Source organism: Phalangium opilio, unplaced genomic scaffold, assembly GCF_054372755.1.
Source record: "Phalangium opilio isolate 3A_F unplaced genomic scaffold, DU_Popi_V2 ptg000087l_1, whole genome shotgun sequence".
NCBI lineage: Eukaryota > Metazoa > Arthropoda > Arachnida > Opiliones > Phalangiidae > Phalangium > Phalangium opilio.
Genome location: NW_028324192.1, coordinates 2,228,062 through 2,372,240, shown reverse-complemented (window position 1 = coordinate 2,372,240; position 144,179 = coordinate 2,228,062). Strand labels below are relative to the sequence as shown.

The window sequence follows — 144,179 nt, the reverse complement described above, 5'->3', positions numbered from 1 at the left end:
CACAACACCGCTCCCGGATGAGCTCGAACAACCAACCTATTGGTTAACAGCCGAACGCGCTAACCATTGAGCCACGGAAGCTCAGAAATTAAATGATTGTCACGTATTGTGGATAAGTTTTGACTTTTTACGCTACATATGAGACCCCACAACACCTCTCCCGGGTGGGCTCGAACCTTCAACCTTTCGATTAACAGCTGAACGCGCTAATCATTCCGCCACGGAAGCCCAAAAATTAAATGTTCGTCAGGTATTGTGAAAAACTCTGACATTTTACGTTACATCTGAGACCTCACAACACCGCATCCCGGATGGGCTCGAACCACAAACCTATTGGTTAACAGCCGAACGCGATAACCATTGAGCCAAGGAAGCTCGGAAATTAAATGGTTGTCAGGTATTGTGGATAAGTTATGACTTATTACGTTACATCTGATACCCTACAACACCTCTCCCGGTTGGGATCGAACCACCAACCTTTCGGTTAACAGCCGAACGCGCTAACCATTGCCCCAAGGAAGCCCGAAAATTAAATGTTCGTCAGGTATTGTGGAAAAACCTTGAATTTTTACGTTACATTTGAGATCCCACAACACCGCTCCCGGTTGGGCTCGAACCACCAACCTATTGGTTAACAGCCGAACGCGCTAATCATTGAGCCACGGAAGCCCAGAAATTCAATGTTCGACAGGTATTGTGGAAAAACTCTGACATTTTATGTTACATTTGAGACGTCACAACACCGCTCCTAGGAGAGCTCAAACCACCAGTCTTTTGAATAGCAGCTGAACGCGCTAACCATTGCGCCACGGAAGCCCAAAAATTAAATGGTCGTCAGGTATTTTGGAAAAACCTTGACTTTTAACGTCACATCTGAGACGTCACAATACCGCTCCCGGATTGGCTCGAACCACCAACCTATTGGTTAACAGCCGAACGCGCTAACCATTGAGCCACGGAAGCCCAAAGTTAAATGCTCGTCAGGTATTGTGTAAAAACCTTGACTTTTTACGTCACATCTGAGACCTCACAACACCGCTCCCGGATGGGCTCGAACCACCAACCTATTGGTTAACAGCCGAACGCGCTAACCATTGAGCCACGGAAGCCCAAAGTTAAATGGTCGTCACGTATTGTGTAAAAACCTTGACTTTTTACGTCACATCTGAGACCTCACAACACCGCTCCCGGATGGGCTCGAACCACCAACCTATTGGTTAACAGCCAAACGCGCTAACCATTGAGCCACGGAAGCCCAAAAATTAAATGGTCGTCAGGTATTGTGGAAAAACTCTGACATTTTACGTTACATCTGAGACCTCACAACACCGCTCCCGGATGGGCTCGAACCACCAACCTATTGGTTAACAGCCGAACGCGCTAACCATTGAGCCACGGAAGCTCAGAGATTAAATGGTTGTCAGGTGTTGTGGATAAGTTATGACTTATTACGTTACATCTGAGACCCTACAACACCTCTCTCGGTTGGGCTCGAACCACCAACCTTTCGGTTAACAGCCGAACGCGCTAACCATTGCGCCAAGGAAGCCCAAAAAATAAATGGTCGTCACGTATTGTGGAAAAACTTTGGCTTTCTACGTTACATTTGAGATCCCACAACACCGCTCCCGGGTGGGCTCGAACCACCAACCTATTTGTTAACAGCCGAACGCGTTAACCATTGCGCCACGGAAGCCCAAAAATTAAATGGTCGTCAGGTATTGTGGAAAAACTTTGGCTTTCTACGTTACGTTTGAGATCCCACAACGCCGCTCCCGGGTGGGCTCGAACCACTAACCTATTTGTTAACTGCTGAACGCGCTAACCATTGCGCCACGGAAGCCCAAAAATTAAATGCTCGTCAGGTATTGTGTAAAAACCTTGACTTTTTACGTCACTTCTGAGACCTCACAACACCGCTCCCGGATGGGCTCGAACCACCAACCTATTGGTTAACAGCCGAACGCGCTAACCATTGCGCCACGGAAGCCCAAAAGTTCAATATTCGTCAGGTATTGTGGAAAAACTCTGACATTTTATGTTACATCTGAGACGTCACAACACCGCTCCCGGAAGGGCTCAAACCACCAGTCTTTTGAATAGCAGCTGAACGCGCTAACCATTGCGCCACGGAAGCCCAAAAATTAAATGGTCGTCCGGTATTGTGGAAAAACCTGGACTTTTTACGTAACATCTGAGACCTCATAGCACCGCTCCCGGGTGTGCTCGAACCACCAACCTTTCTGTTAACAGCCGAACGCGCTAACGATTGCGCCACGGAAGCCCCAAAATTAAATGGTCGTCAGGTATTGTGGAAAAACCTGGACTTTTTACGTCACATCTGAGACCTCACAACACCGCTCCCGGATGGGCTCGAACCACCAACCTATTGGTTAACAGCCGAACGCGCTAACCATTGAGCCACGGAAGCCCAAAGTTAAATGGTCGTCACGTATTGTGTAAAAACCTTGACTTTTTACGTCACATCTGAGACGTCACAACACCGCTCCCGGATGGGCTCGAACCACCAACCTATTGGTTAACAGCCGAACGCGCTAACCATTGAGCCACGGAAGCTCAGAAATTAAATGGTCGTCACGTATTGTGGAAAAACTTTGGCTTTCTACGTTACATTTGAGATCCCACAACACCGCTCCCGGGTGGGCTCGAACCACCAACCTATTGGTTAACAGCCGAACGCGTAAACCATTGCGCCACGGAAGCCCAAAAATTAAATGGTCGTCATGTATTGTGGAAAAACTTTGGCTTTCTACGTTACGTTTGAGATCCCACAACGCCGCTCCCGGGTGGGCTCGAACCACTAACCTATTTGTTAACTGCTGAACGCGCTAACCATTGCGCCACGGAAGCTAAAAATTAAATGCTCGTCAGGTATTGTGTAAAAACCTTGACTTTTTACGTCACATCTGAGACCTCACAAAACCGCTCCCGGATGGGCTCGAACCACCAACCTATTGGTTAACAGCCGAACGTGCTAACCATTGCGCCACGGAAGCCCAAAAATTAAATGGTCGTCAGGTATTGTGGAAAAATTTTGGCTTTCTACGTTACATTTGAGATCACACAACACCGCTCCCGGGTGGGCTCGAACCACCAACCTATTGGTTAACAGCCGAACGCGCTAACCATTGCGCCAAGGAAGCCCAAAATTTAAATGCTCGTCAGGTATTGTGTAAAAACCTTGACTTTTTACGTCACATCTGAGACCTCACAACACCGCTCCCGGATGGGCTCGAACCACCAACCTATTGGTTAACAGCCGAACGCGCTAACCATTGCGCCACGGAAGCCCAAACGTTAAATGCTCGTCAGGTATTGTGTAAAAACCTTGACTTTTTACGTCACATCTGAGACCTCACAACACCGCTCCCGGATGGGCTCGATACCACCAACCTATTGGTTAACAGCCGAACGCGCTAACCATTGAGCCACGGAAGCCCAAAAATTCAATGTTCGACAGGTATTGTGGAAAAACTCTGACATTTTATGTTACATTTGAGACGTCACAACACCGCTCCCGGGAGAGCTCAAACCACCAGTCTTTTGAATAGCAGCTGAACGCGCTAACCATTGCGCCACGGAAGCCCAAAAATTAAATGGTCGTCAGGTATTGTGGAAAAACTTTGGCTTTCTACGTTACATTTGAGATCACACAACACCGCTCCCGGGTGGGCTCGAACCACCAACCTATTGGTTAACAGCCGAACGCGTAAACCATTGCGCCACGGAAGCCCAAAAATTAAATGGTCGTCATGTATTGTGGAAAAACTTTGGCTTTCTACGTTACGTTTGAGATCCCACAACGCCGCTCCCGGGTGGGCTCGAACCACTAACCTATTTGTTAACTGCTGAACGCGCTAACCATTGCGCCACGGAAGCTAAAAATTAAATGCTCGTCAGGTATTGTGTAAAAACCTTGACTTTTTACGTCACATCTGAGACCTCACAAAACCGCTCCCGGATGGGCTCGAACCACCAACCTATTGGTTAACAGCCGAACGTGCTAACCATTGCGCCACGGAAGCCCAAAAATTAAATGGTCGTCAGGTATTGTGGAAAAATTTTGGCTTTCTACGTTACATTTGAGATCACACAACACCGCTCCCGGGTGGGCTCGAACCACCAACCTATTGGTTAACAGCCGAACGCGCTAACCATTGCGCCAAGGAAGCCCAAAATTTAAATGCTCGTCAGGTATTGTGTAAAAACCTTGACTTTTTACGTCACATCTGAGACCTCACAACACCGCTCCCGGATGGGCTCGAACCACCAACCTATTGCTTAACAGCCGAACGCGCTAACCATTGCGCCACGGAAGCCCAAAACCTAAATGCTCGTCAGGTATTGTGCAAAAAACTTGACTTTTTACGTCACATCTGAGACCTCACAACACCGCTCCCGGATGGGCTCGAACCACCAACCTATTGGTTAACAGCCGAACGCGCTAACCATTGCGCCACGGAAGCCCAAACGTTAAATGCTCGTCAGGTATTGTGTAAAAACCTTGACTTTTTACGTCACATCTGAGACCTCACAACACCGCTCCCGGATGGGCTCGAACCACCAACCTATTGGTTAACAGCCGAACGCGCTAACCATTGAGCCACGGAAGCTCAGAAATTAAATGGTTGTCAGGTGTTGTGGAAAAACTTTGGCTTTCTACGTTACATTTGAGACCCCACAACACCTCTCCCGGGTGGGCTCGAACCACCAACCTTTCGATTAACAGCTGAACGCGCTAACCATTGCGCCACGGAATCCCAAAAATTAAATGCTCGTCAGGTATTGTGTAAAAACCTTGACTTTTTACGTCACATCTGAGACCTCACAACACCGCTCCCGGATGAGCTCGAACCACCAACCTATTGGTTAACAGCCGAACGCGCTAACCATTGCGCCACGGAAGCCCAAAAGTTAAATACTCGTCAGGTATTGTGTAAAAACTTTGACATCTTACGTCACATCTGAGACCTCACAACACCGCTCCCGGATGGGCTCGAACCACCAACCTATTGGTTAACAGCCGAACGCGCTAACCATTGCGCCACGGAAGCCCAAAAGTATAATGCTCGTCAGGTATTGTGTAAAAACCTTGACTTTTTACGTCACATCTGAGACCTCACAACACCGCTCCCGGATGGGCTCGAACCACCAACCTATTGGTTAACAGCCGAACGCGCTAAACATTGCGCCACGGAAGCCCAAAAATTAAATGGTCGTCAGGTATTGTGGAAAAACTTTGGCTTTCTACGTCACATCTGAGACCTCACAACACCGCTCCCGGGTGGGCTCGAACCTTCAACCTTTCGATTAACAGCTGAACGCGCTAATCATTGCGCCACGGAAGCCCAAAAATTAAATGTTCGTCAGGTATTGTGAAAAACTCTGACATTTTACGTTACATCTGAGACCTCACAACACCGCATCCCGGATGGGCTCGAACCACAAACCTATTGGTTAACAGCCGAACGCGCTAATCATTGAGCCACGGAAGCCCAGAAATTAAATGGTTGTCACGTATTGTGGAAAAGTTTTGACTTTTTACGCTACATCTGAGACCCCACAACACCTCTCCCGGGTGGGCTCGTACCACCAACCTCTCGATTTACAGCTGAACGCGCTAACCATTGCGCCACGGAAGCCCAAAAATTCAATGTTCGACAGGTATTGTGGAAAAACTCTGACATTTTATGTTACATTTGAGACGTCACAACACCGCTCCCGGGAGAGCTCAAACCACCAGTCTTTTGAATAGCAGCTGAACGCGCTAACCATTGCGCCACGGAAGCCCAAAAATTAAATGGTCGTCAGGTATTGTGGAAAAACTTTGGCTTTCTACGTTACATTTGAGATCACACAACACCGCTCCCGGGTGGGCTCGAACCACCAACCTATTGGTTAACAGCCGAACGCGCTAACCATTGCGCCACGGAAGCCCAAAAGTTAAATGCTCGTCAGGTATTATGTAAAAACCTTGACTTTTTACGTCACATCTGAGACCTCACAACACCGCTCCCGGATGGGGTCGAACCACCAACCTATTGGTTAACAGCCGAACGCGCTAACCATTGCGCCACGGAAGCCCAAAAATTAAATGGTCGTCATTTATTGTGCAAAAACTTTGGCTTTCTACGTTACATTTCAGATCCCACAACACCGCTCCCGGGTGGGCTCGAACCACCAACCTATTGGTTAACAGCCGAACGCGCTAACCATTGAGCCACGGAAGCTCAGAAATTAAATGGGTGTCAGGTATTGTGGAAAACCTTGACTTTTAACGTCACATCTGAGACCTCACAACACCGCTCCCGGATGGGCTCGAACCACCAACCTATTGGTTAACAGCCGAACGTGCTAACCAGTGCGCCACGGAAGCCCAAAAATTAAATGGTCGTCAGGTATTGTGGAAAAATTTTGGCTTTCTACGTTACATTTGAGATCACACAACACCGCTCCCGGGTGGGCTCGAACCACCAACCTATTGGTTAACAGCCGAACGCGCTAACCATTGCGCCACGGAAGCCCAAAACCTAAATGCTCGTCAGGTATTGTGCAAAAAACTTGACTTTTTACGTCACATCTGAGACCTCACAACACCGCTCCCGGAGGGGCTCGAACCACCAACCTATTGGTTAACAGCCGAACGCGCTAACCATTGCGCCACGGAAGCCCAAAAGTTAAATACTCGTCAGGTATTGTGTAAAAACCTTGACTTCTTACGTCACATCTGAGACCTCAAAACACCGCTCCCGGATGGGCTCGAACCACCAACCTATTGGTTAACAGCCGAACGCGCTAGCCATTGCGCCACGGAAGCCCAAAAGTTAAATGCTCGTCAGGTACTGTGTAAAAACCTTGACTATTTACGTCACATCTGAGACCTCACAACACCGCTCCCGGATGGGCTCGAACCACCAACCTATTGGTTAACAGCCGAACGCGCTAACCATTGAGCCACGGAAGCTCAGAAATTAAATGGTTGTCAGGTGTTGTGGAAAAACTTTGGCTTTCTACGTTACATTTGAGACCCCACAACACCTCTCCCGGGTGGGCTCGAACCACCAACCTTTCGATTAACAGCTGAACACGCTAACCATTGCGCCACGGAATCCCAAAAATTAAATGCTCGTCAGGTATTGTGTAAAAACCTTGACTTTTTAACTCACATCTGAGACCTCACAACACCGCTCCCGGATGGGCTCGAACCACCAACCTATTGGTTAACAGCCGAACGCGCTAACCATTGCGCCACGGAAGCCCAAAAGTTAAATGTTCGTCTGGTGTTGTGGAAAAACTCTGACATTTTACGTTATATCTGAGACGTCACAACACCGCTCCCGGGAGGGCTCGAACCACCAACCTTTCGGTTAACAGCTGAACGCGCTGACCATTGCGCCACTGAAGCCCAAAAATTAAATTTTCGTCAGGTATTGAGGTAAAACCTTGACTTTTTACTTCTCATCTGAGACCTCACAACACCGCTCCCGGATGGGCTCGAACCACCAACCTTTCGGTTAACAGCCGAACGCGCTAACCATTCGCCACGGACGCCCAAAAATTAAATGGTCGTCAGGTATTGTGGAAAAACTTTGGCTATTTACGTTACATTTGAGATCCAAAAACACCGCTCCCGGGTGGGCTCGAACCACCAACCTATTGGTTAACAGCCGAACGCGCTAACCATTGAGCCACGGAAGATCAGAAATTAAATGGTTGTCACGTATTGTGGAAAAGGTTTGACTGTTAACGCTACATCTGAGACCCCACAACACCTCTTACGGGTGGGCTCAAACCACCAACCTTTCGATTAAGAGCTGGACGCGCTAATTACTGCGCCACGGAAGCCCAAAAATTAAATGTTCGTCAGGTATTGTGGAAAAACTCTGACATTTTACGTAACATCTGAGACGTCACAACACCGCTCCCGGATGGGCTCGAACCACCAACCTTTCGGTTAACAGCCGAACGCGCTAGCCATTGCGCCACGGACGCCCAAAAATTAAATGGTTGTCAGGTATTGTTGAAAAGTTACGACTTTTCACGCTACATCTGAGACCCCACAAATCCTCTCTCGTTTGGGCTCGAACCACCAACCTTTCGGTTAACAGCTGAACGCACTAACCATTGCGCCACGGAAGCCCAAAAATTAAATGGTCGTCAGGTATTGTAGAAAAACTTTGGCTATTTACGTTACATTTGAGATCCAAAAACACCGCTCCCGGGTGGGCTCGAACCACCAAGCTATTGGTTAACAGCCGAACGCGCTAACCATTGAGCCACGAAAGATCAGAAAATAAATGGTTATCACGTATTATGGAAAAAGTTTGTCTTTTCACGCTACATCTGAGACCTCACAACACCTCTCCCGGGTGGGCTCGAACCACCAACCTTTCGATTAACAGCTAAACACGCTAACCATTGCGCCACGGAAGCCCAAAAATTAAATGCTCGTCAGGTATTGTGGAAAAACTCTGACATTTTACGTTACATCTGAGACGTCACAACACCGCTCCCGGGAGGGCTCGAACCACCAACCTTTCGGTTAACAGCTGAAAATTAAAAATCGAGGTACATTTTTATTTATTGTCCTGACGAACATTTAATTTTTGGGCTTCCGTGGCTCAATGTTAGCGCGTTCGGCTGTTAATCGAAAGGTTGGTGGTTCGAGCCCATCCGGGAGCGGTGTTGTGAGGTCTGAGATGTAGCGTGAAAAGTCAAACTTTTTCCATAATACGTGATAACCATTTATTTTCTGAGCTTCCGTGGCTCAATGGTTAGCGCGTTCGGCTGTTAAGCAATAGGTTGGTGGTTCGAGCCCACCCGGGAGCGGTGTTTTGGGATCTCAAATGTAACGTAAATAGCCAAAGTTTTTCCACAATACCTGACGACCATTTCATTTTTGGGCTTCCTTGGCGCAATGGTTAGCGCGTTCGGCTGTTAACCGAAAGGTTGGTGGTTCGAGCCCATCCGGGAGCGGTGTTGTGAGGCCTCAGATGTGAAGTAAAAAGTCAAAGTTTTACCTCAATACCTGACGAAAATTTAATTTTTGGGCTTCAGTGGCGCAATGGTTAGCGCGTTCGGCTATTAACCAATAGGTTGGTGGTTCGAGCCCATCCGGGAGAAGTGTTGTGACGTCTCAGATGTAACGTAAAATGTCAGAGTTTTTCCACAATACCTGACGAACATTCAATTTTTGGGCTTCCGTGGCGCAATGGTTAGCGCGTTCAGCTGTTAATCGAGGGGTTGGTGGTTCGAGCCCACCCGGAAGAGGTGATGTGGGGTCTCAGATGTAGCGTAAAAAGTCAAAACTTTTCCACAATACGTGACAACCATTTAATTTCTGAGCTTCAGTGGCGCAATGGTCAGCGCTTTCAGCTGTTAACCGAAAGGTTGGTGGTTCGAGCCCATCCGGGAGCGGTGTTGTGAGGTCTCAGATGGTAAGTAAAAAGTCAAGGTTTTACCTCAATACCTGACGAAAATTTAATTTTTGGGCTACAGTGGCGCAATGGTCAGCGCGTTCAGCTGTTAACCGAAAGGTTGGTGGTTCGAGCCCTCCCGGGAGCGGTGTTGTGACGTCTCGGATGTAACGTGAAATGTCAGAGTTTTTCCAAAACACCTGACGAACATTTAACTTTTGGGCTTCCGTGGCGCAATGGTTAGCGCGTTCAGCTGTTAATCGAAAGGTTGGTGGTTCGAGCCCGCCCGGAAGAGGTATTGTGTGGTCTCAGATGTAGCGTGAAAAGTCAAACTTTTTCCATAATACGTGATAACCATTTATTTTCTGATCTTTCGTGGCTCAATGGTTAGCGCGTTCGGCTGTTAACCCATAGCTTGGTGGTTCGAGCCCACCCGGGAGCGGTGTTTTTGGATCTCAAATGTAACGTAAATAGCCAAAGTTTTTCCGCAATACCTGACGACCATTTTTTTGGGCGTCCGTGGCGCAATGGTTAGCGCGTTCGGCTGTTAACCGAAAGGTTGGTGGTTCGAGCCCATCCGGGAGCGGTGTTGTGACGTCTCAGATGTAACGTAAAATGTCGAAGTTTTTCACAATACCTGACGAACATTTAATTTTTGGGCTTCAGTGGCGCAATGGTCAGCGCGTTCAGCTGTTAACCGAAAGGTTGGTGGTTCGAGCCCAAACGAGAGAGGTTTTGTGGGGTCTCAGATGTAGCGTGAAAATTCGTAACTTTTCAACAATACCTGACAACCATTTAATTTTTGGGTGTCCGTGGCGCAATGGCTAGCGCGTTCGGTTGTTAACCGAAAGGTTGGTGGTTCGAGCCCATCCGGGAGCGGTGTTGTGACGTCTCAGATGTTACGTAAAATGTCAGAGTTTTTCCACAATACCTGACGAACATTTAATTTTTGGGCTTCCGTGGCGCAGTAATTAGCGCGTCCAGCTCTTAATCGAAAGGTTGGTGGTTCGAGCCCACCCGGAAGAGGTGTTGTGGGGTCTCAGATGTAGCGTTAAAAGTCAAAACTTTTCCACAATACGTGACAACCATTTAATTTCTGATCTTCCGTGGCTCAATGGTTAGCGCGTTCGGCTGTTAACCAATAGGTTGGTGGTTCGAGCCCACCCGGGAGCGGTGTTTTTGGATCTCAAATGTAACGTAAATAGCCAAAGTTTTTCCACAATACCTGACGACCATTTAATTTTTGGGCCTCAGTGGCGAATGGTTAGCGCGTTCGGCTGTTAACCGAAAGGTTGGTGGTTCGAGCCCATCCGGGAGCGGTGTTGTGAGGTCTCAGATGGTAAGTAAAAAGTCAAGGTTTTACCTCAATACCTGACGAAAATTTAATTTTTGGGCTTCAGTGGCGCAATGGTCAGCGCGTTCAGCTGTTAACCGAAAGGTTGGTGGTTCGAGCCCTCCCGGGAGCGGTGTTGTGACGTCTCAGATGTAACGTAAAATGTCAGAGTTTTTCCACAATACCTGACGAACATTTAATTTTTGGGCTTCAGTGGCGCAATGGTCAGCGCGTTCAGCTGTTAACCGAAAGGTTGGTGGTTCGAGCCCAAACGAGAGAGGTTTTGTGGGGTCTCAGATGTAGCGTGAAAAGTCGTAACTTTTCAACAATACGTGACAACCATTTAATTTCTGAGCTTCAGTGGCGCAATGGTCAGCGCGTTCAGCTGTTAACCGAAAGGTTGGTGGTTCGAGCCCTCCCGGGAGCGGTGTTGTGACGTCTCAGATGTAACGTAAAATGTCAGAGTTTTTCCACAATACCTGACGAGCATTTAATTTTTGGGCTTCCGTGGCGCAATGGTTAGCGCGTTCAGCTGTTAATCGAGGGGTTGGTGGTTCGAGCCCACCCGGAAGAGGTGATGTGGGGTCTCAGATGTAGCGTAAAAAGTCAAAACTTTTCCACAATACGTGACAACCATTTAATTTCTGAGCTTCAGTGGCGCAATGGTCAGCGCTTTCAGCTGTTAACCGAAAGGTTGGTGGTTCGAGCCCATCCGGGAGCGGTGTTGTGAGGTCTCAGATGGTAAGTAAAAAGTCAAGGTTTTACCTCAATACCTGACGAAAATTTAATTTTTGGGCTACAGTGGCGCAATGGTCAGCGCGTTCAGCTGTTAACCGAAAGGTTGGTGGTTCGAGCCCTCCCGGGAGCGGTGTTGTGACGTCTCGGATGTAACGTGAAATGTCAGAGTTTTTCCAAAACACCTGACGAACATTTAACTTTTGGGCTTCCGTGGCGCAATGGTTAGCGCGTTCAGCTGTTAATCGAAAGGTTGGTGGTTCGAGCCCGCCCGGAAGAGGTATTGTGTGGTCTCAGATGTAGCGTGAAAAGTCAAACTTTTTCCATAATACGTGATAACCATTTATTTTCTGATCTTTCGTGGCTCAATGGTTAGCGCGTTCGGCTGTTAACCCATAGCTTGGTGGTTCGAGCCCACCCGGGAGCGGTGTTTTTGGATCTCAAATGTAACGTAAATAGCCAAAGTTTTTCCGCAATACCTGACGACCATTTTTTTGGGCGTCCGTGGCGCAATGGTTAGCGCGTTCGGCTGTTAACCGAAAGGTTGGTGGTTCGAGCCCATCCGGGAGCGGTGTTGTGACGTCTCAGATGTAACGTAAAATGTCGAAGTTTTTCACAATACCTGACGAACATTTAATTTTTGGGCTTCAGTGGCGCAATGGTCAGCGCGTTCAGCTGTTAACCGAAAGGTTGGTGGTTCGAGCCCAAACGAGAGAGGTTTTGTGGGGTCTCAGATGTAGCGTGAAAATTCGTAACTTTTCAACAATACCTGACAACCATTTAATTTTTGGGTGTCCGTGGCGCAATGGCTAGCGCGTTCGGTTGTTAACCGAAAGGTTGGTGGTTCGAGCCCATCCGGGAGCGGTGTTGTGACGTCTCAGATGTTACGTAAAATGTCAGAGTTTTTCCACAATACCTGACGAACATTTAATTTTTGGGCTTCCGTGGCGCAGTAATTAGCGCGTCCAGCTCTTAATCGAAAGGTTGGTGGTTCGAGCCCACCCGGAAGAGGTGTTGTGGGGTCTCAGATGTAGCGTTAAAAGTCAAAACTTTTCCACAATACGTGACAACCATTTAATTTCTGATCTTCCGTGGCTCAATGGTTAGCGCGTTCGGCTGTTAACCAATAGGTTGGTGGTTCGAGCCCACCCGGGAGCGGTGTTTTTGGATCTCAAATGTAACGTAAATAGCCAAAGTTTTTCCACAATACCTGACGACCATTTAATTTTTGGGCCTCAGTGGCGAATGGTTAGCGCGTTCGGCTGTTAACCGAAAGGTTGGTGGTTCGAGCCCATCCGGGAGCGGTGTTGTGAGGTCTCAGATGGTAAGTAAAAAGTCAAGGTTTTACCTCAATACCTGACGAAAATTTAATTTTTGGGCTTCAGTGGCGCAATGGTCAGCGCGTTCAGCTGTTAACCGAAAGGTTGGTGGTTCGAGCCCTCCCGGGAGCGGTGTTGTGACGTCTCAGATGTAACGTAAAATGTCAGAGTTTTTCCACAATACCTGACGAACATTTAATTTTTGGGCTTCAGTGGCGCAATGGTCAGCGCGTTCAGCTGTTAACCGAAAGGTTGGTGGTTCGAGCCCAAACGAGAGAGGTTTTGTGGGGTCTCAGATGTAGCGTGAAAAGTCGTAACTTTTCAACAATACGTGACAACCATTTAATTTCTGAGCTTCAGTGGCGCAATGGTCAGCGCGTTCAGCTGTTAACCGAAAGGTTGGTGGTTCGAGCCCTCCCGGGAGCGGTGTTGTGACGTCTCAGATGTAACGTAAAATGTCAGAGTTTTTCCACAATACCTGACGAGCATTTAATTTTTGGGCTTCCGTGGCGCAATGGTTAGCGCGTTCAACTGTTAATCGAAAGGTTGGTGGTTCAAGCCCACCCGGGAGAGGTGTTGTGAGGTCTCAGATGTAGCGTGAAAAGTCAAACTTTTTCCATAATACGTGATAACCATTTATTTTCTGATCTTTCGTGGCTCAATGGTTAGCGCGTTCGGCTGTTAACCAATAGCTTGGTGGTTCGAGCCCACCCGGGAGCGGTGTTTTTGGATCTCAAATGTAACGTAAATAGCCAAAGTTTTTCCGCAATACCTGACGACCATTTTTTTTGGGCGTCCGTGGCGCAATGGTTAGCGCGTTCGGCTGTTAACCGAAAGGTTGGTGGTTCGAGCCCATCCGGGAGCGGTGTTGTGAGGTCTCAGATGTGAAGTAAAAAGCCAAAGTTTTTCCACAATACCTGACAACCGTTTAATTTCTGAGCTTCCGTGGCTCAATGGTTCGCAATTTCAGCTGTTAACCAATAGGTTGGTGGTTCGAGCCCACCCGGGAGCGGTGTTGTGTGATCTCAAGTGTAACGTAGAAAGCCAAAGTTTTTCCACAATACCTGACGACCATTTAATTTTTGGGCTTCCGTGGCGCAATGGTTAGCGCGTTCGGCTGTTAACCAATAGGTTGGTGGTTCGAGCCCATCCGGGAGCGGTGTTGTGAGGTCTCAGATGTGACGTAAAAAGTCATGGTTTTTACACAATACCTGACGAGCATTTAATTTTCGGGCTTCCGTGGCACAATGGTTACCGCGTTCAGCTGTTAATCGAAAGGTTGTGGGTTCTAGCCCACCCGGGAGAGGTGTTGTGGGGCCTCAAATGTAACGTAGAAGGCCAAAGTTTTTCCACAATACCTGACAACAATTTAATTTCTGAGCTTCCGTGGCTCAATGGTTAGCGCGTTCGGCTGTTAACCAATAGGTTGGTGGTTTGAGCCCATCCGGGAGCGGTGTTGTGAGGTCTCAGATGTGACGTAAAAAGTCAAGGTTTTTACACAATACCTGACGAGCATTTAACTTTTGGGCTTCCGTGGCGCAATGGTTAGCGCGTTTGGCTGTTAACCAATAGGTTGGTGGTTCGAGCCCACCCGGGAGCGGTCTTGTGAGATCTCGAATGTAACGTAGAAAGCCAAAGTTTTTCCACAATACCTGACAACCATTTAATTTCTGAGCTTCCGTGGCTCAATGGTTAGCGCGTTCGGCTGTTAACCAATAGGTTGGTGGTTCGAGCCCACCCGGGAGCGGTGTTGTGGGATCTCAAATGTAACGTAGAAAGCCAAAGTTTTTGCACAATAAATGACGACCATTTAATTTTTGGGCTTCCGTGGCACAATGGTTAGCGCGTTCGGCTGTTAACCAATAGGTTGGTGGTTCGACCCCATCCGGGAGCGGTGTTTTGAGGTCTCAGATTTGACGTAAAAAGTCAAGGTTTTTACACAATACCTGACGAGCATTTAACTTTTGGGCTTCCGTGGCGCAATGGCTAGCGCGTTCGGCTGTTAACCAATAGGTTGGTGGTTCGAGCCCATCCGGGAGCGGTGTTGTGAGGTCTCAGATGTGACGTAAAAAGTCAAGGTTTTTACCCAATACCTGACGAGCATTTAATTTTTGGGCTCCCGTGGCGCAATGGTTAGCGCGTGCGTTCAGCTGTTAATCGAAAGGTTGGTGGTTCGAGCCCACCCGGGAAAGGTGTTGTGGGGTCTCAAATGTAACGTAGAAAGCCAAACTTTTTCCACAATACCTGACGAGCATTTAACTTTTGGGCTTCCGTGGCGCAATGGTTAGCGCGTTTGGCTGTTAACCAATAGGTTGGTGGTTCGAGCCCACCCGGGAGCGGTCTTGTGAGATCTCGAATGTAACGTAGAAAGCCAAAGTTTTTCCACAATACCTGACAACCATTTAATTTCTGAGCTTCCGTGGCTCAATGGTTAGCGCGTTCGGCTGTTAACCAATAGGTTGGTGGTTCGAGCCCACCCGGGAGCGGTGTTGTGGGATCTCAAATGTAACGTAGAAAGCCAAAGTTTTTGCACAATAAATGACGACCATTTAACTTTTGGGCTTCCGTGGCGCAATGGTTAGCGCGTTCGGCTGTTAACCAATAGGTTGGTGGTTCGAGCCCATCCGGGAGCGGTGTTGTGAGGTCTCAGATGTGACGTAAAAAGTCAAGGTTTTTACACAATACCTGACGAGCATTTAACTTTTGGGCTTCCGTGGCGCAATGGTTAGCGCGTTCGGCTGTTAACCAATAGGTTGGTGGTTCGACCCCACCCGAGAGCGGTGTTGTGGGATCTGAAATGTAACGTAGAAAGCCAAAGTTTTTGCACAATAAATGACGACCATTTAATTTTTGGGCTTCCGTGGCGCAATGGTTAGCGCGTTCGGCTGTTAACCAATAGGTTGGTCTCTCGACCCCATCCGGGAGCGGTGTAGTGAGGTCTCAGATGTGACGTAAAAAGTCAAGGTTTTTACATAATACCTGACGAGCATTTAACTTTTGGGCTTCCGTGGCGCAATGGTTAGCGTGTTCGGCTGTTAACCAATAGGTTGGTGGTTCGAGCCCATCCGGGAGCGGTGTTGTGAGGTCTCAGATGTGACGTAAAAAGTCAAGGTTTTCCACAATACCTGACAACCATTTAATTTCTGAGCTTCCGTGGCTCAATGGTTAGCGCGTTCGGCTGTTAACCAATAGGTTGGTGGTTCGACCCCATCCCGGAGCGGTGTTGTGAAGTCTCAGATGTGACGTAAAAAGTCAAGGTTATAAAGATGAAGGTTAATTTGTCTCACTTAATTTAAATTCGAATTTTTAACTAGCACTCTCGGCAACGGCCATATCTTAGGCCGAGTTACGTCGATTTTGAAAATGTTATTAAAAATCGAGGTACATTTTTATTTATTGTTCAATCGAGATGAAATCACTTTTAATGAGTGTTTTATTGGAATTAAGCTGAATTCGGTCAAAAATTTCTCCAGAAAAAAATGCATTCAAAAAAGTACCGAAAAAATCGCAGGTTTTTCTTCTTCAAGACACAAAATCCGTGAATACGATTTCTTATTGAAAATTGAATTTTAACAGTTTTTTGAATGAATATCGTTACATTGCTTGAATTAAAGCAAAAAGTATAAAAATAATGGTTTCAGTGGTTATATTTGAAAATAGTGTAGAAATACTCAAAATATGCTTCTTTGGCCGTGAAACGTCGATTTTGAAAATGTTATTAAAAATCGAGGTACATTTTTATTTATTGTCCTGACGAACATTTAATTTTTGAGCTTCCGTGGCTCAATGTTAGCGCGTTCGGCTGTTAATCGAAAGGTTGGTGGTTCGAGCCCATCCGGGAGCGGTGTTTTGGGATCTCAAATGTAACGTAAATAGCCAAAGTTTTTCCACAATACCTGACGACCATTTAATTTTTGGGCGTCCGTGGCGCAATGGTTAGCGCGTTCGGCTGTTAACCGAAAGGTGGTGGTTCGAGCCCAGCCGGGAGCGGTGCTGTGAGGTCTCAGATGTGAAGTAAAAAGACAAAGTTTTACCTCAATACCTGACGACCATTTAATATTTGGGCTTCCGTTGCGCAATGGTTAGCCCGTTCGGCTGTTAACCGAAAGGTTGGTGGTTCGAGCCCACCCGGGAGCGGTGTTGTGGGATCTCTAGTGTAACGTAAAAAGCCAAAGTTTTTCCACAATACCTGACGACCATTTTTTTTTTGGGCGTCCGTGGCGCAATGGTTAGCGCGTTCGGCTGTTAACCGAAAGGTTGGTGGTTCGAGCCCATCCGGGAGCGGTGTTGTGACGTCTCAGATGTTACGTAAAATGTCAGAGTTTTTCCACAATACCTGACGAACATTTAATTTTTGGGCTTCCGTGGCGCAATAATTAGCGCGTCCAGCTGTTAATCGAAAGGTTGGTGGTTCGAGCCCACCCGGGAGCGGTGTTGTGGGATCTCAAATGTAACGTAGAAAGCCAAAGTTTTTCCACAATACCTGACTACCATTTAATGTTTGGGCTTCCATGGCGCAATGGTTAGCGCGTTCGGCTGTTAACCGAAAGGATGGTGGTTCGAGCCCACCTGGGAGAGGTGTTGTAGGGTCTCAGTTGTAACGTAAAAAGTCATAACTTATTGTTGTGTGTTTGTACGACTACACAGGAGTTGATACTTTAAAACTATGGTTTTATTTACAATGATTTATACATGATCGAGGTCCGAGATAGACTGAATTTTTAACACAGAGAGGGGGCCTTTTTATACACGAGAGATTAGATAAATAATAGACATTAAGCTAATATGGGGCTGTTCATAAACTGGCCTACTAATAATACAAAGCATAATGTCACATCCCCTTTTTTTATACAAATAAGAATGCGTTTTATAAATTTAACTTAGTCGATGGCTTTGAGATTCTTCCGGATCGTGTTACTGTCCCTTTGTCGTCTTTTGGCAATTTGCTTCTTGTCTTTCTCTTATTCGTACTTTCCGGTGACCTCGTGGTATTGGACTCAGATGGATCAGCTCGCAAGTTCTCTCTGTCGGTATCTTGAATGTTTTCAGCATTGCATGGATGATTGTCGTGGGCTGGCTCAGAGACAGGTTCCTCTCGATCAATGATGTTTGGTGGATCTATGACGTCCTCTGGGCCAATACTTGATTCCGGAGTGAAAGACTTGATTCCGTGATTTTGATGACTGTCCGGTAGGGGAACTAGATGGAACCGGTTTCTTCGAATCCTTCCTTTAGACGTCTCGATTATATATGATCGGGGCTCCTCTGCTTTCTCGACAACGGTTCCTTCTTTGCGTAAATCGGTTATCCATACCCTTTTCCCAAGATCTAATTTGTGTAGCTCTCTGACTCTATGGCGTTGGTCGTAATTTCGTTTCTGAGATTTTTTCTGCGTTAGTGATGTTTCTTTGATACGTTCTGCTGATAAGATCGTCGGGACAAGCATGTTTGACGGTAATGGGAGCGTTGTTCGGAGATGGCGACTCATAAGCATTTGTGCTGGACTGAAACCATTGGACGTCGGTGTAGATCGGTACGCCAAGAGTGCCAAAGGGATGTTGTCAGATTTCTTTAAAATGGATTTCGCTGTCTTTACTGCTGCTTCTGCGAACCCATTACTTTGATGATATCTTGGGCTGCTCGTGATAGATCGAAATCCATATTTCTTGGAGAATGCGATGAATTCCAAGGTTCTTGTCGCTGATTAATTAGTGCCATTATCGCTGCGGACCACCTCTGGAATTCCGTGTCGTGCAAATATATCTTCGATGATCTCGATGACAGTTTTTGTAGTTTGATCTTTCATTCGAGCCAATTCCAGATATTTTGAGTAGTAGTCCATCATGACCAGGTACCATTTTCCCCCATGATGTAGCATATCTATGGCAACTGCTTGCCATGGTCGTTCGGGTAAGCGTGTTGGCTTTAAGGGCTCTTGAAAGTTGACTGATTCTTTGAGACATCGTTCGCATCTTTTCACCTTATCTTCGATTTCCCGTGAAATTCCAGGCCACCAGACGGATTGTTTGGCTCTTTCTCGACATTTGACGATTCCCATGTGACCTTGATGAATTCGATCCATTATTTCTGGACGCATGGAACTTGGAATGAGCAGTCTGCTGACTTTCATGATGATTCCGTCTTGGATGGTGATTTCATGCCTGTAGCTGAAGTAGTCATTACAACTACTGTGTACGCGTTTTTTCTCCGGCCATCCATGTTCGAGGTAACGTTGTAATGTTCTGCATGTAGCATCTTCCTGTTGTTTATGAAGAATTTCCGCAAGCTTTGGATCTGTAGTGGGTAGGTTCATCATTACTAACTGTACGTGAGCAGAAATTTCTTGTTGTAGCTCGTTGTCGTCAACGTCTATCAACGGAGCTCTAGACAATGTATCAGCGGCAACAAAGGATTTTCCAGGCACGTAGGAGACCTTGTACGAGTATCGCATCATGCGTAGACGTAGCCTTTGCAGTCTCGGAGATAAATCGTCCAGTTGTTTCGAATGCAATATGGAAACAAGGGGCTGATGATCAGTTTCTAGCTTTATTGTTATACCCGTTATGAAATCCTCAAATCGCTGGCATGCCCACGTTAATGCATACGCCTCCTTCTCGATCTGCGCATAGCGTTGTTCTGTCGAGGATAACGTCATCGAGGCATAGGCAATGACTTTGTAAGTTCCATTTGCTTGTTCTTGTCGAAGTATTGCTCCAATCCCATAGCTTGACGCATCGGCGGATACTACTGTTGGCTTCCTCGGATCGAAGATACCCAAAACAGGCTTGCTTGTGAGCGTCGTCTTGAGGTATTTGAAGGCCATTTCTTGACTTGGGCCCCAAATCCAGCTGTTCTTGGTGCTCAATAGACTACTTAGTGGTTTAAGCTGCTCGGCCATTCGGGGAATGAACTTTCCAAGATAATTTACCATTCCTAATAGACGACGTAGCTCTGCGACATCAGATGGTGATTTCATCTCGACTATGGCTCGAACCTTCTCCTCGTCTGGACTGATCCCGGCACTGTCTATTACGTGCCCCAAAAACTTGATCCTTTTGACTCCAAAGAGGCATTTCCTTTCATTGAGCGTGACTCCCTGGTCTTTCAATCTTTCGAGAACTTCCTTTAGGTTTTCATCATGTTCGGCCATGTCCTTGCCCCATACTAGAATGTCGTCCTGATGACAAACTGTGTTCTTGACGCCTTCAATATACGAAGACATTTGGCTCTGGTAGTGCTCGGATGCAGATGTTAAACCAAAGGGCAGGCAATTGCAGCAATATCTTCCAAATGGCGTCATGAAAGTCGTTAGTAATATGGAGTCCGGATGTAGCGGTATCTGCCAATAACCGGAATTACAATCAAGTTTTGAGAAGATCTCGGCTCCAGCCAGTCGTCCAAGCGTATGGTCTACAGCCGGTATCTGGTACCGTTCACGTTGTACGTAGTTATTCAGTTGCGTATAATCCACGCATATCCTTAATTCGCCAGAATCCTTTCTCACGACCACCATGGGAGCGCACCAGTCTGTGGGGTCCTCGACTCTCCGGATTACTCCCAAGTCCACCATTCGTTTCAATTCAGCTTCGACTTGTGACATCAAAGGAATCGCAACTCGACGTGGAGTCGTCACTGCATACGGTACTGCGTTCGGTTTCAGCTTCAGTTTGTAGCTTCGTTTGACTCGTCCTAAGCCGGTAAATAGTTGAGGATAATGGTCCTTTGGTCTTATACTCGTCTCCGTGAGTTGCAGCTCATCGATTCTTTGAACTATTTTCAGGTCTTCACTTGCTCTGAGGCTTAGAAGTGGAACTTGCAATTGGTCGATGACATAGACCTTGTCATGGATGGTGGTATCTCTACTTGACAGGTAGGCTTCAATGAAACCTTTGCAGTTAATCAAGGTCTTCCCTGGTCCAAACAGACGTCGGTCAGATTTATTGAGTGCTAAGTCTTGAAATTTCGCCTTGTATAGCTAGTCTGGTAATACGCAAACGTCCGCGCCGGTATCTATCTTGAATTGAACTTGTTTTGCATTAATCCTAATGTTTACCATCCAACGATCTTGTATCTCGTCGCTGCTGACTTTTCCCAAGAACGTATCCATTGGCGTTGAGTCATCTTCATCCACAGAGATCATTTGCGATGTGACCTCACGATTGTAGTTGGTGGTTGACCTTTGACACACACGCTCGTAGCGGCCAATCTTCTTACACTTCCTGCAAACTGCTCTATATGCTGGGCATCGCTCTCGATTGTGTTTCTCGAACATTCCGCATTTCTTGCAGGTATCTGAAGTAACCTTTTGATCGCGTTGAATTGGTCTTGAAGGATGAGTTGCTCTTGGTCGCCTGTTCTCCTTCGTCTGAGAGGTGTTTCGAGAGCCAAGCTTTTCGACAACAGCCGGAGTTCCGTTTTTATAACTTCCTGCGTTTAATTCTTGTTGTTGTCGGCGAACTTCTTCGGCATGGCGGGCGGTTGAGATCGCTTTCTCCAGTGTAAGGTTTCCGTCTAATTGCATTTTTTCCGACAGGGCTTTGTCTCGCACCCCGACTACTATTCGGTCTCTCAGCAATTCGTCTTGGAGAGTTCCGTAGGCACATTTCTCAATCTGGGCTCGACACGCGGTGATAAACTCTTCTACCGGTTCGCCATCTTGCTGAACTCGTGAGTTGAAGGTTGATCGCTCGTAGATAACGTTCCTCCGGAGAATGAAATGTCCTTGGAATTTATTCATAACGACATTGAAGTCAGACTTCTCTGCATCGGTGGCAAACGTAAATGACAAGAATACGTCATCAGCTTTGTCGCCCATCATGTATATTAACGCGTTGACTTGTTCCTCTCCTGTCTTGGAACCACCAACCAATTGGTTAACAGCCGAACGCGCTAACCATTGAGCCACAGAAGCTCAGAAATTAAATGGTTGTTAGGTTTTGTGGATAAGTTATGACTTTTTACGTTACATCTGAGACCCTACAACACCTCTCCCAGGTGGGCTCGAACCACCAACCTTTCGGTTAACAGCCGAACGCGCTAACCATTGCGCCACGGACGCCCAAAAAAAATGGTCGTCAGGTATTGCGGAAAAACTTTGGCTATTTACGTTACATTTGAGATCCAAAAACACCGCTCCCGGGTGGGCTCGAACCACCAAGCTATTTGTTAACAGCCGAACGCGCTAACCATTGAGCCACGAAAGATCAGAAAATAAATGGTTATCACGTATTATGGAAAAAGTTTGACTTTTCACGCTTCATCTGAGACCTCACAACACCTCTCCCGGGTGGGCTCGAATACCAACCTTTCGATTAACAGCTGAACGCGCTAACCATTGCGCCACGGAAGCCCAAAAATTAAATGCTCGTCAGGTATTGTGGAAAAACTCTGACATTTTACGTTACATCTGAGACGTCACAACACTGCTCCCGGGAGGGCTCGAACCACCAACCTTTCGGTTAACAGCTGAACGCGCTGACCATTGCGCCACTGAAGCCCAAAAATTAAATTTTCGTCAGGTATTGAGGTAAAACCTTGTCTTTTTACTTCACATCTGAGACCTCACAACACCGCTCCCGGATGGGCTCGAACCACCAACCTTTCGGTTAACAGCCGAACGCGCTAACCATTCGCCACGGACGCCCAAAAATTAAATGGTCGTCAGGTATTGTGGAAAAACTTTGGCTATTTACGTTACATTTGAGATCCAAAAACACCGCTCCCGGGTGGGCTCGAACCACCAAGCTAATGGTTAACAGCCGAACGCGCTAACTATTGAGCCACGAAAGATCAGAAAATAAATGGTTATCACGTATTATGGAAAAAGTTTGACTTTTCACGCTACATCTGAGACCTCACAACACCTCTCCCGGGTGGGCTCGAACCACCAACCTTTCGATTAACAGCTGAACGCGCTAACCATTGCGCCACGGAAGCCCAAAAAATAAATGCTCGTCAGGTATTGAGGTAAAACTTTGACTTTTACTTCACATCCGAGACCTCACAACACCGCTCCCGGATGGGCTCGAACCACCAACCTTTCGATTAACAGCCGAACGCGCTAACCATTGAGCCACGGAAGCTCAGAAATTAAATGGTTGTCACGTATTGTGGAAAAGTTTTGACTTTTTACGCTACATCTGAGACCCCACATCACCTCTTCCGGGTGGGCTCGAACCACCAACCTTTCGATTAACAGCTGAACGCGCTAACCATTGCGCCACGGAAGCCCAAAAATTAAAGGGATAGAACCAAGTTTTTTATGTTAGTACAAACGCGAGGCATTTACAAGTAGAAAAAAGTGCCTACAACCACGTGGGGTACATCAAAAATTAATAAAATATTGTTAAAATCAAGATCACATGTACTGGTGTGCTACTTCTAGCAAGGGTAAAGCCAAACTTATTCAGGCAAAATTCATGTCTGTGCTAAGACACGTGGCTAACATTCATCAAGGCCATGGTAAGCTCTTCCCCAAATGCACGCATGGCAATCTTTCTTTGGATGGTAAGAAGAGACAGTGGCTTATTCCAGGTAATGTTAAGTTTTACGAGTTATCGAAATTATAGTAACTTAATCTATTATTTTTAAATTTTAAGGAACAACTGTATTTGAAAAGTTAAAGAAAATTATAGTTTTGTTTGAGAAAGACATACTGCAAATATCACCAGAAACGCAAACCTCTAGCGTTGAAGCATTCAATTCAGTAATGATTCATTTCGCGCCTAAAAACACCCATTACTCGTACCTTGGAATGGAAGCTAGGTCAGACTTCAAAGTGCACGCTATCTCTGTTATATCAATCTCAGAATGATTTTCTGTTTGGTCTAGAATGTTATTAGCAGCTCTCCATTTTAACGAAAACTCCAACAAAATACAAGCCAGGACTAAGGATGGAAATTTGAGATGGAATATATATTTCCCAAAAGCCAAGAAAGGGGAATATTCCGTAAAACCTATTATGCTAGCATCCACTTTTGGTAAAAAAATATTTCTGAATTGCTACCATCCTATAAAAATTTAGAAATGAAAGACTTGGTTTTGTTTTAATGAAATTATTTTAGGATACATTGAAAAGTTGATGGCCAAACTCGTAATAAATTGTGAGGAAAGTTACGAACAAGCTCTTATAGTGACAGAAGGCAGTCAACCAACAATTCCAAAGCCATTATCCACTCAATTTGAGCACCCAGAAAAGGAAGAAGCCATTGAGGCGTATCAATCTAAACGACGATTTTTAAATTAAGTCTCATAAAAAATTAAAAACCAACAAGATTTTAAGAAAATACTTTAATTTGAAAAAATATTGCACATAATAAAATGATTTCAATTGCAAATCTTTGGATGTTTATATTGGGAATGGCCCTGCTTTCTATAAAACCATGATATTCTTCCGATGGATATTCTCTCCTGATTCTGTTAATAGCACAACTTGGAATTGGTCGCCTAACTCTCCTCCCCAATCTTCTATAAATCCAGCGAGTATACAACCGGTATATCAAATATCTGTATGTTCTAGAAACCAGCAGCTTTATGTATAAAATATTTAATAAAAATATTTTAAAACACAAACTCACGGATTTATTTCATCAGGTCTTGGCACAAAATTATTTTCCCGAAATTCATCAAATAAAATGTTTAAAATATTGGGTCTCATTATGTCATTAAAGGTGTCAGTTTCAATTATGCAATTTAAATCTCCTATTAGTTCTATGAATCTTTGATTTGGAGGATTATCGCGGCAACAAAAACTTTCCTCGACTGTTGGCATAATAAAACATTGTCCGCAGTTACACCTGTTAGACATAAATGGGTTTCGTCTGTTAATTTACAAAAACCAAACCTTAAAGACTTTGATTTTTAATTTGTTTATTATAGATTTTAATTACCAATCAGTGTTCTGCAGCCTCGGGTTATCTACTTCCATCACTCCCTGCTCTGCAGCAGCTGCAGGTTCTTCCTGAGCCAAAGGCTCAAATTGATATGGTTGTAAACCAAACTGTTCATCTTCTACCTCTGAAGAGGAACCATCCTCATTCGCCTCGTTAATAATTACTGATTCTTCGGATTCAGTACTATCTACTTCTGATTCTGAATCAGATCCCGAAATGATAATTTCTTCAGAGTCTTCCAATAATTCTGAACTTGAACTGGATTCTGACATTTTGTTACTTAAGCAGACGACATAACAAACAAAAACCTACTATACGGCAAGAAGTTTCTCTAAAATCCTACTATTTTGCAGCGACCAATGAAACCGCTTACCTTTATGACATCATAATGGGGCAAACAAGTTGGATGGTGACCCATTATATATTCTTAAATTTTTAAATTTAACGGAATTTTCTTGATTTTAACAATATTTTATTAATTTTTGATGTACCCCACGTGGTTGTAGGCACTTTTTTCTACTTGTAAATGCCTCGCGTTTGTACTAACATAAAAAACTTGGTTCTATCCCTTTAATTTTTGGGCTTCCGTGGCGCAATGGTTAGCGCGTTCAGCTGTTAATCGAAAGGTTGGTGGTTCGAGCCCACCCGGAAGAGGTGATGTGGGGTCTCAGATGTAGCGTAAAAAGTCAAAACTTTTCCACAATACGTGACAACCATTTAATTTCTGAGCTTCCGTGGCTCAATGGTTAGCGCGTTCGGCTGTTAATCGAAAGGTTGGTGGTTCGAGCCCATCCGGGAGCGGTGTTGTGAGGTCTCGGATGTGAAGTAAAAGTCAAAGTTTTACCTCAATACCTGACGAGCATTTATTTTTTGGGCTTCCGTGGCGCAATGGTTAGCGCGTTCAGCTGTTAATCGAAAGGTTGGTGGTTCGAGCCCACCCGGGAGAGGTGTTGTGAGGTCTCAGATGTAGCGTGAAAAGTCAAACTTTTTCCATAATACGTGATAACCATTTATTTTCTGATCTTTCGTGGCTCAATAGTTAGCGCGTTCGGCTGTTAACCATTAGCTTGGTGGTTCGAGCCCACCCGGGAGCGGTGTTTTTGGATCTCAAATGTAACGTAAATAGCCAAAGTTTTTCCACAATACCTGACGACCATTTAATTTTTGGGCGTCCGTGGCGAATGGTTAGCGCGTTCGGCTGTTAACCGAAAGGTTGGTGGTTCGAGCCCATCCGGGAGCGGTGTTGTGAGGTCTCAGATGTGAAGTAAAAAGACAAGGTTTTACCTCAATACCTGACGAAAATTTAATTTTTGGGCTTCAGTGGCGCAATGGTCAGCGCGTTCAGCTGTTAACCGAAAGGTTGGTGGTTCGAGCCCTCCCGGGAGCAGTGTTGTGACGTCTCAGATGTAACGTAAAATGTCAGAGTTTTTCCACAATACCTGACGAGCATTTAATTTTTGGGCTTCCGTGGCGCAATGGTTAGCGCGTTCAGCTGTTAATCGAAAGGTTGGTATTCGAGCCCACCCGGGAGAGGTGTTGTGAGGTCTCAGATGAAGCGTGAAAAGTCAAACTTTTTCCATAATACGTGATAACCATTTATTTTCTGATCTTTCGTGGCTCAATGGTTAGCGCGTTCGGCTGTTAACCAATAGCTTGGTGGTTCGAGCCCACCCGGGAGCGGTGTTTTTGGATCTCAAATGTAACGTAAATAGCCAAAGTTTTTCCGCAATACCTGACGACCATTTTTTTTGGGCGTCCGTGGCGCAATGGTTAGCGCGTTCGGCTGTTAACCGAAAGGTTGGTGGTTCGAGCCCACCTGGGAGAGGTGTTGTAGGGTCTCAGATGTAACGTAAAAAGTCATAACTTATCCACAAATCCTAACAACCATTTAATTTCTGAGCTTCTGTGGCTCAATGGTTAGCGCGTTCGGCTGTTAACCAATTGGTTGGTGGTTCGAGCCTATCTGGGAGAAGTGTTGTGACGTCTCAGATGTAACGTAAAATGTCAGAGTTTTTCCACAATACCTGACAACCATTTATTTTCTGAGCTTTCGTGGCTCAATGGTTAGCGCGTTCGGCTGTTAACCAATAGGTTGGTGGTTCGAGCCCACCCGGGAGCGGTGTTTTTGGATCTCAAATGTAACGTAAATAGCCAAAGTTTTTCTACAATACCTGACGACCATTTAATTTTTGGGCTTCCGTGGCGCAATGGTTAGTGCGTTCAGCTGTTAACCGAAAGGTTGGTGGTTCGAGCCCAAACGAGAGAGGATTTGTGGGGTCTCAGATGTAGCGTGAAAAGTCGTAACTTTTCAACAATACCTGACAACCATTTATTTTTTGGGCGTCCGTGGCGCAATGGCTAGCGCGTTCGGCTGTTAACCGAAGGGTTGGTGGTTCGAGCCCATCCGGGAGAAGTGTTGTGACGTCTCAGATGTAACGTAAAATGTCAGAGTTTTTCCACAATACCTGACGAACATTTAATTTTTGGGATTCAGTGGCGCAATGGTCAGCGCGTTCAGCTGTTAACCGAAAGGTTGGTGGTTCGAGCCCAAACGAGAGAGGTTTTGTGGGGTCTCAGATGTAGCGTGAAAAGTCGTAACTTTTCAACAATACCTAACAACCATTTAATTTCTGAGATTCCGTGGCTCAATGGTTAGCGCGTTCGGCTGTTAACCAATAGGTTGGTGTTTCTAGCCCATCCGGGAGCGGTGTTGTGATGTCTCAGATGTAACGTAAAATGTCAGAGTTTTTCCACAATACCTGACGAACATTTAATTTTTGGGCTTCCGTGGCGCAATGGTTAGCGCGTTCAGCTGTTAATCGAAAGGTTGGTGGTTCGAGCCCACCCGGAAGAGGTGATGTGGGGTCTCAGATGTAGCGTAAAAAGTCCTAACTTTTCCACAATACGTGACAACCATTTAATTTCTGAGCTTCCGTGGCTCAATGGTTAGCGCGTTCGGCTGTTAATCGAAAGGTTGGTGGTTCGAGCCCATCCGGGAGCGGTGTTGTGAGGTCTCGGATGTGAAGTAAAAAGTCAAAGTTTTACCTCAATACCTGACGAGCATTTATTTTTTGGGCTTCCGTGGCGCAATGGTTAGCGCGTTCAGCTGTTAATCGAAAGGTTGGTGGTTCGAGCCCACCCGGGAGAGGTGTTGTGAGGTCTCAGATGTAGCGTGAAAAGTCAAACTTTTTCCATAATACGTGATAACCATTTATTTTCTGATCTTTCGTGGCTCAATAGTTAGCGCGTTCGGCTGTTAACCATTAGCTTGGTGGTTCGAGCCCACCCGGGAGCGGTGTTTTTGGATCTCAAATGTAACGTAAATAGCCAAAGTTTTTCCACAATACCTGACGACCATTTAATTTTTGGGCGTCCGTGGCGAATGGTTAGCGCGTTCGGCTGTTAACCGAAAGGTTGGTGGTTCGAGCCCATCCGGGAGCGGTGTTGTGAGGTCTCAGATGTGAAGTAAAAAGACAAGGTTTTACCTCAATACCTGACGAAAATTTAATTTTTGGGCTTCAGTGGCGCAATGGTCAGCGCGTTCAGCTGTTAACCGAAAGGTTGGTGGTTCGAGCCCTCCCGGGAGCAGTGTTGTGACGTCTCAGATGTAACGTAAAATGTCAGAGTTTTTCCACAATACCTGACGAGCATTTAATTTTTGGGCTTCCGTGGCGCAATGGTTAGCGCGTTCAGCTGTTAATCGAAAGGTTGGTATTCGAGCCCACCCGGGAGAGGTGTTGTGAGGTCTCAGATGAAGCGTGAAAAGTCAAACGTTTTCCATAATACGTGATAACCACTTATTTTCTGATCTTTCGTGGCTCAATGGTTAGCGCTTTCGGCTGTTAACCAATAGCTTGGTGGTTCGAGCCCACCCGGGAGCGGTGTTTTTGGATCTCAAATGTAACGTAAATAGCCAAAGTTTTTCCGCAATACCTGACGACCATTTTTTTTGGGCGTCCGTGGCGCAATGGTTAGCGCGTTCGGCTGTTAACCGAAAGGTTGGTGGTTCGAGTCCATCCGGGAGCGGTGTTGTGAGGCCTCAGATGTGAAGTAAAAAGTCAAAGTTTTACCTCAATACCTGACGAAAATTTAATTTTTGGGCTTTAGTGGCGCAATGGTTAGCGCGTTCACTATTAACCAATAGGTTGGTGGTTCGAGCCCATCCGGGAGAAGTGTTGTGACGTCTCAGATGTAACGTAAAATGTCGGAGTTTTTCCACAATACCTGACAAACATTTAATTTTTGGGCTTCAGTGGCGCAATGGTCAGCGCGTTCAGCTGTTAACCGAAAGGTTGGTGGTTCGAGCCCAAACGAGAGAGGTTTTGTGGGGTCTCAGATGTAGCTTGAAAAGTCGTAACTTTTCAACAATACCTGACAACCATTTAATTTCTGAGCTTCCGTGGCTCAATGGTTAGCGCGTTCGGCTGTTAACCAATAGGTTGGAGGTTCTAGCCCATCCGGGAGCGGTGTTGTGATGTCTCAGATGTAACGATTTTTTTCGGTACTTTTTTGAATGCATTTTTTTCTTGAGAAATCTTTGACCGAATTCAGCTTAATTCCCTATAAAACACTCATTGAAAGTGATTTCATCTCGATTGAACAATAATTAAAAATTTACCTCGATTTTTAATAACATTTTCAAAATCGACGTTTCACGGCCAAAGAAGCATACTTTGAGTATTTCTTCACTTATTTCAAATATATTCTTTGAAACCATTATTTTTATACTTTTTGCTTTAATTCAAGCAATGTAACGATATTCATTCAAAAAACTGTTAAAATTCAATTTTCAATAAGAAATCGTATTCACGGATTTTGTGTCTTGAAGAAGAAAAACCTGCGATTTTTTCGGTACTTTTTTGAATGAATTTTTTTCTGGAGAAATTTTTGACCGAATTCAGCTTAATTCCCTATAAAACACTCATTGAAAGTGATTTCATCTCGATTGAACAATAATTAAAAATTTACCTCGATTTTTAATAACATTTTCAAAATCGACGTTTCACGGCCAAAGAAGCATACTTTGAGTATTTCTTCACTATTTTCAAATATGTTCACTGAAAGCATTATTTTTATACTTTTTGCTTTAATTCAAGCAAATGTAACGATATTCAATCAAAAAACTGTTAAAATTAAATTTTTCAATAAGAAATCGTTGTCACGGATTTTGTATCTTGAAGAAGAAAAACATGCGATTTTTTCGGTACTTTTTTGAATGCATTTTTTTCAGGAGAAATTTTTGACCGAATTCAGCTTAATTCCCTATAAAACACTCATTAAAAGTGATTTCATCTCGATTGAACAATAAATAAAAATATACCTCGATTTTTAATAACATTTTCAAAATCGACGTTTCACGGCCAAAGAAGCACATTTTGAGTATTTCTTCACTATTTTCAAATATAACCACTGAAACCATTATTTTTATACTTTTTGCTTTAATTCAAGCAATGTAACGATATTCATTCAAAAAACTGTTAAAATTCAATTTTCAATAAGAAATCGTTGTCACGGATATTGTATCTTGAAGAAAAAAAACATGCGATTTTTTCGGTACACTTTTGAATGCATTTTTTTGGAGAAATGTTTGACCGAATTCAGCTTAATTCCCTATAAAACACTCTTTGAAAGTGATTTCATCTTGATTGAACAATAATTAAAAATTTACCTCGATTTTTAATAACATTTTCAAAATCGACGTTTCACGGCCAAAGAAGCATACTTCACTCCCGGAAGGCCACAGGTTCGAAACCGCGAAGTTTTTTTTTTTGCTTGGAACATGCAAAGACCTTTATAATTATCCGAACATTTGTGTCAAGGTCACATTATTTACATCCCCGTATGTCTGGTAGAACCAGAGTTACGAGCCTCCAGAATTTAGTCTAATGTATTTCCTATGGAGGGGTTTGTTTGTTTACGATTAGCTTAATTACTCGACTACTGTTTGTCGTAGCCCTTATTCTTAGTATGGCTAGATGTTGGACAAATTGGTCTATAACATACTCAAAGGACATCCCCGTATCTCCAGTAGAAACAGAGTTACGAGCCTGCAAATTATAGTCTAATGCATTTTCTATGGAGGGGTTTGTTTGTTCACGTATTGCTTAATTACTTGACCCTGTTCCTTCGATTAAAAATAATAACATATCTTTAGTGTAGTGTCACAATACGTGACAACCATTTAATTTCTGAGCTTCCGTGGCTCAATGGTTAGCGCGTTCGGCTGTTAACCAATAGGTTGGTGGTTCGAGCCCACCCGGGAGCGGTGGTGTGGGATCTCAAATGTAACGTAGAAAGCCAAAGTTTTGCCACAATACCTGACGACCATTAAATTTTTGGGCTTCCTTGGCGCAATGGTTAGCGCGTTCGGCTGTTAACCGAAAGGTTGGTGATTCGAGCCCAACCGGAAGTGGTGTTGTAGGGTCTCAGATGTAACGTAAAAAGTCATAACTTATCCACAATACCTGACAACCATTTGATTTCTGAGCTTCCGTGGCTCAAAGGTTAGCGCGTTCGGCTGATAACAAATAGGTTGGTGGTTCGAGCCCATCCGGGAGCGGTGTTGTGAGGTCTCAGATGTGACGTAAAAAGTCAGAGTTTTTCCACAATACCTGACGAACATTTAATTTTTGGGCTTCCGTGGCGCAATGATTAGCGCGTTCAGCTGTTAATCGAAATTTTGAAGGTTCGAGCCCACCCGGGAGAGGTGTTGTGGGGTCTCAGATGTAGCGTAAAAAGTCAAAACTTTTCCACAATACGTGACAACCATTTGATTTCTGAGCTTCCGTGGCTCAATGGTTAGCGCGTTCGGCTGTTAACCAATAGGTTGGTGGTTCGAGCCCATCCGGGAGCGGTGTTGTGAGGTCTCAGATGTGAAGTAAAAAGTCAAAGTTTTACCTCAATACCTGACGACCATTTAATATTTGGCCTCCGTTGCGCAATGGTTAGCGCGTTCGGCTGTTAACCGAAAGGTTGGTGGTTCGAGCCCACCCGGGAGCGGTGTTGTGGGATCTCTAATGTAACGTAAAAAGCCAAAGTTTTTCCACAATACCTGACGACCATTTTTTTTTGGGCGTCCGTGGCGCAATGGTTAGCGCGTTCGGCTGTTAACCGAAAGGTTGGTGGTTCGAGCCCATCCGGGAGCGGTGTTGTGACGTCTCAGATGTTACGTAAAATGTCAGAGTTTTTCCACAATACCTGACGAACATTTATTTTTCGGGCTTCCTTGGCGCAATGGTTAGCGCGTTCGGCTGTTAACCGAAAGGTTGGTGGTTCGAGCCCAACCGGGAGAGGTGTTGTAGGGTCTCAGATGTAACGTAATAAGTCATAACTTATCCACAATACCTGACAACCATTTAATTTCTGAGCTTCCGTCGCTCAATGGTTAGCGCTTTCGGCTGTTAACCAATAGGTTGGTGGTTCGAGCGCACCCGGGAGCGGTGTTGTGAGGTCTCAGATGTGACGTAAAAAGTCATGGTTTTTACACAATACCTGACGAGCATTTAATTTTTTAACTTCCGTGGCGCAATGGTTAGCGCGTTCAGCTTTTAACCAAGAGGGTGGTGGTTCGAGCCCACCCGGGAGCGGTGTTGTGGGATCTCAAATGTAACGTAGAAAGACAAAGTTTTTCCACAATACCTGACGACCATTTATTTTTTGGGCTTCCTTGGCGCAATGGTTAGCGCGTTCAGCTGTTAACCGAAAGGTTGGTGGTTCGAGCCCAACCGAGAGAGGTGTTGTAGGGTCTCAGATGTAACGTAATAAGTCATAACTTATCCACAATACCTGACAACCATTTAATTTCTGAGCTTCCGTGGCTCAATGGTTAGCGCGTTCGGCTGTTAACCAATAGGTTGGTGGTTCGAGCCCATCCGGGAGTGGTGTTGTGAGGTCTCAGATGTAACGTAAAATGTCAGAGTTTTTCCACAATACCTGACGAACATTTAATTTTTGGGTTTTCCGTGGCGCAATGGTTAGCGCGTTCGGCTGTTAACCAATAGGTGGGTTGTTCGAGCCCATCCGGGAGCGGTGTTGTCAGGTCTCAGATGTGACGCAAAAAGTCAAGGTTTTTACACAATACCTGACGAGCATTTAATTTTTGGGCTTCCGTGGCTCAATGGTTAGCGCGTTCGGCTGTTAACCAATAGGTTGGTGGTTCGAGCCCACCCGGGAGCGGTGGTGTGGGATCTCATATGTAACGTAGAAAGCCAAAGTTTTGCCACAATACCTGACGACCATTAAATTTTTGGGCCTTCTTGGCGCAATTGTTAGTGCGTTCGGCTGTTAACCGAAAGGTTGGTGGTTCGAGCCCAACCGGAAGAGGTGTTGTAGGGTCTCAGATGTAACGTAAAAAGTCATAACTTATCTACAATACCTGACAACTATTTAATTTCTGAGCTTCCGTGGCTCAAAGGTTAGCGCGTTCGGCTGTTAACCAATAGGTGTGTGGTTCGAGCCCATCCGGGAGCGGTGTTGTGACGTCTCAGATGTGACGTAAAAAGTCAAGGTTTTTTCCACAACACCTGACGACCATTTTAATTTTGGGCTTCCGTGGCGCAATGGTTAGCGCGTTCGGCTGTTAACCAATAGGTTGGTGGTTCGAGCCCATCCGGTAGCGGTGTTGTGAGGTCTCAGATGTAACGTAAAATGTCAGAGTTTTTCCACAATACCTGACGAACATTTAATTTTTGGGCTTCCGTGGCGCAATGATTAGCGCGTTCAGCTGTTAATCGAAAGGTTGAAGGCTCGAGCCCACCCGGGAGAGGTGTTGTAGGGTCTCAGATGTAACGTAAAAAGTCTTAACTTATCTACAATACCTGACAACCATTTAATTTCTGAGCTTCCGTGGCTCAAAGGTTAGCGCGTTCGGCTGTTAACCAATAGGTGTGTGGTTCCAGCCCATCCGGGAGCGGTGTTGTGACGTCTCAGATGTAACGTAAAATGTCAGAGTTTTTCCACAATACCTGACGAACATTTAATTTTTGGGTTTTCCGTGGCGCAATGGTTAGCGCGTTCGGCTGTTAACCAATAGGTGGGTTGTTCGAGCCCATCCGGGAGCGGTGTTGTCAGGTCTCAGATGTGACGCAAAAAGTCAAGGTTTTTACACAATACCTGACGAGCATTTAATTTTTGGGCTTCCGTGGCTCAATGGTTAGCGCGTTCGGCTGTTAACCAATAGGTTGGTGGTTCGAGCCCACCCGGGAGCGGTGGTGTGGGATCTCATATGTAACGTAGAAAGCCAAAGTTTTGCCACAATACCTGACGACCATTAAATTTTTGGGCCTTCTTGGCGCAATTGTTAGTGCGTTCGGCTGTTAACCGAAAGGTTGGTGGTTCGAGCCCAACCGGAAGAGGTGTTGTAGGGTCTCAGATGTAACGTAAAAAGTCATAACTTATCTACAATACCTGACAACTATTTAATTTCTGAGCTTCCGTGGCTCAAAGGTTAGCGCGTTCGGCTGTTAACCAATAGGTGTGTGGTTCGAGCCCATCCGGGAGCGGTGTTGTGACGTCTCAGATGTGACGTAAAAAGTCAAGGTTTTTTCCACAACACCTGACGACCATTTAAATTTTGGGCTTCCGTGGCGCAATGGTTAGCGCGTTCGGCTGTTAACCAATAGGTTGGTGGTTCGAGCCCATCCGGTAGCGGTGTTGTGAGGTCTCAGATGTAACGTAAAATGTCAGAGTTTTTCCACAATACCTGACGAACATTTAATTTTTGGGCTTCCGTGGCGCAATGATTAGCGCGTTCAGCTGTTAATCGAAAGGTTGAAGGCTCGAGCCCACCCGGGAGAGGTGTTGTAGGGTCTCAGATGTAACGTAAAAAGTCTTAACTTATCTACAATACCTGACAACCATTTAATTTCTGAGCTTCCGTGGCTCAAAGGTTAGCGCGTTCGGCTGTTAACCAATAGGTGTGTGGTTCCAGCCCATCCGGGAGCGGTGTTGTGACGTCTCAGATGTAACGTAAAATGTCAGAGTTTTTCCACAATACCTGACGAACATTTAATTTTTGGGCTTCCGTGGCGCAATTATTAGCGCGTTCAACTGTTAATCGAAAGGCTGGTGGTTCAAGCGCACCCGGAAGAGGTGTTGTGGGGTCTCAGATGTAGCGTAAAAAGTCAAAACTTATCCACAATACGTGACAACCATTTAATTTCTGAGCTTCCGTGGCTCAATGGTTAGCGCGTTCGGCTGTTAACCAATAGGTTGGTGGTTCGAGCCCACCCGGGAGCGGTGGTGTGGGATCTCAAATGTAACGTAGAAAGCCAAAGTTTTGCCACAATACCTGACGACCATTAAATTTTGGGCTTCCTTGGCGCAATGGTTAGCGCGTTCGGCTGTTAACCGAAAGGTTGGTGGTTCGAGCCCAACCGGAAGAGGTGTTGTAGGGTCTCAGATGTAACGTAAAAAGTCATAACTTATCCACAATACCTGACAACCATTTGATTTCTGAGCTTCCGTGGCTCAAAGGTTAGCGCGTTCGGCTGATAACAAATAGGTTGGTGGTTCGAGCCCATCCGGAAGAGGTGATGTGGGGTCTCAGATGTAGCGTAAAAAGTCAAAACTTTTCCACAATACGTGACAACCATTTAATTTCTGAGCTTCAGTGGCGCAATGGTCAGCGCGTTCAGCTGTTAACCGAAAGGTTGGTGGTTCGAGCCCTCCCGGGAGCGGTGTTGTGACGTCTCAGATGTAACCTAAAATGTCAGAGTTTTTCCAAAACACCTGAAGAACATTTAACTTTTGGGCTTCCGTGGCGCAATGATTAGCGCGTTCAGCTGTTAATCGAAATTTTGAAGGTTCGAGCCCACCCGGGAGAGGTGTTGTGGGGTCTCAGATGTAGCGTAAAAAGTCAAAACTTTTCCACAATACGTGACAACCATTTAATTTCTGAGCTTCCGTGGCTCAATGGTTAGCGCGTTCGGCTGTTAACCAATAGGTTGGTGGTTCGAGCCCATCCGGGAGCGGTGTTGTTAGGTCTCAGATGTGACGTAAAAAGTCAAGGTTTTCCACAATACCTGACAACCATTTAATTTCTGAGCTTCCGTGGCTCAATGGTTAGCGCGTTCGGCTGTTAACCAATAGGTTGGTGGTTCGAGCCCACCCGGGAGCGGTGTTGTGGGATCTGAAATGTAACGTAGAAAGCCAAAGTTTTTGCACAATAAATGACGACCATTTAATTTTTGGGCTTCCGTGGCGCAATGGTTAGCGCGTTCGGCTGTTAACCAATAGGTTGGTGGTTCGACTCCATCCGGAAGCGGTGTTGTGAGGTCTCAGATGTGACGTAAAAAGTCAAGGTTTTTACATAATACCTGACGAGCATTTAAATTTTGGGCTTCCGTGGCGCAATGGTTAGCGCGTTCAGCTGCTATTCAAAAGACTGGTGGTTTGAGCTCTCCCGGGAGCGGTGTTGTGACGTCTCAAATGTAACATAAAATGTCAGAGTTTTTCCACAATACCTGTCGAACATTGAATTTTTGGGCTTCCGTGGCGCAATGGTTAGCGCGTTCAGCTGTTAATCGAGAGGTTGGTGGTACGAGCCCACCCGGGAGAGGTGTTGTGGGGTCTCAGATGTAGCGTAAAAAGTCAAAACTTTTCCACAATACGTGACAACCATTTAATTTCTGGGCTTCCGTGGCTCAATGATTAGCGCGTTCGGCTGTTAACCAATAGGTTTGTGGTTCGAGCCCATCCGGGATGCGGTGTTGTGAGGTCTCAGATGTAACGTAAAATGTCAGAGTTTTTCACAATACCTGACGAACATTTAATTTTTGGGCTTCCGTGGCGCAATGATTAGCGCGTTCAGCTGTTAATCGAAAGGTTGAAGGTTCGAGCCCACCCGGGAGAGGTGTTGTGGGGTCTCATATGTAGCGTAAAAAGTCAAAACTTATCCACAATACGTGACAATCATTTAATTTCTGAGCTTCCGTGGCTCAATGGTTAGCGCGTTCGGCTGTTAACCAATAGGTTGGTGGTTCGAGCTCATCCGGGAGCGGTGTTGTGAGGTCTCAGATATGACGTAGAAAGCCAAAGTTTTTCCACAATACCTGACGACCATTTAATTTTTGGGCTTCCGTGGCTCAATGGTTAGCGCGTTCGGCTGTTAACCAATAGGTTGGTGGTTCGAGCCCATCCGGGAGCGGTGTTGTGTGATCTCAAATGTAACGTAGAAAGCCAAAGTTTTTCCACAATACCTGACGACCATTTAATTTTTGGGCTTCCGTGGCGCAATGATTAGCGCGTTCAGCTGTTAATCGAAAGGTTGAAGGTTCGAGCCCACCCGGGAGAGGTGTTGTGGGGTCTCAGATGTAGCGTAAAAAGTCAAAACTTTTCCACAATACGTGACAACCATTTAATTTCTGAGCTTCCGTGGCTCAATGGTTAGCGCTTTCGGCTGTTAACCAATAGGTTGGTGGTTCGAGCCCATCCGGGAGCGGTGTTGTGAGGTCTCAGATGTGACGTAAAAAGTCAAGGTTTTTCCACAATACCTGACGAGCATTTAATTTTTGGGCTTCCGTGGCGCGTTCGGCTGTTAACCAATAGGTTGGTGGTTCGAGCCCACCCGGGAGCGGTGTTGTGGGATCTCAAATGTAACGTAGAAAGCCAAAGTTTTTCCACAATACGTGACGACCATTTAATTTCTGAGCTTCCGTGGCTCAATGGTTAGCGCGTTCGGCTGTTAACCAATAGGTTGGTGGTTCGAGCCCATCCGGGAGCGGTGTTGTGAGGTCTCAGATGTGACGTAAAAAGTCCAGGTTTTTCCACAATACCGGACGACCATTTAATTTTGGGGCTTCCGTGGCGCAATCGTTAGCGCGTTCGGCTGTTAACAGAAAGGTTGGTGGTTCGAGCACACCCGGGAGCGGTGCTATGAGGTCTCAGATGACAGATGTTACGTAAAAAGTCCAGGTTTTTCCACAATACCGGACGACCATTGAATTTTTGGGCTTCCGTGGCGCAATGGTTAACGCGTTCGGCTGTTAACAAATAGGTTGGTGGTTCGAGCCCACCCGGGAGCGGTGTTGTGGGATCTCAAATGTAACGTAGAAAGCCAAAGTTTTTCCACAATACGTGACAACCATTTAATTTCTGAGCTTCCGTGGCTGAATGGTTAGCGCGTTCAGCTTTTAACCAATAGGGTGGTGGTTCGAGCCCACCCGGGAGCGGTGTTGTGGGATCTCAAATGTAACGTAGAAAGACAAAGTTTTTCCACAATACCTGACGACCATTTATTTTTTTTGCTTCCTTGGCGCAATGGTTAGCGCGTTCGGCTGTTAACCGAAAGGTTGGTGGTTCGAGCCCAACCGAGAGAGGTGTTGTAGGGTCTCAGATGTAACGTAATAAGTCATAACTTATCCACAACACCTGACAACCATTTAATCTCTGAGCTTCCGTGGCTCAATGGTTAGCGCGTTCGGCTGTTAACCAATAGGTTGGTGGTTCGAGCCCATCCGGGAGCGGTGTTGTGAGGTCTCAGATGTAACGTAAAATGTCAGAGTTTTTCCACAATACCTGACGAACATTTAATTTTTGGGCTTCCGTGGCGCAATGGTTAGCGCGTTCGGCTGTTAACCAATAGGTTGGTGGTTCGAGCCCATCCGGGAGCGTGGTTGTGAGGTCTCAGATGTGACGTAAAAAGTCAAGGTTTTTCCACAATACCTGACGAGCATTTAATTTTTAGCTTCCGTGGCGCAATGGTTAGCGCGTTCAGCAGTTAACAAATAGGTTAGTGGTTCGAGCCCACCCGGGAGCGGCGTTGTGGGATCTCAAACGTAACGTAGAAAGCCAAAGTTTTTCCACAATACGTGACGACCATTTAATTTTTGGGCTTCCGTGGCGCAATGGTTAACGCGTTCGGCTGTTAACCAATAGGTTGGTGGTTCGAGCCCACCCGGGAGCAGTGTTGTGGGATCTCAAATGTAACGTAGAAAGCCAAAGTTTTTCCACAATACGTGACGACCATTTAATTTCTGAGCTTCCGTGGCTCAATGGTTAGCGCGTTCGGCTGTTAACCAATAAGTTGGTGGTTCGAGCCCATCCGGGAGCGGTGTTGTGAGGTCTCAGAAGTGACGTAAAAAGTCAAGGTTTTTCCACAATACCTGACGAACATTTAATTTTTGGGCTTCCATGGCGCAATGGTTAGCGCGTTCGGCTGTTAACCGAAAGGTTGGTGGTTCGAGCCCAACCGGGAGAGGTGTTGTGGGGTCTCAGATGTAGCGTAAAAAGTCGAAACTTTTCCACAATACGTGACAAGCATTTAATTTCTGAGCTTCCGTGGCTGAATGGTTAGCGCGTTCAGCTTTTAACCAATAGGGTGGTGGTTCGAGCCCACCCGGGAGCGGTGTTGTGGGATCTCAAATGTAACGTAGAAAGACAAAGTTTTTCCACAATACCTGACGACCATTTATTTTTTGGGCTTCCTTGGCGCAATGGTTAGCGCGTTCGGCTGTTAACCGAAAGGTTGGTGGTTCGAGCCCAACCGTGAGAGGTGTTGTAGGGTCTCAGATGTAACGTAATAAGTCATAACTTATCCACAATACCTGACAACCATTTAATCTCTGAGCTTCCGTGGCTCAATGGTTAGCGCGTTCGGCTGTTAACCAATAGGTTGGTGGTTCGAGCCCATCCGGGAGCGGTGTTGTGAGGTCTTAGATGTAACGTAAAATGTCAGAGTTTTTCCACAATACCTGACGAACATTTAATTTTTGGGCTTCCGTGGCGCAATGGTTAGCGCGTTTGGCTGTTAACCAATAGGTTGGTTGTTCGAGCCCATCCGGTGTAGCAAGGATATCGAACTATGGAAAAATACGGAGACCCCATATTTTTCCATACAAGATGTTTATTCAATCCCTTCCTCGCCCGGGTTTTACCACTGACGTAGGTGGCCGATTTCGACGGTTACGCCGAGGAAGGGAGAGGCAGTTCGGCTGAGGACGTTGTAAAGGTAACTTAAGAAGAGAAATAAAGAACTTTGTGATTTCAACTTTGCTCTATTTCTTGTTATAATTTAACCTAGTCGTGATTAATTTAGTCGTGCTCGAGCTTAGTATCTTAATCACTAAACCTCGTCACACTAATTTGGTGGAGGCGCCGGGCAATTTAATTAAGTCCCTTGTAAAGTATATAACCTGAAGTAACTGTTACCGAACCCATCACGACTCGCGAAGCTCGGGACTGCGGGACCAGCGCGATATTTACAACGTTCCTCACGACTCATCGAAGCTCGGGACTGCGGGACCAGAGCTATACGAAGCAGCGCTTTATATCAAGGAGACCGGGAAGACTGCGGGATTCTCCGGATGATTTTTTTTTCTTCTCCGTTGCCGAACTCCATTAACGTGAGGGTGATCGAATTTGGGACTGCGGGACCATAGGAAAGCAAATCACCTTTAAATTAAGTTTGCATGGGACTGCGGGACCATCATAACGAAAAATAATATCTACAAGTTCGGGACTGCGGGACCGGACGTAAATCAATCACCTTTAAATTAAGTTTGCATGGGACTGCGGGACCATACAAACGAAAAACCATATCTACAAGTTCGGGACTGCGGGACCAGACGTAGAAAATCTCCATCCAACGAGGGATCACCTACTGGAACCTAGTTTGGGACTGCGGGACCAGACGAAAAGGACTCTCCATCCAACGAGGGATCACCTACAGGAACCTAGTTTGGGACTGCGGGACCAAACGAAAAGAACTCTTCCTCCAACGAGGGATCGACTACAACAGGGAGGGAGCATCTACTTCCAAGTGTTGAACATTTGATAAACTATATCTATTAGTTAAGAGATTTTGAACATTTAAGAGATTTGAAAATAACATTGCGCGAATTGTATTAAGACATTTGGATTTTACCTACCCTTCAACAATCTGTGAGTACCCCAAACCCTTTATACGCTAAAATTACAAATAGAAAAATGGGCATAAATACGCGAAGTACAAAAGGGGACCAGGTTTCCGAGCCTAACCCCGAGTTGCCGCGAGACCCGGGAACTAGCGTAATCACGCAACCCGTAGACCAAACCTCTAATGTTAGTAATGCCCAACCACAAGCTATAGGCAATCCTGGCGACCCTATGGCAATGATGGTCCAAATGTTTAAAACAATGTTGGAAGACAATAACAAACGACAAGAGTCGGTTATGCGTAGTATGTTAACCGTACAAAGTCAAGCCCAAAACGCTATGATTAAAAATTTAACTGATAGGTTAAACCAACATTCAAGCACGTCCCCAGGCCCGTCGAGTACTATTGGTGCGTCGAATCAGTGCCCTTCGCCACAATTAGTTTTACAGAATCCCGTCAACGGTAATCCTAATACAAATTCTATAGTATCACCAAACGGTTCGATCTCGAGCAATAATACCCAAATTTACGACCCGAATTTGGTAAACACGACGCAAACTCCTCCGTTGCCACCCCAACTAAACGCTTCGTCTCCGCCCCTTTTGCCACCCGCTACACCGCATTTCAACAACCCATCCCAGCTAAACGGGCTTCCATTAGATAGTCATACCAACAGTCTACCAAAATTTCGTAATGGCGATGACGTCCTAGAGTTCCTAAATCAGGTGGAACGATACAGAAAAGCTCTTAGGCTGACCGACATTAATCTGCTATCTAAAGTAGAATTTATGCTCGAGGACGATTCCATATATTGGTGGGAAAGAGTCAGTCCAGATGTACAGCATTGGGAACAGTTTCGTGACAGGTTTTGTCGGGCATTTATTGGCCATAATTATCAAAGTCAACTAGAAGACCGGATATCCCGTCGAAGACAAGGTCGAGACGAACCCGTTCTTAAATACATTTTGGGAAAAGAACGGCTTTGCCGCATGCATGACCCTTCAATTAGCTCCATGAGCATCGCTAACACAATTCTGTCAGGCCTAAACCCACACCTGCTTCAAATTATGCGCTTACCGGAAAACCCCACACTGACCCAAGTGCAAGAATCGGCTCAAAGAGCTGAGAGTCTGCTTCATCAGACGAAGGAATTTGACCGTCGTCAAGACCGGTTCCGGCAAGGCCCTTATAGTGACCGGAAACCGAACCGCGATTACGTCCAAGACCATAGTGGGCCCAGATCACAGCGCGAAGACGTTGATAAATCAACTTCCGGGAATCTAAAAAGTTTCTCAAATCTCAACCAACATAGGAATGATAGCGCCTTGAAGTGTCGCAACTGTGGGAAAGCAGGACACAAGGCCTTCCACTGTCCGACCCGAAATCATGGTAAAGAGAGGTCGGAAAGTTCGAGACGCATGTTTGTTGCCTCTGTGACGAAGGACGATTCCGAACCGGACGATAATTTATCAGTAGAATCGGACCCAGAGTACGAAGATAGCGATGAGCTCAACAGCGAGTCATATCCCCCATAAATTTTACGATTTTCCCTCCATTTCTTATATTTTTGTTCTTTTTTTTTTGTTTTGTTTTGTTACGAATTTTCTTGGTTTGTTACCATTTTTTTTGTGCACTATAGTTGTAGGTTCACATACATTGTCATTATCCTTGCCTCTTTTGTTAGTGTCGATTGTAGGCTCCACTTAAGGTGGGGGGAGTTTGTAGCAAGGATATCGAACTATGGAAAAATACGGAGACCCCATATTTTTCCATACAAGATGTTTATTCAATCCCTTCCTCGCCCGGGTTTTACCACTGACGTAGGTGGCCGATTTCGACGGTTACGCCGAGGAAGGGAGAGGCAGTTCGGCTGAGGACGTTGTAAAGGTAACTTAAGAAGAGAAATAAAGAACTTTGTGATTTCAACTTTGCTCTATTTCTTGTTATAATTTAACCTAGTCGTGATTAATTTAGTCGTGCTCGAGCTTAGTATCTTAATCACTAAACCTCGTCACACCGGGAGCGGTGTTGTGAGGTCTCAGATGTAACGTAAAATGTCAGAGTTTTTCCACAATACCTGACGAACATTTAATTTTTGGGCTTCCTTGGCGCAATTATTAGCGCGTTCAACTGTTAATCGAAAGGCTGGTGGTTCAAGCTTACCCGGAAGAGGTGTTGTGGGGTCTCAGATGTAGCGTAAAAAGTCAAAACTTATCCACAATACGTGACAACCATTTAATTTCTGAGATTCCGTGGCTCAATGGTTAGCGCGTTCGGCTGTTAACCAATAGGTTGGTGGTTCGAGCCCACCCGGGAGCGGTGGTGTGGGATCTCAAATGTAACGTAGAAAGCCAAAGTTTTGCCACAATACCTGACGACCATTAAATTTTTGGGCTTCCTTGGCGCAATTGTTAGTGCGTTCGGCTGTTAACCGAAAGGTTGGTGGTTCGTGCCCAACCGGAAGAGGTGTTGTAGGGTCTCAGATGTAACGTAAAAAGTCATAACTTATCTACAATACCTGACAACCATTTAATTTGTGAGCTTCCGTGGCTCAAAGGTTAGCGCGTTCGGCTGTTAACTAATAGGTGTGTGGTTCGAGCCCATCCGGGAGCGGTGTTGTGACGTCTCAGATGTGATGTAAAAAGTCAAGGTTTTTTCCACAACACCTGACGACCATTTAAATTTTGGGCTTCCGTGGCGCAATGGTTAGCGCGTTCGGCTGTTAACCAATAGGTTGGTGGTTCGAGCCCATCCGGGAGCGGTGTTGTGAGGTCTCAGATGTAACGTAAAATGTCAAGGTTTTTACACAATACCTGACGAGCATTTAACTTTGGGCTTCCGTGGCTCAATGGTTAGCGCGTTCGGCTGTTAACCAATAGGTTTGGTGGTTCGAGCCCATCCGGGAGCGGTGTTGTGAGGTCTCAGATGTGACGTAAAAAGTCAAGGTTTTTACACAATACCTGACGAGCATTTAACTTTGGGCTTCCGTGGCTCAATGGTTAGCGCGTTCGGCTGTTAACCAATAGGTTGGTGGTTCGAGCCCATCCGGGAGCGGTGTTGTGACGTCTCAAATGTAACATAAAATGTCAGAGTTTTTCCACAATACCTGTCGAACATTGAATTTTTGGGCTTCCGTGGCGCAATGGTTAGCGCGTTCAGCTGTTAATCGAAAGGTTGGTGGTACGAGCCCACCCGGGAGAGGTGTTGTGGGGTCTCAAATGTAACGTAAAAATTCAAGGTTTTTCCACAATACCTGACGAACATTTAATTTTTGGGCTTCCTTGGGGCAATGGTTAGCGCGTTCGGCTGTTAACCGAAAGGTTGGTGGTTCGATCCCAACCGGGAGAGGTGTTGTAGGGTATCAGATGTAACGTAATAAGTCATAACTTTTCCACAATACGTGAAAACCATTTAATTTCTGGGCTTCCGTGGCTCAATGATTAGCGCGTTCGGCTGTTAACCAATAGGTTGGTGGTTCGAGCCCACCCGGGAGCGGTGTTGTGGGATCTCAAATGTAACGTAAAAATTCAAGGTTTTTCCACAATACCTGACGAACATTTAATTTTTGGGCTTCCTTGGGGCAATGGCTAGCGCGTTCGGCTGTTAACCGAAAGGTTGGTGGTTCGATCCCAACCGGGAGAGGTGTTGTAGGGTATCAGATGTAACGTAATAAGTCATAACTTATCCACAATACCTCACAACCATTTAATTTCCGAGCTTCCTTGGCTCAATGGTTATCGCGTTCGGCTGTTAACCAATAGGTTTGTGGTTCGAGCCCATCCGGGATGCGGTGTTGTGAGGTCTCAGATGTAACGTAAAATGTCAGGGTTTTTCACAATACCTGTCGAACATTGAATTTTTGGGCTTCCGTGGCGCAATGGTTAGCGCGTTCAGCTGTTAATCGAAAGGTTGGTGGTACGAGCCCACCCGGGAGAGGTGTTGTGGGGTCTCAGATGTAGCGTAAAAAGTCAAAACTTTTCCACAATACGTGAAAACCATTTAATTTCTGGGCTTCCGTGGCTCAATGATTAGCGCGTTCGGCTGTTAACCAATAGGTTGGTGGTTCGAGCCCACCCGGGAGCGGTGTTGTGGGATCTCAAATGTAACGTAAAAATTCAAGGTTTTTCCACAATACCAGACGAACATTTAATTTTTGGGCTTCCTTGGGGCAATGGTTAGCGCGTTCGGCTGTTAACCGAAAGGTTGGTGGTTCGATCCCAACCGGGAGAGGTGTTGTAGGGTATCAGATGTAACGTAATAAGTCATAACTTATCCACAATACCTGACAACCATTTAATTTCCGAGCTTCCTTGGCTCAATGGTTATCGCGTTCGGCTGTTAACCAATAGGTTTGTGGTTCGAGCCCATCCGGGATGCGGTGTTGTGAGGTCTCAGATGTAACGTAAAATGTCAGAGTTTTTCACAATACCTGACGAACATTTAATTTTTGGGCTTCCGTGGCGCAATGGTTAGCGCGTTCTGCTGTTGACCCATAGGTTGGTGGTTCGAGACCACCCAGGAGCGGTGTTGTGGGATCTCAAATGTAACGTAGAAAGCCAAAGTTTTTCCACAATACCTGACGACCATTTAATTTCTGAGCTTCCGTGGCTCAATGGTTAGCGCGTTCAGCTGTTAATCGAAAGGTTGGTGGTTGTGGGGTCTCATATGTAACGTAGTAAGCCAATGTTTTTCCACAATACCTGACAACCATTTAATTTCTGAGCTTCCGTGGCTCAATGGTTAGCGCGTTCGGCTGTTAGCCAATAGGTTGGTGCTTCAAGCATACCCGGGAGCGGTGTTGTGGGATCTCGAATGTAACGTAGAAAGCCAAAGTTTTTCCACAATACCTGACGACCATTTAATTTTTGGGCTTCCGTGGCGCAATGGTTAGCGCGTTCGGCTGTTAACCGAAAGGTTGGTGGTTCAAGCCCATCCGGGAGCGGTGTTGTGGCGTCTCAGATGTTACGTAAAAAGTCAAGGTTTTTCCACAATACCTGACGACCATTTAATTTTTGGGCTTCCGTGGCTCAATAGTTAGCGCGTTCGGCTGTTAACCAATGGGTTGGTGGTTCGAGGCCACCCGGGAGCGGTGTTGTGGGATCTCACATGTAACGTAGAAAGCCAAAGTTTTTCCACAATACCTGACGACCATTTAATTTTTGGGCTTCCGTGGCGCAATGGCTAGCGCGTTCGGCTGGTAATCGAAAGGTTGGTGGTTCAAGCCCACCCGGGAGCGGTGTTGTGGGATCACGAATGTAACGTAGAAAGCCAAAGTTTTTCCAGAATACCTGACGACCATTTAATTTTTGGGCTTCCGTGGCGCAATAATTAGCGCGTTCAGCTGTTAATCGAAAGGTTGGTGGTTCGAGCCCACCCGAGAGAGGTGTTGTGGGGTCTCAGATGTAGCGTAAAAAGTCAAAACTTTTCCACAATACGTGACAACCATTTAATTTCTGAGCTTTCGTGGCTCAATGGTTAGCGCGTTCGGCTGTTAGCCAATAGGTTGGTGCTTCAAGCATACCCGGGAGCGGTGTTGTGGGATCTCGAATGTAACGTAGAAAGCCAAAGTTTTTCCACAATACCTGACGACCATTTAATTTTTGGGCTTCCGTGGCGCAATGGTTAGCGCGTTCGGCTGTTAACCGAAAGGTTGGTGGTTCAAGCCCATCCGGGAGCGGTGTTTTGACGTCTCAGATGTTACGTAAAAAGTCAAGGTTTTTCCACAATACCTGACGACCATTTAATTTTTGGGCTTCCGTGGCTCAATAGTTAGCGCGTTCGTCTGTTAACCAATAGGTTGGTGGTTCGAGGCCACCCGGGAGCGGTGTTGTGGGATCTCACATGTAACGTAGAAAGCCAAAGTTTTTCCACAATACCTGACGACCATTTAATTTTTGGGCTTCCGTGGCGCAAGGGTTAGCGCGTTCGGCTGGTAACCGAAAGGTTGGTAGTTCGAGCCCACCCGGGAGCGGTGTTGTGGGATCACGAATGTAACGTAGAAAGCCAAAGTTTTTCCAGAATACCTGACGACCATTTAATTTTTGGGCTTCCGGGGCGCAATGGTTAGCGCGTTCAGCTGTTATTCAAAAGACTGGTGGTTTGAGCCCTTTCGGGAGCGGTGTTGTGAGGTCTCAGATGTAGCGTAAAAAGTCAAAACTTTTCCACAATACGTGACAACCATTTAATTTCTGAGCTTTCGTGGCTCAATGGTTAGCGCGTTCGGCTGTTAGCCAATAGGTTGGTGGTTCGAGCCCACCCGGGAGCGGTGTTGTGGGATCTCAAATGTAACGTAGAAAGCCAAAGTTTTTCCACAATACCTGACGACCATTTAATTTCTGAGCTTCCGTGGCTCAATGGTTAGCGCGTTCGGCTGTTAACCAATAGTTTGGTAGTTCGAGCCCATCCGGGAGCGGTGTTGTGAGGTCTCAGATGTGACGTAAAAAGTCAAGGTTTTTCCACAATACCTGACGACCATTTAATTTTTGAGCTTCCGTGGCGCAATGGTTAGCGCGTTCTTCTGTTAATCGAAAGGTTGGTGGTTCGAGCCCACCCGGGAGAGGTGTTGTGGGGTCTCAGATGTAGCGTAAAAAGTCAAAACTTTTCCACAATACGTGACAACGATTTAAATTCTGAGCTTCCGTGGCTCAATGTTTAGCGCGTTCGGCTGTTAGCCAATAGGTTGGTGGTTCGAGCCCACCCGGGAGCGGTGTTGTGGGATCTCAAATGTAACGTAGAAAGCCAAAGTTTTTCCACAATACCTGACGACCATTTAATTTCTGAGCTTCCGTGGCTCAATGGTTAGCGCGTTCGGCTGTTAACCAATAGTTTGGTAGTTCGAGCCCATCCGGGAGCGGTGTTGTGAGGTCTCAGATGTGACGTAAAAAGTCAAGGTTTTTCCACAATACCTGACGACCATTTAATTTTTGAGCTTCCGTGGCGCAATGGTTAGCGCGTTCTTCTGTTAATCGAAAGGTTGGTGGTTCGAGCCCACCCGGGAGAGGTGTTGTGGGGTCTCAGATGTAGCGTAAAAAGTCAAAACTTTTCCACAATACGTGACAACGATTTAATTTCTGAGCTTCCGTGGCTCAATGTTTAGCGTGTTCGGCTGTTAACCAATAGGTTGGTGGTTCGGGCCCACCCGGGAGCGGTGTTGTGAGTTCTCAGATGTGACGTAAAATGTCAGAGTTTTTCCACAATACCTGACGAATATTTAATATTTGGGCTTCCTTGGCGCAATGGTTAGCGCGTTTGGCTGTTAACAGAAAGTTTGGTGGTTCGAGCACACCCGGGAGCGGTGCTATGAGGTCTCAGATGTTACGTAAAAAGTCAAAGTTTTTCCACAATACCGGACGACCATTTAATTTCAGAGCTTCCGTGGCTCAATGGCTAGCGCTTTCGGCTTTTAACCGAAATTTTGGTTTTTCGAGCCCATCCGGGAGCGTTTTGTGAGGTCTCAGATGTAACGTAAAAAGTCAGAGTTTTTCCACAATACATGACGACCATTTAATATTTAGGCTTCCGTGGCGCAATGGTTAGCGCGTTCAGCTGCTATTCAAAAGACTGGTGGTTTGAGCCCTCCCGGGAGCGGTGTTGTGACGTCTCGAATGTAACGTAAAATGTCAGAGTTTTTCCACAATACCTGACGAACATTTAATTTTTGGGCTTCCGTGGCGCAATAATTAGCGCGTTCAGCTGTTAATCGAAAGGTTGGTGGTTCGAGCCCACCCGGGAGAGGTTTTGTGGGGTCTCAGATGTAGCGTATAATGTCAAAACTTTTCCACAATACGTAACAACCTTTTAATTTCTGAGCTTCCGTGGCTCAATGCTTAGCGCGTTCGGCTGTTAGCCAATAGATTGGTGGTTCGAGCCCACCCGGGAGCGGTGTTGTGGGATCTCAAATGTAACGTAGAAAGCCAAAGTTTTTCCACAATACCTGACGACCATTTATTTTTTGGGCTTCCTTGGCGCAATGGTTAGCGCGTTCGGCTGTTAACCGAAAGGTTGGTGGTTCGAGCCCAACCGAGAGAGGTGTTGTAGGGTCTCAGATGTAACGTAATAAGTCATAACTTATCCACAATACGTGACAACCATTTAATTTCTGAGCTTCCGTGGCTCAATGGTTAGCGCGTTCGGCTGTTAACCAATAGGTTGGTGGTTCGAGCCCACCCGGGAGCGGTGGTGTGGTATCTCAAATGTAACGTAGAAAGCCAAAGTTTTGCCACAATACCTGACGACCATTAAATTTTTGGGCTTCCTTGGCGCAATGGTTAGCGCGTACGGCTGTTAACCGAAAGGTTGGTGGTTCGAGCCCAACCGGAATAGGTGTTGTGACGTCTCAGGTGTGACGTAAAAAGCCAAGGTTTTTTCCACAACACCTGACGACCATTTAATTTTTGGGCTTCCGTGGCGCAATGGTTAGCGCGTTCGGCTTTTAACCAATAGGTTGGTGGTTCGAGCCCATCCGGGAGCGGTGTAGTGAGGTCTCAGATGTAACGTAAAATGTCAGAGTTTTTCCACAATACCTGACGAACATTTAATTTTTGGGCTTCCGTGCCGCAATGACTAGCGCGTTCAGCTGTTAATCTAAAGGTTGAAGGTTCGAGCCCACCCGGGAGAGGTGTTGTGGGGTCTCAGATGTAGCGTAAAAAGTCAAAACTTATCCACAATACGTGACAATCATTTAATTTCTGAGCTTCCGTGGCTCAATGGTTAGCGCATTCAGCTGTTAACCAATAGGTTGGTGGTTCGAGCTCATCCGGGAGCGGTGTTGTGAGGTCTCAGATGTGACGTAAAAAGTCTAGGTTTTTACGCAAAACCTGACGAGCATTTAATTTTTGGGCTTCCGTGGCGCAATGGTTAGCGCGTTCTGCTGTTGACCCATAGGTTGGTGGTTCGAGCCCACCTGGGAGCGGTGTTGTGGGATCTCAAATGTAACGTAGAAAGCCAAAGTTTTTCCACAATACCTGACGACCATTTATTTTTTGGGCTTCCTTGGCGCAATGGTTAGCGCGTTCGGCTGTTAACCGAAAGGTTGGTGGTTCGAGCCCAACCGAGAGAGGTGTTGTAGGGTCTCAGATGTAACGTAATAAGTCATAACTTATCCACAATACGTGACAACCATTTAATTTCTGAGCTTCCGTGGCTCAATGGTTAGCGCGTTCGGCTGTTAACTAATAGGTTAGTGGTTCGAGCCCACCCGGGAGCAGCGTTGTGGGATCTCAAATGTAACGTAGAAAGCCAAAGTTTTTCCACAATACCAGACGATCATTTAATTTTTGGGCTTCCGTGGCGCAATGGTTAGGGCGTTCGCCTGTTAACCAATAGGTTGGTAGTTCGAGCCCATCCGGGAGCGGTGTTGTGAGGTCTCAGATGTGACGTAAAAAGTCAAGGTTTTTCCACAATACCTGACGACCATTTAATTTTTGGGCTTCCGTGGCGCAATGATTAGCGCGTTCAGCTGTTAATCGAAAGGTTGAAGGTTCGAGCCCACCCGGGAGAGGTGTTGTGGGGCCTCATATGTAGCGTAAAAAGTCAAAACTTTTCCACAATACGTAACAACCTTTTAATTTCTGAGCTTCCGTGGCTCAATGCTTAGCGCGTTCGGCTGTTAGCCAATAGATTGGTGGTTCGAGCCCACCCGGGAGCGGTGTTGTGGGATCTCAAATGTAACGTAGAAAGCCAAAGTTTTTCCACAATACCTGACGACCATTTATTTTTTGGGCTTCCTTGGCGCAATGGTTAGCGCGTTCGGCTGTTAACCGAAAGGTTGGTGGTTCGAGCCCAACCGAGAGAGGTGTTGTAGGGTCTCAGATGTAACGTAATAAGTCATAACTTATCCACAATACGTGACAACCATTTAATTTCTGAGCTTCCGTGGCTCAATGGTTAGCGCGTTCGGCTGTTAACCAATAGGTTGGTGGTTCGAGCCCACCCGGGAGCGGTGGTGTGGTATCTCAAATGTAACGTAGAAAGCCAAAGTTTTGCCACAATACCTGACGACCATTAAATTTTTGGGCTTCCTTGGCGCAATGGTTAGCGCGTACGGCTGTTAACCGAAAGGTTGGTGGTTCGAGCCCAACCGGAATAGGTGTTGTGACGTCTCAGGTGTGACGTAAAAAGCCAAGGTTTTTTCCACAACACCTGACGACCATTTAATTTTTGGGCTTCCGTGGCGCAATGGTTAGCGCGTTCGGCTTTTAACCAATAGGTTGGTGGTTCGAGCCCATCCGGGAGCGGTGTAGTGAGGTCTCAGATGTAACGTAAAATGTCAGAGTTTTTCCACAATACCTGACGAACATTTAATTTTTGGGCTTCCGTGCCGCAATGACTAGCGCGTTCAGCTGTTAATCTAAAGGTTGAAGGTTCGAGCCCACCCGGGAGAGGTGTTGTGGGGTCTCAGATGTAGCGTAAAAAGTCAAAACTTTTCCACAATACGTGACAACCATTTAATTTCTGAGCTTCCGTGGCTCAATGGTTAGCGCGTTCGGCTGTTAACCAATAAGTTGGTGGTTCGAGCCCATCCGGGAGCGGTGTTGTGACGTCTCTGATGTGACGTAAAAAGTCAAGGTTTTTCCACAATACCGGACGACCATTTAAATTTTGGGCTTCCGTGGCGCAATCGTTAGCGCGTTCGGCTGTTAACAGAAAGGTTGGTGGTTCGAGCACACCCGGGAGCGGTGCTATGAGGTCTCAGATGTTACGTAAAAAGTCAAAGTTTTTCCACAATACCGGACGACCATTTAATTTTTGGGCTTCCGTGGCGCAATGGTTAGCGCGTTCAGCTGCTATTCAAAAGACTGGTGGTTTGAGCCCTCCCGGGAGCGGTGTTGTGACGTCTCAGATGTAACATAAAATGTCAGAGTTTTTCCACAATACCTGACGAACATTGAAATTTTGGGCTTCCGTGGCGCAATGGTTAGCGCGTTCAGCTGTTAATCGAAAGGTTGGTGGTTCGAGCCCACCCGGGAGAGGTGTTGTGGGGTCTCAGATGTAGCGTAAAAAGTCAAAACTTTTCCACAATACGTGACAACCATTTAATTTCTGAGCTTCCGTGGCTCAATGGTTAGCGCGTTCGGCTGTTAACTAATAGGTTAGTGGTTCGAGCCCACCCGGGAGCAGCGTTGTGGGATCTCAAATGTAACGTAGAAAGCCAAAGTTTTTCCACAATACCAGACGATCATTTAATTTTTGGGCTTCCGTGGCGCAATGGTTAGGGCGTTCGCCTGTTAACCAATAGGTTGGTAGTTCGAGCCCATCCGGGAGCGGTGTTGTGAGGTCTCAGATGTGACGTAAAAAGTCAAGGTTTTTCCACAATACCTGACGACCATTTAATTTTTGGGCTTCCGTGGCGCAATGATTAGCGCGTTCAGCTGTTAATCGAAAGGTTGAAGGTTCGAGCCCACCCGGGAGAGGTGTTGTGGGGCCTCATATGTAGCGTAAAAAGTCAAAACTTATCCACAATACGTGACAATCATTTAATTTCTGAGCTTCCGTGGCTCAATGGTTAGCGCATTCAGCTGTTAACCAATAGGTTGGTGGTTCGAGCTCATCCGGGAGCGGTGTTGTGAGGTCTCAGATGTGACGTAAAAAGTCTAGGTTTTTACGCAAAACCTGACGAGCATTTAATTTTTGGGCTTCCGTGGCGCAATGGTTAGCGCGTTCTGCTGTTGACCCATAGGTTGGTGGTTCGAGCCCACCTGGGAGCGGTGTTGTGGGATCTCAAATGTAACGTAGAAAGCCAAAGTTTTTCCACAATACCTGACGACCATTTATTTTTTGGGCTTCCTTGGCGCAATGGTTAGCGCGTTCGGCTGTTAACCGAAAGGTTGGTGGTTCGAGCCCAACCGAGAGAGGTGTTGTAGGGTCTCAGATGTAACGTAATAAGTCATAACTTATCCACAATACGTGACAACCATTTAATTTCTGAGCTTCCGTGGCTCAATGGTTAGCGCGTTCGGCTGTTAACCAATAGGTTGGTGGTTCGAGCCCACCCGGGAGCGGTGGTGTGGTATCTCAAATGTAACGTAGAAAGCCAAAGTTTTGCCACAATACCTGACGACCATTAAATTTTTGGGCTTCCTTGGCGCAATGGTTAGCGCGTACGGCTGTTAACCGAAAGGTTGGTGGTTCGAGCCCAACCGGAATAGGTGTTGTGACGTCTCAGGTGTGACGTAAAAAGCCAAGGTTTTTTCCACAACACCTGACGACCATTTAATTTTTGGGCTTCCGTGGCGCAATGGTTAGCGCGTTCGGCTTTTAACCAATAGGTTGGTGGTTCGAGCCCATCCGGGAGCGGTGTAGTGAGGTCTCAGATGTAACGTAAAATGTCAGAGTTTTTCCACAATACCTGACGAACATTTAATTTTTGGGCTTCCGTGCCGCAATGACTAGCGCGTTCAGCTGTTAATCTAAAGGTTGAAGGTTCGAGCCCACCCGGGAGAGGTGTTGTGGGGTCTCAGATGTAGCGTAAAAAGTCAAAACTTTTCCACAATACGTGACAACCATTTAATTTCTGAGCTTCCGTGGCTCAATGGTTAGCGCGTTCGGCTGTTAACCAATAAGTTGGTGGTTCGAGCCCATCCGGGAGCGGTGTTGTGACGTCTCTGATGTGACGTAAAAAGTCAAGGTTTTTCCACAATACCGGACGACCATTTAAATTTTGGGCTTCCGTGGCGCAATCGTTAGCGCGTTCGGCTGTTAACAGAAAGGTTGGTGGTTCGAGCACACCCGGGAGCGGTGCTATGAGGTCTCAGATGTTACGTAAAAAGTCAAAGTTTTTCCACAATACCGGACGACCATTTAATTTTTGGGCTTCCGTGGCGCAATGGTTAGCGCGTTCAGCTGCTATTCAAAAGACTGGTGGTTTGAGCCCTCCCGGGAGCGGTGTTGTGACGTCTCAGATGTAACATAAAATGTCAGAGTTTTTCCACAATACCTGACGAACATTGAAATTTTGCGCTTCCGTGGCGCAATGGTTAGCGCGTTCAGCTGTTAATCGAAAGGTTGGTGGTTCGAGCCCACCCGGGAGAGGTGTTGTGGGGTCTCAGATGTAGCGTAAAAAGTCAAAACTTTTCCACAATACGTGACAACCATTTAATTTCTGAGCTTCCGTGGCTCAATGGTTAGCGCGTTCGGCTGTTAACTAATAGGTTAGTGGTTCGAGCCCACCCGGGAGCAGCGTTGTGGGATCTCAAATGTAACGTAGAAAGCCAAAGTTTTTCCACAATACCTGACGATCATTTAATTTTTGGGCTTCCGTGGCGCAATGGTTAGGGCGTTCGCCTGTTAACCAATAGGTTGGTAGTTCGAGCCCATCCGGGAGCGGTGTTGTGAGGTCTCAGATGTGACGTAAAAAGTCAAGGTTTTTCCACAATACCTGACGACCATTTAATTTTTGGGCTTCCGTGGCGCAATGATTAGCGCGTTCAGCTGTTAATCGAAAGGTTGAAGGTTCGAGCCCACCCGGGAGAGGTGTTGTGGGGCCTCATATGTAGCGTAAAAAGTCAAAACTTATCCACAATACGTGACAATCATTTAATTTCTGAGCTTCCGTGGCTCAATGGTTAGCGCATTCAGCTGTTAACCAATAGGTTGGTGGTTCGAGCTCATCCGGGAGCGGTGTTGTGAGGTCTCAGATGTGACGTAAAAAGTCTAGGTTTTTACGCAAAACCTGACGAGCATTTAATTTTTGGGCTTCCGTGGCGCAATGGTTAGCGCGTTCTGCTGTTGACCCATAGGTTGGTGGTTCGAGCCCACCTGGGAGCGGTGTTGTGGGATCTCAAATGTAACGTAGAAAGCCAAAGTTTTTCCACAATACCTGACGACCATTTAATTTCAGAGCTTCCGTGGCTCAATGGTTAGCGCGTTCAGCTGTTAATCGAAAGGCTGGTGGTTGTGGGGTCTCAAATGTAACGTAGAAAGCCAAAGTTTTTCCACAATACCTGACAACCATTTATTTTCTGAGCTTCCGTGGCTCAATGGTTAGCGCGTTCGGCTGTTAGCCAATAGGTTGGCGCTTCAAGCATACCCGGGAGCGGTGTTGTGGGATCTCGAATGTAACGTAGAAAGCCAAAGTTTTTCCACAATACCTGACGACCATTTAATTTTTGGGCTTCCGTGGCGCAATGGTTAGCGCGTTCGGCTGTTAACCGAAAGGTTGGTGGTTCAAGCCCATCCGGGAGCGGTGTTGTGACGTCTCAGATGTTACGTAAAAAGTCAAGGTTTTTCCACAATACCTGACGACCATTTAATTTTTGGGCTTCCGTGGCTCAATGGTTAGCGCGTTCGGCTGTTAACCAATAGGTTGGTGGTTCGAGGCCACCCGGGAGCGGTGTTGTGGGATCTCACATGTAACGTAGAAAGCCAAATTTTTTCCACAATACCTGACGACCATTTAATTTTTGGGCTTCCGTGGCGCAATGGTTAGCGCGTTCGGCTGGTAACCGAAAGGTTGGTGGTTCAAGCCCACCCGGGAGCGGTGTTGTGGGATCACGAATGTAACGTAGAAAGCCAAAGTTTTTCCAGAATACCTGACGACCATTTAATTTTTGGGCTTCCGTGGCGCAATAATTAGCGCGTTCAGCTGTTAATCGAAAGGTTGGTGGTTCGAGCCCACCCGAGAGAGGTGTTGTGGGGTCTCAGATGTAGCGTAAAAAGTCAAAACTTTTCCACAATACGTGACAACGATTTAATTTCTGAGCTTCCGTGGCTCAATGTTTAGCGCGTTCGGCTGTTAGCCAATAGGTTGGTGGTTCGAGCCCACCCGGGAGCGGTGTTGTGGGATCTCAAATGTAACGTAGAAAGCCAAAGTTTTTCCACAATACCTGACGACCATTTAATTTCTGAGCATCCGTGGCTCAATGGTTAGCACGTTCGGCTGTTAATCAATAGTTTGGTAGTTCGAGCCCATCCGGGAGCGGTGTTGTGAGGTCTCAGATGTGACGTAAAAAGTCAAGGTTTTTCCACAATACCTGACGACCATTTAATTTTTGGGCTTTCCTTGGCGCAATGATTAGCGCGTTCAGCTGTTAATCGAAAGGTTGAAGGTTCGAGCCCACCCGGGAGAGGTGTTGTGGGGTCTCATATGTAGCGTAAAAAGTCAAAACGTATCCACAATACGTGACAATCATTTAATTTCTGAGCTTCCGTGGCTCAATGGTTAGCGCGTTCGGCTGTTAACCAATAGGTTGGTGGTTCGAGCTCATCCGGGAGCGGTGTTGTGAGGTCTCAGATGTGACGTAAAAAGTCTAGGTTTTTACGCAAAACCTGACGAGCATTTAATTTTTGGGCTTCCGTGGCGCAATGGTTAGCGCGTTCTGCTGTTGACCCATAGGTTGGTGGTTCGAGCCCACCCGGGAGCGGTGTTGTGGGATCTCAAATGTAACGTAGAAAGCCAAAGTTTTTCCACAATATCTGACGACCATTTAATTTCTGAGCTTCCGTGGCTCAATGGTTAGCGCGTTCAGCTGTTAATCGAAAGGTTGGTGGTTGTGGGGTCTCAAATGTAACGTAGAAAGCCAAAGTTTTTCCACAATACCTGACAACCATTTAATTTCTGAGCTTCCGTGGCTCAATGGTTAGCGCGTTCGGCTGTTAGCCAATAGGTTGGCGCTTCAAGCATACCCGGGAGCGGTGTTGTGGGATCTCAAATGTAACGTAGAAAGCCAAAGTTTTTCCACAATACCTGACGACCATTTAATTTCTGAGCATCCGTGGCTCAATGGTTAGCACGTTCGGCTGTTAATCAATAGTTTGGTAGTTCGAGCCCATCCGGGAGCGGTGTTGTGAGGTCTCAGATGTGACGTAAAAAGTCAAGGTTTTTCCACAATACCTGACGACCATTTAATTTTTGGGCTTTCCTTGGCGCAATGATTAGCGCGTTCAGCTGTTAATCGAAAGGTTGAAGGTTCGAGCCCACCCGGGAGAGGTGTTGTGGGGTCTCATATGTAGCGTAAAAAGTCAAAACGTATCCACAATACGTGACAATCATTTAATTTCTGAGCTTCCGTGGCTCAATGGTTAGCGCGTTCGGCTGTTAACCAATAGGTTGGTGGTTCGAGGTCATCCGAGAGCGGTGTTGTGAGGTCTCAGATGGGACGTAAAAAGTCTAGGTTTTTACGCAAAACCTGACGAGCATTTAATTTTTGGGCTTCCGTGGCGCAATGGTTAGCGCGTTCTGCTGTTGACCCATAGGTTGGTGGTTCGAGCCCACCCGGGAGCGGTGTTGTGGGATCTCAAATGTAACGTAGAAAGCCAAAGTTTTTCCACAATATCTGACGACCATTTAATTTCTGAGCTTCCGTGGCTCAATGGTTAGCGCGTTCAGCTGTTAATCGAAAGGTTGGTGGTTGTGGGGTCTCAAATGTAACGTAGAAAGCCAAAGTTTTTCCACAATACCTGACAACCATTTAATTTCTGAGCTTCCGTGGCTCAATGGTTAGCGCGTTCGGCTGTTAGCCAATAGGTTGGCGCTTCAAGCATACCCGGGAGCGGTGTTGTGGGATCTCGAATGTAACGTAGAAAGCCAAAGTTTTTCCACAATACCTGACGACCATTTAATTTTTGGGCTTCCGTGGCGCAATGGTTAGCGCGTTCGGCTGTTAACCGAAAGGTTGGTGGTTCAAGCCCATCCGGGAGCGGTGTTGTGACGTCTCAGATGTTACGTAAAAAGTCAAGGTTTTTCCACAATACCTGACGACCATTTAATTTTTGGGCTTCCGTGGCTCAATGGTTAGCGCGTTCGGCTGTTAACCAATAGGTTGGTGGTTCGAGGCCACCCGGGAGCGGTGTTGTGGGATCTCACATGTAACGTAGAAAGCCAAAGTTTTTCCACAATACCTGACGACCATTTAATTTTTGGGCTTCCGTGGCGCAATAATTAGCGCGTTCAGCTGTTAATCGAAAGGTTGGTGGTTCGAGCCCACCCGAGAGAGGTGTTGTGGGGTCTCAGATGTAGCGTAAAAAGTCACAACTTTTCCACAATACGTGACAACCATTTAATTTCTGAGCTTTCGTGGCTCAATGGTTAGCGCGTTCGGCTGTTAGCCAATAGGTTGGTGGTTCGAGCCCACCCGGGAGCGGTGTTGTGGGATCTCAAATGTAACGTAGAAAGCCAAAGTTTTTCCACAATACCTGACGACCATTTAATTTCTGAGCATCCGTGGCTCAATGGTTAGCGCGTTCGGCTGTTAACCAATAGTTTGGTAGTTCGAGCCCATCCGGGAGCGGTGTTGTGAGGTCTCAGATGTGACGTAAAAAGTCAAGGTTTTTCCACAATACCTGACGACCATTTAATTTTTGGGCTTCCGTGGCGCAATGATTAGCGCGTTCAGCTGTTAATCGAAAGGTTGAAGGTTCGAGCCCACCCGGGAGAGGTGTTGTGGGGTCTCATATGTAGCGTAAAAAGTCAAAACTTATCCACAATACGTGACAATCATTTAATTTCTGAGCTTCCGTGGCTCAATGGTTAGCGCGTTCGGCTGTTAACCAATAGGTTGGTGGTTCGAGCTCATCCGGGAACGGTGTTGTGAGGTCTCAGATGTGACGTAAAAAGTCTAGGTTTTTACGCAAAACCTGACGAGCATTTAATTTTTGGGCTTCCGTGGCGCAATGGTTAGCGCGTTCAGCTGTTAATCGAAAGGTTGGTGGTTCGAGCCCACCCGGGAGAGGTGTTGTGGGGTCTCAGATGTAGCGTAAAAAGTCAAAACTTTTCCACAATACGTGACAACCATTTAATTTCTGAGCTTCCGTGGCTCAATGGTTAGCGCGTTCGGCTGTTAACTAATAGGTTAGTGGTTCGAGCCCACCCGGGAGCAGCGTTGTGGGATCTCAAATGTAACGTAGAAAGCCAAAGTTTTTCCACAATACCTGACGATCATTTAATTTTTGGGCTTCCGTGGCGCAATGGTTAGGGCGTTCGGCTGTTAACCAATAGGTTGGTAGTTCGAGCCCATCCGGGAGCGGTGTTGTGAGGTCTCAGATGTGACGTAAAAAGTCAAGGTTTTTCCACAATACCTGACGACCATTTAATTTTTGGGCTTCCGTGGCGCAATGATTAGCGCGTTCAGCTGTTAATCGAAAGGTTGAAGGTTCGAGCCCACCCGGGAGAGGTGTTGTGGGGCCTCATATGTAGCGTAAAAAGTCAAAACTTATCCACAATACGTGACAATCATTTAATTTCTGAGCTTCCGTGGCTCAATGGTTAGCGCATTCGGCTGTTAACCAATAGGTTGGTGGTTCGAGCTCATCCGGGAGCGGTGTTGTGAGGTCTCAGATGTGACGTAAAAAGTCTAGGTTTTTACGCAAAACCTGACGAGCATTTAATTTTTGGGCTTCCGTGGCGCAATGGTTAGCGCGTTCTGCTGTTGACCCATAGGTTGGTGGTTCGAGCCCACCTGGGAGCGGTGTTGTGGGATCTCAAATGTAACGTAGATAGCCAAAGTTTTTCCACAATACCTGACGACCATTTAATTTCAGAGCTTCCGTGGCTCAATGGTTAGCGCGTTCAGCTGTTAATCGAAAGGCTGGTGGTTGTGGGGTCTCAAATGTAACGTAGAAAGCCAAAGTTTTTCCACAATACCTGACAACCATTTAATTTCTGAGCTTCCGTGGCTCAATGGTTAGCGCGTTCGGCTGTTAGCCAATAGGTTGGCGCTTCAAGCATACCCGGGAGCGGTGTTGTGGGATCTCGAATGTAACGTAGAAAGCCAAAGTTTTTCCACAATACCTGACGACCATTTAATTTTTGGGCTTCCGTGGCGCAATGGTTAGCGCGTTCGGCTGTTAACCGAAAGGTTGGTGGTTCAAGCCCATCCGGGAGCGGTGTTGTGACGTCTCAGATGTTACGTAAAAAGTCAAGGTTTTTCCACAATACCTGACGACCATTTAATTTTTGGGCTTCCGTGGCTCAATGGTTAGCGCGTTCGGCTGTTAACCAATAGGTTGGTGGTTCGAGGCCACCCGGGAGCGGTGTTGTGGGATCTCACATGTAACGTAGAAAGCCAAAGTTTTTCCACAATACCTGACGACCATTTAATTTTTGGGCTTCCGTGGCGCAATAATTAGCGCGTTCAGCTGTTAATCGAAAGGTTGGTGGTTCGAGCCCACCCGAGAGAGGTGTTGTGGGGTCTCAGATGTAGCGTAAAAAGTCAAAACTTTTCCACAATACGTGACAACCATTTAATTTCTGAGCTTTCGTGGCTCAATGGTTAGCGCGTTCGGCTGTTAGCCAATAGGTTGGTGGTTCGAGCCCACCCGGGAGCGGTGTTGTGGGATCTCAAATGTAACGTAGAAAGCCAAAGTTTTTCCACAATACCTGACGACCATTTAATTTTTGGGCTTCCGGGGCGCAATGGTTAGCGCGTTCAGCTGTTAATCGAAAGGTTGGTGGTTCGAGCCCACCCGGGAGAGGTGTTGTGGGGTCTCAGATGTAGCGTAAAAAGTCAAAACTTTTCCACAATACGTGACAACGATTTAATTTCTGAGCTTCCGTGGCTCAATGTTTAGCGCGTTCGGCTGTTAGCCAATAGGTTGGTGGTTCGAGCCCACCCGGGAGCGGTGTTGTGGGATCTCAAATGTAACGTAGAAAGCCAAAGTTTTTCCACAATACCTGACGACCATTTAATTTCTGAGCATCCGTGGCTCAATGGTTAGCACGTTCGGCTGTTAATCAATAGTTTGGTAGTTCGAGCCCATCCGGGAGCGGTGTTGTGAGGTCTCAGATGTGACGTAAAAAGTCAAGGTTTTTCCACAATACCTGACGACCATTTAATTTTTGGGCTTCCGTGGCGCAATGATTAGCGCGTTCAGCTGTTAATCGAAAGGTTGAAGGTTCGAGCCCACCCGGGAGAGGTGTTGTGGGGTCTCATATGTAGCGTAAAAAGTCAAAACTTATCCACAATACTTGACAATCATTTAATTTCTGAGCTTCCGTGGCTCAATGGTTAGCGCGTTCGGCTGTTAACCAATAGGTTGGTGGTTCGAGCTCATCCGGGAACGGTGTTGTGAGGTCTCAGATGTGACGTAAAAAGTCTAGGTTTTTACGCAAAACCTGACGAGCATTTAATTTTTGGGCTTCCGTGGCGCAATGGTTAGCGCGTTCTGCTGTTGACCCATAGGTTGGTGGTTCGAGCCCACCCGGGAGCGGTGTTGTGGGATCTCAAATGTAACGTAGAAAGCCAAAGTTTTTCCACAATACCTGACGACCATTTAATTTCTGAGCTTCCGTGGCTCAATGGTTAGCGCGTTCAGCTGTTAATCGAAAGGTTGGTGGTTGTGGGGTCTCAAATGTAACGTAGAAAGCCAAAGTTTTTCCACAATACCTGACAACCATTTAATTTCTGAGCTTCCGTGGCTCAATGGTTAGCGCGTTCGGCTGTTAGCCAATAGGTTGCGGAAAATTTTTGACTTTTTACGCTACATCTGAGACCCCACAACACCTCTCTCGGGTGGGCACGAACCTTCAACCTTTCGATTAACAGCTGAACGCGCTAATCATTGCGCCACGGAAGCCCAAAAATTAAATGGTCGTCAGGTATTGTGGAAAAACATTGGCTTTCTACGTTACGTTTGAGATCCCACAACACCGCGCCCGGGTGGGCTCGAACCACCAACCTAATGGTTAACAGCCGAACGCCCTAAACATTGCGCCACGGAAGCCCAAAAATTAAATGATCGTCAGGTATTGTGGAAAAACTTTGGCTTTCTACGTTACATTTGAGATCCCACAACGCCGCTCCCGGGTGGGCTCGAACCACTAACCTATTGGTTAACAGCCGAACGCGCTAACCATTGAGCCACGGAAGCTCAGAAATTAAATGGTTGTCACGTATTGTGGAAAAGTTTTGACTTTTTACGCTACATCTGAGACCCCACAACACCTCTCCCGGGTGGGCACGAACCACCAACCTTTCGATTAACAGCTGAACGCGCTAACCATTGCGCCACAGAAGCCCAAAACTTCAGTGTTCGTCAGGTATTGTGGAGAAACTCTGACATTTTATGTTACATCTGAGACGTCACAACACCGCTCCCGGGAGGGCTCAAACTACCAGTCTTTTGAATAGCAGCTGAACGCGCTAACCATTGCGCCACGGAAGCCCAAAAATTAAATGGTCGTCCGGTATTGTGGAAAAACTTTGACTTTTTACGTAACATCTGAGACCTCATAGCACCGCTCCCGGGTGTGCTCGAACCACCAACCTTTCTGTTAACAGCCGAACGCACTAACGATTGCGCCACGGAAGCCCAAAATTTAAATGGTCGTCCGGTATTGTGGAAAAACCTTGACTTTTTACGTCACATCTGAGACGTCACAACACCGCTCCCGGATGGGCTCGAACCACCAACCTATTGGTTAACAGCCGAACGCGCTAACCATTGAGCCACGGAAGCTCAGAAATTAAATGGTTGTCACGTATTGTGGAAAAGTTTTGACTTTTTACGCTACATCTGAGACCCCACAACACCTCTCCCGGGTGGGCTCGAACCTTCAACCTTTCGATTAACAACTGAACGCGCTAGTCATTGCGGCACGGAAGCCCAAAAATTAAATGTTCTTCAGGTATTGTGGAAAAACTCTGACATTTTACGTTACATCTGAGACCTCACTACACCGCTCCCGGATGGGCTCGAACCACCAACCTATTGGTTAAAAGCCGAACGCGCTAACCATTGCGCCACGGAAGCCCAAAAATTAAATGGTCGTCAGGTGTTGTGGAAAAAACCTTGGCTTTTTACGTCACACCTGAGACGTCACAACACCTATTCCGGTTGGGCTCGAACCACCAACCTTTCGGTTAACAGCCGAACGCGCAAACCCTTGCGCCAAGGAAGCCCAAAAATTTAATGGTCGTCAGGTATTGTGGCAAAACTTTGGCTTTCTACGTTACATTTGAGATCCCACACCACCGCTCCCGGGTGGGCTCGAACCACCAACCTATTGGTTAACAGCCGAACGCGCTCACCATTGAGCCACGGAAGCTCAGAAATTCAATGTTTGTCACGTATTGTGGATAAGTTATGACTTATTACGTTACATCTGAGACCCTACAACACCTCTCTCGGTTGGGCTCGAACCACCAACCTTTCGGTTAACAGCCGAACGCGCTAACCATTGCGCCAAGGAAGCCCAAAAAATAAATGGTCGTCAGGTATTGTGGAAAAACTTTGGCTTTCTACGTTACATTTGAGATCCCACAACACCGCTCCCGGGTGGGCTCGAACCACCAACCTATTGGCTAACAGCCGAACGCGCTAAGCATTGAGCCACGGAAGCTCAGAAATTAAAAGGTTGTTACGTATTGTGGAAAAGTTTTGACATTTTACGCTACATCTGAGACCCCACAAAACCTCTCCCGGGTGGGCTCGAACCACCAACCTTTCGATTAACAGCTGAACGCGCTAATTATTGCGCCACGGAAGCCCAAAAATTAAATGTTCGTCAGGTATTGTGGAAAAACTCTGACATTTTACGTTACATTCGAGACGTCACAACACCGCTCCCGGGAGGGCTCAAACCACCAGTCTTTTGAATAGCAGCTGAACGCGCTAACCATTGCGCCACGGAAGCCTAAATATTAAATGGTCGTCATGTATTGTGGAAAAACTCTGACTTTTTACGTTACATCTGAGACCTCACAAAACGCTCCCGGATGGGCTCGAAAAACCAAAATTTCGGTTAAAAGCCGAAAGCGCTAGCCATTGAGCCACGGAAGCTCTGAAATTAAATGGTCGTCCGGTATTGTGGAAAAACTTTGACTTTTTACGTAACATCTGAGACCTCATAGCACCGCTCCCGGGTGTGCTCGAACCACCAAACTTTCTGTTAACAGCCAAACGCGCTAACCATTGCGCCAAGGAAGCCCAAATATTAAATATTCGTCAGGTATTGTGGAAAAACTCTGACATTTTACGTCACATCTGAGAACTCACAACACCGCTCCCGGGTGGGTCCGAACCACCAACCTATTGGTTAACAGCCGAACACGCTAAACATTGAGCCACGGAAGCTCAGAAATTAAATCGTTGTCACGTATTGTGGAAAAGTTTTGACTTTTTACGCTACATCTGAGACCCCACAACACCTCTCCCGGGTGTTCTCGAACCACCAACCTTTCGATTAACAGAAGAACGCGCTAACCATTGCGCCACGGAAGCTCAAAAATTAAATGGTCGTCAGGTATTGTGGAAAAACCTTGACTTTTTACGTCACATCTGAGACCTCACAACACCGCTCCCGGATGGGCTCGAACTACCAAACTATTGGTTAACAGCCGAACGCGCTAACCATTGAGCCACGGAAGCTCAGAAATTAAATGGTCGTCAGGTATTGTGGAAAAACTTTGGCTTTCTACGTTACATTTGAGATCCCACAACACCGCTCCCGGGTGGGCTCGAACCACCAACCTATTGGTTAACAGCCGAACACGCTAAACATTGAGCCACGGAAGCTCAGAAATTAAATCGTTGTCACGTATTGTGGAAAAGTTTTGACTTTTTACGCTACATCTGAGACCCCACAACACCTCTCCCGGGTGGGCTCGAACCACCAACCTTTCGATTAACAGAAGAACGCGCTAACCATTGCGCCACGGAAGCTCAAAAATTAAATGGTCGTCAGGTATTGTGGAAAAACCTTGACTTTTTACGTCACATCTGAGACCTCACAACACCGCTCCCGGATGGGCTCGAACTACCAAACTATTGGTTAACAGCCGAACGCGCTAACCATTGAGCCACGGAAGCTCAGAAATTAAATGGTCGTCAGGTATTGTGGAAAAACTTTGGCTTTCTACGTTACATTTGAGATCCCACAACACCGCTCCCGGGTGGGCTCGAACCACCAACCTATTGGCTAACAGCCGAACGCGCTAAACATTGAGCCACGGAAGCTCAGAAATTAAATGGTTGTCACGTATTGTGGTAAAGTTTTGACTTTTTACGCTACATCTGAGACCCCACAACACCTCTCCCGGGTGGGCTCGAACCACCAACCTTTCGATTAACAGAAGAACGCGCTAACCATTGCGCCACGGAAGCTCAAAAATTAAATGGTCGTCAGGTATTGTGGAAAAACCTTGACTTTTTACGTCACATCTGAGACCTCACAACACCGCTCCCGAAAGGGCTCAAACCACCAGTCTTTTGAATAACAGCTGAACGCGCTAACCATTGAGCCACGAAAGCTCAGAAATTAAATGGTTGTCACGTATTGTGGAAAAGTTTTGACTTTTTACGCTACATCTGAGACCCCACAACACCTCTCTCGGGTGGGCTCGAACCACCAACCTTTCGATTAACAGCTGAACGCGCTAATTATTGCGCCACGGAAGCCCAAAAATTAAATGGTCGTCAGGTATTCTGGAAAAACTTTGGCTTTCTACGTTACATTCGTGATCCCACAACACCGCTCCCGGGTGGGCTTGAACCACCAACCTTTCGGTTACCAGCCGAACGCGCTAACCATTGCGCCACGGAAGCCCAAAAATTAAATGGTCGTCAGGTATTGTGGAAAAACCTTGACTTTTTACGTAACATCTGAGACGTCACAACACCGCTCCCGGATGGGCTTGAACCACCAACCTTTCGGTTAACAGCCGAACGCGCTAACTATTGAGCCACGGAAGCCCAAAAATTAAATGGTCGTCAGGTATTGTGGAAAAACCTTGACTTTTTACGTAACATCTGAGACGTCACAACACCGCTCCCGGATGGGCTTGAACCACCAACCTTTCGGTTAACAGCCGAACGCGCTAACCATTGCGCCACGGAAGCCCAAAAATTAAATGGTCGTCAGGTATTGTGGAAAAACTTTGGCTTTCTACGTTACATTTGAGACCCCACAACCACCAACCTTTCGATTAACAGCTGAACGCGCTAACCATTGAGCCACGGAAGCTCAGAAATTAAATGGTCGTCAGGTATTGTGGAAAAACTTTGGCTTTCTACGTTACATTTGAGATCCCACAACACCGCTCCTGGGTGGGCTCGAACCACCAACCTATGGGTCAACAGCAGAACGCGCTAACCATTGAGCCACGGAAGCTCAGAAATTAAATGGTTGTCAGGTATTGTGGAAAAACTTTGGCTTTCTACGTTACATTTGAGACCCCACAACCACCAACCTTTCGATTAACAGCTGAACGCGCTAACCATTGAGCCACGGAAGCTCAGAAATTAAATGGTCGTCAGGTATTGTGGAAACACTTTGGCTTTCTACGTTACATTTGAGATCCCACAACACCGCTCCTGGGTGGGCTCGAACCACCAACCTATGGGTCAACAGCAGAACGCGCTAACCATTGCGCCACGGAAGCCCAAAAATTAAATGCTCGTCAGGTTTTGCGTAAAAACCTTGACTTTTTACGTCACATCTGAGACCTCACAACACCGCTCCCGGATGAGCTCGAACCACCAACCTATTGGTTAGCAGCCGAACGCGCTAACCATTGAGCCACGGAAGCTCAAAAATTAAATGATTGTCACGTATTGTGGATAAGTTTTGACTTTTTACGCTACATATGAGACCCCACAACACCTCTCCCGGTTGGGCACGAACCACCAACCTTTCGATTAACAGAAGAACGCGCTAACCATTGCGCCACGGAAGCTCAAAAATTAAATGGTCGTCAGGTATTGTGGAAAAACCTTGACTTTTTACGTCACATCTGAGACCTCACAACACCGCTCCCGAAAGGGCTCAAACCACCAGTCTTTTGAATAACAGCTGAACGCGCTAACCATTGAGCCACGAAAGCTCAGAAATTAAATGGTTGTCACGTATTGTGGAAAAGTTTTGACTTTTTACGCTACATCTGAGACCCCACAACACCTCTCTCGGGTGGGCTCGAACCACCAACCTTTCGATTAACAGCTGAACGCGCTAATTATTGCGCCACGGAAGCCCAAAAATTAAATGGTCGTCAGGTATTCTGGAAAAACTTTGGCTTTCTACGTTACATTCGTGATCCCACAACACCGCTCCCGGGTGGGCTTGAACCACCAACCTTTCGGTTACCAGCCGAACGCGCTAACCATTGCGCCACGGAAGCCCAAAAATTAAATGGTCGTCAGGTATTGTGGAAAAACCTTGACTTTTTACGTAACATCTGAGACGTCACAACACCGCTCCCGGATGGGCTTGAACCACCAACCTTTCGGTTAACAGCCGAACGCGCTAACTATTGAGCCACGGAAGCCCAAAAATTAAATGGTCGTCAGGTATTGTGGAAAAACCTTGACTTTTTACGTAACATCTGAGACGTCACAACACCGCTCCCGGATGGGCTTGAACCACCAACCTTTCGGTTAACAGCCGAACGCGCTAACCATTGCGCCACGGAAGCCCAAAAATTAAATGGTCGTCAGGTATTGTGGAAAAACTTTGGCTTTCTACGTTACATTTGAGACCCCACAACCACCAACCTTTCGATTAACAGCTGAACGCGCTAACCATTGAGCCACGGAAGCTCAGAAATTAAATGGTCGTCAGGTATTGTGGAAACACTTTGGCTTTCTACGTTACATTTGAGATCCCACAACACCGCTCCTGGGTGGGCTCGAACCACCAACCTATGGGTCAACAGCAGAACGCGCTAACCATTGCGCCACGGAAGCCCAAAAATTAAATGCTCGTCAGGTTTTGCGTAAAAACCTTGACTTTTTACATCACATCTGAGACCTCACAACACCGCTCCCGGATGAGCTCGAACCACCAACCTATTGGTTAGCAGCCGAACGCGCTAACCATTGAGCCACGGAAGCTCAAAAATTAAATGATTGTCACGTATTGTGGATAAGTTTTGACTTTTTACGCTACATATGAGACCCCACAACACCTCTCCCGGTTGGGCACGAACCACCAACCTTTCGGTTAACAGCCGAACGCACTAACAATTGCGCCAAGGAAGCCCAAAAATTTAATGGTCGTCAGGTATTGTGGCAAAACTTTGGCTTTCTACGTTACATTTGAGATCCCACACCACCGCTCCTGGGTGGGCTCGAACCACCAACCTATTGGTTAACAGCCGAACGCGCTTACCATTGAGCCACGGAATCTCAGAAATTAAATGGTTGTCACGTATTGTGGATAAGTTTTGACTTTTTACGCTACATCTGAGACCCCACAACACCTCTTCCGGGTGGGCTTGAACCACCAGCCTTTCGATTAACAGTTGAACGCGCTAATAATTGCGCCAAGGAAGCCCAAAAATTAAATGTTCGTCAGGTATTGTGGAAAAACTCTGACATTTTACGTTACATCTGAGACCTCACAACACCGCTCCCGGGTGGGCTCGAACAACCAACCTATTGGTTAACAGCCGAACGCGCTAACCATTGCGCCACGGAAGCCCAAAAATTAAATGTTCGTCAGGTATTGTGGAAAAACTCTGACATTTTACGTTACATCTAAGACCTCACAACACCGCTCCCGGATGGGCTCGAACCACCAACCTATTGGTTAACAGCCGAACGCGCTAACCATTGAGCCACGGAAGCTCAGAGATTAAATGGTTGTCAGGTATTGTGGATAAGTTATGACTTATTACGTTACATCTGAGATCCTACAACACCTCTCACGGTTGGGCTCGAACCACCAACCTTTCGGTTAACAGCCGAACGCGCTAACCATTGCGCCAAGGAAGCCCAAAAAATAAGTGGTCGTCAGGTATTGTGGAAAAACTTTGTCTTTCTACGTTACATTTCAGATCCCACAACACCGCTCCCGGGTGGGCTCGAACCACCACCCTATTGGTTAAAAGCTGAACGCGCTAACCATTCAGCCACGGAAGCTCAGAAATTAAATGGTTGTCACGTATTGTGGAAAAGTTTTGACTTTTTACGCTACATCTGAGACCCCACAACACCTCTCCCGGTTGGGCTCGAACCACCAACCTTTCGGTTAACAGCCGAACGCGCAAACCATTGCGCCATGGAAGCCCAAAAATTAAACGTTCGTCAGGTATTGTGGAAAAACCTTGACTTTTTACGTCACTTCTGAGACCTCACAACACCGCTCCCGGATGGGCTCGAACCACCAACCTATTGGTTAACAGCCGAACGCGCTAACCATTGAGCCACGGAAGCTCAGAAATTAAATGGTCGTCACGTATTGTGGAAAAACTTTGGCTTTCTACGTTACATTTGAGACCCCACAACACCGCTCCCGGGTGGGCTCGAACCACCAACCTATTGGTTAACAGCCGAACGCGTTAACCATTGCGCCACGGAAGCCCAAAAATTAAATGGTCGTCAGGTATTGTGGAAAAACTTTGGCTTTCTACGTTACGTTTGAGATCCCACAACGCCGCTCCCGGGTGGGCTCGAACCACAAACCTATTTGTTAACTGCTGAACGCGCTAACCATTGCGCCACGGAAGCTAAAAATTAAATGCTCGTCAGGTATTGTGTAAAAACCTTGACTTTTTACGTCACATCTGAGACCTCACAACACCGCTCCCGGATGGGCTCGAGCCACCAACCTATTGGTTAACAGCCGAACGCGCTAACCATTGCGCCACGGAAGCCCAAAAATTAAATGTTCGTCAGGTATTGTGGAAAAACTCTGACATTTTACGTTACATCTGAGACCTCACAACACCGCTCCCGGATGGGCTCGAACCACCAACATATTGGTTAACAGCCGAACGCGCTAACCATTGAGCCACGGAAGCTCAGAGATTAAATGGTTGTCAGGTGTTGTGGATAAGTTATGACTTATTACGTTACATCTGAGACCCTACAACACCTCTCTCGGTTGGGCTCGAACCACCAACCTTTCGGTTAACAGCCGAACGCGCTAACCATTGCGCCAAGGAAGCCCAAAAAATAAATGGTCGTCAGGTATTGTGGAAAAATTTTGTCTTTCTACGTTACATTTGAGATCCCACAACACCGCTCCCGGGTGGGCTCGAACCACCACCCTATTGGTTAAAAGCTGAACGCGCTAACCATTCAGCCACGGAAGCTCAGAAATTAAATGGTTGTCACGTATTGTGGAAAAACTTTGGCTTTCTACGTTACATTTGAGATCCCACAACACCGCTCCCGGGTGGGCTCGAACCACCAACCTATTTGTTAACAGCCGAACGCGTTAACCATTGCGCCACGGAAGCCCAAATATTAAATGGTCGTCAGGTATTGTGGAAAAACTTTGGCTTTCTACGTTACGTTTGAGATCCCACAACGCCGCTCCCGGGTGGGCTCGAACCACTAACCTCTCGATTAACAGCTGAACGCGCTAACCATTGCGCCACGGAAGCCCAAAAATTCAATGGTCGTCCGGTATTGTGGAAAAACCTGGACTTTTTACGTAACATCTGAGACCTCACAGCACCGCTCCCGGGTGTGCTCGAACCACCAACCTTTCTGTTAACAGCCGAACGCGCTAACGATTGCGCCACGGAAGCCCCAAAATTAAATGGTCGTCCGGTATTGTGGAAAAACCTGGACTTTTTACGTCACATCTGAGACGTCACAACACCGCTCCCGGATGGGCTCGAACCACCAACCTATTGGTTAACAGCCGAACGCGCTAATCATTGAGCCACGGAAGCTCAGAAATTAAATGGTTTTCACGTATTGCGGAAAATTTTTGACTTTTTACGCTACATCTGAGACCCCACAACACCTCTCTCGGGTGGGCACGAACCTTCAACCTTTCGATTAACAGCTGAACGCGCTAATCATTGCGCCACGGAAGCCCAAAAATTAAATGGTCGTCAGGTATTGTGGAAAAACATTGGCTTTCTACGTTACGTTTGAGATCCCACAACACCGCGCCCGGGTGGGCTCGAACCACCAACCTAATGGTTAACAGCCGAACGCCCTAACCATTGCGCCACGGAAGCCCAAAAATTAAATGATCGTCAGGTATTGTGGAAAAACTTTGGCTTTCTACGTTACATTTGAGATCCCACAACGCCGCTCCCGGGTGGGCTCGAACCACTAACCTATTGGTTAACAGCCGAACGCGCTAACCATTGCGCCATGGAAGCCCAAAAATTAAATGTTCGTCAGGTATTGTGGAAAAACCTTGACTTTTTACGTCACATCTGAGACCTCACAACACCGCTCCCGGATGGGCTCGAACCACCAACCTATTGGTTAACAGCCGAACGCGCTAATCATTGCGCCACGGAAGCCCAAAAATTAAATGGTCGTCAGGTATTGTGGAAAAACTTTGGCTTTCTACGTTACATTTGAGATCACACAACACCGCTCCCGGATGGGCTCGAACCACCAACCTATTGGTTAACAGCCGAACGCGCTAACCATTGCGCCAAGGAAGCCCAAAATTTAAATGCTCGTCAGGTATTGTGTAAAAACCTTGACTTTTTACGTCACATCTGAGACCTCACAACACCGCTCCCGGATGGGCTCGAACCACCAACCTATTGGTTAACAGCCGAACGCGCTAAACATTGCGCCACGGAAGCCCAAAAGTTAAATGCTCGTCAGGTATTGTGTAAAAACCTTGACTTTTTACGTCACATCTGAGACCCTACAACACCTCTCTCTTTTGGGCTCGAACCACCAACCTTTCGGTTAACAGCCGAACGCGCTAACCATTGCGCCAAGGAAGCCCAAAAAATAAATGGTCGTCAGGTATTGTGGAAAAATTTTGTCTTTCTACGTTACATTTGAGATCCCACAACACCGCTCCCGGGTGGGCTCGAACCACCACCCTATTGGTTAAAAGCTGAACGCGCTAACCATTCAGCCACGGAAGCTCAGAAATTAAATGGTTGTCACGTATTGTGGAAATACTTTGGCTTTCTACGTTACATTTGAGATCCCACAACACCGCTCCCGGGTGGGCTCGAACCACCAACCTATTTGTTAACAGCCGAACGCGTTAACCATTGCGCCACGGAAGCCCAAAAATTAAATGGTCGTCCGGTATTGTGGAAAAACCTGGACTTTTTACGTAACATCTGAGACCTCATAGCACCGCTCCCGGGTGTGCTCGAACCACCAACCTTTCTGTTAACAGCCGAACGCGCTAACGATTGCGCCACGGAAGCCCCAAAATTAAATGGTCGTCCGGTATTGTGGAAAAACCTGGACTTTTTACGTCACATCTGAGACGTCACAACACCGCTCCCGGATGGGCTCGAACCACCAACCTATTGGTTAACAGCCGAACGCGCTAATCATTGAGCCACGGAAGCTCAGAAATTAAATGGTTTTCACGTATTGCGGAAAATTTTTGACTTTTTACGCTACATCTGAGACCCCACAACACCTCTCTCGGGTGGGCACGAACCTTCAACCTTTCGATTAACAGCTGAACGCGCTAATCATTGCGCCACGGAAGCCCAAAAATTAAATGGTCGTCAGGTATTGTGGAAAAACATTGGCTTTCTACGTTACGTTTGAGATCCCACAACACCGCGCCCGGGTGGGCTCGAACCACCAACCTAATGGTTAACAGCCGAACGCCCTAACCATTGCGCCACGGAAGCCCAAAAATTAAATGATCGTCAGGTATTGTGGAAAAACTTTGGCTTTCTACGTTACATTTGAGATCCCACAACGCCGCTCCCGGGTGGGCTCGAACCACTAACCTATTGGTTAACAGCCGAACGCGCTAACCATTGCGCCATGGAAGCCCAAAAATTAAATCTTCGTCGGGTGTTGTGGAAAAACCTTGACTTTTTACGTCACATCTGAGACCTCACAACACCGCTCCCGGATGGGCTCGAACCACCAACCTATTGGTTAACAGCCGAACGCGCTAACCATTGAGCCACGGAAGCTCAGAAATTAAATGGTCGTCACGTATTGTGGAAAAACTTTGGCTTTCTACGTTACATTTGAGATCCCACAACACCGCTCCCGGGTGGGCTCGAACCACCAACCTATTGGTTAACAGCCGAACGCGCCACGGAAGCCCAAAAATTAAATGCTCGTCAGGTATTGTGGAAAAACCTTGACTTTTTACGTCACATCTGAGACCGCACAACACCGCTCCCGGATGGGCTCGAACCACCAACCTATTGGTTAACAGCCGAAAGCGCTAACCATTGAGCCACGGAAGCTCAGAAATTAAATGGTTGTCACGTATTGTGGAAACGTTTTGACTTTTTACGCTACATCTGAGACCCCACAACACCTCTCCCGGGTGGGCTCGAACCTTCAACCTTTCGATTAACAGCTGAACGCGCTAATCATTGAGCCACGGAAGCCCAAAAATTAAATGGTCGTCAGGTATTGTGGAAAAACTTTGGCTTTCTACGTTACATTTGAGATCACACAACACCGCTCCCGGATGGGCTCGAACCACCAACCTATTGGTTAACAGCCGAACGCGCTAACCATTGAGCCACGGAAGCCCTAAAATTAAATGGTCGTCAGGTATTGTGGAAAAACTTTGGCTTTCTACGTCACATCTGAGACCTCACAACACCGCTCCCGGATGAGCTCGAACCACCAACCTATTGGTTAACAGCCGAACGCGCTAACCATTGAGCCACGGAAGCTCAGAAATTAAATGATTGTCACGTATTGTGGATAAGTTTTGACTTTTTACGCTACATATGAGACCCCACAACACCTCTCCCGGGTGGGCTCGAACCTTCAACCTTTCGATTAACAGCTGAACGCGCTAATCATTGCGCCACGGAAGCCCAAAAATTAAATGTTCGTCAGATATTGTGAAAAACTCTGACATTTTATGTTACATTTGAGACGTCACAACACCGCTCCCGGGAGAGCTCAAAACCACCAGTCTTTTGAATAGCAGCTGAACGCGCTAACCATTGCGCCACGGAAGCCCAAAAGTTAAATGCTCGTCAGGTATTATGTAAAAACCTTGACTTTTTACGTCACATCTGAGACCTCACAACACCGCTTCCGGATGGGGTCGAACCACCAACCTATTGGTTAACAGCCGAACGCGCTAACCATTGCGCCACGGAAGCCCAAAAATTAAATGGTCGTCATTTATTGTGCAAAAACTTTGGCTTTCTACGTTACATTTCAGATCCCACAACACCGCTCCCGGGTGGGCTCGAACCACCAACCTATTGGTTAACAGCCGAACGCGCTAACCATTGAGCCACGGAAGCTCAGAAATTAAATGGTTGTCATGTATTGTGGAAAACCTTGACTTTTTACGTCACATCTGAGACCTCACAACACCGCTCCCGGATGGGCTCGAACCACCAACCTATTGGTTAACAGCCGAACGCGCTAAACATTGCGCCACGGAAGCCCAAAAGTTAAATGCTCGTCAGGTATTGTGTAAAAACCTTGACTTTTTACGTCACATCTGAGACCTCACAACACCGCTCCCGGATGGGCTCGAACCACCAACCTATTGGTTAACAGCCGAACGCGCTAACCATTGCGCCACGGAAGCCCATAAGTTAAATGCTCGTCAGGTATTGTGTAAAAACCTTGATTTTTTACGTCAAATCTGAGACCTCACAACACCGCTCCCGGATGGGGTCGAACCACCAACCTATTGGTTAGCAGCCGAACGCGCTAACCATTGCGCCACGGAAGCCCAAAAATTAAATGGTCGTCATTTATTGTGCAAAATCTTTGGCTTTCTACGTTACATTTGAGATCACACAACACCGCTCCCGGATGGGCTCGAACCACCAACCTATTGGTTAACAGCCGAACGCGCTAACCATTGAGCCGCGGAAGCCCAAAAATTAAATGGTCGTCAGGTATTGTGGAAAAACTTTGGCTTTCTACGTCACATCTGAGACCTCACAACACCGCTCCCGGATGAGCTCGAACCACCAACCTATTGGTTAACAGCCGAACGCGCTAACCATTGAGCCACGGAAGCTCAGAAATTAAATGATTGTCACGTATTGTGGATAAGTTTTGACTTTTTACGCTACATATGAGACCCCACAACACCTCTCCCGGGTGGGCTCGAACCTTCAAATCACTTTCAATGAGTGTTTTATAGGGAATTAAGCTGAATTCGGTCAAACATTTCTCCAGAAAAAAATGCATTCAAAAGTGTACCGAAAAAATCGCATGTTTTTTTTCTTCAAGATACAAAATCCGTGACAACGATTTCTTATTTAAAATTGAATTTTAACAGTTTGTTGAATGAATATCGTTACATTTGCTTGAATTAACGCAAAAATTACAAAATTAATGGTTTCAGTGGTTATATTTGAAAACAGTGAACAAATACTCAAAATGTTTTTCTTAGGCCGAGTTACGTCGATTTTGAAAATGTTATTAAAAATCGAGGTACATTTTTATTTATTGTTCAATCGAGATGAAATCACTTTCAATGAGTGTTTTATAGCGAATTAAGCTGAATTCGGTCAAAAATTTCTCCAGAAAAAAATGCATTCAAAAAAGTACCGAAAAAATCGCATGTTTTTCTTCTTCAATATACAAAATCCGTGACAACGATTTCTTATTGAAAAATTGAATTTTAACAGTTTTTTGAATGAATATCGTTACATTTGCTTGAATTAAAGCAAAAAGTATAAAAATAATGGTTTCAGTGAATATATTTGTAAATAGTGAACAAATACTCAAAATGTTTTTCTTAGGCCGAGTTACGTCGATTTTGAAAATGTTATTAAAAATCGAGGTACATTTTTATTTATTGTTCAATCGAGATGAAATCACTTTTATTGAGTGTTTTATAGGGAATAAAGCTGAATTCGGTCAAAAATTTCTCCAGAAAAAAATGCATTCAAAAAAGTACCGAAAAAATCGCATGTTTTTTTTCTTCAAGATACAAAATCCGTGACAACGATTTCTTATTTAAAATTGAATTTTAACAGTTTGTTGAATGAATATCGTTACATTTGCTTGAATTAAAGCAAAAAGTATAAAAATAATGGTTTCAGTGGTTATTTTTGAAAATAGTGAAGAAATACTCAAAATATGCTTCTTTGGCCGTGAAACGTCGACTTTGAAAATGTTATTAAAAATCGAGGTACATTTTTATTTATTGTTCAATCGAGATGAAATCACTTTTAATGAGTGTTTTATAGGGAATTAAGCTGAATTCGGTCAAAAATTTCTCCAGAAATAAAATTCATTCAAAAAAGTACCGAAAAAATCGCAGGTTTTTCTTCTTCAAGACACAAAATCCGTGAATACGATTTCTTACTGAAAATTGAATTTTAACAGTTTTTTGAATGAATATCGTTACATTGCTTGAATTAAAGCAAAAAGTATCAAAATAATGGTTTCAGTGAACATATTTGAAAATAGTGAAGAAATACTCAAAGTATGCTTCTTTGGCCGTGAAACGTCGATTTTGAAAATGTTATTAAAAATCGAGGTAAATTTTTAATTATTGTTCAATCAAGATGAAATCACTTTCAAAGAGTGTTTTATAGGGAATTAAGCTGAATTCGGTCAAACATTTCTCCAAAAAAAAATGCATTCAAAAGTGTACCGAAAAAATCGCATGTTTTTTTTCTTCAAGATACCATATCCGTGACAACGATTTCTTATTGAAAAATTTAATTTTAACAGTTTTTTGATTGAATATCGTTACATTTGCTTGAATTAAAGCAAAAAGTATAAAAATAATGCTTTCAGTGAACATATTTGAAAATAGTGAAGAAATACTCAAAGTATGCTTCTTTGGCCGTGAAACGTCGATTTTGAAAATGTTATTAAAAATCGAGGTACATTTTTAATTATTGTTCAATCGAGATGAAATCACTTTCAATGAGTGTTTTATAGGGAATTAAGCTGAATTCGGTCAAAAATTTCTCCAGAAAAAAATTCATTCAAAAAAGTACCGAAAAAATCGCAGGTTTTTCTTCTTCAAGACACAAAATCCGTGATTACGATTTCTTATTGAAAATTGAATTTTAACAGTTTTTTGAATGAATATCGTTACACTGCTTGAATTAAAGCAAAAAGTATAAAAATAATGGTTTCAATGAATATATTTGAAAATAGTGAAGAAATACTCAAAGTATGCTTCTTTGGCCGTGAACGTCGATTTTGAAAATGTTATTAAAAATCGGGGTAAATTTTTAATTATTGTTCAATCGAGATGAAATCACTTTCAATGAGTGTTTTATAGGGAATTAAGCTGAATTCGGTCAAACATTTCTCCAAAAAAAAATGCATTCAAAAGTGTACCGAAAAAATCGCATGTTTTTTTCTTCAAGATACAATATCCGTGACAACGATTTCTTATTGAAAATTGAATTTTAACAGTTTTTTGAATGAATATCGTTACATTGCTTGAATTAAAGCAAAAAGTATCAAAATAATGGTTTCAGTGAACATATTTGAAAATAGTGAAGAAATACTCAAAGTATGCTTCTTTGGCCGTGAAACGTCGATTTTGAAAATGTTATTAAAAATCGAGGTAAATTTTTAATTATTGTTCAATCAAGATGAAATCACTTTCAAAGAGTGTTTTATAGGGAATTAAGCTGAATTCGGTCAAACATTTCTCCAAAAAAAAAATGCATTCAAAAGTGTACCGAAAAAATCGCATGTTTTTTTTCTTCAAGATACCATATCCGTGACAACGATTTCTTATTGAAAATTGAATTTTAACAGTTTTTTGAATGAATATCGTTACATTGCTTGAATTAAAGCAAAAAGTATCAAAATAATGGTTTCAGTGAACATATTTGAAAATAGTGAAGAAATACTCAAAGTATGCTTCTTTGGCCGTGAAACGTCGATTTTGAAAATGTTATTAAAAATCGAGGTAAATTTTTAATTATTGTTCAATCAAGATGAAATCACTTTCAAAGAGTGTTTTATAGGGAATTAAGCTGAATTCGGTCAAACATTTCTCCAAAAAAAAATGCATTCAAAAGTGTACCGAAAAAATCGCATGTTTTTTTTCTTCAAGATACCATATCCGTGACAACGATTTCTTATTGAAAAATTTAATTTTAACAGTTTTTTGATTGAATATCGTTACATTTGCTTGAATTAAAGCAAAAAGTATAAAAATAATGCTTTCAGTGAACATATTTGAAAATAGTGAAGAAATACTCAAAGTATGCTTCTTTGGCCGTGAAACGTCGATTTTGAAAATGTTATTAAAAATCGAGGTACATTTTTAATTATTGTTCAATCGAGATGAAATCACTTTCAATGAGTGTTTTATAGGGAATTAAGCTGAATTCGGTCAAAAATTTCTCCAGAAAAAAATTCATTCAAAAAAGTACCGAAAAAATCGCAGGTTTTTCTTCTTCAAGACACAAAATCCGTGATTACGATTTCTTATTGAAAATTGAATTTTAACAGTTTTTTGAATGAATATCGTTACACTGCTTGAATTAAAGCAAAAAGTATAAAAATAATGGTTTCAATGAATATATTTGAAAATAGTGAAGAAATACTCAAAGTATGCTTCTTTGGCCGTGAAACGTCGATTTTGAAAATGTTATTAAAAATCGGGGTAAATTTTTAATTATTGTTCAATCGATATGAAATCACTTTCAATGAGTGTTTTATAGGGAATTAAGCTGAATTCGGTCAAACATTTCTCCAAAAAAAAATGCATTCAAAAGTGTACCGAAAAAATCGCATGTTTTTTTTCTTCAAGATACAATATCCGTGACAACGAACACCGCTCCCGGGTGGGCTCGAACCACCAACCTATTGGTTAACAGCCGAACGCGCTAACCATTGCGCAAAGGAAGCCCAAAATTTAAATGCTCGTCAGGTATTGTGTAAAAACCTTGACTGTTTACGTCACATCTGAGACCTCACAACACCTCTCCCGGGTGGGCTCGAACCTTCAACCTTTCGATTAACAGCTGAACGCGCTAATCATTGCGCCACGGAAGCCCAAAAATTAAATGGTCGTCAGGTATTGTGGAAAAACTTTGGCTTTCTAAGTTACGTTTGAGATCCCACAACACCGCGCCCGGGAGGGCTCGAACCACCAACCTATTGGTTAACAGCCGAACGCCCTAACCATTGCGCCACGGAAGCCCAAAAATTAAATCGTCAGGTATTGTGGAAAAACTTTGGCTTTCTACGTTACATTTGAGATCCCACAACGCCGCTCCCGGGTGGGCTCGAACCACTAACCTAACAGCCGAACGCGCTAACCATTGAGCCACGGAGGCTCAGAAATTAAATGGTTGTCACGTATTGTGGAAAAACTTTGGCTTTCTACGTTCCCTATAAAACACTCTTTGAAAGTGATTTCATCTTGATTGAACAATAATTAAAAATTTACCTCGATTTTTAATAACATTTTCAAAATCGACGTTTCACGGCCAAAGAAGCTTACTTTGAGTATTTCTCCACTATTTTCAAATATGTTCACTGAAACCATTATTTTTATACTTTTTGCTTTAATTCAAGCAAATGTAACGATATTCATTCAAAAAACTGTTAAAATTCAATTTTTCAATAAGAAATCGTTGTCACGGATTTTTTATCTTGAAGAAGAAAAACATGCGATTTTTTTCGGTACTTTTTTGAATGCTTTTTTTCAGGAGAAATTTTTGACCGAATTCAGCTTAATTCCCTATAAAACACTCATTAAAAGTGATTTCATCTCGATTGAGCAATAAATGAAAATGTACCTCGATTTTTAATAACATTTTCAAAATCGACATAACTCGGCCTAAGAAAAATATTTTGAGTATTTGTTCACTGTTTTCAAATATAACCACTGAAACCATTATTTTTGTAATTTTTGCGTTAATTCAAGCAAATGTAACGATATTCATTCAACAAACTGTTAAAATTCAATTTTAAATAAGAAATCGTTGTCACGGATTTTGTATCTTGAAAAAAAAACATGCGATTTTTTCGGTACACTTTTAAATGCATTTTTTTTTGGAGAAATTTTTGACCGAATTCAGCTTAATTCCCTATAAAACACTCATTGAAAGTGATTTCATCTCGATTGAACAATAATTAAAAATTTACCTCGATTTTTAATAACATTTTCAAAATCGACGTTTCACGGCCAAAGAAGCATACTTTGAGTATTTCTTCACTATTTTCAAATATGTTCACTGAAAGCATTATTTTTATACTTTTTGCTTTAATTCAAGCAAATGTAACGATATTCAATCAAAAAACTGTTAAAATTAAATTTTTCAATAAGAAATCGTTGTCACGGATTTTGTATCTTGAAAAAAAAAACATGCGATTTTTTCGGTACACTTTTAAATGCATTTTTTTTTGGAGAAATTTTTGACCGAATTCAGCTTAATTCCCTATAAAACACTCATTGAAAGTGATTTCATCTCGATTGAACAATAATTAAAAATTTACCTCGATTTTTAATAACATTTTCAAAATCGACGTTTCACGGCCAAAGAAGCATACTTTGAGTATTTCTTCACTATTTTCAAATATGTTCACTGAAAGCATTATTTTTATACTTTTTGCTTTAATTCAAGCAAATGTAACGATATTCAATCAAAAAACTGTTAAAATTAAATTTTTCAATAAGAAATCGTTGTCACGGATTTTGTATCTTGAAGAAGAAAAACATGCGATTTTTTCGGTACTTTTTTGAATGCATTTTTTTCAGGAGAAATTTTTGACCGAATTCAGCTTAATTCCCTATAAAACACTCATTAAAAGTGATTTCATCTCGATTGAACAATAAATAAAAATGTACCTCGATTTTTAATAACATTTTCAAAATCGACGTTTTACGGCCAAAGAAGCATACTTTGAGTATTTCTTCACTATTTTCAAATATATTCATTGAAACCATTATTTTTATACTTTTTGCTTTAATTCAAGCAATGTAACGATATTCATTCAAAAAACTGTTAAAATTCAATTTTCAATAAGAAATCGTATTCACGGATTTTGTGTCTTGAAGAAGAAAAACCTGCGATTTTTTCGGTACTTTTTTGAATGAATTTTTTTCTGGAGAAATTTTTGACCGAATTCAGCTTAATTCCCTATAAAACACTCATTAAAAGTGATTTCATCTCGATTGAACAATAAATAAAAATGTACCTCGATTTTTAATAACATTTTCAAAATCGACGTAACTCGGCCTAAGAAAAACATTTTGAGTATTTGTTCACTGTTTTCAAATATAACCACTGAAACCATTATTTTTGTAATTTTTGCGTTAATTCAAGCAAATGTAACGATATTCATTCAACAAACTGTTAAAATTCAATTTTCAATAAGAAATCGTTGTCACGGATTTTGTATCTTGAAGAAAAAAAACATGCGATTTTTTCGGTACACTTTTGAATGCATTTTTTTCTGGAGAAATGTTTGACCGAATTCAGCTTAATTCCCTATAAAACACTCATTGAAAGTGATTTCATCTCGATTGAACAATAATTAAAAATTTACCTCGATTTTTAATAACATTTTCAAAATCGACGTTTCACGGCCAAAGAAGCTTACTTTGAGTATTTCTTCACTATTTTCAAATATGTTCACTGAAACCATTATTTTTATACTTTTTGCTTTAATTCAAGCAAATGTAACGATATTCAATCAAAAAACTGTTAAAATTAAATTTTTCAATAATAAATCGTTGTCACGGATTTTGTATCTTGAAGAAGAAAAACATGCGATTTTTTCGGTACTTTTTTGAATGCATTTTTTTCAGGAGAAATTTTGGACCGAATTCAGCTTAATTCCCCATAAAACACTCATTAAAAGTGATTTCATCTCGATTGAACAATAAATAAAAATGTACCTCGATTTTTAATAATATTTTCAAAATCGACGTTTCACGGCCAAAGAAGCATACTTTGAGTATTTCTTCACTATTTTCAAATATGTTCATTGAAAGCATTATTTTTATACTTTTTGCTTTAATTCAAGCAAATGTAACGATATTCAATCAAAAAACTGTTAAAATTAAATTTTTCAATAAGAAATCGTTGTCACGGATTTTGTATCTTGAAGAAGAAAAACATGCGATTTTTTCGGTACTTTTTTGAATGCATTTTTTTCAGGAGAAATTTTTGACCGAATTCAGCTTAATTCCCTATAAAACACTCATTAAAAGTGATTTCATCTCGATTGAACAATAAATAAAAATGCACCTCGTTTTTAATAACATTTTCAAAATCGACGTAACTCGGCCTAAGAAAAACATTTTGAGTATTTGTTCACTATTTTCAAATATAACCAATGAAACCATTATTTTTGTAATTTTTGCGTTAATTCAAGCAAATGTAACGATATTCATTCAACAAACTGTTAAAATTCAATTTTAAATAAGAAATCGTTGTCAAGATATTGTATCTTGAAGAAAAAAAACATGCGATTTTTTCGGTACACTTTTGAATGCATTTTTTTTGGAGAAATGTTTGACCGAATTCAGCTTAATTCCCCATAAAACACTCTTTGAAAGTGATTTCATCTCGATTGAACAATAATTAAAAATTTACCTCGATTTTTAATAACATTTTTAAAATCGACGTTTCACGGCCAAAGAAGCATACTTTGAGTATTTCTTCACTATTTTCAAATATGTTCACTGAAACCATTATTTTTATACTTTTTGCTTTAATTCAAGCAATGTAACGATATTCATTCAAAAAACTGTTAAAATTCAATTTTCAGTAAGAAATCGTATTTACGGATTTTGTGTCTTGAAGAAGAAAAACCTGCGATTTTTTCGGTACTTTTTTGAATGCTTTTTTTTCTGGAGAAATTTTTTTTCTGGAGATGAAATCACTTTTAATTCGTGTTTTATAGGGAATTAAGCTGAATTCGGTCAAAAATTTCTCCTGAAAAAAATGCCTTCAAAAAAGTACCGAAAAAATCGCAGGTTTTTCTTCTTCAAGACACAAAATCCGTGACAACGATTTCTTATTGAAAATTGAATTTTAAAAGTTTTTTGAATGAATATCGTTACATTGCTTGAATTAAAGCAAAAAGTATAAAAATAATGGTTTCAGTGGTTATATTTGAAAATAGTGAAGAAATACTCAAAATATGCTTCTTTGGCCGTGAAACGTCGATTTTGAAAATGTTATTAAAAATCGAGGTACATTTTTATTTATTGTCCTGACGAACATTTAATTTTTGGGCTTCCGTGGCTCAATGTTAGCGCGTTCGGCTGTTAATCAAAAGGTTGGTGGTTCGAGCCCATCCGAGAGCGGTGTTGTGAGGTCTCAGATGTAGCGTGAAAAGTCAAACTTTTTCCATAATACGTGATAACCATTTATTTTCTGAGCCTCCGTGGCTCAATGGTTAGCGCGTTCGGCTGTTAAGCAATAGGTTGGTGGTTCGAGCCCACCCGGGAGCGGTGTTTTGGGATCTCAAATGTAACGTAAATAGCCAAAGTTTTTCCACAATACCTGACGACCATTTCATTTTTGGGCTTCCTTGGCGCAATGGTTAGCGCGTTCGGCTGTTAACCGAAAGGATGGTGGTTCGAGCCCACCTGGGAGAGGTGTTGTAGGGTCTCAGATGTAACGTAAAAAGTCATAACTTATCCACAAAACCAAACAACCATTTAATTTCTGAGCTTCTGTGGCTCAATGGTTAGCGCGTTCGGCTGTTAACCAATTGGTTGGTTTTTCGAGCCTATCCGGGAGAAGTGTTGTGACGTCTCAGATGTAACGTAAAATGTCAGAGTTTTTCCACAATATCTGACGAACATTTAATTTTTGGGCTTGCGTGGCGCAATGGTTAGCGCGTTCAGCTGTTAATCGAAAGGTTGGTGGTTCGAGCCCACCCGGGAGAGGTGTTGTTGGGTCTCATATGTAGCGTTAAAAGTCAAAACTTTTCCACAATACGTGACAACCATTAAATTTCTGATCTTCCGTGGCTCAATGGTTAGCGCGTTCGGCTGTTAACCAATAGGTTGGTGGTTCGAGCCCACCCGGGAGCGGTGTTTTTGGATCTCAAATGTAACGTAAATAGCCAAAGTTTTTCCACAATACCTGACGACCATTTAATTTTTGGGCCTCAGTGGCGAATGGTTAGCGCGTTCGGCTGTTAACCGAAAGGTTGGTGGTTCGAGCCCATCCGGGAGCGGTGTTGTGAGGTCTCAGATGGTAAGTAAAAAGTCAAGGTTTTACCTCAATACCTGACGAAAATTTAATTTTTGGGCTACAGTGGCGCAATGGTCAGCGCGTTCAGCTGTTAACCGAAAGGTTGGTGGTTGAGCCCTCCCGGGAGCGGTGTTGTGACGTCTCAGATGTAACGTAAAATGTCAGAGTTTTTCCAAAACACCTGACGAACATTTAACTTTTGGGCTTCCGTGGCGCAATGGTTAGCGCGTTCAGTTGTTAATCGAAAGGTTGGTGGTTCGAGCCCACCCGGGAGAGGTGTTGTGGGGTCTCAAATGTAACGTAGAAAGCCAAAGTTTTTCCACAATACCTGACAACCGTTTAATTTCTGAGCTTCCGTGGCTCAGTGGTTAGCGCGTTCAGCTGTTAACCAATAGGTTGGTGGTTCGAGCCCACCCGGGAGCGGTGTTGTGTGATCTCAAATGTAACGTAGAAAGCCAAAGTTTTTCTACAATACCTGACGACCATTTAATTTTTGGGCTTCCGTGGCGCAATGGTTAGCGCGTTCGGCTGTTAACCGAAAGGTTGGTGGTTCGAGCCCATCCGGGAGCGGTGTTGTGAGGCCTCAGATGTGAAGTAAAAAGTCAAAGTTCTACCTCAATACCTGACGAAAATTTAATTTTTGGGCTTCAGTGGCGCGATGGTCAGCGCGTTCAGCTGTTAACCGAAAGGTGGGTGGTTCGAGCCCAAACGAGAGAGGTTTTGTGGGGTCTCAGATGTAGCGTGAAAAGTCGTAACTTTTCAACAATACCTGACAACCATTTAATTTCTGAGCTTCCGTGGCTCAATGGTTAGCGCGTTCGGCTGTTAACCAGTAGGTTGGTGGTTCTAGCCCATCCGGGAGCGGTTTTGTGATGTCTCAGATGTAACGTAAAATGTCAGAGTTTTTCCACAATACCTGACGAACATTTCATTTTTGGGCTTCCGTGGCGCAATGGTTAGCGCGTTCAGCTGTTAATCGAAAGGTTGGTGGTTCGAGCCCACCCGGGAGAGGTGTTGTGAGGTCTCAGATGTAGCGTGAAAAGTCAAAATTTTTCCATAATACGTGATAACCATTTATTTTCTGATCTTTCGTGGCTCAATGGTTAGCGCGTTCGGCTGTTAACCAATAGCTTGGTGGTTCGAGCCCACCCGGGAGCGGTGTTTTTGGATCTCAAATGTAACGTAAATAGCCAAAGTTTTTCCGCAATACCTGACGACCATTTTTTTTTGGGCGTCCGTGGCGCAATGGTTAGCGCGTTCGGCTGTTAACCGAAAGGTTGGTGGTTCGAGCCCATCCGGGAGCGGTGTTTTTGAATCTCAAATGTAACGTAAATAGCCAAAGTTTTTCCACAATACCTGACGAACATTTAATTTTTGGGCCTCAGTGGCGAATGGTTAGCGCGTTCGGCTGTTAACCGAAAGGTTGGTGGTTCGAGCCCATCCGGGAGCGGTGTTGTGAGGCCTCAGATGTGAAGTAAAAAGTCAAAGTTTTACCTCAATACCTGACGAAAGTTTAATTTTTCTGCTTCAGTGGCGCAATGGTTAGCGCGTTCGGCTATTAACCAATAGGTTGGTGGTTCGAGCCCATTCGGGAGAAGTGTTGTGACGTCTCAGATGTAACGTAAAATGTCGGAGTTTTTCCACAATACCTGACGAACATTTAATTTTTGGGCTTCAGTGGCGCAATGGTCAGCGCGTTCAGCTGTTAACCGAAAGGTTGGTGGTTCGAGCCCAAACGAGAGAGGTTTTGTGGGGTCTCAGATGTAGCGTGAAAAGTCGTAACTTTTCAACAATACCTGACAACCATTTAATTTTTGGGCGTCCGTGGCGCAATGGCTAGCGCGTTCGGCTCTTAATCGAAAGGTTGGTGGTTCGAGCCCACCCGGAAGAGGTGTTGTGGGGTCTCAGATGTAGCGTTAAAAGTCAAAACTTTTCCACAATACGTGACAACCATTTAATTTCTGATCTTCCGTGGCTCAATGGTTAGCGCGTTCGGCTGTTAACCAATAGGTTGGTGGTTCGAGCCCACCCGGGAGCGGTGTTTTTGGATCTCAAATGTAACGTAAATAGCCAAAGTTTTTCCACAATACCTGACGAACATTTAATTTTTGGGCCTCAGTGGCGAATGGTTAGCGCGTTCGGCTGTTAACCGAAAGGTTGGTGGTTCGAGCCCATCCGGGAGCGGTGTTGTGAGGTCTCAGATGTGAAGTAAAAAGTCAAGGTTTTACCTCAATACCTGACGAAAATTTAATTTTTGGGCTACAGTGGCGCAATGGTCAGCGCGTTCAGCTGTTAACCGAAAGGTTGGTGGTTCGAGCCCTCCCGGGAGCGGTGTTGTGACGTCTCAGATGTAACGTAAAATGTCAGAGTTTTTCCAAAACACCTGACGAACATTTAACTTTTGGGCTTCCGTGGCGCAATGGTTAGCGTGTTCAGCTGTTAATCGAAAGGTTGTTGGTTCGAGCCCGCCCGGAAGAGGTATTGTGTGGTCTCAGATGTAGCGTAAAAAGTCAAAACTTTTCCACAATACGTGACAACCATTTAATTTCTCAGCTTCCGTGGCTCAATGGTTAGCGCGTTCGGCTGTTAACCAATAGGTTGGTGGTTCGAGCCCACCCGGGAGCGGTGTTTTGGGATCTCAAATGTAACGTAAATAGCCAAAGTTTTTCCACAATACCTGACGACCATTTAATTTTTGGGCCTCAGTGGCGCAATGGTTAGCGCGTTCAGCTGTTAACCGAAAGGTTGGTGGTTCGAGTCCACCCGGGAGAGGTGTTGTGGGGTCTCAAATGTAACGTAGAAAGCCAAAGTCTTTCCACAATACCTGACAACCGTTTAATTTCTGAGCTTCCGTGGCTCAATGGTTAGCGCGTTCAGCTGTTAAGCAATAGGTTGGTGGTTCGAGCCCAAACGAGAGAGGATTTGTGGGGTCTCAGAAGTGGCGTGAAAAGTCGTAACTTTTCAACAATACCTGACAACCAAATAATTATTGGGCGTCCGTGGCGCAATGGTTAGCGCGTTCGGCTGTTAACCAATAGGTTGGTGGTTCGAGCCCATCCAGGAGCGGTGTTGTGAGGTCTTAGATGTGACGTAAAAAGTCAAGGTTTTTACACAATATCTGACGAGCATCTAATTTTTGGGCTTCCGTGGCGCAATGGTTAGCGCGTTCAGCTGTTAATCGAAAGGTTGGTGGTTCGAGCCCACCCGGGAGAGGTGTTGTGGGGTCTCAAATGTAACGTAGAAAGCCAAAGTTTTTCCACAATACCTGACAACCGTTTAATTTCTGAGCTTCCGTGGCTCAATGGTTAGCGCGTTCAGCTGTTAACCAACAGGTTGGTGGTTCGAGCCCACCCGGGAGCGGTGTTGTGTGATCTCAAATGTAACGTAGAAAGCCAAAGTTTTTCCACAATACCTGACGACCATTTAATTTTTGGGCTTCCGTGGCGCAATGGTTAGCACGTTCGGCTGTTAACCGAAAGGTTGGTGGTTCGAGCCCATCCGGGAGCGGTGTTGTGAGGCCTCAGATGTGAAGTAAAAAGTCAAAGTTTTACCTCAATACCTGACGAAAATTTAATTTTTGGGCTTCAGTGGCGCAATGGTTAGCGCGTTCGGCTATTAACCAAAAGGTTGGTGGTTCGAGCCCATCCGGGAGAAGTGTTGTGACGTCTCAGATGTAACGTAAAATGTCAGAGTTTTTCCACAATACCTGACGAACATTTAATTTTTGGGCTTCAGTGGCGCAATGGTCAGCGCGTTCAGCTGTTAACCGAAAGGTTGGTGGTTCGAGCCCAAACGAGAGAGGTTTTGTGGGGTCTCAGATGTAGCGTGAAAAGTCGTAACTTTTCAACAATACCTGACAACCATTTAATTTCTGAGCTTCCGTGGCTCAATGGTTAGCGCGTTCGGCTGTTAACCAATAGGTTGGTGGTTCTAGCCCATCCGGGAGCGGTGTTGTGATGTCTCAGATGTAACGTAAAATGTCAGAGTTTTTCCACAATACCTGACGAACATTTAATTTTTGGGCTTCCTTGGCGCAATGGTTAGCGCGTTCAGCTGTTAATCGAAAGGTTGGTGGTTCGAGACCACCCGGAAGAGGTGATGTGGGGTCTCAGATGTAGCGTGAAAAGTCGTAACTTTTCAACAATACCTGACAACCATTTATTTTCTGATCTTTCGTCGCTCAATGGTTAGCGCGTTCGGCTGTTAACCAATAGCTTGGTGGTTCGAGCCCACCCGGGAGCGGTGTTTTTGGATCTCAAATGTAACGTAAATAGCCAAAGTTTTTCCGCAATACCTGACGACCATTTTTTTTGGGCGTCCGTGGCGCAATGGTTAGCGCGTTCGGCTGTTAACCGAAAGGTTGGTGGTTCGAGCCCATCCGGGAGCGGTGTTGTGAGGTCTCAGATATGAAGTAAAAAGCCAAAGTTTTTCCACAATACCTGACAACCGTTTAATTTTTGGGCTTCCGTGGCTCAATGGTTAGCGCTTTCAGCTGTTAACCAATAGGTTGGTGGTTCGAGCCCACCCGGGAGCGGTGTTGTGTGATCTCAAGTGTAACGTAGAAAGCCAAAGTTTTTCCACAATACCTGACGACCATTTAATTTTTGGGCTTCCGTGGCGCAATGGTTAGCGCGTTCGGCTGTTAACCAATAGGTTGGTGGTTCGAGCCGATCCGGGAGCGGTGTTGTGAGGTCTCAGATGTGACGTAAAAAGTCAAGGTTTTTACACAATACCTGACGAGCATTTAATTTTTGGGCTTCCTAGGCACAATGGTTACCGCGTTCAGCTGTTAATCGAAAGGTTGGTGGTTCGAGCCCACCCGGGAGAGGTGTTGTGGGGTCTGAAATGTAACGTAGAAAGCCAAAGTTTTTCCACAATACCTGACAACAATTTAATTTCTGAGCTTCCGTGGCTCAATGGTTAGCGCGTTCGGCTGTTAACCAATAGGTTGGTGGTTCGAGCCCATCCGGGAGCGGTGTTGTGAGGTCTCAGATGTGACGTAAAAAGTCAAGGTTTTTACACAATACCTGACGAGCATTTAACTTTTGGGCTTCCGTGGCGCAATGGTTAGCGCGTTCGGCTGTTTTCCAATAGGTTGGTGGTTCGAGCCCATCCGGGAGCGGTGTTGTGAGGTCTCAGATGTGACGTAAAAAGTCAAGTTTTTTGCACAATACCTGACGAGCATTTAGCTTTTGGGCTTCCGTGTCGCAATGGTTAGCGCGTTCGGCTGTTAACCAATAGGTTGGTGGTTCGAGCCCACCCGGGAGCGGTGTTGTGTGATCTCAAATGTAACGTAGAAAGCCAAAGTTTTTCCACAATATCTGACAACCAATTAATTTCTGAGCTTCCGTGGCTCAATGGTTAGCGCGTTCGGCTGTTAACCAATAGGTTGGTGGTTCGAGCCCACCCGGGAGCGGTGTTGTGAGATCTCAAATGTAACGTAGAAAGCCAAAGTTTTTGCACAATAAATGACGACCATTTAATTTTTGGGCTTCCGTGGCGCAATGGTTAGCGCGTTCGGCTGTTAACCAATAGGTTGGTGGTTCGACCCCATCCGGGAGCGGTGTTTTGAGGTCTCAGATTTGACGTAAAAAGTCAAGGTTTTTACACAATACCTGACGAGCATTTAACTTTTGGGCTTCCGTGGCGCAATGGTTAGCGCGTTCGGCTGTTAACCAATAGGTTGGTGGTTCGAGCCCATCCGGGAGCGGTGTTGTGAGGTCTCAGATGTGAAGTAAAAAGACAAAGTTTTACCTCAATACCTGACGACCATTTAATATTTGGGCTTCCGTTGCGCAATGGTTAGCGCGTTCGGCTGTTAACCGAAAGGTTGGTGGTTCGAGCCCACCCGGGAGCGGTGTTGTGGGATCTCTAATGTAACGTAAAAAGCCAAAGTTTTTCCACAATACCTGACGACCATATTTTTTTTGGGCGTCCGTGGCGCAATGGTTAGCGCGTTCGGCTGTTAACCGAAAGGTTGGTGGTTCGAGCCCATCCGGGAGCGGTGTTGTGACGTCTCAGATGTTACGTAAAATGTCTGAGTTTTTCCACAATACCTGACGAACATTTAATTTTTGGGCTTCCGTGGCGCAATAATTAGCGCGTCCAGCTGTTAATCGAAAGGTTGGTGGTTCGAGCCCACCCGGGAGCGGTGTTGTGGGATCTCAAATGTAACGTAGAAAGCCAAAGTTTTTCCACAATACCTGACTACCATTTAATTTTTGGGCTTCCATGGCGGAATGGTTAGCGCGTTCGGCTGTTAACCGAAAGGATGGTGGTTCGAGCCCACCTGGGAGAGGTTTTGTAGGGTCTCAGATGTAACGTAAAAAGTCATAACTTATTGTTGTGTGTTTGTACGACTACACAGGAGTTGATACTTTAAAACTATGGTTTTATTTACAATGATTTATACATGATCGAGGTCCGAGATAGACTGAATTTTTAACACAGAGAGGGGGCCTTTTTATACACGAGAGATTAGATAAATAATAGACATTAAGCTAATATGGGGCTGTTCAAAAACTGGCCTACTAATAATACAAAGCATAATGTCACATCCCCTTTTTTTATACAAATAAGAATGCGTTTTATAAATTTAACTTAGTCGATGGCTTTGAGATTCTTCCGGATCGTGTTACTGTCCCTTTGTCGTCTTTTGGCAATTTGCTTCTTGTCTTTCTCTTATTCGTACTTTCCGGTGACCTCGTGGTATTGGACTCAGATGGATCAGCTCGCAAGTTCTCTCTGTCGGTATCTTGAATGTTTTCAGCATTGCATGGATGATTGTCGTGGGCTGGCTCAGAGACAGGTTCCTCTCGATCAATGATGTTTGGTGGATCTATGACGTCCTCTGGGCCAATACTTGATTCCGGAGTGAAAGACTTGATTCCGTGATTTTGATGACTGTCCGGTAGGGGAACTAGATGGAACCGGTTTCTTCGAATCCTTCCTTTAGACGTCTCGATTATATATGATCGGGGCTCCTCTGCTTTCTCGACAACGGTTCCTTCTTTGCGTAAATCGGTTATCCATACCCTTTTCCCAAGATCTAATTTGTGTAGCTCTCTGACTCTATGGCGTTGGTCGTAATTTCGTTTCTGAGTTTTTTTCTGCGTTAGTGATGTTTCTTTGATACGTTCTGCTGATAAGATCGTCGGGACAAGCATGTTTGACGGTAATGGGAGCGTTGTTCGGAGATGGCATTTTTGCTGGACTGATACCATTGGACGTCGGTGTAGATCGGTACGCCAAGAGTGCCAAAGGGATGTTGTCAGATTTCTTTAAAATGGATTTCGCTGTCTTTACTGCTGCTTCTGCGAACCCATTACTTTGAGGATATCTTGGGCTGCTCGTGATAGATCGAAATCCATATTTCTTGGAGAATGCGATGAATTCCAAGGTTCTTGTCGCTGATAAATTAGTGCCATTATCGCTGCGGACCACCTCTGGAATTCCGTGTCGTGCAAATATATCTTCGATGATCTCGATGACAGTTTTTGTAGTTTGATCTTTCATTCGAGCCAATTCCAGATATTTTGAGTAGTAGTCCATCATGACCAGGTACCATTTTCCCCCATGATGTAGCATATCTATGGCAACTGCTTGCCATGGTCGTTCGGGTAAGCTTGTTGGCTTTAAGGGCTCATGAAATCTTCGATTTCCCGTGAAATTCCAGGCCACCAGACGGATTGTTTGGCTCTTTCTCGACATTTGACGATTCCCATGTGACCTTGATGAATTCGATCCATTATTTCTGGACGCATGGAACTTGGAATGAGCAGTCTGCTGCCTTTCATGATGATTCCGTCTTGGATGGTGATTTCATGCCTGTAGCTGAAGTAGTCATTACAACTACTGTGTACGCGTTTTTTCTCCGGCCATCCATGTTCGAGGTAACGTTGTAATGTTCTGCATGTAGCATCTTCCTGTTGTTTATGAAGAATTTCCGCAAGCTTTGGATCTGTAGTGGGTAGGTTCATCATTACTAACTGTACGTGAGCAGAAATTTCTTGTTGTAGCTCGTTGTCGTCAACGTCTATCAACGGAGCTCTAGACAATGTATCAGCGGCAACTAAGGATTTTCCAGGCACGTAGGAGACCTTGTACGAGTATCGCATCATGCGTAGACGTAGCCTTTGCAGTCTCGGAGATAAATCGTCCAGTTGTTTCGAATGCAATATGGAAACAAGGGGCTGATGATCAGTTTCTAGCTTTATTGTTATACCCGTTATGAAATCCTCAAATCGCTGGCATGCCCACGTTAATGCATACGCCTCCTTCTCGATCTGCGCATAGCGTTGTTCTGTCGAGGATAATGTCTTCGAGGCATAGGCAATGACTTTGTAAGTTCCATTGGCTTGTTCTTGTCGAAGTATTGCTCCAATCCCATAGCTTGACGCATCGGCGGATACTACTGTTGGCTTCCTCGGATCGAAGATACCCAAAACAGGCTTGCTTGTGAGCGTCGTCTTGAGGTATTTGAAGGCCATTTCTTGACTTGGGCCCCAAATCCAGCTGTTCTTGGTGCTCAATAGACTACTTAGTGGTTTAAGCTGCTCGGCCATTCGGGGAATGAACTTTCCAAGATAATTTACCATTCCTAATAGACGACGTAGCTCTGCGACATCAGATGGTGATTTCATCTCGACTATGGCTCGAACCTTCTCCTCGTCTGGACTGATCCCGGCACTGTCTATTACGTGCCCCAAAAACTTGGTCCTTTTGACTCCAAAGAGGCATTTCCTTTCATTGAGCGTGACTCCTTGGTCTTTCAATCTTTCGAGAACTTCCTTTAGGTTTTCATCAAGTTCGGCCATGTCCTTGCCCCATACTAGAATGTCGTCCTGATGACAAACTGTGTTCTTGACGCCTTCAATATACGAAGACATTTGGCTTTGGTAGTGCTCGGATGCAGATGTTAAACCAAAGGGCAGGCAATTGCAGAAATATCTTCCAAATGGCGTCATGAAAGTCGTTAGTAATATGGAGTCCGGATGTAGCGGTATCTGCCAATAACCGGAATTACAATCAAGTTTTGAGAAGATCTTGGCTCCAGCCAGTCGTCCAAGCGTATGGTCTACAGCCGGTATCTGGTACCGTTCACGTTGTACGTAGTTATTCAGTTGCGTATAATCCACGCATATCCTTAATTCGCCAGAATCCTTTCTCACGACCACCATGGGAGCGCACCAGTCTGTGGGGTCCTCGACTCTCCGGATTACTCCCAAGTCCACCATTCGTTTCAATTCAGCTTCGACTTGTGACATCAAAGGAATCGCAACTCGACGTGGAGTCGTCACTGCATACGGTACTGCGTTCGGTTTCAGCTTCAGTTTGTAGCTTCGTTTGACTCGTCCTAAGCCGGTAAATAGTTGAGGATAATGGTCCTTTGGTCTTATACTCGTCTCCGTGAGTTGCAGCTCATCGATTCTTTGAACTATTTTCAGGTCTTCACTTGCTCTGAGGCTTAGAAGTGGAACTTGCAATTGGTCGATGACATAGACCTTGTCATGGATGGTGGTATCTCTACTTGACAGGTAGGCTTCAATGAAACCTTTGCAGTTAATCAAGGTCTTCCCTGGTCCAAACAGACGTCGGTCAGATTTATTCAGTGCTAAGTCTTGAAATTTCGCCTTGTACAGCGAGTCTGGTAATACGCAAACGTCCGCGCCGGTATCTATCTTGAATTGAACTTGCTTTGCATTAATCCTAATGTTTACCATCCAACGATCTTGTATCTCGTCGCTGCTGACTTTTCCCAAGAACGTATCCATTGGCGTTGAGTCATCATCATCCACAGAGATCATTTGCGATGTGACCTCACGATTGTAGTTGGTGGTTGACCTTTGACACACACGCTCGTAGCGGCCAATCTTCTTACACTTCCTGCAAACTGCTCTATATGCTGGGCATCGCTCTCGATTGTGTTTCTCGAACATTCCGCATTTCTTGCAGGTATCTGAAGTAACCTTTTGATCGCGTTGAATTGGTCTTGAAGGATGAGTTGCTCTTGGTCGCCTGTTCTCCTTCGTCTGAGAGGTGTTTCGAGAGCCAAGCTTTTCGACAACAGCCGGAGTTCCGTTTTTATAACTTCCTGCGTTTAATTCTTGTTGTTGTCGGCGAACTTCTTCGGCATGGCGGGCGGTTGAGATCGCTTTCTCCAGTGTAAGGTTTCCGTCTAGTTGCATTTTTTCCGACAGGGCTTTGTCTCGCACCCCGACTACTATTCGGTCTCTCAGCAATTCGTCTTGGAGAGTTCCGTAGGCACATTTCTCAATCTGGGCTCGACACGCGGTGATAAACTCTTCTACCGGTTCGCCATCTTGCTGAACTCGTGAGTTGAAGGTTGCTCGCTCGTAGATAACGTTCCTCCGGAGAATGAAATGTCCTTCGAATTTATTCATAACGACATTGAAGTCAGACTTCTCTGCATCGGTGGCAAACGTAAATGACAAGAATACGTCATCAGCTTTGTCGCCCATCATGTATATTAACGCGTTGACTTGTTCCTCTCCTGTCTTGGAACTAAGACCGGACGCGGATCTGAATCTCTCGAACCTACTCCTCCATCGGGGCCACTCATTGGAATTCGAAAAGTTGAATTGGCAAGGCGGTTGCACTTGAAAGGCTGCGGCGTTCTGCATTTTCCGTGTCGAGGTAGACCGCAAATCTAGTCGATTACTGATTAACGAATTAAAGCTAACCGTGATATCGCGCGACTAAATACCACATTAACGAACTTCTGACACCATGTTGTGTGTTTGTACGACTACACAGGAGTTGATACTTTAAAACTATGGTTTTATTTACAATGATTTATACATGATCGAGGTCCGAGATAGACTGAATTTTTAACACAGAGAGGGGGCCTTTTTATACACGAAAGATTAGATAAATAATAGACATTAAGCTAATATGGGGCTGTTCATAAACTGGCCTACTAATAATACAAAGCATAATGTCACACTTATCCACAAAACCTAACAACCATTTAATTTCTGAGCTTTTGTGGCTCAATGGTTAGCGCGTTCAGCTGTTAAACAATTGGTTGGTGGTTCGAGCCTATCCGGGAGAAGTGTTGTGACGTCTCAGATGTAACGTAAAATGTCAGAGTTTTTCCACAATACCTGACGTACATTTAATTTTTGGGCTTGCGTGGCGCAATGGTTAGCGCGTTCAGCTGTTAATCGAAAGGTTGGTGGTTCGAGCCCACCCGGGAGAGGTGTTGTTGGGTCTCATATGTAGCGTAAAAAGTCAAAACTTTTCCACAATACGTGACAACCATTTATTTTCTGAGCTTTCGTGGCTCAATGGTTAGCGCGTTCAGCTGTTAACCGAAAGGTTGGTGGCTCGAGCCCAAACGAGAGAGGTTTTGTGGGGTCTCAGATGTAGCGTGAAAAGTCGTAACTTTTCAACAATACCTGACAACCATTTAATTTCTGAGCTTCCGTGGCTAAATGGTTAGCGCGTTCGGCTGTTAACCAATAGGTTGGTGGTTCTAGCCCATCCGGGAGCGGTGTTGTGATGTCTCAGATGTAACGTAAAATGTCAGAGTTTTTCCACAATACCTGACGAACATTTATTTTTTGGGCTTCCGTGGCGCAATGGTTAGCGCGTTCAGCTGTTAATCGAAAGGTTGGTGGTTCGAGCCCACCCGGGAGAGGTGTTGTGAGGTCTCAGATGTAGCGTGAAAAGTCAAACTTTTTCCATAATACGTGATAACCATTTATTTTCTGATCTTTCGTGGCTCAATGGTTAGCGCGTTCGGCTGTTAACCAATAGCTTGGTGGTTCGAGCCCACCCGGGAGCGGTGTTTTTGGATCTCAAATGTAACGTAAATAGCCAAAGTTTTTCCACAATACCTGACGACCATTTAATTTTTGGGCTTCCGTGGCGCAATGGTTAGCGCGTTCGGCTGTTAACCGAAAGGTTGGTGGTTCGAGCCCACCCGGGAGCGGTGTTGTGGGATCTCTAATGTAACGTAAAAAGCCAAAGTTTTTCCACAATACCTGACGACCATATTTTTTTTGGGCGTCCGTGGCGCAATGGTTAGCGCGTTCGGCTGTTAACCGAAAGGTTGGTGGTTCGAGCCCATCCGGGAGCGGTGTTGTGACGTCTCAGATGTTACGTAAAATGTCTGAGTTTTTCCACAATACCTGACGAACATTTAATTTTTGGGCTTCCGTGGCGCAATAATTAGCGCGTCCAGCTGTTAATCGAAAGGTTGGTGGTTCGAGCCCACCCGGGAGCGGTGTTGTGGGATCTCAAATGTAACGTAGAAAGCCAAAGTTTTTCCACAATACCTGACTACCATTTAATTTTTGGGCTTCCATGGCGGAATGGTTAGCGCGTTCGGCTGTTAACCGAAAGGATGGTGGTTCGAGCCCACCTGGGAGAGGTTTTGTAGGGTCTCAGATGTAACGTAAAAAGTCATAACTTATTGTTGTGTGTTTGTACGACTACACAGGAGTTGATACTTTAAAACTATGGTTTTATTTACAATGATTTATACATGATCGAGGTCCGAGATAGACTGAATTTTTAACACAGAGAGGGGGCCTTTTTATACACGAGAGATTAGATAAATAATAGACATTAAGCTAATATGGGGCTGTTCAAAAACTGGCCTACTAATAATACAAAGCATAATGTCACATCCCCTTTTTTTATACAAATAAGAATGCGTTTTATAAATTTAACTTAGTCGATGGCTTTGAGATTCTTCCGGATCGTGTTACTGTCCCTTTGTCGTCTTTTGGCAATTTGCTTCTTGTCTTTCTCTTATTCGTACTTTCCGGTGACCTCGTGGTATTGGACTCAGATGGATCAGCTCGCAAGTTCTCTCTGTCGGTATCTTGAATGTTTTCAGCATTGCATGGATGATTGTCGTGGGCTGGCTCAGAGACAGGTTCCTCTCGATCAATGATGTTTGGTGGATCTATGACGTCCTCTGGGCCAATACTTGATTCCGGAGTGAAAGACTTGATTCCGTGATTTTGATGACTGTCCGGTAGGGGAACTAGATGGAACCGGTTTCTTCGAATCCTTCCTTTAGACGTCTCGATTATATATGATCGGGGCTCCTCTGCTTTCTCGACAACGGTTCCTTCTTTGCGTAAATCGGTTATCCATACCCTTTTCCCAAGATCTAATTTGTGTAGCTCTCTGACTCTATGGCGTTGGTCGTAATTTCGTTTCTGAGTTTTTTTCTGCGTTAGTGATGTTTCTTTGATACGTTCTGCTGATAAGATCGTCGGGACAAGCATGTTTGACGGTAATGGGAGCGTTGTTCGGAGATGGCATTTTTGCTGGACTGATACCATTGGACGTCGGTGTAGATCGGTACGCCAAGAGTGCCAAAGGGATGTTGTCAGATTTCTTTAAAATGGATTTCGCTGTCTTTACTGCTGCTTCTGCGAACCCATTACTTTGAGGATATCTTGGGCTGCTCGTGATAGATCGAAATCCATATTTCTTGGAGAATGCGATGAATTCCAAGGTTCTTGTCGCTGATAAATTAGTGCCATTATCGCTGCGGACCACCTCTGGAATTCCGTGTCGTGCAAATATATCTTCGATGATCTCGATGACAGTTTTTGTAGTTTGATCTTTCATTCGAGCCAATTCCAGATATTTTGAGTAGTAGTCCATCATGACCAGGTACCATTTTCCCCCATGATGTAGCATATCTATGGCAACTGCTTGCCATGGTCGTTCGGGTAAGCTTGTTGGCTTTAAGGGCTCATGAAATCTTCGATTTCCCGTGAAATTCCAGGCCACCAGACGGATTGTTTGGCTCTTTCTCGACATTTGACGATTCCCATGTGACCTTGATGAATTCGATCCATTATTTCTGGACGCATGGAACTTGGAATGAGCAGTCTGCTGCCTTTCATGATGATTCCGTCTTGGATGGTGATTTCATGCCTGTAGCTGAAGTAGTCATTACAACTACTGTGTACGCGTTTTTTCTCCGGCCATCCATGTTCGAGGTAACGTTGTAATGTTCTGCATGTAGCATCTTCCTGTTGTTTATGAAGAATTTCCGCAAGCTTTGGATCTGTAGTGGGTAGGTTCATCATTACTAACTGTACGTGAGCAGAAATTTCTTGTTGTAGCTCGTTGTCGTCAACGTCTATCAACGGAGCTCTAGACAATGTATCAGCGGCAACTAAGGATTTTCCAGGCACGTAGGAGACCTTGTACGAGTATCGCATCATGCGTAGACGTAGCCTTTGCAGTCTCGGAGATAAATCGTCCAGTTGTTTCGAATGCAATATGGAAACAAGGGGCTGATGATCAGTTTCTAGCTTTATTGTTATACCCGTTATGAAATCCTCAAATCGCTGGCATGCCCACGTTAATGCATACGCCTCCTTCTCGATCTGCGCATAGCGTTGTTCTGTCGAGGATAATGTCTTCGAGGCATAGGCAATGACTTTGTAAGTTCCATTGGCTTGTTCTTGTCGAAGTATTGCTCCAATCCCATAGCTTGACGCATCGGCGGATACTACTGTTGGCTTCCTCGGATCGAAGATACCCAAAACAGGCTTGCTTGTGAGCGTCGTCTTGAGGTATTTGAAGGCCATTTCTTGACTTGGGCCCCAAATCCAGCTGTTCTTGGTGCTCAATAGACTACTTAGTGGTTTAAGCTGCTCGGCCATTCGGGGAATGAACTTTCCAAGATAATTTACCATTCCTAATAGACGACGTAGCTCTGCGACATCAGATGGTGATTTCATCTCGACTATGGCTCGAACCTTCTCCTCGTCTGGACTGATCCCGGCACTGTCTATTACGTGCCCCAAAAACTTGGTCCTTTTGACTCCAAAGAGGCATTTCCTTTCATTGAGCGTGACTCCTTGGTCTTTCAATCTTTCGAGAACTTCCTTTAGGTTTTCATCAAGTTCGGCCATGTCCTTGCCCCATACTAGAATGTCGTCCTGATGACAAACTGTGTTCTTGACGCCTTCAATATACGAAGACATTTGGCTTTGGTAGTGCTCGGATGCAGATGTTAAACCAAAGGGCAGGCAATTGCAGAAATATCTTCCAAATGGCGTCATGAAAGTCGTTAGTAATATGGAGTCCGGATGTAGCGGTATCTGCCAATAACCGGAATTACAATCAAGTTTTGAGAAGATCTTGGCTCCAGCCAGTCGTCCAAGCGTATGGTCTACAGCCGGTATCTGGTACCGTTCACGTTGTACGTAGTTATTCAGTTGCGTATAATCCACGCATATCCTTAATTCGCCAGAATCCTTTCTCACGACCACCATGGGAGCGCACCAGTCTGTGGGGTCCTCGACTCTCCGGATTACTCCCAAGTCCACCATTCGTTTCAATTCAGCTTCGACTTGTGACATCAAAGGAATCGCAACTCGACGTGGAGTCGTCACTGCATACGGTACTGCGTTCGGTTTCAGCTTCAGTTTGTAGCTTCGTTTGACTCGTCCTAAGCCGGTAAATAGTTGAGGATAATGGTCCTTTGGTCTTATACTCGTCTCCGTGAGTTGCAGCTCATCGATTCTTTGAACTATTTTCAGGTCTTCACTTGCTCTGAGGCTTAGAAGTGGAACTTGCAATTGGTCGATGACATAGACCTTGTCATGGATGGTGGTATCTCTACTTGACAGGTAGGCTTCAATGAAACCTTTGCAGTTAATCAAGGTCTTCCCTGGTCCAAACAGACGTCGGTCAGATTTATTCAGTGCTAAGTCTTGAAATTTCGCCTTGTACAGCGAGTCTGGTAATACGCAAACGTCCGCGCCGGTATCTATCTTGAATTGAACTTGCTTTGCATTAATCCTAATGTTTACCATCCAACGATCTTGTATCTCGTCGCTGCTGACTTTTCCCAAGAACGTATCCATTGGCGTTGAGTCATCATCATCCACAGAGATCATTTGCGATGTGACCTCACGATTGTAGATGGTGGTTGACCTTTGACACACACGCTCGTAGCGGCCAATCTTCTTACACTTCCTGCAAACTGCTCTATATGTTGGGCATCGCTCTCGATTGTGTTTCTCGAACATTCCGCATTTCTTGCAGGTATCTGAAGTAACCTTTTGATCGCGTTGAATTGGTCTTGAAGGATGAGTTGCTCTTGGTCGCCTGTTCTCCTTCGTCTGAGAGGTGTTTCGAGAGCCAAGCTTTTCGACAACAGCCGGAGTTCCGTTTTTATAACTTCCTGCGTTTAATTCTTGTTGTTGTCGGCGAACTTCTTCGGCATGGCGGGCGGTTGAGATCGCTTTCTCCAGTGTAAGGTTTCCGTCTAGTTGCATTTTTTCCGACAGGGCTTTGTCTCGCACCCCGACTACTATTCGGTCTCTCAGCAATTCGTCTTGGAGAGTTCCGTAGGCACATTTCTCAATCTGGGCTCGACACGCGGTGATAAACTCTTCTACCGGTTCGCCATCTTGCTGAACTCGTGAGTTGAAGGTTGCTCGCTCGTAGATAACGTTCCTCCGGAGAATGAAATGTCCTTCGAATTTATTCATAACGACATTGAAGTCAGACTTCTCTGCATCGGTGGCAAACGTAAATGACAAGAATACGTCATCAGCTTTGTCGCCCATCATGTATATTAACGCGTTGACTTGTTCCTCTCCTGTCTTGGAACTAAGACCGGACGCGGATCTGAATCTCTCGAACCTCCTCCTCCATCGGGGCCACTCATTGGAATTCGAAAAGTTGAATTGGCAAGGCGGTTGCACTTGAAAGGCTGCGGCGTTCTGCATTTTCCGTGTCGAGGTAGACCGCAAATCTAGTCGATTACTGATTAACGAATTAAAGCTAACCGTGATATCGCGCGACTAAATACCACATTAACGAACTTCTGACACCATGTTGTGTGTTTGTACGACTACACAGGAGTTGATACTTTAAAACTATGGTTTTATTTACAATGATTTATACATGATCGAGGTCCGAGATAGACTGAATTTTTAACACAGAGAGGGGGCCTTTTTATACACGAAAGATTAGATAAATAATAGACATTAAGCTAATATGGGGCTGTTCATAAACTGGCCTACTAATAATACAAAGCATAATGTCACACTTATCCACAAAACCTAACAACCATTTAATTTCTGAGCTTTTGTGGCTCAATGGTTAGCGCGTTCAGCTGTTAAACAATTGGTTGGTGGTTCGAGCCTATCCGGGAGAAGTGTTGTGACGTCTCAGATGTAACGTAAAATGTCAGAGTTTTTCCACAATACCTGACGTACATTTAATTTTTGGGCTTGCGTGGCGCAATGGTTAGCGCGTTCAGCTGTTAATCGAAAGGTTGGTGGTTCGAGCCCACCCGGGAGAGGTGTTGTTGGGTCTCATATGTAGCGTAAAAAGTCAAGACAATGGTTGTCAGGTATTGTTGAAAAGTTAGGACTTTTCAAGCTACATCTGAGACCCCACAAAACCTCTCTCGTTTGGGCTCGAACCACCAACCTTTCGGTTAACAGCTGAACGCGCTGACCATTGCGACACTGAAGCCCAAAAATTAAATGTTCGTCAGGTATTGTGGAAAAACTCCGACATTTTACGTTACATCTGAGACGTCACAACACTTCTCCCGGATGGGCTCGAACCACCAACCTATTGGTTAATAGCCGAACGCGCTAACCATTGCGCCACTGAAGCCCAAAAATTAAATTTTCGTCAGGTATTGAGGTAAAACTTTGACTTTTTACTTCACATCTGAGGCCTCACATCACCGCTCCCGGATGGGCTCGAACCACCAACCTTTCGGTTAACAGCCGAACGCGCTAACCATTGCGCCACGGACGCCCAAAAAAAATGGTCGTCAGGTATTGCGGAAAAACTTTGGCTATTTACGTTACATTTGAGATCCAAAAACACCGCTCCCGGGTGGGCTCGAACCACCAATCTATTGGTTAACAGCCGAACGCGCTAACCATTGAGCCACGAAAGCTCAGAAAATAAATGGTTGTCACGTATTATGGAAAAAGTTTGACTTTTCACGCTTCATCTGAGACCTCACAACACCTCTCCCGGGTGGGCTCGAATACCAACCTTTCGATTAACAGCTGAACGCGCTAACCATTGCGCCACGGAAGCCCAAAAATTAAATGCTCGTCAGGTATTGTGGAAAAACTCTGACATTTTACGTTACATCTGAGACGTCACAACACCGCTCTCGGGAGGGCTCGAACCACCAACCTTTCGGTTAACAGCCGAACGCGCTAACCATTGAGCCACGGAAGCTCAGAAATTAAATGGTTGTCAGGTATTGTTGAAAAGTTACGACTTTTCAAGCTACATCTGAGACCCCACAAAACCTCTCTCGTTTGGGCTCGAACCACCAACCTTTCGGTTAACAGCTGAACGCGCTGACCATTGCGCCACTGAAGCCCAAAAATTAAATGTTCGTCAGGTATTGTGGAAAAACTCCCACATTTTACGTTACATCTGAGACGTCACAACACCGCTCCCGGGAGGGCTCGAACCACCAACCTTTCGGTTAACAGCTGAACGCGCTGACCATTGCGCCACTGAAGCCCAAAAATTAAATTTTCGTCAGGTATTGAGGTAAAACCTTGTCTTTTTACTTCACATCTGAGACCTCACAACACCGCTCCCGGATGGGCTCGAACCACCAACCTTTCGGTTAACAGCGGAACGCGCTAACCATTCGCCACGGACGCCCAAAAATTAAATGGTCGTCAGGTATTGTGGAAAAACTTTGGCTATTTACGTTACATTTGAGATCCAAAAACACCGCTCCCGGGTGGGCTCGAACCAACAACCTATTGGTTAACAGCCGAACGCGCTAACCATTGAGCCACGGAAGATCAGAAATTAAATGGTTGTCACGTATTGTGGAAAAGTTTTGACTTTTAACGCTACATCTGAGACCCCACAACACCTCTTCCGGTGGGCTCGAACCACCAACCTTTCGATTAAGTGCTCGACGCGCTAATTATTGCGCCACGGAAGGCCAAAAATTAAATGTTCGTCAGGTATTGTGGAAAAACTCTGACATTTTACGTAACATCTGAAACGTCACAACACCGCTCCCGGATGGGCTCGAACCACCAACCTTTCGGTTAACAGCCGAACGCGCTAGCCATTGCGCCACGGATGCCCAAAAATTAAATGGTTGTCTGGTTTTGTTGAAAAGTTACGACTTTTCACGCTACATCTGAGACCCCACAAAACCTCTCTTTTGGGCTCGAACCACCAACCTTTCGGTTAACAGCTGAACGCGCTAACCATTGCGCCACGGAAGCCCAAAAATTAAATGGTCGTCAGGTATTGCGGAAAAACTTTGGCTATTTACGTTACATTTGAGATCCAAAAACACCGCTCCCGGGTGGGCTCGAACCACAAAGCTATTGGTTAACAGCCGAACGCGCTAACCATTGAGCCACGAAAGATCAGAAATTAAATGGTTATCACGTATTATGGAAAAGGTTTGACTTTTCACGCTTCATCTGAGACCTCACAACACCTCTCCCGGGTGGGCTCGAATACCAACCTTTCGATTAACAGCTGAACGCGCTAACCATTGCGCCACGGAAGCCCAAAAATTAAATGCTCGTCAGGTATTGTGGAAAAACTCTGACATTTTACGTTACATCTGAGACGTCACAACACCGCTCCCGGGAGGGCTCGAACCACCAACCTTTCGGTTAACAGCTGAACGCGCTGACCATTGCGCCACTGAAGCCCAAAAATTAAATTTTCGTCAGGTATTGAGGTAAAACCTTGTCTTTTTACTTCACATCTGAGACCTCACAACACCGCTCCCGGATGGGCTCGAACCACCAACCTTTCGGTTAACAGCCGAACGCGCTAACCATTGCGCCACGGACGCCCAAAAAAAATGGTCGTCAGGTATTGCGGAAAAACTTTGGCTATTTACGTTACATTTGAGATCCAAAAACACCGCTCCCGGGTGGGCTCGAACCACCAAGCTATTGGTTAACAGCCGAACGCGCTAACCATTGAGCCACGAAAGATCAGAATATAAATGGTTATCACGTATTATGGAAAAAGTTTGACTTTTCACGCTTCATCTGAGACCTCACAACACCGCTCCCGGATGGGCTCGAACCACCAACCTTTCGGTTAACAGCCGAACGCGCTAACCATTCGCCACGGACGCCCAAAAATTAAATGGTCGTCAGGTATTGTGGAAAAACTTTGGCTATTTACGTTACATTTGAGATCCAAAAACACCGCTCCCGGGTGGGCTCGAACCACCAACCTATTGGTTAACAGCCGAACGCGCTAACCATTGAGCCACGGAAGATCAGAAATTAAATGGTTGTCGCGTATTGTGGAAAAGTTTTGACTTTTAACGCTACATCTGAGACCCCACAACACCTCTTCCGGTGGGCTCGAACCACCAACCTTTTGATTAAGAGCTCGACGCGCTAATTATTGCGCCACGGAAGGCCAAAAATTAAATGTTCGTCAGGTATTGTGGAAAAACTCTGACATTTTACGTAACATCTGAGACGTCACAACACCGCTCCCGGATGGGCTCGAACCACCAACCTTTCGGTTAACAGCCGAACGCGCTAGCCATTGCGCCACGGACGCCCAAAAATTAAATGGTTGTCAGGTTTTGTTGAAAAGTTACGACTTTTCACGCTACATCTGAGACCCCACAAAACCTCTCTTTTGGGCTCGAACCACCAACCTTTCGGTTAACAGCTGAACGCGCTAACCATTGCGCCACGGAAGCCCAAAAATTAAATGGTCGTCAGGTATTGTGGAAAAACTTTGGCTATTTACGTTACATTTGAGATCCAAAAACACCGCTCCCGGGTGGGCTCGAACCACCAAGCTAATGGTTAACAGCCGAACGCGCTAACCATTGAGCCACGAAAGATCAGAAAATAAATGGTTATCACGTATTATGGAAAAAGTTTGACTTTTCACGCTACATCTGAGACCTCACAACACCTCTCACGGGTGGGCTCGAACCACCAACCTATCGATTAACAGCTGAACGCGCTGACCATTGCGCCACTGAAGCCCAAAAATTAAATGTTCGTCAGGTATTGTGGAAAAACTCTGACATTTTACGTTACATCTGAGACGTCACAACACTTCTCCCGGATGGGCTCGAACCACCAACCTATTGGTTAATAGCCGAACGCGCTAACCATTGCGCCACTGAAGCCCAAAAATTAAATTTTCGTCAGGTATTGAGGTAAAACTTTGACTTTTTCCTTCACATCTGAGGCCTCACAACACCGCTCCCGGATGGGCTCCAACCACCAACCTTTCGGTTAACAGCCGAATGCGCTAACCATTCGCCACGGACGCCCAAAAATTAAATGGTCGTCAGGTATTGTGGAAAAACTCTGACATTTTACGTTACATCTGAGACGTCACAACACTTCTCCCGGATAGGCTCGAACCACCAACCAATAGGTTAACAGCCGAACGCGCTAACCATTGAGCCACAGAAGCTCAGAAATTAAATGGTTGTTAGGTTTTGTGGATAAGTTATGACTTTTTACGTTACATCTGAGACCCTACAACACCTCTCCCAGGTGGGCTCGAACCACCATCCTTTCGGTTAACAGCCGAACGCGCCAACCATTTCGCCAAGGAAGCCCAAAAATTAAATGGTTGTCACGTATTGTGGAAAAGTTTTGACTTTTAACGCTACATATGAGACCCCACAACACCGCTCCCGGGTGGGCTCGAACCACCAATCTATTGGTTAACAGCCGAACGCGCTAACCATTGAGCCACGAAAGCTCAGAAAATAAATGGTTGTCACGTATTATGGAAAAAGTTTGACTTTTCACGCTTCATCTGAGACCTCACAACACCTCTCCCGGGTGGGCTCGAATACCAACCTTTCGATTAACAGCTGAACGCGCTAACCATTGCGCCACGGAAGCCCAAAAATTAAATGCTCGTCAGGTATTGTGGAAAAACTCTGACATTTTACGTAACATCTGAGACGTCACAACACCGCTCCCGGATGGGCTCGAACCACCAACCTTTCGGTTAACAGCCGAACGCGCTAGCCATTGCGCCACGGACGCCCAATAATTAAATGGTTGTCAGGTATTGTTGAAAAGTTACGACTTTTCACGCTACATCTGAGACCCCACAAAACCTCTCTTTTGGGCTCGAACCACCAACCTTTCGGTTAACAGCTGAACGCGCTAACCATTGCGCCACGGAAGCCCAAAAATTAAATGGTCGTCAGGTATTGTGGAAAAACTTTGGCTATTTACGTTACATTTGAAATCCAAAAACACCGCTCCCGGGTGGGCTCGAACCACCAAGCTATTGGTTAACAGCCGAACGCGCTAACCATTGAGCCACGAAAGATCAGAAAATAAATGGTTATCACGTATTATGGAAAAAGTTTGACTTTTCACGCTACATCTGAGACCTCACAACACCTCTCCCGGGTGGGCTCGAACCACCAACCTTTCGATTAACAGCTGAACGCGCTAACCATTGCGCCACGGAAGCCCAAAAAATAAATGTTCGTCAGGTATTGTGGAAAAACTCTGACATTTTACGTTACATCTGAGACATCACAACACCGCTCCCGGATGGGCTAGAACCACCAACCTATTGGTTAACAGCCGAACGCGCTAACCATTTAGCCACGGAAGCTCAGAAATTAAATGGTTGTCAGGTATTGTTGAAAAGTTACGACTTTTCACGCTACATCTGAGACCCCACAAAACCTCTCTCGTTTGGGCTCGAACCACCAACCTTTCGGTTAACAGCTGAACGCGCTAACCATTGAGCCACGAAAGCTCAGAAAATAAATGGTTGTCACGTATTGTGGAAAAGTTTTGACTTTTTACGCTACATATGAGACCCAACAACACCTCTCCCGGGTGGGCTCGAACCACCAACCTTTCGATTAACAGCTGAACGCGCTAACCATTGCGCCACGCAAGCCCAAAAATTAAATGTTCGTCAGGTATTGTGGAAAAACTCTGACATTTTACGTTACATCTGAGACGTCACAACACTTCTCCCGGATAGGCTCGAACCACTAACCAATTGTTTAACGGCTGAACGCGCTAACCATTGAGCATTAAAAGCTCAGAAATTAAATGGTTGTTAGGTTTTGTGGATGAGTGTGACATTATGCTTTGTATTATTAGTAGGCCAGTTTATGAACAGCCCCATATTAGCTTAATGTCTATTATTTATCTAATCTTTCGTGTATAAAAAGGCCCCCTCTCTGTGTTAAAAATTCAGTCTATCTCGGACCTCGATCATGTATAAATCATTGTAAATAAAACCATAGTTTTAAAGTATCAACTCCTGTGTAGTCGTACAAACACACAACATGGTGTCAGAAGTTCGTTAATGTGGTATTTAGTCGCGCGATATAACGGTTAGCTTTAATTCGTTAATCAGTAATCGACTAGATTTGCGGTCTACCTCGACACGGAAAATGCAGAACGCCGCAGCCTTTCAAGTGCAACCGCCTTGCCAATTCAACTTTTCGAATTCCAATGAGTGGCCCCGATGGAGGAGGAGGTTCGAGAGATTCAGATCCGCGTCCGGTCTTAGTTCCAAGACAGGAGAGGAACAAGTCAACGCGTTAATATACATGATGGGCGACAAAGCTGATGACGTATTCTTGTCATTTACGTTTGCCACCGATGCAGAGAAGTCTGACTTCAATGTCGTTATGAATAAATTCGAAGGACATTTCATTCTCCGGAGGAACGTTATCTACGAGCGAGCAACCTTCAACTCACGAGTTCAGCAAGATGGCGAACCGGTAGAAGAGTTTATCACCGCGTGTCGAGCCCAGATTGAGAAATGTGCCTACGGAACTCTCCAAGACGAATTGCTGAGAGACCGAATAGTAGTCGGGGTGCGAGACAAAGCCCTGTCGGAAAAAATGCAACTAGACGGAAACCTTACACTGGAGAAAGCGATCTCAACCGCCCGCCATGCCGAAGAAGTTCGCCGACAACAACAAGAATTAAACGCAGGAAGTTATAAAAACGGAACTCCGGCTGTTGTCGAAAAGCTTGGCTCTCGAAACACCTCTCAGACGAAGGAGAACAGGCGACCAAGAGCAACTCATCCTTCAAGACCAATTCAACGCGATCAAAAGGTTACTTCAGATACCTGCAAGAAATGCGGAATGTTCGAGAAACACAATCGAGAGCGATGCCCAGCATATAGAGCAGTTTGCAGGAAGTGTAAGAAGATTGGCCGCTACGAGCGTGTGTGTCAAAGGTCAACCACCAACTACAATCGTGAGGTCACATCGCAAATGATCTCTGTGGATGATGATGACTCAACGCCAATGGATACGTTCTTGGGAAAAGTCAGCAGCGACGAGATACAAGATCGTTGGATGGTAAACATTAGGATTAATGCAAAGCAAGTTCAATTCAAGATAGATACCGGCGCGGACGTTTGCGTATTACCAGACTCGCTGTACAAGGCGAAATTTCAAGACTTAGCACTGAATAAATCTGACCGACGTCTGTTTGGACCAGGGAAGACCTTGATTAACTGCAAAGGTTTCATTGAAGCCTACCTGTCAAGTAGAGATACCACCATCCATGACAAGGTCTCTGTCATCGACCAATTGCAAGTTCCACTTCTAAGCCTCAGAGCAAGTGAAGACCTGAAAATAGTTCAAAGAATCGATGAGCTGCAACTCACGGAGACGAGTATAAGACCAAAGGACCATTATCCTCAACTATTTACCGGCTTAGGACGAGTCAAACGAAGCTACAAACTGAAGCTGAAACCGAACGCAGTACCGTATGCAGTGACGACTCCACGTCGAGTTGCGATTCCTTTGATGTCACAAGTCGAAGCTGAATTGAAACGAATGGTGGACTTGGGAGTAATCCGGAGAGTCGAGGACCCCACAGACTGGTGCGCTCCCATGGTGGTCGTGAGAAAGGATTCTGGCGAATTAAGGATATGCGTGGATTATACGCAACTGAATTACTACGTACAACGTGAACGGTACCAGATACCGGCTGTAGACCATACGCTTGGACGACTGGCTGGAGCCAAGATCTTCTCAAAACTTGATTGTAATTCCGGTTATTGGCATATACCGCTACATCCGGACTCCATATTACTAACGACTTTCATGACGCCATTTGGAAGATATTTCTGCAATTGCCTGCCCTTTGGTTTAACATCTGCATCCGAGCACTACCAAAGCCAAATGTCTTCGTATATTGAAGGCGTCAAGAACACAGTTTGTCATCAGGACGACATTCTAGTATGGGGCAAGGACATGGCCGAACTTGATGAAAACCTAAAGGAAGTTCTCGAAAGATTGAAAGACCAAGGAGTCACGCTCAATGAAAGGAAATGCCTCTTTGGAGTCAAAAGGACCAAGTTTTTGGGGCACGTAATAGACAGTGCCGGGATCAGTCCAGACGAGGAGAAGGTTCGAGCCATAGTCGAGATGAAATCACCATCTGATGTCGCAGAGCTACGTCGTCTATTAGGAATGGTAAATTATCTTGGAAAGTTCATTCCCCGAATGGCCGAGCAGCTTAAACCACTAAGTAGTCTATTGAGCACCAAGAACAGCTGGATTTGGGGCCCAAGTCAAGAAATGGCCTTCAAATACCTCAAGACGACGCTCACAAGCAAGCCTGTTTTGGGTATCTTCGATCCGAGGAAGCCAACAGTAGTATCCGCCGATGCGTCAAGCTATGGGATTGGAGCAATACTTCGACAAGAACAAGCCAATGGAACTTACAAAGTCATTGCCTATGCCTCGAAGACATTATCCTCGACAGAACAACGCTATGCGCAGATCGAGAAGGAGGCGTATGCATTAACGTGGGCATGCCAGCGATTTGAGGATTTCATAACGGGTATAACAATAAAGCTAGAAACTGATCATCAGCCCCTTGTTTCCATATTGCATTCGAAACAACTGGACGATTTATCTCCGAGACTGCAAAGGCTACGTCTACGCATGATGCGATACTCGTACAAGGTCTCCTACGTGCCTGGAAAATCCTTAGTTGCCGCTGATACATTGTCTAGAGCTCCGTTGATAGACGTTGACGACAACGAGCTACAACAAGAAATTTCTGCTCACGTACAGTTAGTAATGATGAACCTACCCACTACAGATCCAAAGCTTGCGGAAATTCTTCATAAACAACAGGAAGATGCTACATGCAGAACATTACAACGTTACCTCGAACATGGATGGCCGGAGAAAAAACGCGTACACAGTAGTTGTAATGACTACTTCAGCTACAGGCATGAAATCACCATCCAAGACGGAATCATCATGAAAGGCAGCAGACTGCTCATTCCAAGTTCCATGCGTCCAGAAATAATGGATCGAATTCATCAAGGTCACATGGGAATCGTCAAATGTCGAGAAAGAGCCAAACAATCCGTCTGGTGGCCTGGAATTTCACGGGAAATCGAAGATTTCATGAGCCCTTAAAGCCAACAAGCTTACCCGAACGACCATGGCAAGCAGTTGCCATAGATATGCTACATCATGGGGGAAAATGGTACCTGGTCATGATGGACTACTACTCAAAATATCTGGAATTGGCTCGAATGAAAGATCAAACTACAAAAACTGTCATCGAGATCATCGAAGATATATTTGCACGACACGGAATTCCAGAGGTGGTCCGCAGCGATAATGGCACTAATTTATCAGCGACAAGAACCTTGGAATTCATCGCATTCTCCAAGAAATATGGATTTCGATCTATCACGAGCAGCCCAAGATATCCTCAAAGTAATGGGTTCGCAGAAGCAGCAGTAAAGACAGCGAAATCCATTTTAAAGAAATCTGACAACATCCCTTTGGCACTCTTGGCGTACCGATCTACACCGACGTCCAATGGTATCAGTCCAGCAAAAATGCCATCTCCGAACAACGCTCCCATTACCGTCAAACATGCTTGTCCCGACGATCTTATCAGCAGAACGTATCAAAGAAACATCACTAACGCAGAAAAAAACTCAGAAACGAAATAACGACCAACGCCATAGAGTCAGAGAGCTACACAAATTAGATCTTGGGAAAAGGGTATGGATAACCGATTTACGCAAAGAAGGAACCGTTGTCGAGAAAGCAGAGGAGCCCCGATCATATATAATCGAGACGTCTAAAGGAAGGATTCGAAGAAACCGGTTCCATCTAGTTCCCCTACCGGACAGTCATCAAAATCACGGAATCAAGTCTTTCACTCCGGAATCAAGTATTGGCCCAGAGGACGTCATAGATCCACCAAACATCATTGATCGAGAGGAACCTGTCTCTGAGCCAGCCCACGACAATCATCCATGCAATGCTGAAAACATTCAAGATACCGACAGAGAGAACTTGCGAGCTGATCCATCTGAGTCCAATACCACGAGGTCACCGGAAAGTACGAATAAGAGAAAGACAAGAAGCAAATTGCCAAAAGACGACAAAGGGACAGTAACACGATCCGGAAGAATCTCAAAGCCATCGACTAAGTTAAATTTATAAAACGCATTCTTATTTGTATAAAAAAGGGGATGTGACATTATGCTTTGTATTATTAGTAGGCCAGTTTTTGAACAGCCCCATATTAGCTTAATGTCTATTATTTATCTAATCTCTCGTGTATAAAAAGGCCCCCTCTCTGTGTTAAAAATTCAGTCTATCTCGGACCTCGATCATGTATAAATCATTGTAAATAAAACCATAGTTTTAAAGTATCAACTCCTGTGTAGTCGTACAAACACACAACAATAAGTTATGACTTTTTACGTTACATCTGAGACCCTACAAAACCTCTCCCAGGTGGGCTCGAACCACCATCCTTTCGGTTAACAGCCGAACGCGCTAACCATTCCGCCATGGAAGCCCAAAAATTAAATGGTAGTCAGGTATTGTGGAAAAACTTTGGCTTTCTACGTTACATTTGAGATCCCACAACACCGCTCCCGGGTGGGCTCGAACCACCAACCTTTCGATTAACAGCTGGACGCGCTAATTATTGCGCCACGGAAGCCCAAAAATTAAATGTTCGTCAGGTATTGTGGAAAAACTCAGACATTTTACGTAACATCTGAGACGTCACAACACCGCTCCCGGATGGGCTCGAACCACCAACCTTTCGGTTAACAGCCGAACGCGCTAACCATTGCGCCACGGACGCCCAAAAAAAATATGGTCGTCAGGTATTGTGGAAAAACTTTGGCTTTTTACGTTACATTAGAGATCCCACAACACCGCTCCCGGGTGGGCTCGAACCACCAACCTTTCGGTTAACAGCCGAACGCGCTAACCATTGCGCAACGGAAGCCCAAATATTAAATGGTCGTCAGGTATTGAGGTAAAACTTTGTCTTTTTACTTCACATCTGAGACCTCACAACACCGCTCCCGGATGGGCTCGAACCACCAACCTATTGGTTAACAGCCGAACGCGCTAACCATTGCGCCACGGAAGCCCAAAAGTTAAATGCTCGTCAGGTATTGTGTAAAAACCTTGACTTTTTACGTCAAATCTGAGACCTCAAAACACCGCTCCCGGATGGGGTCGAACCACCAACCTATTGGTTAACAGCCGAACGCGCTAACCATTGCGCCACGGAAGCCCAAAAATTAAATGGTCGTCATTTATTGTGCAAAAACTTTGGCTTTCTACGTTACATTTGAGATCTCACAACACCGCTCCCGGGTGGGCTCGAACCACCAACCTATTGGTTAACAGCCGAACGCGCTAACCATTGAGCCACGGAAGCTCAGAAATTAAATGGTTGTCAGATATTGTGGAAAAACTTTGGCTTTCTACGTTACATTTGAGATCACACAACACCGCTCCCGGGTGGGCTCGAACCACCAACCTATTGGTTAACAGCCGAACGCGCTAACCATTGCGACACGGAAGCCCAAAAGCTAAATGCTCGTCAGGTATTGTGCAAAAAACTTGACTTTTTACGTCACATCTGAGACCTCACAACACCGCTCCCGGATGGGCTCGAACCACCAACCTAATGGAAAACAGCCGAACGCGCTAACCATTGCGCCACGGAAGCCCAAAAGTTAAATGCTCGTCAGGTATTGTGTAAAAACCTTGACTTTTTACGTCACATCTGAGACCTCACAACACCGCTCCCGGATGGGCTCGAACCACCAACCTATTGGTTAACAGCCGAACGCGCTAACCATTGAGCCACGGAAGCTCAGAAATTAAATTGTTGTCAGGTATTGTGGAAAAACTTTGGCTTTCTACGTTACATTTCAGACCCCACAACACCTCTCCCGGGTGGGCTCGAACCACCAACCTTTCGATTAACAGCTGAACGCGGTAACCATTGTGCCACGGAAGCCCAAAAATTAAATGCTCGTCAGGTATTGTGTAAAAACCTTGACTTTTTACGTCACATCTGAGACCTCACAACACCGCTCCCGGATCGGCTCGAACCACCAACCTATTGGTTAACAGCCGAACGCGCTAACCATTGCGCCACGGAAGCCCAAAAATTAAATGGTCGTCAGGTATTGTGGAAAAACTTTGGCTTTCTACGTTACACTTGAGATCACACAACACCGCTCCCGGGTGGGCTCGAACCACCAACCTATTGGTTAACAGCTGAACGCGCTAACCATTGAGCCACGGAAGCCCAAAAATTAAACGGTTGTCAGGTATTGTGGAAAAACTTTGGCTTTTTACTTCACATCTGAGACCTCACAACACCGCTCCCGGATGGGCTCGAACCACCAACCTTTCGGTTAACAGCCGAACGCGCTAACCATTGCGCCACGGACGCCCAAAAAAAATGGTCGTCAGGTATTGCGGAAAAACTTTGGCTATTTACGTTACATTTGAGATCCAAAAACACCGCTCCCGGGTGGGCTCGAACCACCAAGCTATTGGTTAACAGCCGAACGCGCTAACCATTGAGCGACGAAAGATCAGAAAATAAATGGTTGTCAGGTATTGTTGAAAAGTTACGACTTTTCACGCTACATCTGAGACCCCACATCACCTCTTCCGGGTGGTCTCGAACCACCAACCTTTCGATTAACAGCTGAACGCGCTAACCATTGCGCCAAGGAAGCCCAAAAATTAAATGTTCGTCAGGTATTGTGGAAAAACTCTGACATTTTACGTTACATCTGAGACATCACAACACCGCTCCCGGATGGGCTAGAACCACCAACCTATTGGTTAACAGCCGAACGCGCTAACCATTGAGCCACGGAAGCTCAGAAATTAAATGGTTGTCAGGTATTGTTGAAAAGTTACGACTTTTCACGCTACATCTGAGACCCCACAAAACCTCTCTCGTTTGGGCTCGAACCACCAACCTTTCGGTTAACAGCTGAACGCGCTGACCATTGCGCCACTGAAGCCCAAAAATTAAATGTTCGTCAGGTATTGTGGAAAAACTCTGACATTTTACGTTACATCTGAGACGTCACAACACTTCTCCCGGATGGGCTCGAACCACCAACCTTTTGGTTAATAGCCGAACGCGCTAACCATTGCGCCACTGAAGCCCAAAAATTAAATTTTCGTCAGGTATTGAGGTAAAACTTTGACTTTTTACTTCACATCTGAGGCCTCACAACACCGCTCCCGGATGGGCTCGAACCACCAACCTTTCGGTTAACAGCCGAACGTGCTAACCATTGCGCCACGGAAGCCCAAAAATTAAATGGTCGTCAGGTATTGTGGAAAAACTTTGGCTTTCTACGTTACATTTGAGATCACACAACACCGCTCCCGGGTGAGCTCGAACCACCAACCTGTTGGTTAACAGCTGAACGCGCTAACCATTGAGCCACGGAAGCTCAGAAATTAAACGGTTGTCAGGTATTGTGGAAAAACTTTGGCTTTCTACGTTACATTTGAGACCCCACAACACCTCTCCCGGGTGGGCTCGAACCACCAACCTTTCGATTAACAGCTGAACGCGCTAACCATTGCGCCACGGAAGCCCAAAAATTAGATGCTCGTCAGATATTGTGTAAAAACCTTGACTTTTTACGTCACATCTAAGACCTCACAACACCGCTCCTGGATGGGCTCGAACCACCAACCTATTGGTTAACAGCCGAACGCGCTAACCATTGCGCCACGGACGCCCAATAATTATTTGGTTGTCAGGTATTGTTGAAAAGTTACGACTTTTCACGCCACTTCTGAGACCCCACAAATCCTCTCTCGTTTGGGCTCGAACCACCAACCTATTGCTTAACAGCTAAACGCGCTAACCATTGAGCCACGGAAGCTCAGAAATTAAACGGTTGTCAGGTATTGTGGAAAGACTTTGGCTTTCTACGTTACATTTGAGACCCCACAACACCTCTCCCGGGTGGACTCGAACCACCAACCTTTCGGTTAACAGCTGAACGCGCTAACCATTGCGCCACTGAGGCCCAAAAATTAAATGGTCGTCAGGTATTGTGGAAAAACTTTGGCTATTTACGTTACATTTGAGATCCCAAAACACCGCTCCCGGGTGGGCTCGAACCACCAACCTATTGGTTAACAGCCGAACGCGCTAACCATTGAGCCACGGAAGCTGAGAAATTAAATGGTTGTCACGTATTGTGGAAAAGTTTTGACTTTTTACGCTACATCTGAGACCACACAATACCTCTTCCGGGCGGGCTCGAACCAACAACCTTTCGATTAACAGCTGAACACGCTAACCATTGCGCCACGGAAGCCCAAAAGTTAAATGTTCGTCAGGTGTTTTGGAAAAACTCTGACATTTTACGTTACATCTGAGACGTCACAACACCGCTCCCGGGAGGGCTCGAACCACCAACCTTTCGGTTAACAGCTGAACGCGCTGACCATTGCGCCACTGTAGCCCAAAAATTAAATTTTCGTCAGGTATTGAGGTAAAACCTTGACTTTTTACTTCACATCTGAGACCTCACAACACCGCTCCCGGATGGGCTCGAAACACCAACCTTTCGGTTAACAGCCGAACGCGCTAACCATTCGCCACTGAGGCCCAAAAATTAAATGTTCGTCAGGTATTGTGGAAAAACATTGGCTATTTACGTTACATTTGAGATCCAAAAACACCGCTCCCGGGTGGGCTCGAACCACCAACCTATTGGTTAACAGCCGAACGCGCTAACCATTGAGCCACGGAAGATCAGAAATTAAATGGTTGTCACGTATTGTGGAAAAGTTTTGACTTTTAACGCTACATCTGAGACCCCACAACACCTCTTCCGGGTGGGCTCGAACCACCAACCTTTCGATTAAGAGCCGAACGCGCTAGCCATTGCGCCACGGACGCCCAAAAATTAAATGGTTGTCAGGTATTGTTGAAAAGTCACGACTTTTCACGCTACATCTGAGACCCCACAAAACCTCTCTCGTTTGGGCTCGAACCACCAACCTTTCGGTTAACAGCTGAACGCGCTGACCATTGCGCCACTGAAGCCCAAAAATTAAATGTTCGTCAGGTATTGTGGAAAAACTCCGACATTTTACGTTACATCTGAGACGTCACAACACTTCTCCCGAATGGGCTCGAACCACCAACCTATTGGTTAATAGCCGAACGCGCTAACCATTGCGCCACTGAAGCAGAAAAATTAAACTTTCGTCAGGTATTGAGGTAAAACTTTGACTTTTTACTTCACATCTGAGGCCTCACAACACCGCTCCCGGATGGGCTCGAACCACCAACCTTTCGGTTAACAGCCGAACGCGCTAACCATTCGCCACTGAGGCCCAAAAATTAAATGTTCGTCAGGTATTGTGGAAAAACTTTGGCTATTTACGTTACATTTGAGATTCAAAAACACCGCTCCCGGATGGGCTCGAACCACCAACCTTTCGGTTAACAGCCGAACGCGCTAACCATTGCGCCACGGACGCCCAAAAAAAAATGGTCGTCAGGTATTGCGGAAAAACTTTGGCTATTTACGTTACATTTGAGATCCAAAAACACCGCTCCCGGGTGGGCTCGAACCACCAAGCTATTGGTTAACAGCCGAACGCGCTAACCATTGAGCCACGAAAGATCAGAAAATAAATGGTTATCACGTATTATGGAAAAATTTTGACTTTTCACGCTACATCTGAGACCTCACAACACCTCTCCCGGGTGGGCTCGAACCACCAACCTTTCGATTAACAGCTGAACGCGCTAACCATTGCGCCACGGAAGCCCAAAAATGAAATGTTCGTCAGGTATTGTGGAAAAACTCTGACATTTTACGTTACATCTGAGACATCACAAAACCGCTCCCGGATGGGCTAGAACCACCAACCTACTGGTTAACAGCCGAACGCGCTAACCATTGAGCCACGGAAGCTCAGAAATTAAATGGTTGTCAGGTATTGTTGAAAAGTTACGACTTTTCACGCTACATCTGAGACCCCACAAAACCTCTCTCGTTTGGGCTCGAACCACCCACCTTTCGGTTAACAGCTGAACGCGCTGACCATCGCGCCACTGAAGCCCAAAAATTAAATGTTCGTCAGGTATTGTGGAAAAACTCTGACATTTTACGTTACATCTGAGACGTCACAACACTTCTCCCGGATGGGCTCGAACCACCAACCTATTGGTTAATAGCCGAACGCGCTAACCATTGCGCCACTGAAGCCCAAAAATTAAATTTTCGTCAGGTATTGAGGTAGAACTTTGACTTTTTACTTCACATCTGAGGCCTCACAACACCGCTCCCGGATGGGCTCGAACCACCAACCTTTCGGTTAACAGCCGAACGCGCTAACCATTGCGCCACGGAAGCCCAAAAATTAAATGGTCGTCAGGTATTGTGGAAAAACTTTGGCTTTCTACGTTACATTTGAGATCACACAACACCGCTCCCGGGTGGGCTCGAACCACCAACCTATTGGTTAACAGCTGAACGCGCTAACCACTGAGCCACGGAAGCTCAGAAATTAAACGGTTGTCAGGTATTGTGGAAAAATTTTGGCTTTCTACGTTACATTTGAGACCCCACAACACCTCTCCCGGGTGGGCTCGAACCACCAACCTTTCGATTAACAACTGAACGCGCTAACCATTGCGCCACGGAAGCCCAAAAGTTAAATGTTCGTCAGGTGTTTTGGAAAAACTCTGACATTTTACGTTACATCTGAGACGTCACAACACCGCTCCCGGGAGGGCTCAACCACCAACCTTTCGGTTAACAGCTGAACGCGCTGACCATTGCGCCACTGTAGCCCAAAAATTAAATTTTCGTCAGGTATTGAGGTAAAACCTTGACTTTTTACTTACCATCTGAGACCTCACAACACCGCTCCCGGATGGGCTCGAACCACCAACCTTTCGGTTAACAGCCGAACGCGCTAACCATTCGCCACTGAGGCCCAAAAATTAAATGGTCGTCAGGTATTGTGGAAAAACTTTGGCTATTTACGTTACATTTGAGATCCAAAAACACCGCTCCCGGGTGGGCTCGAACCACCAACCTATTGGTTAACAGCCGAACGCGCTAACCATTGAGCCACGGAAGATCAGAAATTTAATGGTTGTCACGTATTGTGGAAAAGTTTTGACTTTTAACGCTACATATGAGACCCAACAACACCTCTCCCGGGTGGGCTCGAACCACCAACCTTTCGATTAACAGCTGAACGCGCTAACCATTGCGCCACGCAAGCCCAAAAATTAAATGTTCGTCAGATATTGTGGAAAAACTCTGACATTTTACGTTACATCTGAGACGTCACAACACTTCTCCCGGATAGGCTCGAAAAACCAACCAATTGGTTAACAGCCGAACGCGCTAACCATTGAGCCACAGAAGCTCAGAAATTAAATGGTTGTTTGGTTTTGTGGATAAGTTATGACTTTTTACGTTACATCTGAGACCCTAGAACACCTCTCCCAGGTGGGCTCGAACCACCATCCTTTCGGTTAACAGCCGAACGCGCTAACCATTGCGCCAAGGAAGCCCAAAAATGAAATGGTCGTCAGGTATTGTGGAAAAACTTTGGCTATTTACGTTACATTTGAGATCCCAAAACACCGCTCCCGGGTGGGCTCGAACCACCAACCTATTGCTTAACAGCCGAACGCGCTAACCATTGAGCCACGGAGGCTCAGAAAATAAATGGTTATCACGTATTATGGAAAAAGTTTGACTTTTCACGCTACATCTGAGACCTCACAACACCGCTCTCGGATGGGCTCGAACCACCAACCTTTTGATTAACAGCCGAACGCGCTAACATTGAGCCACGGAAGCCCAAAAATTAAATGTTCGTCAGGACAATAAATAAAAATGTACCTCGATTTTTAATAACATTTTCAAAATCGACGTTTCACGGCCAAAGAAGCATATTTTGAGTATTTCTTCACTATTTTCAAATATAACCACTGAAACCATTATTTTTATACTTTTTGCTTTAATTCAAGCAATGTAACGATATTCATTCAAAAAACTTTTAAAATTCAATTTTCAATAAGAAATCGTTGTCACGGATTTTGTGTCTTGAAGAAGAAAAACCTGCGATTTTTTCGGTACTTTTTTGAATGCATTTTTTTCAGGAGAAATTTTTGACCGAATTCAGCTTAATTCCCTATAAAACACGAATTAAAAGTGATTTCATCTCCAGAAAAAAAAATTTCTCCAGAAAAAAAAGCATTCAAAAAAGTACCGAAAAAATCGCAGGTTTTTCTTCTTCAAGACACAAAATCCGTAAATACGATTTCTTACTGAAAATTGAATTTTAACAGTTTTTTGAATGAATATCGTTACATTGCTTGAATTAAAGCAAAAAGTATAAAAATAATGGTTTCAGTGAACATATTTGAAAATAGTGAAGAAATACTCAAAGTATGCTTCTTTGGCCGTGAAACGTCGATTTTGAAAATGTTATTAAAAATCGAGGTAAATTTTTAATTATTGTTCAATCGAGATGAAATCACTTTCAAAGAGTGTTTTATAGGGAATTAAGCTGAATTCGGTCAAACATTTCTCCAAAAAAAATGCATTCAAAAGTGTACCGAAAAAATCGCATGTTTTTTTTCTTCAAGATACAATATCCGTGACAACGATTTCTTATTTAAAATTGAATTTTAACAGTTTGTTGAATGAATATCGTTACATTTGCTTGAATTAACGCAAAAATTACAAAAATAATGGTTTCATTGGTTATATTTGAAAATAGTGAACAAATACTCAAAATGTTTTTCTTAGGCCGAGTTACGTCGATTTTGAAAATGTTATTAAAAACGAGGTGCATTTTTATTTATTGTTCAATCGAGATGAAATCACTTTTAATGAGTGTTTTATAGGGAATTAAGCTGAATTCGGTCAAAAATTTCTCCTGAAAAAAATGCATTCAAAAAAGTACCGAAAAAATCGCATGTTTTTCTTCTTCAAGATACAAAATCCGTGACAACGATTTCTTATTGAAAAATTTAATTTTAACAGTTTTTTGATTGAATATCGTTACATTTGCTTGAATTAAAGCAAAAAGTATAAAAATAATGCTTTCAGTGAACATATTTGAAAATAGTGAAGAAATACTCAAAGTATGCTTCTTTGGCCGTGAAACGTCGATTTTGAAAATATTATTAAAAATCGAGGTACATTTTTATTTATTGTTCAATCGAGATGAAATCACTTTTAATGAGTGTTTTATGGGGAATTAAGCTGAATTCGGTCCAAAATTTCTCCTGAAAAAAATGCATTCAAAAAAGTACCGAAAAAATCGCATGTTTTTCTTCTTCAAGATACAAAATCCGTGACAACGATTTATTATTGAAAAATTTAATTTTAACAGTTTTTTGATTGAATATCGTTACATTTGCTTGAATTAAAGCAAAAAGTATAAAAATAATGGTTTCAGTGAACATATTTGAAAATAGTGAAGAAATACTCAAAGTAAGCTTCTTTGGCCGTGAAACGTCGATTTTGAAAATGTTATTAAAAATCGAGGTAAATTTTTAATTATTGTTCAATCGAGATGAAATCACTTTCAATGAGTGTTTTATAGGGAATTAAGCTGAATTCGGTCAAACATTTCTCCAGAAAAAAATGCATTCAAAAGTGTACCGAAAAAATCGCATGTTTTTTTTCTTCAAGATACAAAATCCGTGACAACGATTTCTTATTGAAAATTGAATTTTAACAGTTTGTTGAATGAATATCGTTACATTTGCTTGAATTAACGCAAAAATTACAAAAATAATGGTTTCAGTGGTTATATTTGAAAACAGTGAACAAATACTCAAAATGTTTTTCTTAGGCCGAGTTACGTCGATTTTGAAAATGTTATTAAAAATCGAGGTACATTTTTATTTATTGTTCAATCGAGATGAAATCACTTTTAATGAGTGTTTTATAGGGAATTAAGCTGAATTCAGTCAAAAATTTCTCCAGAAAAAAATTCATTCAAAAAAGTACCGAAAAAATCGCAGGTTTTTCTTCTTCAAGACACAAAATCCGTGAATACGATTTCTTATTGAAAATTGAATTTTAACAGTTTTTTGAATGAATATCGTTACACTTGCTTGAATTAAAGCAAAAAGTATAAAAATAATGGTTTCAGTGGTTATTTTTGAAAATAAGGAAGAAATACTCAAAATATGCTTCTTTGGCCGTGAAACGTCGATTTTGAAAATGTTATTAAAAATCGAGGTACATTTTTATTTATTGTTCAATCGAGATGAAATCACTTTCAATGAGTGTTTTATTGGGAATTAAGCTGAATTCGGTCAAAAATTTCTCCAGAAAAAAATTCATTCAAAAAAGTACCGAAAAAATCGCAGGTTTTTCTTCTTCAAGACACAAAATCCGTGAATACGATTTCTTATTGAAAATTGAATTTTAACAGTTTTTTGAATGAATATCGTTACACTTGCTTGAATTAAAGCAAAAAGTATAAAAATAATGGTTTCAGTGGTTATTTTTGAAAATAAGGAAGAAATACTCAAAGTATGCTTCTTTGGCCGTAAAACGTCGATTTTGAAAATGTTATTAAAAATCGAGGTACATTTTTATTTATTGTTCAATCGAGATGAAATCACTTTTAATGAGTGTTTTATAGGGAATTAAGCTGAATTCGGTCAAAAATTTCTCCTGAAAAAAATGCATTCAAAAAAGTACCGAAAAAATCGCATGTTTTTCTTCTTCAAGATACAAAATCCGTGACAACGATTTCTTATTGAAAAATTTAATTTTAACAGTTTTTTGATTGAATATCGTTACATTTGCTTGAATTAAAGCAAAAAGTATAAAAATAATGCTTTCAGTGAACATATTTGAAAATAGTGAAGAAATACTCAAAGTATGCTTCTTTGGCCGTGAAACGTCGATTTTGAAAATGTTATTAAAAATCGAGGTAAATTTTTAATTATTGTTCAATCGAGATGAAATCACTTTCAATGAGTGTTTTATAGGGAATTAAGCTGAATTCGGTCAAAAATTTCTCCAAAAAAAAATGCATTTAAAAGTGTACCGAAAAAATCGCATGTTTTTTTTTCAAGATACAAAATCCGTGACAACGATTTCTTATTGAAAAATTTAATTTTAACAGTTTTTTGATTGAATATCGTTACATTTGCTTGAATTAAAGCAAAAAGTATAAAAATAATGCTTTCAGTGAACATATTTGAAAATAGTGAAGAAATACTCAAAGTATGCTTCTTTGGCCGTGAAACGTCGATTTTGAAAATGTTATTAAAAATCGAGGTAAATTTTTAATTATTGTTCAATCGAGATGAAATCACTTTCAATGAGTGTTTTATAGGGAATTAAGCTGAATTCGGTCAAAAATTTCTCCAAAAAAAAATGCATTTAAAAGTGTACCGAAAAAATCGCATGTTTTTTTTTTCAAGATACAAAATCCGTGACAACGATTTCTTATTTAAAATTGAATTTTAACAGTTTGTTGAATGAATATCGTTACATTTGCTTGAATTAACGCAAAAATTACAAAAATAATGGTTTCAGTGGTTATATTTGAAAACAGTGAACAAATACTCAAAATATTTTTCTTAGGCCGAGTTATGTCGATTTTGAAAATGTTATTAAAAATCGAGGTACATTTTCATTTATTGCTCAATCGAGATGAAATCACTTTTAATGAGTGTTTTATAGGGAATTAAGCTGAATTCGGTCAAAAATTTCTCCTGAAAAAAAGCATTCAAAAAAGTACCGAAAAAAATCGCATGTTTTTCTTCTTCAAGATAAAAAATCCGTGACAACGATTTCTTATTGAAAAATTGAATTTTAACAGTTTTTTGAATGAATATCGTTACATTTGCTTGAATTAAAGCAAAAAGTATAAAAATAATGGTTTCAGTAAACATATTTGAAAATAGTGGAGAAATACTCAAAGTAAGCTTCTTTGGCCGTGAAACGTCGATTTTGAAAATGTTATTAAAAATCGAGGTAAATTTTTAATTATTGTTCAATCAAGATGAAATCACTTTCAAAGAGTGTTTTATAGGGAACGTAGAAAGCCAAAGTTTTTCCACAATAAGTGACAACCATTTAATTTCTGAGCCTCCGTGGCTCAATGGTTAGCGCGTTCGGCTGTTAGGTTAGTGGTTCGAGCCCACCCGGGAGCGGCGTTGTGGGATCTCAAATGTAACGTAGAAAGCCAAAGTTTTTCCACAATACCTGACGATTTAATTTTTGGGCTTCCGTGGCGCAATGGTTAGGGCGTTCGGCTGTTAACCAATAGGTTGGTGGTTCGAGCCCTCCCGGGCGCGGTGTTGTGGGATCTCAAACGTAACTTAGAAAGCCAAAGTTTTTCCACAATACCTGACGACCATTTAATTTTTGGGCTTCCGTGGCGCAATGATTAGCGCGTTCAGCTGTTAATCGAAAGGTTGAAGGTTCGAGCCCACCCGGGAGAGGTGTTGTGAGGTCTCAGATGTGACGTAAACAGTCAAGGTTTTTACACAATACCTGACGAGCATTTAAATTTTGGGCTTCCTTTGCGCAATGGTTAGCGCGTTCGGCTGTTAACCAATAGGTTGGTGGTTCGAGCCCACCCGGGAGCGGTGTTCGTTGTCACGGATATTGTATCTTGAAGAAAAAAAACATGCGATTTTTTCGGTACACTTTTGAATGCATTTTTTTTTGGAGAAATGTTTGACCGAATTCAGCTTAATTCCCTATAAAACACTCATTGAAAGTGATTTCATCTCGATTGAACAATAATTAAAAATTTACCCCGATTTTTAGTAACATTTTCAAAATCGACGTTTCACGGCCAAAGAAGCATACTTTGAGTATTTCTTCACTATTTTCAAATATATTCATTGAAACCATTATTTTTATACTTTTTGCTTTAATTCAAGCAGTGTAACGATATTCATTCAAAAAACTGTTAAAATTCAATTTTCAATAAGAAATCGTAATCACGGATTTTGTGTCTTGAAGAAGAAAAACCTGCGATTTTTTCGGTACTTTTTTGAATGAATTTTTTTCTGGAGAAATTTTTGACCGAATTCAGCTTAATTCCCTATAAAACACTCATTGAAAGTGATTTCATCTCGATTGAACAATAATTAAAAATGTACCTCGATTTTTAATAACATTTTCAAAATCGACGTTTCACGGCCAAAGAAGCATACTTTGAGTATTTCTTCACTATTTTCAAATATGTTCACTGAAACCATTATTTTGATACTTTTTGCTTTAATTCAAGCAATGTAACGATATTCATTCAAAAAACTGTTAAAATTCAATTTTCAATAAGAAATCGTTGTCACGGATATTGTATCTTGAAGAAAAAAACATGCGATTTTTTCGGTACACTTTTGAATGCATTTTTTTTGGAGAAATGTTTGACCGAATTCAGCTTAATTCCCTATAAAACACTCATTGAAAGTGATTTCATCTCGATTGAACAATAATTAAAAATTTACCCCGATTTTTAATAACATTTTCAAAATCGACGTTCACGGCCAAAGAAGCATACTTTGAGTATTTCTTCACTATTTTCAAATATATTCATTGAAACCATTATTTTTATACTTTTTGCTTTAATTCAAGCAGTGTAACGATATTCATTCAAAAAACTGTTAAAATTCAATTTTCAATAAGAAATCGTAATCACGGATTTTGTGTCTTGAAGAAGAAAAACCTGCGATTTTTTCGGTACTTTTTTGAATGAATTTTTTTCTGGAGAAATTTTTGACCGAATTCAGCTTAATTCCCTATAAAACACTCATTGAAAGTGATTTCATCTCGATTGAACAATAATTAAAAATGTACCTCGATTTTTAATAACATTTTCAAAATCGACGTTTCACGGCCAAAGAAGCATACTTTGAGTATTTCTTCACTATTTTCAAATATGTTCACTGAAAGCATTATTTTTATACTTTTTGCTTTAATTCAAGCAAATGTAACGATATTCAATCAAAAAACTGTTAAAATTAAATTTTTCAATAAGAAATCGTTGTCACGGATATGGTATCTTGAAGAAAAAAAACATGCGATTTTTTCGGTACACTTTTGAATGCATTTTTTTTTGGAGAAATGTTTGACCGAATTCAGCTTAATTCCCTATAAAACACTCTTTGAAAGTGATTTCATCTTGATTGAACAATAATTAAAAATTTACCTCGATTTTTAATAACATTTTCAAAATCGACGTTTCACGGCCAAAGAAGCATACTTTGAGTATTTCTTCACTCTTTTCAAAAATAACCACTGAAACCATTATTTTTATACTTTTTGCTTTAATTCAAGCAAATGTAACGATATTCATTCAACAAACTGTTAAAATTCAATTTTAAATAAGAAATCGTTGTCACGGATTTTGTATCTTGAAGAAAAAAAACATGCGATTTTTTCGGTACTTTTTTGAATGCATTTTTTTCTGGAGAAATTTTTGACCGAATTCAGCTTAATTCCCTATAAAACACTCAATAAAAGTGATTTCATCTCGATTGAACAATAAATAAAAATGTACCTCGATTTTAAATAACATTTTCAAAATCGACGTAACTCGGCCTAAGAAAAACATTTTGAGTATTTGTTCACTATTTACAAATATATTCACTGAAACCATTATTTTTATACTTTTTGCTTTAATTCAAGCAAATGTAACGATATTCATTCAAAAAACTGTTAAAATTCAATTTTTCAATAAGAAATCGTTGTCACGGATTTTGTATCTTGAAGAAGAAAAACATGCGATTTTTTCGGTACTTTTTTGAATGCATTTTTTTCTGGAGAAATTTTTGACCGAATTCAGCTTAATTCGCTATAAAACACTCATTGAAAGTGATTTCATCTCGATTGAACAATAAATAAAAATGTACCTCGATTTTTAATAACATTTTCAAAATCGACGTAACTCGGCCTAAGAAAAACATTTTGAGTATTTGTTCACTGTTTTCAAATATAACCACTGAAACCATTAATTTTGTAATTTTTGCGTTAATTCAAGCAAATGTAACGATATTCATTCAACAAACTGTTAAAATTCAATTTTAAATAAGAAATCGTTGTCACGGATTTTGTATCTTGAAGAAAAAAAACATGCGATTTTTTCGGTACACTTTTGAATGCATTTTTTTCTGGAGAAATGTTTGACCGAATTCAGCTTAATTCCCTATAAAACACTCATTGAAAGTGATTTGAAGGTTCGAGCCCACCCGGGAGAGGTGTTGTGGGGTCTCATATGTAGCGTAAAAAGTCAAAACTTATCCACAATACGTGACAATCATTTAATTTCTGAGCTTCCGTGGCTCAATGGTTAGCGCGTTCGGCTGTTAACCAATAGGTTGGTGGTTCGAGCTCATCCGGGAGCGGTGTTGTGAGGTCTCAGATGTGACGTAGAAAGCCAAAGTTTTTCCACAATACCTGACGACCATTTAATTTTTGGGCTTCCGCGGCTCAATGGTTAGCGCGTTCGGCTGTTAACCAATAGGTTGGTGGTTCGAGCCCATCCGGGAGCGGTGTTGTGTGATCTCAAATGTAACGTAGAAAGCCAAAGATTTTGCACAATAAATGACGACCATTTAATTTTTGGGCTTCCGTGGCGCAATGGTTAGCGCGTTCGGCTGCTAACCAATAGGTTGGTGGTTCGACCCCATCCGGGAGCGGTGTTGTGAGGTCTCAGATTTGACGTAAAAAATCAAGGTTTTTACACAATACCTGACGAGCATTTAACTTATGGGCTTCCGTGGCGCAATGGTTAGCGCGTTCGGCTGTTAACCAATAGGTTGGTGGTTCGAGCCCATCCGGGAGCGGTGTTGTGAGGTCTCAGATGTGACGTAAAAAGTCAAGGTTTTTACACAATACCTGACGAGCATTTAACATTTGGGCTTCCGTGGCGCAATGTTTAGCGCGTTCGGCTGTTAACCAATAGGTTGGTGGTTCGAGCCCATCCGGGAGCGGTGTTGTGAGGTCTCAGATGTGACGTAAAAAGTCAAGGTTTTTACACAATACCTGACGAGCATTTAACTTTTGGGCTTCCGTGGCGCAATGTTTAGCGCGTTCGGCTGTTAACCAATAGGTTGGTGGTTCGAGCCCATCCGGGAGCGGTGTTGTGAGGTCTCAGATGTGACGTAAAAAGTCAAGGTTTTTACACAATACCTGACGAGCATTTAAATTTTGGGCTTCCTTGGCGCAATGGTTAGCGCGTTCGGCTGTTAACCAATAGGTTGGTGGTTCGAGCCCATCCGGGAGCGGTGTTGTGAGGTCTCAGATGTGACGTAAAAAGTCAAGGTTTTCCACAATACCTGACAACCATTTAATTTCTGAGCTTCCGTGGCTCAATGGTTAGCGCGTTCGGCTGTTAACCAATAGGTTGGTGGTTCGAGCCCACCCGGGAGCGGTGTTGTGGGATCTGAAATGTTACGTAGAAAGCCAAAGTTTTTGCACAATAAATGACGACCATTTAATTTTTGGGCTTCCGTGGCGCAATGGTTAGCGCGTTCGGCTGTTAACCAATAGGTTGGTGGTTCGACCCCATCCGGAAGCGGTGTTGTGAGGTCTCAGATGTGACGTAAAAAGTCAAGGTTTTTACATAATACCTGACGAGCATTTAACTTTTGGGCTTCCGTGGCGCAATGGTTAGCGCGTTCAGCTGCTATTCAAAAGACTGGTGGTTTTGAGCTCTCCCGGGAGCGGTGTTGTGACGTCTCAAATGTAACATAAAATGTCAGAGTTTTTCACAATATCTGACGAAAATTTAATTTTTGGGCTTCCGTGGCGCAATGATTAGCGCGTTCAGCTGTTAATCGAAAGGTTGAAGGTTCGAGCCCACCCGGGAGAGGTGTTGTGGGGTCTCATATGTAGCGTAAAAAGTCAAAACTTATCCACAATACGTGACAATCATTTAATTTCTGAGCTTCCGTGGCTCAATGGTTAGCGCGTTCGGCTGTTAACCAATAGGTTGGTGGTTCGAGCTCATCCGGGAGCGGTGTTGTGAGGTCTCAGATGTGACGTAGAAAGCCAAAGTTTTTCCACAATACCTGACGACCATTTAATTTTAGGGCTTCCGTGGCTCAATGGTTAGCGCGTTCGGCTGTTAACCAATAGGTTGGTGGTTCGAGCCCATCCGGGAGCGGTGTTGTGTGATCTCAAATGTAACGTAGAAAGCCAAAGTTTTTCCACAATACCTGACGACCATTTAATTTTTGGGCTTCCGTGGCTCAATGATTAGCGCGTTCAGCTGTTAATCGAAAGGTTGAAGGTTCGAGCCCACCCGGGAGAGGTGTTGTGGGGTCTCAGATGTAGCGTAAAAAGTCAAAACGTTTCCACAATACGTGACAACCATTTAATTTCTGAGCTTCCGTGGCTCAATGGTTAGCGCTTTCGGCTGTTAACCAATAGGTTGGTGGTTCGAGCCCATCCGGGAGCGGTGTTGTGCGGTCTCAGATGTGACGTAAAAAGTCAAGGTTTTTCCACAATACCTGACGAGCATTTAATTTTTGGGCTTCCGTGGCGCGTTCGGCTGTTAACCAATAGGTTGGTGGTTCGAGCCCACCCGGGAGCGGTGTTGTGGGATCTCAAATGTAACGTAGAAAGCCAAAGTTTTTCCACAATACGTGACGACCATTTAATTTCTGAGCTTCCGTGGCTCAATGGTTAGCGAGTTCGGCTGTTAACCAATAGGTTGGTGGTTCGAGCCCATCCGGGAGCGGTGTTGTGAGGTCTCAGATGTGACGTAAAAAGTCAAGGTTTTTCCACAACACCCGACGAACATTTAATTTTTGGGCTTCCATGGCGCAATGGTTAGCGCGTTCGGCTGTTAACCAATAGGTTAGTGGTTCGAGCCCACCCGGGAGCGGCGTTGTGGGATCTCAAATGTAACGTAGAAAGCCAAAGTTTTTCCACAATACCTGACGATCATTTAATTTTTGGGCTTCCGTGGCGCAATGGTTAGGGCGTTCGGCTGTTAACCATTAGGTTGGTGGTTCGAGCCCACCCGGGCGCGGTGTTGTGGGATCTCAAACGTAACGTAGAAAGCCAATGTTTTTCCACAATACCTGACGACCATTTAATTTTTGGGCTTCCGTGGCGCAATGATTAGCGCGTTCAGCTGTTAATCGAAAGGTTGAAGGTTCGTGCCCACCCGAGAGAGGTGTTGTGGGGTCTCAGATGTAGCGTAAAAAGTCAAAAATTTTCCACAATACGTGAAAACCATTTAATTTCTGAGCTTCCGTGGCTCAATGATTAGCGCGTTCGGCTGTTAACCAATAGGTTGGTGGTTCGAGCCCATCCGGGAGCGGTGTTGTGACGTCTCAGATGTGACGTAAAAAGTCCAGGTTTTTCCACAATACCGGACGACCATTTAATTTTGGGGCTTCCGTGGCGCAATCGTTAGCGCGTTCGGCTCTTAACAGAAAGGTTGGTGGTTCGAGCACACCCGGGAGCGGTGCTATGAGGTCTCAGATGTTACGTAAAAAGTCCAGGTTTTTCCACAATACCGGACGACCATTTAATTTTTGGGCTTCCGTGGCGCAATGGTTAACGCGTTCGGCTGTTAACAAATAGGTTGGTGGTTCGAGCCCACCCGGGAGCGGTGTTGTGGGATCTCAAATGTAACGTAGAAAGCCAAAGTTTTTCCACAATACGTGACAACCATTCAATTTCTGAGCTTCCGTGGCTGAATGGTTAGCGCGTTCAGCTTTTAACCAATAGGGTGGTGGTTCGAGCCCACCCGGGAGCGGTGTTGTGGGATCTCAAATGTAACGTAGAAAGACAAAATTTTTCCACAATACCTGACGACCATTTATTTTTTGGGCTTCCTTGGCGCAATGGTTAGCGCGTTCGGCTGTTAACCGAAAGGTTGGTGGTTCGAGCCCAACCGAGAGAGGTGTTGTAGGGTCTCAGATGTGACGTAAAAAGTCAAGGTTTTTACACAATACCTGACGAGCATTTAACTTTTGGGCTTCCGTGGCGCAATGTTTAGCGCGTTCGGCTCTTAACCAATAGGTTGGTGGTTCGAGCCCATCCGGGAGCGGTGTTGTGAGGTCTCAGATGTGACGTAAAAAGTCAAGGTTTTTACACAATACCTGACGAGCATTTAAATTTTGGGCTTCCTTGGCGCAATGGTTAGCGCGTTCGGCTGTTAACCAATAGGTTGGTGGTTCGAGCCCATCCGGGAGCGGTGTTGTGAGGTCTCAGATGTGACGTAAAAAGTCAAGGTTTTTACACAATACCTGACGAGCATTTAACATTTGGGCTTCCGTGGCGCAATGTTTAGCGCGTTCGGCTGTTAACCAATAGGTTGGTGGTTCGAGCCCATCCGGGAGCGGTGTTGTGAGGTCTCAGATGTGACGTAAAAAGTCAAGGTTTTTACACAATACCTGACGAGCATTTAACTTTTGGGCTTCCGTGGCGCAATGTTTAGCGCGTTCGGCTGTTAACCAATAGGTTGGTGGTTCGAGCCCATCCGGGAGCGGTGTTGTGAGGTCTCAGATGTGACGTAAAAAGTCAAGGTTTTTACACAATACCTGACGACCATTTAAATTTTGGGCTTCCTTGGCGCAATGGTTAGCGCGTTCGGCTGTTAACCAATAGGTTGGTGGTTCGAGCCCATCCGGGAGCGGTGTTGTGAGGTCTCAGATGTGACGTAAAAAGTCAAGGTTTTCCACAATACCTAACAACCATTTAATTTCTGAGCTTCCGTGGCTCAATGGTTAGCGCGTTCGGCTGTTAACCAATAGGTTGGTGGTTCGAGCCCACCCGGGAGCGGTGTTGTGGGATCTGAAATGTAACGTAGAAAGCCAAAGTTTTTGCACAATAAATGACGACCATTTAATTTTTGGGCTTCCGTGGCGCAATGGTTAGCGCGTTCGGCTGTTAACCAATAGGTTGGTGGTTCGACCCCATCCGGAAGCGGTGTTGTGAGGTCTCAGATGTGACGTAAAAAGTCAAGGTTTTTACATAATACCTGACGAGCATTTAACTTTTGGGCTTCCGTGGCGCAATGGTTAGCGCGTTCAGCTGCTATTCAAAAGACTGGTGGTTTTGATCTCTCCCGGGAGCGGTGTTGTGACGTCTCAAATGTAACATAAAATGTCAGAGTTTTTCACAATATCTGACGAACATTTAATTTTTGGGCTTCCGTGGCGCAATGATTAGCGCGTTCAGCTGTTAATCGAAAGGTTGAAGGTTCGAGCCCACCCGGGAGAGGTGTTGTGGGGTCTCATATGTAGCGTAAAAAGTCAAAACTTATCCACAATACGTGACAATCATTTAATTTCTGAGCTTCCGTGGCTCAATGGTTAGCGCGTTCGGCTGTTAACCAATAGGTTGGTGGTTCGAGCCCATCCGGGAGCGGTGTTGTGAGGTCTCAGAAGTGACGTAAAAAGTCAAGGTTTTTCCACAATACCTGACGAACGTTTAATTTTTGGGCTTCCATGGCGCAATGGTTTGCGCGTTCGGCTGTTAACCGAAAGGTTGGTGGTTCGAGCCCAACCGGGAGAGGTGTTGTGGGGTCTCAGATGTAGCGTAAAAAGTCAAAACTTTTCCACAATACGTGACAACCATTTAATTTCTGAGCTTCCGTGGCTGAATGGTTAGCGCGTTCAGCTTTTAACCAATAGGGTGGTGGTTCGAGCCCACCCGGGAGCGGTGTTGTGGGATCTGAAATGTAACGTAGAAAGACAAAGTTTTTCCACAATACCTGACGACCATTTATTTTTTGGGCTTCCTTGGCGCAATGGTTAGCGCGTTCGGCTGTTAACCGAAAGGTTGGTGGTTCGAGCCCAACCGTGAGAGGTGTTGTAGGATCTCAGATGTAACGTAATAAGTCATAACTTATCCACAATACCTGACAACCATTTAATCTCTGAGCTTCCGTGGCTCAATGGTTAGCGCGTTCGGCTGTTAACCAATAGGTTGGTGGTTCGAGCCCATCCGGGAGCGGTGTTGTGAGGTCTTAGATGTAACGTAAAATGTCAGAGTTTTTCCACAATACCTGACGAACATTTAATTTTTGGGCTTCCGTGGCGCAATGGTTAGCGCGTTCGGCTGTTAACCAATAGGTTGGTTGTTCGAGCCCACCCGGGAGCGGTGTTGTGAGGTCTCAGATGTAACGTAAAATGTCAGAGTTTTGCCACAATACCTGACGACCATTAAATTTTTGGGCTTCCTTGGCGCAATTGTTAGTGCGTTCGGCTGTTAACCGAAAGGTTGGTGGTTCGTGCCCAACCGGGAGAGGTGTTGTGGGGTCTCATATGTAGCGTAAAAAGTCAAAACTTATCCACAATACGTGACAATCATTTAATTTTTGAGCTTCCGTGGCTCAATGGTTAGCGCGTTCGGCTGCTAACCAATAGGTTGGTGGTTCGAGCTCATCCGGGAGCGGTGTTGTGAGGTCTCAGATGTGACGTAAAAAGTCAAGGTTTTTACGCAAAACCTGACGAGCATTTAATTTTTGGGCTTCCGTGGCGCAATGGTTAGCGCGTTCTGCTGTTGACCCATAGGTTGGTGGTTCGAGCCCACCCAGGAGCGGTGTTGTGGGATCTCAAATGTAACGTAGAAAGCCAAAGTGTTTCCACAATACCTGACGACCATTTAATTTCTGAGCTTCCGTGGCTCAATGGTTAGCGCGTTCAGCTGTTAATCGAAAGGTTGGTGGTTGTGGGGTCTCAAATGTAACGTAGAAAGCCAAAGTTTTTCCACAATACCTGACAACCATTTAATTTCTGAGCTTCCGTGGCTCAATGGTTAGCGCGTTCTGCTGTTGACCCATAGGTTGGTGGTTCGAGCCCACCCAGGAGCGGTGTTGTGGGATCTCAAATGTAACGTAGAAAGCCAAAGTTTTTCCACAATACCTGACGACCATTTAATTTCTGAGCTTCCGTGGCTCAATGGTTAGCGCGTTCAGCTGTTAATCGAAAGGTTGGTGGTTTTGGGGTCTCAAATGTAACGTAGAAAGCCAAAGTTTTTCCACAATACCTGACGACCATTTAATTTTTGGGCTTCCGTGGCGCAATGGTTAGCGCGTTCGGCTGTTAACCGAAAGGTTGGTGGTTCAAGCCCATCCGGGAGCGGTGTTGTGACGTCTCAGATGTTACGTAAAAAGTCAAGGTTTTTCCACAATACCTGACGACCATTTAATTTTTGGGCTTCCGTGGCTCAATAGTTAGCGCGTTCGGCTGTTAACCGAAAGGTTGGTGGTTCAAGCCCATCCGGGAGCGGTGTTGTGACGTCTCAGATGTTACGTAAAAAGTCAAGGTTTTTCCACAATACCTGACGACCACTTAATTTTTGGGCTTCCGTGGCGCAATGGTTAGCGCGTTCGGCTGGTAACCGAAAGGTTGGTGGTTCAAGCCCACCCGGGAGCGGTGTTGTGGGATCACGAATGTAACGTAGAAAGCCAAAGTTTTTCCAGAATACCTGACGACCATTTAATTTTTGGGCTTCCGTGGCGCAATAATTAGCGCGTTCAGCTGTTAATCGAAAGGTTGGTGGTTCGAGCCCACCCGAGAGAGGTGTTGTGGGGTCTCAGATGTAGCGTAAAAAGTCAAAACTTTTCCACAATACGTGACAACCATTTAATTTCTGAGCTTTCGTGGCTCAATGGTTAGCGCGTTCAGCTGTTATTCAAAAGACTGGTGGTTTGAGCCCTTTCGGGAGCGGTGTTGTGAGGTCTCAGATGTGACGTAAAAAGTCAAGGTTTTTCCACAATACCTGACGACCATTTAATTTTTGAGCTTCCGTGGCGCAATGGTTAGCGCGTTCTTCTGTTAATCGAAAGGTTGGTGGTTCGAGCCCACCCGGGAGAGGTGTTGTGGGGTCTCAGATGTAGCGTAAAAAGTCAAAACTTTACCACAATACGTGACAACCATTTAATTTCTGAGCTTCCGTGGCTCAATGTTTAGCGCGTTCGGCTGTTAGCCAATAGGTTGGTGGTTCGAGCCCACCCGGGAGCGGTGTTGTGGGATCTCAAATGTAACGTAGAAAGCCAAAGTTTTTCCACAATACCTGACGACCATTTAATTTCTGAGCTTCCGTGGCTCAATGGTTAGCGCGTTCGGCTGTTAACCAATAGTTTGGTAGTTCGAGCCCATCCGGGAGCGGTGTTGTGAGGTCTCAGATGTGACGTAAAAAGTCAAGGTTTTTCCACAATACCTGACGACCATTTAATTTTTGAGCTTCCGTGGCGCAATGGTTAGCGCGTTCTTCTGTTAATCGAAAGGTTGGTGGTTCGAGCCCACCCGGGAGAGGTGTTGTGGGGTCTCAGATGTAGCGTAAAATGTCAAAACTTTTCCACAATACGTGACAACCATTTAATTTCTGAGCTTTCGTGGCTCAATGGTTAGCGCGTTCAGCTGTTATTCAAAAGACTGGTGGTTTGAGCCCTTTCGGGAGCGGTGTTGTGAGGTCTCAGATGTGACGTAAAAAGTCAAGGTTTTTCCACAATACCTGACGACCATTTAATTTTTGAGCTTCCGTGGCGCAATGGTTAGCGCGTTCTTCTGTTAATCGAAAGGTTGGTGGTTCGAGCCCACCCGGGAGAGGTGTTGTGGGGTCTCAGATGTAGCGTAAAAAGTCAAAACTTTACCACAATACGTGACAACCATTTAATTTCTGAGCTTCCGTGGCTCAATGTTTAGCGCGTTCGGCTGTTAGCCAATAGGTTGGTGGTTCGAGCCCACCCGGGAGCGGTGTTGTGGGATCTCAAATGTAACGTAGAAAGCCAAAGTTTTTCCACAATACCTGACGACCATTTAATTTCTGAGCTTCCGTGGCTCAATGGTTAGCGCGTTCGGCTGTTAACCAATAGTTTGGTAGTTCGAGCCCATCCGGGAGCGGTGTTGTGAGGTCTCAGATGTGACGTAAAAAGTCAAGGTTTTTCCACAATACCTGACGACCATTTAATTTTTGAGCTTCCGTGGCGCAATGGTTAGCGCGTTCTTCTGTTAATCGAAAGGTTGGTGGTTCGAGCCCACCCGGGAGAGGTGTTGTGGGGTCTCAGATGTAGCGTAAAAAGTCAAAACTTTTCCACAATACGTGACAACGATTTAATTTCTGAGCTTCCGTGGCTCAATGTTTAGCGTGTTCGGCTGTTAACCAATAGGTTGGTGGTTCGGGCCCACCCGGGAGCGGTGTTGTGAGTTCTCAGATGTGACGTAAAATGTCAGAGTTTTTCCACAATACCTGACGAATATTTAATATTTGGGCTTCCTTGGCGCAATGGTTAGCGCGTTTGGCTGTTAACAGAAAGTTTGGTGGTTCGAGCACACCCGGGAGCGGTGCTATGAGGTCTCAGATGTTACGTAAAAAGTCAAAGTTTTTCCACAATACCGGACGACCATTTAATTTCAGAGCTTCCGTGGCTCAATGGCTAGCGCTTTCGGCTTTTAACCGAAATTTTGGTTTTTCGAGCCCATCCGGGAGCGTTTTGTGAGGTCTCAGATGTAACGTAAAAAGTCAGAGTTTTTCCACAATACATGACGACCATTTAATATTTAGGCTTCCGTGGCGCAATGGTTAGCGCGTTCAGCTGCTATTCAAAAGACTGGTGGTTTGAGCCCTCCCGGGAGCGGTGTTGTGACGTCTCGAATGTAACGTAAAATGTCAGAGTTTTTCCACAATACCTGACGAACATTTAATTTTTGGGCTTCCGTGGCGCAATAATTAGCGCGTTCAGCTGTTAATCGAAAGGTTGGTGGTTCGAGCCCACCCGGGAGAGGTTTTGTGGGGTCTCAGATGTAGCGTAAAATGTCAAAACTTTTCCACAATACGTAACAACCTTTTAATTTCTGAGCTTCCGTGGCTCAATGCTTAGCGCGTTCGGCTGTTAGCCAATAGGTTGGTGGTTCGAGCCCACCCGGGAGCGGTGTTGTGGGATCTCAAATGTAACGTAGAAAGCCAAAGTTTTTCCACAATACCTGACGACCATTTATTTTTTGGGCTTCCGTGGCTCAATGGTTAGCGCGTTCGGCTGTTAACCAATAGTTTGGTAGTTCGAGCCCATCCGGGAGCGGTGTTGTGAGGTCTCAGATGTGACGTAAAAAGTCAAGGTTTTTCCACAATACCTGACGACCATTTAATTTTTGAGCTTCCGTGGCGCAATGGTTAGCGCGTTCTTCTGTTAATCGAAAGGTTGGTGGTTCGAGCCCACCCGGGAGAGGTGTTGTGGGGTCTCAGATGTAGCGTAAAAAGTCAAAACTTTTCCACAATACGTGACAACGATTTAATTTCTGAGCTTCCGTGGCTCAATGTTTAGCGTGTTCGGCTGTTAACCAATAGGTTGGTGGTTCGGGCCCACCCGGGAGCGGTGTTGTGAGTTCTCAGATGTGACGTAAAATGTCAGAGTTTTTCCACAATACCTGACGAATATTTAATATTTGGGCTTCCTTGGCGCAATGGTTAGCGCGTTTGGCTGTTAACAGAAAGTTTGGTGGTTCGAGCACACCCGGGAGCGGTGCTATGAGGTCTCAGATGTTACGTAAAAAGTCAAAGTTTTTCCACAATACCGGACGACCATTTAATTTCAGAGCTTCCGTGGCTCAATGGCTAGCGCTTTCGGCTTTTAACCGAAATTTTGGTTTTTCGAGCCCATCCGGGAGCGTTTTGTGAGGTCTCAGATGTAACGTAAAAAGTCAGAGTTTTTCCACAATACATGACAACCATTTAATATTTAGGCTTCCGTGGCGCAATGGTTAGCGCGTTCAGCTGCTATTCAAAAGACTGGTGGTTTGAGCCCTCCCGGGAGCGGTGTTGTGACGTCTCGAATGTAACGTAAAATGTCAGAGTTTTTCCACAATACCTGACGAACATTTAATTTTTGGGCTTCCGTGGCGCAATAATTAGCGCGTTCAGCTGTTAATCGAAAGGTTGGTGGTTCGAGCCCACCCGGGAGAGGTTTTGTGGGGTCTCAGATGTAGCGTAAAATGTCAAAACTTTTCCACAATACGTAACAACCTTTTAATTTCTGAGCTTCCGTGGCTCAATGCTTAGCGCGTTCGGCTGTTAGCCAATAGGTTGGTGGTTCGAGCCCACCCGGGAGCGGTGTTGTGGGATCTCAAATGTAACGTAGAAAGCCAAAGTTTTTCCACAATACCTGACGACCATTTATTTTTTGGGCTTCCTTGGCGCAATGGTTAGCGCGTTCGGCTGTTAACCGAAAGGTTGGTGGTTCGAGCCCAACCGAGAGAGGTGTTGTAGGGTCTCAGATGTAACGTAATAAGTCATAACTTATCCACAATACGTGACAACCATTTAATTTCTGAGCTTCCGTGGCTCAATGGTGAGCGCGTTCGGCTGTTAACCAATAGGTTGGTGGTTCGAGCCCACCCGGGAGCGGTGGTGTGGGATCTCAAATGTAACGTAGAAAGCCAAAGTTTTGCCACAATACCTGACGACCATTAAATTTTTGGGCTTCCTTGGCGCAAGGGTTTGCGCGTTCGGCTGTTAACCGAAAGGTTGGTGGTTCGAGCCCAACCGGAATAGGTGTTGTGACGTCTCAGGTGTGACGTAAAAAGCCAAGGTTTTTTCCACAACACCTGACGACCATTTAATTTTTGGGCTTCCGTGGCGCAATGGTTAGCGCGTTCGGCTTTTAACCAATAGGTTGGTGGTTCGAGCCCATCCGGGAGCGGTGTAGTGAGGTCTCAGATGTAACGTAAAATGTCAGAGTTTTTCCACAATACCTGAAGAACATTTAATTTTTGGGCTTCCGTGCCGCAATGACTAGCGCGTTCAGTTGTTAATCGAAAGGTTGAAGGTTCGAGCCCACCCGGGAGAGGTGTTGTGGGGTCTCAGATGTAGCGTAAAAAGTCAAAACTTTTCCACAATACGTGACAACCATTTAATTTCTGAGCTTCCGTGGCTCAATGGTTAGCGCGTTCGGCTGTTAACCAATAGGTTGGTGGTTCGAGCCCATCCGGGAGCGGTGTTGTGACGTCTCAGATGTGACGTAAAAAGTCAAGGTTTTTCCACAATACCGGACGACCATTTAAATTTTGGGCTTCCGTGGCGCAATCGTTAGTGCGTTCGGCTGTTAACAGAAAGGTTGGTGGTTCGAGCACACCCGGGAGCGGTGCTATGAGGTCTCAGATGTTACGTAAAAAGTCAAAGTTTTTCCACAATACCGGACGACCATTTAATTTTTGGGCTTCCGTGGCGCAATGGTTAGCGCGTTCAGCTGCTATTCAAAAGACTGGTAGTTTGAGCCCTCCCGGGAGCGGTGTTGTGACGTCTCAGATGTAACATAAAATGTCAGAGTTTCTCCACAATACCTGACGAACACTGAAGTTTTGGGCTTCTGTGGCGCAATGGTTAGCGCGTTCAGCTGTTAATCGAAAGGTTGGTGGTTCGAGCCCACCCGGGAGAGGTGTTGTGGGGTCTCAGATGTAGCGTAAAAAGTCAAAAATTAAATGTTCTTCAGGTATTGTGGAAAAACTCTGACATTTTACGTTACATCTGAGACCTCACTACACCGCTCCCGGATGGGCTCGAACCACCAACCTATTGGTTAAAAGCCGAACGCGCTAACCATTGCGCCACGGAAGCCCAAAAATTAAATGGTCGTCAGGTGTTGTGGAAAAAACCTTGGCTTTTTACGTCACACCTGAGACGTCACAACACCTATTCCGGTTGGGCTCGAACCACCAACCTTTCGGTTAACAGCCGAACGCGCAAACCCTTGCGCCAAGGAAGCCCAAAAATTTAATGGTCGTCAGGTATTGTGGCAAAACTTTGGCTTTCTACGTTACATTTGAGATCCCACACCACCGCTCCCGGGTGGGCTCGAACCACCAACCTATTGGTTAACAGCCGAACGCGCTAACCATTGCGCCAAGGAAGCCCAAAAAATAAATGGTCGTCAGGTATTGTGGAAAAACTTTGGCTTTCTACGTTACATTTGAGATCCCACAACACCGCTCCCGGGTGGGCTCGAACCACCAACCTATTGGCTAACAGCCGAACGCGCTAAGCATTGAGCCACGGAAGCTCAGAAATTAAAAGGTTGTTACGTATTGTGGAAAAGTTTTGACATTTTACGCTACATCTGAGACCCCACAAAACCTCTCCCGGGTGGGCTCGAACCACCAACCTTTCGATTAACAGCTGAACGCGCTAATTATTGCGCCACGGAAGCCCAAAAATTAAATGTTCGTCAGGTATTGTGGAAAAACTCTGACATTTTACGTTACATTCGAGACGTCACAACACCGCTCCCGGGAGGGCTCAAACCACCAGTCTTTTGAATAGCAGCTGAACGCGCTAACCATTGCGCCACGGAAGCCTAAATATTAAATGGTCGTCATGTATTGTGGAAAAACTCTGACTTTTTACGTTACATCTGAGACCTCACAAAATGCTCCCGGATGGGCTCGAAAAACCAAAATTTCGGTTAAAAGCCGAAAGCGCTAGCCATTGAGCCACGGAAGCTCTGAAATTAAATGGTCGTCCGGTATTGTGGAAAAACTTTGACTTTTTACGTAACATCTGAGACCTCATAGCACCGCTCCCGGGTGTGCTCGAACCACCAAACTTTCTGTTAACAGCCAAACGCGCTAACCATTGCGCCAAGGAAGCCCAAATATTAAATATTCGTCAGGTATTGTGGAAAAACTCTGACATTTTACGTCACATCTGAGAACTCACAACACCGCTCCCGGGTGGGCCCGAACCACCAACCTATTGGTTAACAGCCGAACACGCTAAACATTGAGCCACGGAAGCTCAGAAATTAAATCGTTGTCACGTATTGTGGAAAAGTTTTGACTTTTTACGCTACATCTGAGACCCCACAACACCTCTCCCGGGTGGGCTCGAACCACCAACCTTTCGATTAACAGAAGAACGCGCTAACCATTGCGCCACGGAAGCTCAAAAATTAAATGGTCGTCAGGTATTGTGGAAAAACCTTGACTTTTTACGTCACATCTGAGACCTCACAACACCGCTCCCGAAAGGGCTCAAACCACCAGTCTTTTGAATAACAGCTGAACGCGCTAACCATTGCGCCCCGGAAGCCCAAAAATTAAATGGTTGTCACGTATTGTGGAAAAGTTTTGACTTTTTACGCTACATCTGAGACCCCACAACACCTCTCTCGGGTGGGCTCGAACCACCAACTTTTCGATTAACAGCTGAACGCGCTAATTATTGCGCCACGGAAGCCCAAAAATTAAATGGTCGTCAGGTATTCTGGAAAAACTTTGGCTTTCTACGTTACATTCGTGATCCCACAACACCGCTCCCGGGTGGGCTTGAACCACCAACCTTTCGGTTACCAGCCGAACGCGCTAACCATTGCGCCACGGAAGCCCAAAAATTAAATGGTCGTCAGGTATTGTGGAAAAACTTTGGCTTTCTACGTTACATGTGAGATCCCACAACACCGCTCCCGGGTGGCCTCGAACCACCAACCTATTGGTTAACAGCCGAACGCGCAAACTATTGAGCCACGGAAGCCCAAAAATTAAATGGTCGTCAGGTATTGTGGAAAAACCTTGACTTTTTACGTAACATCTGAGACGTCACAACACCGCTCCCGGATGGGCTTGAACCACCAACCTTTCGGTTAACAGCCGAACGCGCTAACCATTGCGCCACGGAAGCCCAAAAATTAAATGGTCGTCAGGTATTGTGGAAAAACTTTGGCTTTCTACGTCACATTCGAGATCCCACAACGCCGCTCCCGGGTATGCTTGAAGCACCAACCTATTGGCTAACAGCCGAACGCGCTAACCATTGAGCCACGGAAGCTCAGAAATTAAATGGTTGTCAGGTATTGTGGAAAAACTTTGGCTTTCTACGTTACATTTGAGACCCCACAACCACCAACCTTTCGATTAACAGCTGAACGCGCTAACCATTGAGCCACGGAAGCTCAGAAATTAAATGGTCGTCAGGTATTGTGGAAAAACTTTGGCTTTCTACGTTACATTTGAGATCCCACAACACCGCTCCTGGGTGGGCTCGAACCACCAACCTATGGGTCAACAGCAGAACGCGCTAATCATTGCGCCACGGAAGCCCAAAAATTAAATGCTCGTCAGGTTTTGCGTAAAAACCTTGACTTTTTACGTCACATCTGAGACCTCACAACACCGCTCCCGGATGAGCTCGAACCACCAACCTATTGGTTAGCAGCCGAACGCGCTAACCATTGAGCCACGGAAGCTCAAAAATTAAATGATTGTCACGTATTGTGGATAAGTTTTGACTTTTTACGCTACATATGAGACCCCACAACACCTCTCCCGGTTGGGCACGAACCACCAACCTTTCGGTTAACAGCCGAACGCACTAACAATTGCGCCAAGGAAGCCCAAAAATTTAATGGTCGTCAGGTATTGTGGCAAAACTTTGGCTTTCTACGTTACATTTGAGATCCCACACCACCGCTCCCGGGTGGGCTAGAACCACCAACCTATTGGTTAACAGCCGAACGCGCTTACCATTGAGCCACGGAATCTCAGAAATTAAATGGTTGTCACGTATTGTGGATAAGTTTTGACTTTTTACGCTACATCTGAGACCCCACAACACCTCTTCCGGGTGGGCTTGAACCACCAGCCTTTCGATTAACAGTTGAACGCGCTAATAATTGCGCCAAGGAAGCCCAAAAATTAAATGTTCGTCAGGTATTGTGGAAAAACTCTGACATTTTACGTTACATCTGAGACCTCACAACACCGCTCCCGGATGGGCTCGAACAACCAACCTATTGGTTAACAGCCGAACGCGCTAACCATTGCGCCACGGAAGCCCAAAAATTAAATGTTCGTCAGGTATTGTGGAAAAACTCTGACATTTTACGTTACATCTAAGACCTCACAACACCGCTCCCGGATGGGCTCGAACCACCAACCTATTGGTTAACAGCCGAACGCGCTAACCATTGAGCCACGGAAGCTCAGAGATTAAATGGTTGTCAGGTATTGTGGATAAGTTATGACTTATTACGTTACATCTGAGACCCTACAACACCTCTCACGGTTGGGCTCGAACCACCAACCTTTCGGTTAACAGCCGAACGCGCTAACCATTGCGCCAAGGAAGCCCAAAAAATAAATGGTCGTCAGGTATTGTGGAAAAACTTTGTCTTTCTACGTTACATTTGAGATCCCACAACACCGCTCCCGGGTGGGCTCGAACCACCACCCTATTGGTTAAAAGCTGAACGCGCTAACCATTCAGCCACGGAAGCTCAGAAATTAAATGGTTGTCACGTATTGTGGAAAAGTTTTGACTTTTTACGCTACATCTGAGACCCCACAACACCTCTCCCGGTTGGGCTCGAACCACCAACCTTTCGGTTAACAGCCGAACGCGCTAACCATTGCGCCATGGAAGCCCAAAAATTAAATGTTCGTCAGGTATTGTGGAAAAACCTTGACTTTTTACGTCACTTCTGAGACCTCACAACACCGCACCCGGATGGGCTCGAACCACCAACCTATTGGTTAACAGCCGAACGCGCTAACCATTGAGCCACGGAAGCTCAGAAATTAAATGGTCGTCACGTATTGTGGAAAAACTTTGGCTTTCTACGTTACATTTGAGACCCCACAACACCGCTCCCGGGTGGGCTCGAACCACCAACCTATTGGTTAACAGCCGAACGCGTTAACCATTGCGCCACGGAAGCCCAAAAATTAAATGGTCGTCAGGTATTGTGGAAAAACTTTGGCTTTCTACGTTACGTTTGAGATCCCACAACGCCGCTCCCGGGTGGGCTCGAACCACTAACCTATTTGTTAACTGCTGAACGCGCTAACCATTGCGCCACGGAAGCTAAAAATTAAATGCTCGTCAGGTATTGTGTAAAAACCTTGACTTTTTACGTCACATCTGAGACCTCACAACACCGCTCCCGGATGGGCTCGAGCCACCAACCTATTGGTTAACAGCCGAACGCGCTAACCATTGCGCCACGGAAGCCCAAAAATTAAATGTTCGTCAGGTATTGTGGAAAAACTCTGACATTTTACGTTACATCTGAGACCTCACAACACCGCTCCCGGATGGGCTCGAACCACCAACATATTGGTTAACAGCCGAACGCGCTAACCATTGAGCCACGGAAGCTCAGAGATTAAATGGTTGTCAGGTGTTGTGGATAAGTTATGACTTATTACGTTACATCTGAGACCCTACAACACCTCTCTCGGTTGGGCTCGAACCACCAACCTTTCGGTTAACAGCCGAACGCGCTAACCATTGCGCCAAAGAAGCCCAAAAAATAAATGGTCGTCAGGTATTGTGGAAAAATTTTGTCTTTCTACGTTACATTTGAGATCCCACAACACCGCTCCCGGGTGGGCTCGAACCACCACCCTATTGGTTAAAAGCTGAACGCGCTAACCATTCAGCCACGGAAGCTCAGAAATTAAATGGTTGTCACGTATTGTGGAAAAACTTTGGTTTTCTACGTTACATTTGAGATCCCACAACACCGCTCCCGGGTGGGCTCGAACCACCAACCTATTTGTTAACAGCCGAACGCGTTAACCATTGCGCCACGGAAGCCCAAAAATTAAATGGTCGTCAGGTATTGTGGAAAAACTTTGGCTTTCTACGTTACGTTTGAGATCCCACAACGCCGCTCCCGGGTGGGCTCGAACCACTAACCTCTCGATTAACAGCTGAACGCGCTAACCATTGCGCCACGGAAGCCCAAAAATTCAATGGTCGTCCGGTATTGTGGAAAAACCTGGACTTTTTACGTAACATCTGAGACCTCATAGCACCGCTCCCGGGTGTGCTCGAACCACCAACCTTTCTGTTAACAGCCGAACGCGCTAACGATTGCGCCACGGAAGCCCCAAAATTAAATGGTCGTCCGGTATTGTGGAAAAACCTGGACTTTTTACGTCACATCTGAGACGTCACAACACCGCTCCCGGATGGGCTCGAACCACCAACCTATTGGTTAACAGCCGAACGCGCTAATCATTGAGCCACGGACGCTCAGAAATTAAATGGTTTTCACGTATTGCGGAAAATTTTTGACTTTTTACGCTACATCTGAGACCCCACAACACCTCTCTCGGGTGGGCACGAACCTTCAACCTTTCGATTAACAGCTGAACGCGCTAATCATTGCGCCACGGAAGCCCAAAAATTAAATGGTCGTCAGGTATTGTGGAAAAACATTGGCTTTCTACGTTACGTTTGAGATCCCACAACACCGCGCCCGGGTGGGCTCGAACCACCAACCTAATGGTTAACAGCCGAACGCCCTAACCATTGCGCCACGGAAGCCCAAAAATTAAATGATCGTCAGGTATTGTGGAAAAACTTTGGCTTTCTACGTTACATTTGAGATCCCACAACG

General features: G+C 44.8%; 1 protein-coding gene and 15 non-coding genes across 16 annotated transcripts; 9 read left to right on the top strand and 7 right to left on the bottom strand.

Moving 5' to 3' along the window:
* Window positions 1-24,065: 24,065 nt before the first annotated feature.
* LOC149650032 (uncharacterized) lies at window positions 24,066-25,213 on the bottom strand. The gene is made up of 5 exons (XM_089849203.1): window positions 25,089-25,213; window positions 24,713-25,023; window positions 24,401-24,619; window positions 24,134-24,338; window positions 24,066-24,071 (listed from the first exon to the last, which is right to left on the bottom strand). The coding sequence occupies exons 1-5, from the start codon at window positions 25,131-25,133 to the stop codon at window positions 24,066-24,068; spliced, it is 786 nt and encodes a 261-aa protein (XP_089705329.1). The 5' UTR covers window positions 25,134-25,213.
* A 20,518-nt stretch (window positions 25,214-45,731) lies between these two features.
* Window positions 45,732-45,804, top strand: TRNAT-GGU (transfer RNA threonine (anticodon GGU)). Its single transcript has one exon. It is a non-coding gene; the product is annotated as a tRNA-Thr (tRNA).
* Window positions 45,805-46,466: 662 nt separating this feature from the next.
* Window positions 46,467-46,539, top strand: TRNAT-GGU (transfer RNA threonine (anticodon GGU)). The gene has a single exon. It is a non-coding gene; the product is annotated as a tRNA-Thr (tRNA).
* An 8,432-nt stretch (window positions 46,540-54,971) lies between these two features.
* TRNAT-GGU (transfer RNA threonine (anticodon GGU)) lies at window positions 54,972-55,044 on the top strand. Its single transcript has one exon. It is a non-coding gene; the product is annotated as a tRNA-Thr (tRNA).
* A 9,928-nt stretch (window positions 55,045-64,972) lies between these two features.
* Window positions 64,973-65,045, bottom strand: TRNAT-GGU (transfer RNA threonine (anticodon GGU)). The gene has a single exon. It is a non-coding gene; the product is annotated as a tRNA-Thr (tRNA).
* Window positions 65,046-66,543: 1,498 nt separating this feature from the next.
* Window positions 66,544-66,616, bottom strand: TRNAT-GGU (transfer RNA threonine (anticodon GGU)). Its single transcript has one exon. It is a non-coding gene; the product is annotated as a tRNA-Thr (tRNA).
* Window positions 66,617-74,003: 7,387 nt separating this feature from the next.
* TRNAS-GCU (transfer RNA serine (anticodon GCU)) lies at window positions 74,004-74,076 on the bottom strand. Its single transcript has one exon. It is a non-coding gene; the product is annotated as a tRNA-Ser (tRNA).
* An 11,251-nt stretch (window positions 74,077-85,327) lies between these two features.
* TRNAK-CUU (transfer RNA lysine (anticodon CUU)) lies at window positions 85,328-85,397 on the top strand. The gene has a single exon. It is a non-coding gene; the product is annotated as a tRNA-Lys (tRNA).
* Window positions 85,398-87,087: 1,690 nt separating this feature from the next.
* TRNAN-AUU (transfer RNA asparagine (anticodon AUU)) lies at window positions 87,088-87,160 on the top strand. The gene has a single exon. It is a non-coding gene; the product is annotated as a tRNA-Asn (tRNA).
* An 8,229-nt stretch (window positions 87,161-95,389) lies between these two features.
* Window positions 95,390-95,462, top strand: TRNAN-GUU (transfer RNA asparagine (anticodon GUU)). The gene has a single exon. It is a non-coding gene; the product is annotated as a tRNA-Asn (tRNA).
* An 18,454-nt stretch (window positions 95,463-113,916) lies between these two features.
* TRNAN-AUU (transfer RNA asparagine (anticodon AUU)) lies at window positions 113,917-113,989 on the bottom strand. The gene has a single exon. It is a non-coding gene; the product is annotated as a tRNA-Asn (tRNA).
* A 1,690-nt stretch (window positions 113,990-115,679) lies between these two features.
* TRNAK-CUU (transfer RNA lysine (anticodon CUU)) lies at window positions 115,680-115,749 on the bottom strand. Its single transcript has one exon. It is a non-coding gene; the product is annotated as a tRNA-Lys (tRNA).
* A 10,697-nt stretch (window positions 115,750-126,446) lies between these two features.
* TRNAS-GCU (transfer RNA serine (anticodon GCU)) lies at window positions 126,447-126,519 on the top strand. Its single transcript has one exon. It is a non-coding gene; the product is annotated as a tRNA-Ser (tRNA).
* Window positions 126,520-129,814: 3,295 nt separating this feature from the next.
* TRNAK-CUU (transfer RNA lysine (anticodon CUU)) lies at window positions 129,815-129,887 on the top strand. The gene has a single exon. It is a non-coding gene; the product is annotated as a tRNA-Lys (tRNA).
* Window positions 129,888-133,148: 3,261 nt separating this feature from the next.
* TRNAT-GGU (transfer RNA threonine (anticodon GGU)) lies at window positions 133,149-133,221 on the top strand. The gene has a single exon. It is a non-coding gene; the product is annotated as a tRNA-Thr (tRNA).
* A 6,867-nt stretch (window positions 133,222-140,088) lies between these two features.
* Window positions 140,089-140,161, bottom strand: TRNAT-GGU (transfer RNA threonine (anticodon GGU)). The gene has a single exon. It is a non-coding gene; the product is annotated as a tRNA-Thr (tRNA).
* Between the last annotated feature and the right edge of the window lie 4,018 nt (window positions 140,162-144,179).

What these genes read in the sequence shown, in the direction of transcription:
- LOC149650032 (XM_089849203.1), bottom strand. Translation starts at nt 25,133, where the DNA reads ATGGGTCACCATCCAACTTGTTTGCCCCATTATGATGTCATAAAG. An exon ending in CCCATTATGATGTCATAAAG is followed by an intron (nt 25,024 to 25,088) that starts GTAAGCGGTTTC and finishes GCCGTATAGTAG; the next exon opens with GTTTTTGTTTGTTATGTCGT. An exon ending in AGGCTGCAGAACACTGATTG is followed by an intron (nt 24,620 to 24,712) that starts GTAATTAAAATC and finishes TATGTCTAACAG; the next exon opens with GTGTAACTGCGGACAATGTT.